Below are 119,556 nucleotides of genomic sequence, written 5' to 3' on the forward strand. Positions count from 1 at the left end.
GGGGTGGTAGCGCATAGGCGTGCGTACAGGGGGTGCCTGGTGCACACAGGCACTCCCTAATGTCCAGCACCGCTGCACACCACGCTTGCTGTAGCACAGTGATCGCTGAGTGTGTGATCGGTGGAGCCTAGTCTGCAGCTCATTTCCGTACCTCCCACCACCGCTGCGCCCGCCCCCCCTCTGCCTGCTGCTAATACTATGCTGAGTGCATTCGTCGGCGGCCTCACTGGGGGGACTGGCGTCACCTTGCAATGTGACGTGGTGATGTGCGCCCACGCTCTCTTCCCGCCCACCTGTGCTTTCCTCCCGCTGCGGTCACTCAGTCCTAGTGTGCCGTGGCTGCCACACCTCTGGCAGTGTTCCTCTAGGGGGGAATGGGAGCCGCCGGCAGACACATTCTGCTGAGACTTACTTGTCAGTGCGGGTTCCGGGCGGCGGGTGGGAGGGCAGACGGGGAGCAGGTGTCACAAGGAGTGTGTGGGTAACTAATTCACAATACTTCCGCTCAACGTGGCACTGCTGGTCCTTCATCTCCCATGTCTCTTCACCAGGTGGCGGGCAGCCCGTAAATTAAGTGATGTGTTATGCAGCAGTCAGTGTGAAGTGACTGTGAGTAACACTGGTGGTGCTGATGATGCTGCTGCAGAATCGGGAAGCAATTAATTCATAAATATAATGTACTCTATCAGTGTATTATACATGCATAAACATGTACATAAGTGTATTGGTGTATACATGTATATGCATGTATATACATGAGTGTGTGTGCATATATATATATAAATAAGACTTGGGGTTTGTTTTATTAGATAGAGCATGTCCCAGTGTAGTGCCTTTTGGGGTTGTGGTTTTTTAGAAAGTTACAGGTTTTTTTTTAATTAAGAGAAATATGCCCCATTATAGAGATCGGGCATTTCAATTTGTTGCGCCTGCGCAGTGGCCGCCAGCAGGGGGTGTACTAGAGTGCCTTCACTTGAGAGCCGCAATAAGGCCGCCTTCTCCCCGGTTATTCTGTAAATAGGAAAAGAACCTCACAGGTTCACATAGGGCAGAGTTGCCACTACTAGTGCAGGGCTGTAACGTACAGTACTAAGGAAAAGCCATATACTAAAGCGGCACGGTGACCTCACCCCTCTGAGACACCAGGGCGCAGCACACTGTACGGGGTACACTTGGTACTCACACCTGTTAGCTCAGGGCAGCACTATAGGACCCTCCTGTAATGCTGTGCTGGCGGCGTGTAGTGATCAGGGCACTGGGAGACTGGCTGGCTGGTCTCCGTCTCTGCTGCCTATAGAACTTCCACCTCTGTTATATATCAGGGCTGCTCTCCTGTGTGTTCTCTTCCTCTCCTACCTCACACTGGAACTGGCCGCCCAGAGAACGAGAGGGCAGCGGCTGACAGAGAGGGTGCAGCAATCTGTGTGGGCAGAGCCCCTCACAGCAAGGTGTCCTTATGCTGTGCCCCGTGTAATCACTGTGATCCATACAGACTCTCACCCTGGTATGCTCTCTATTTATTATTTATTTTTTTACACTGCGGCATGCTCGAGGGAAGGGAGCAGGCACCCCCCACCCCACCGCCACTACTCCTCCGCCAGCATCACTGCCGAGCCGGTCAGTGTTCCGGCGGCAATGAGCAGTAGGCAGCCACCAGCAACAACAGTCAGGAAGCTGTTACTCCCGGCAGCAGTAGCGTCAAGCTGCAATTCAGCCAGCGGCACGATGATCCGGGATACAGTGGCAGCACAGGGAAGCAGTACCCCCTCCAATCGCAGCACCAACCAGGAGACTGAGGCAGCAACCTGCCCCCAGCAGCAGCACCACCCTGATGATAGGTAAGATGCATTTTGGTGTCACAAGAAGGTGGCCGGAGTAGTGGCTGGCTGTGGTCACACCCCGGGGAAAAGTGATAGTGATTTCAGTGTTCCCTTGCGCGGGGATTGGATGTGTAGATGTATGGAGGCTATGTTTGTATAGATGTGAGCGGCAGTGTGCGGATGTATGAGAGCGGCAGTGTGCGGATGTATGGGGGCGGCAGTGTGCGGATGTATGAGAGCGGCAGTGTGCGGATGTATGAGAGCGGCAGTGTGTGGATGTATGAGAGCGGCAATGTACGACTGTATAACTGCGTCGGTGTGCGGCTGTATGAGTGCGATGGTGTGCGGCTGTATGCGTGCGGCGGTGTGTGGATGTATGATAGCGGAAGTGTGCGGCTGTAAGAGTGCGGCAGTGTGCAGCTGTAAGAGTGCGGCTATAAGAGTGTGGCAGTGTGCGGCTGTAAGAGTGCGGCAGTGTGCGGCTGTAAGAGTGCGGCAGTGTGCGGCTGTAAGAGTGCGGCAGTGTGCGGCTGTAAGAGTGCGGCAGTGTGCGGCTGTAAGAGTGCGGCAGTGTGCGGCTGTAAGAGTGCGGCAGTGTGCGGCTGTATGAGAGCGGCAGTGTGCGGATGTATGAGAGCGGCAGTGTACGGCTGTATAACTGCGACGGTGTGCGGCTGTATAACCGTGTCGGTGTGCGGCTGTATGAGAGCAGCAGTGTGCGGATGTATGAGAGCGGCAATGTACGACTGTATAACTGCGTTGGTGTGCGGCTGTATGAGTGCGATGGTGTGCGGCTGTATGCGTGCGGCGGTGTGTGGATGTATGATAGCGGAAGTGTGCGGCTGTAAGAGTGCGGCAGTGTGCGGCTGTAAGAGTGCGGCTGTAAGAGTGCGGCAGTGTGCGGCTGTAAGAGTGTGGCAGTGTGCGGCTGTAAGAGTGCGGCAGTGTGCTGCTGTAAGAGTGCGGCAGTGTGCGGCTGTAAGAGTGCGGCAGTGTGCGGCTGTATGAGAGCGGCAGTGTGCGGATGTATGAGAGCGGCAGTGTACGGCTGTATAACTGCGACGGTGTGCGGCTGTATAACCGTGTCAGTGTGCGGCTGTATGAGAGCAGCAGTGTGCGGATGTATGAGAGCGGCAGTGTGCGGATGTATGAGAGCGGCAGTGTGCGGATGTATGAGAGCGGCAGTGTGCGGATGTATGAGAGCGGCAGTGTGCGGATGTATGAGAGCGGCAGTGTGCGGATGTATGAGAGCGGCAGTGTGCGGATGTATGAGAGCGGCAGTGTGCGGATGTATGAGAGCAGCAGTGTACGGCTGTATGAGAGCGGCAGTGTACGGCTGTATAACTGCGTCGGTGTGTGGATGTATGAGTGCGGTGGTGTGTGGATGTATGAGTGCGGTGGTGTGTGGATGTATGAGTGCAGCAGTGTGCGGATGTATGAGAGCGGCAGTGTGTGGATGTATGAGAGCGGCAGTGTGCGGATGTATGAGAGCGGCAGTGTGCGGATGTATGAGAGCGGGGTTGTACGGATGTATGAGCGGGGTTGTACGGATGTATGAGCGGGGTTGTACGGATGTATGAGAGCGGGGTTGTACGGATGTATGAGAGCGGGGTTGTATGGATGTATGAGAGCGGGGTTGTACGGATGTATGAGAGCGGCAGTGTGCGGCTGTAAGAGTGCAGCAGTGTGCGGCTGTAAGAGTGCGGCAGTGTGCGGCTGTAAGAGTGCGGCAGTGTGCGGCTGTAAGAGTGCGGCAGTGTGCGGCTGTAAGAGTGCGGTAGTGTGCGGCTGTAAGAGTGCGGCAGTGTACGGCTGTATAACTGCGTCGGTGTGCGGCTGTATGAGAGCAGCAGTGTGCGGATGTATGAGAGCGGGGTTGTACGGCTGTATAAGAGCGGCAGTGTACGGCTGTATGAGAGCGGCAGTGTGCGGCTGTATGAGAGCGGCAGTGTGCAGCTATATGAGAGCGGCAGTGTACGGCTGTACAACTGCGTCGGTGTGTGGATGTATGAGTGCGGTGGTGTGTGGATGTATGAGTGCGGTGGTGTGTGGATGTATGAGTGCGGCAGTGTGCGGATGTATGAGAGCGGGGTTGTATGGATGTATGAGAGCGGGGTTGTACGGATGTATGAGAGCGGCAGTGTGCGGATGTATGAGAGCGGCAGTGTGCGGATGTATGAGAGCGACAGTGTGCGGCTGTATGAGAGCGGGGTTGTACGGATGTATGAGAGCAGGGTTGTACGGATGTATGAGAGCGGCAGTGTGCGGATGTATGAGAGCGGCAGTGTGCGGATGTATGAGAGCGGGGTTGTACGGATGTATGAGAGCGGGGTTGTACGGATGTATGAGAGCGGCAGTGTGCGGATGTATGAGAGCGGCAGTGTGCGGATGTATGAGAGCGGGGTTGTACGGATGTATGAGAGCGGGGTTGTACGGATGTATGAGAGCGGCAGTGTGCGGATGTATGAGAGCGGCAGTGTGCGGATGTATGAGAGCGGGGTTGTACGGATATATGAGAGCGGCAGTGTATGGATGTATGAGAGCAGCAGTGTACAGTTGTGTGAGAGCGGCAGTGTGCGGATGTATGAGAGCGGCAGTGTGCGGATGTATGAGAGCGGGGTTGTACGGATGTATGAGAGCGGCAGTGTATAGATGTATGAGAGCAGCAGTGTACAGTTGTGTGAGAGCGGCAGTGTGCGGATGTATGAGAGCGGGGTTGTACGGATGTATGAGAGCGGGGTTGTACGGATGTATGAGAGCGGGGTTGTACGGATGTATGAGAGCGGGGTTGTACGGATGTATGAGAGCGGGGTTGTACGGATGTATGAGAGCGGGGTTGTACGGATGTATGAGAGCGGCAGTGTATGGATGTATGAGAGCAGCAGTGTACAGTTGTGTGAGAGCGGCAGTGTGCGGATGTATGAGAGCGGGGTTGTACGGATGTATGAGAGCGGGGTTGTACGGATGTATGCGAGCGGCAGTGTATAGATGTATGAGAGCAGCAGTGTACAGTTGTGTGAGAGCGGCAGTGTGCGGATGTATGAGAGCGGCAGTGTGCGGCTGTATGAGAGCGGCAGTGTGCGGCTGTATGAGAGTGGCAGTGTGCGGCTGTATGAGAGCGGCAGTGTGTGGCTGTATGAGAGCGGCAGTGTGCGGCTGTATGAGTGCGGCAGTGTGCGGCTGTATGGGAGCGGCAGTGTACGGCTGTATAACTGCGTCGGTGTGTGGATGTATGAGTGCGGTGGTGTGTGGATGTATGAGTGTGGTGGTGTGTGGATGTATGAGTGCGGTGGTGTGTGTATGTATGAGAGCGGCGGTGTGTGGATGTATGAGAGCGGGGTTGTACGGATGTATGAGAGCGGGGTTGTACTGATGTATGAGAGCGGCGGTGTGTGGATGTATGAGAGCGGCGGTGTGTGTATGTATGAGAGCGGCGGTGTGTGGATGTATGAGAGCGGCGGTGTGTGGATGTATGAGAGCGGCGGTGTGTGGATGTATGAGAGCGGGGTTGTACGGATGTATGAGAGCGGCAGTGTGCGGATGTATGAGAGCGGCAGTGTGCGGATGTATGAGAGCGGCAGTGTGCGGATGTATGAGAGCGGCAGTGTGCGGATGTATGAGAGCGGCAGTGTGCGGATGTATGAGAGCGGGGTTGTACGGATGTATGAGAGCGGGGTTGTATGGATGTATGAGAGCGGCAGTGTATGGATGTATGAGAGTAGCAGTGTACAGTTGTGTGAGAGCGGCAGTGTGCGGATGTATGAGAGTGATGGTGTACGGATGTATGAGAGCGGCAGTGTGTGGATGTATGAGAGCGGGGTTGTACGGATGTATGAGAGCGGCAGTGTGCGGATGTATGAGAGCGGCAGTGTGTGGATGAATGAGAGCGGCAGTGTGCAGATGTATGAGGGCGGTGTGTGGATGTATGAGAGCGGCAGTGTGTGGATGTATGAGAGCGGCGGTGTGTGGATGTATGAGAGCGGCAGTGTGTGGATGTATGAGAGCGTCAGTGTACAGTTGTGTGAGAGCGGCAGTGTGTGGATGTATGAGAGCGGCAGTGTACAGTTGTGTGAGAGCGGCAGTGTATGGATGTATGAGAGCAGCAGTGTGCGGATGTATGAGAGCGGGTTGTACGGATGTATGAGAGCGGGGTTGTATGGATGTATGAGAGCGGCAGTGTATGGATGTATGAGAGCAGCAGTGTACAGTTGTGTGAGAGCGGCAGTGTGTGGATGTATGAGAGCGGTTTGTACGGATGTATGAGAGCGGGGTTGTACGGATGTATGAGAGCGGCAGTGTATGGATGTATGAGAGCAGCAGTGTACGGATGTATGAGAGCGGCAGTGTGCGGATGTATGAGAGCGGCAGTGTGCGGATGTATGAGAGTGGCGGTGTACGGATGTATGAGAGCGGCAGTGTACGGATGTATGAGAGCGGCAGTGTACGGATGTATGAGAGCGGCAGTGTGCGGATGTATGAGAGCGGCAGTGTGCGGATGTATGAGAGCGGGGTTGTACGGATGTATGAGAGCGGGGTTGTACGGATGTATGAGAGCGGGGTTGTACGGATGTATGAGAGCGGCAGTGTATGGATGTATGAGAGCGGCAGTGTACAGTTGTGTGAGAGCGGCAGTGTGCGGATGTATGAGAGCGGCAGTGTACGGATGTATGAGAGCGGCAGTGTACGGATGTATGAGAGCGGCAGTGTACGGATGTATGAGAGCGGGGTTGTATGGATGTATGAGAGCGGCAGTGTACGGATGTATGAGAGCGGCAGTGTGCGGATGTATGAGAGCGGGTTGTACGGATGTATGAGAGCGGGGTTGTATGGATGTATGAGAGCGGCAGTGTATGGATGTATGAGAGCAGCAGTGTACAGTTGTGTGAGAGCGGCAGTGTGTGGATGTATGAGAGCGGTTTGTACGGATGTATGAGAGCGGGGTTGTACGGATGTATGAGAGCGGCAGTGTATGGATGTATGAGAGCAGCAGTGTACAGTTGTGTGAGAGCGGCAGTGTGCGGATGTATGAGAGTGGCGGTGTACGGATGTATGAGAGCGGCAGTGTACGGATGTATGAGAGCGGCAGTGTACGGATGTATGAGAGCGGCAGTGTGCGGATGTATGAGAGCGGGGTTGTACGGATGTATGAGAGCGGGGTTGTACGGATGTATGAGAGCGGGGTTGTACGGATGTATGAGAGCGGGGTTGTACGGATGTATGAGAGCGGCAGTGTATGGATGTATGAGAGCGGCAGTGTACAGTTGTGTGAGAGCGGCAGTGTGCGGATGTATGAGAGCGGCAGTGTACGGATGTATGAGAGCGGCAGTGTGCGGATGTATGAGAGCGGGGTTGTACGGATGTATGAGAGCGGCAGTGTACGGATGTATGAGAGCGGCAGTGTACGGATGTATGAGAGCGGCAGTGTACGGATGTATGAGAGCGGCAGTGTACGGATGTATGAGAGCGGCAGTGTACGGATGTATGAGAGTGGCGGTGTACGGATGTATGAGAGCGGCAGTGTACGGATGTATGGATGGCAGCGTCATAGGGAGGGATGTCGGAATGCTGTTATAGGATTCCTAATGCAAAATGGAATCCGTACTCTGGGCGGGGCTGGCACCATGGCACCACGTTGGGCTTGATGGGCAGGTAGTGCGGCAAGCACACCCAAATTGGCGTCTGACGTCGCCCGCAGTCCACACTGTTGTGAGGAGTCAGAGTTCATTTTGACTGTGTAGTGCACTCACAGAGGACCTACCGCCCGTCCCCTCCTCGCATCTGAGCAGCAGGTCAGGCTCTTATTTTCTTTTTAATCAGGAGAGGCCGAGTGAACTGTGAGCAGGGGGGCAGAGCTACATGGGACCCAGAGGGGCTGCTGTGCTGTCAGAGAGGGAGAGGAAGAGAGAGATGAAGCTACTGCAGATCCCCAGCTGATTGTGAGGTGCCGGGTTGAAGGGTGATGTGATCACCCTTCTCCCTCGCTGCCGCTGGGGACCGCATCTAGGCTTCCATCGAGGGCATGCGGCGCAGCAGTGGGCAGCGTGTAATGAGTTTGTCTGACTCATTATACTGCTGCCTGTTGTGGACACCTACGTCCGTACGGACTGGTGTACATGCCCAGCACAGAGGTGATAGTGTTGGTGGAAGTGCTGCCCAGCTCTGACCCTGCAGGCCTCCCTGATCTGGCTGCGGCCGCTGCTGCCCGAAACCCCTGCCGGTCCCCTCCATAGACTTCTGCCTGGCCAGCGCTGAGGTACTAGGGGTAGCCCAGCTGCGGGAAGGGTATGTCTCTGGCTTTCTCTCCGGCAGGGGAAGGTGACAGCGGCGGAGGAAGTGCTGCCCACCTCAGACACTGCAGGCCTCCCCGATAAAGCTGCGGCCACAGCTGATGCTGCCAGGGCCCCCTGCTGGTCTCCTTTGTTGACTGCCACATGGCCAGTGCTGAAGTACTGGGGGTAGGCCAGCTACGGGAAGAGTGTCTCTGCCTCGGGCTCTCTCTCTCTGGCAGGGGAAGGAAGGGCTGATTCTCTGGCACAACAGGGAGGGCTGGGCTGCAGGAACACAGCACTGGAAGAAACAGGAGGCCGAACTCATGACCAAAAAGTGAGCAGTGCAGTGATCAGCCCCCTGGTCTTTCCCTCTCTCTGGGTGCAGAGCTGTATTCTACAGAGAGAGCTGGGATGGGAAGAAGGGGAACGGCACCTGACACACACATACACGCGCAACACCTGACACACACACATATACACGTGCGGCACCTGACACACACACACGTAGCATCAGACACAATAAAATAAACATGCAGCACCTGACACACACATACACGCGCAACACCTGACACACACACATATACACGTGCGGCACCTGACACACACACACACACGTAGCATCAGACACAATAAAATAAACATGCAGCACCTGACACACACATACACACGCAGCAACTGACACATACATATACACGCAGCACCTGACACATACATATACACGCACACCATCAGACACACTAATATACACACGCAGCACCTGACACACACATACACACGCAGCACCTTACTCACACACACATAGACACGTGCAGCACCTGACGCACACACATGTACACGCGCAGCACCTGAGGCACACTCATGTACACACGCAGCACCTGACGCACACTCATGTACACGCACAGCACCTAATGCACACTCATGTACACACGCAGCACCTGACGCACACTCATGTACACGCGCGGCACCTAATGCACACTCATGTACACGCGCAGCACCTGACGCACACTCAGACACAGACATACGTATTCATGCACAGCACCAGACATACACTTGTACACATGCGAAGCACATGATACTCACACACATATACACCCGCAACACCTGACACACACACACGTGCGGCAGCTGACGCATACACACGAACCATCAGACACTCATATATACACGCAGCACCTGACACACACACACACACACACACACACAGGACCTGACACACACACATATACACGCACAGCACCTGACACCACGCACTCACACGTACAAGCAATGCATTTCACGCCTACCTCCAGCCTCAGTCACAGGCTGCTGCCGCCTACCACCCTCCCTGCATCAGCTGCAAAGGCAGCAAAATATTTTGACCAAAGTCTAAAGGCCCATACACATTAAACGATGTCGCTCTGTGAGCGACATCGTCTAATGTTTCCCCCTCCCGGGCCGGCCGGCGGCCGACTGTACACACTGAGTGATATGACCGCTCATATCGCTCAGTGACGTCACGCCCTCGCCAGCCCTGCATGAAGGTCGTGGACGACAGTCCACAACCTTCATGCATGCCCTACCGTCAGCGACGATTGTTGCCGACCCGCGGGGCCGCGCATCGTTCGCCGCTGGCGGCATACACACTTAACGATAAAACGAGCGACATCGCTCAAGGAGGGGGAAAATGAGCGACGTCGCTCATTAAATCGTTAAGTGTGTACGGACCTTAAACAATTCGGTTTGGTAAATAAAATAATTTTGCACAGAACAGTGATGTTATACGAACATTTTCATTAAACATTTAAAAAATCAAATGTTTATTCTTACAGTGAAATTTTACATTTCTGAATAAAAAAATATTATTTTTTTTTTTTAAAAAGCGATGAAATTCAATAGACAAAAAACCTTACGGTTTCACATGTCCCATTAAGGCTTCTTAGACATGATCAAAATTTCAGAAACCTGTTGTAACTCTTCCACTCAAACTCCAAAAAGCAATGAAATTCCGATCATTAAGGCTGACGCCTTAATGGACGTGTTCCTTGCGCAATACAGATATGGTATGCCATCACAGCCTGTGGGTAAGTGCAGATTCAGCACTCTCACAGAGTGACATTGCTGTCACTCACACTATGGTGGAGCTGCTAATTCACAGATTTGTGTGCTCATTGGCATACACACATGCAGTCTATGCAACTGAAGGTCTGAGCAGTTTTGTGGTGCACCCATCCCATTCAGTGCCCACAACCATCCCATTCAGTCACCACAACAATCCCACCTTGTTACAACATCCTTCTAACTCCATACATCCATCTCACTTAGCATACACATTTAGCTCCCTCAAACATCTTGGTTAATTGCTAAAACTATAATACCCCATCTACGGTCTATGCATCTACACTTACTTCCCCTATACACCCCCATGCTGCTCTGTCTTCCCCAATCCCTACTGCTATGTTCTCCCATTTGTGCTAGTCTGTACTAACTTATCTGTACCATCTGTCTTTCCCCACCTGTGCCTTGTCTGTACCACCGTTTCCTTCTCTCTGTACTGCTCAGTGTTTCCTTCTTCAACGTCACTCTGCCTCCTCCAATACATAGCACACTGTCTTCTCTCCCATCTGAACCAGTTTTCTACCCATCCGTGCCAGTGTTTTTAACCCATCTGCACCGATGTCTCCCTTCTCATACTAGCTGCTTGATCTACCCCCTATCCACACTACTCTTACCCTATTCATATAGCTGTCATCCTGAAGGTAAGTTTCGTGGGTCACTATTGGGGTGGGAGGGGGGTTGCCCTATCCAACCCACCCAAGGATTAGGCCTAGCTGCCACCCCCCAAGGGGAGGTAAAAATACTTATCCCCTCCGATGTTGGGACTGTATTCCCCTCATCTATGCTGCTCTGCTTTCCTCATCCATGCCGTTTCTTTCCATCTATACTGCTCTTACCCCTCCCACATCTGTGCTGCTTTTCCCCCCTCATCCACACGGCACTGTCCACCCATCCATGCAGCTGTCTCCCCACCATCTGTGCCACTGTCTTTCCCCCATCTGTCTTACCTCCCCCCCATCTGTGGGGGTAATTCAGAGTTGATTGTAGATGTGCCAAATTTAGCACATCTACAATCATTTACTCTGACATGCGGCGGGATGCCCAGCACAGGGATAGTCCGCCCCGCATGTCAGGCCCTCCTCCCACTGGGCTCCCGGGTACGCACGCACAGTGCAGCTATTGCGCATTCGCACCCCACAAACTAATTCAGACTGCGATCGCTGCAGTCTGAATTATCCCGTGTTTCTTTGTCACCCCCCATCAATGCTGCTTAGTCTTCCCTCTAGCCACACACTTTTGTTCCCCCATCCACAATGCTCTGTCTCCTCCCTCCAACCAACAACACTCTTACCTCATCCGAGCAGCTTTGTCTTCCGCTCAGACCTTCAGTTGCATAGACTGCATGTGTGTATTCCAATGAGCACACAAATCTGTGAATTAGCAGCTCCACCATTGTGTGAGTGACAGCAATCTCACTTTGTGAGAGTGCTGAATCTGCACTTACACACAGGCTGTGATGGCATACCATATCTGTATTGCGCAAGGAACACGTCCATTAAGGCGTCAGCCTTAATGATCGGAATTTCATTGCTTTTTGGAGTTTGAGTGGAAGAGTTACAACAGGTTTCTGAAATTTTGATCATGTCTAAGAAGCCTTAATGGGACATGTGAAACCGTAAGGTTTTTTGTCTATGGAATATATATATATTTGTGTGTATCTTGAGAATGGTTGGTCATTTCATGTGTAGGATCATGTTGCTTGGAGATAACATAACAAAGTAACCTAATGAACATGGAAATACCTGTCACACATTACATATTTCCCAAACTTAGTACACACATTACACATAGTCTCCCCTTTCCCCTCATGCAACTTTTACTTATTTGCAAGGCACAACAAGGGAATTATACACCTTTACAGTATGCAAGGGGACAGTAACTGATCAGAGCACCATGCATGGTATCTACGTGTTCGGATAATTATGAGTAATAATCCGGTGTTGGTTTGGAGAAGATCGCATGTCGTTGCGAATAGTTATTCTCAAAAGCAGACTAAAGGTATATTTGTGTTTATTATGTACTTGGTATGCGGCTGGAATCCAGAGCTGACCAGCTGTACACACCCCTGGATCAAGGCATCGCCCATCTCTTCAAACCGACCAATGACCTCTCCTGTACTGTAAACGACCATCCCTCCAACCAATCGGTGGAGAGCATACAACCCCATTGTATTGTATTTTGGGCAAGGGTATATAAACCTTGCACCTGGGCCGGTCACGCTCTCTCTGCTTTTTAAAGACTTATAGGTCATCTTGCCAGATGGCTGGGGACCGGATCCGGGTAGCGCAAGCGACAAAGCGTACGTATCATTGGGTGTGACTCTCTCTCTGTGATTGAATTGTATTGTGTTGTACCATTTATATTTTAACTTATTGTAATCCCCTTTTACAAATATATTATTACTTGTTGCTGCTTTGGACCACAACATACAATCAAATACTGGTGTCGCATTCAGTTTCTGTTGAGCGTTTGTATAGTGTAATTGCCACACCTAGAGCTACCTCGTGCTCTCAGTATGTCGGTCTGTGTGTATGCACTGAGTGTAAGCTGCACGGCTATTCCGGCGTGTGTACGCAAAGTGCGTGCACAGTACGGGACTGTGTACGCTAACTGGGGACAGAGTATGTAGGTAAAGGATTTATTACAGCGGCCGCAGCGGCTTCAGTTACAGTGTACAATAGGGGTTAGTGGCTGCTTTCCAAGAAGTCCATCGAACTTCTCAGGTCTTATATCGGATCTCTATGCTTTGCTACTGCAGGGCCCTGCTACTCCCAGAGATCACAGAGAATTGGCCTGGGAAAGGGATCTGGGTGTCACTTTAGATGAGGAGGAGTGGGGTGAAATATGGAGTAATGCGTCCTCTAGCTCTATCTGTGTTAGGATTAAGGAGAATGTGTACAAACTGTTATATCGTTGGTACTACGTACCCTCTCGCTTGAAGGCGATGTACCCTGATGTTACAGACGGCTGCTGGAGGGGTTGCGCTTCTGAGGAGACGTACATGCATATTTGGTGGACCTGCCCGAAACTCGTACCTTTATGGAAGGAAGTAGTCCGACTTCTTTCGCTCCTATTTTCTACCCCAATCCCCTTGGACCCTAAATACTTTCTACTGCCTCTAGACCTCCCGACTTTAACTAAACATCAGAATAAGTTATTACGTCATGTGGCTACTGCCACGACATGTCAAATTGCAAAGGCCTGGAGGTTGCCCTCCCCACCATCCCTACAATCCGTTGTTAAGTATATTTGGTACGTTTATAAGATGGAATATATGACCAGTGTCATTAGACAATCCCCCAGGGTGCTCGATAAGGTCTGGACACCATGGCTCATTTCTCAAAATGCCCCCTCCCCATTCTGTAGCTAATTATGCTACGCACCCTTATTTTTGTGTTGGTTGCCTGGATCCCGCCACTCGGACCCCCCCCCTCCTCTTCTTTTCCCCCTTTTCCCCTCAATTTTGTCTTTTCCGGTCTTTGTTCTCCCTGCTCTCTCACTCCCCTAGGCTGGTTGGCCACACCATAGACCTAGAGGACTCTTTCTTCTCTTGTTCTATTTCTGTCGTCTCACTTAAAAACAAAAAAAGATTTACTCATTTGATTGTCATGTTATTGCTTTGTTGTGTTCCATGTTGTATTATGTTGTTTCTCTATGCTATTGAAACACACCGGCATTGTGTATTACTGTAAATCGACCAATAAAACTTTCTTAAAAAAAAAAAATACCCTCAGGGATATAACTTCCATCCACCGCAGTAACAGAAATGGTACGATCCAAAGGAACCGCTTGTATTCCAGATCGTTTAACCAGAGCTGATGTAATGAAGCTTTCAGCGGCTCCGGAGTCGAGTAGTGCAGGGATGAGAAGAGAAGAAGAAGGGAGCTCCAATTGGGTTAACAAAACAGACTCTTTCTTGGTATGTAATTCTGAGAATTCTCCTAGCTTGACCTCTCCAGCACAAGCTAGGAGCGGGCGTTTCCCGGACGTAGATTGCAAGTTTTGACAAAGTGATCAGATGCACCACAATACAGGCAGAGGTTCCCTTGTCGCCGTCTCTGACGTTCTTCATTGGAGAGGCTGGAGCGATTGATCTGCATGGGTTCTTCCGCAGTTGGTGATGGTGTTGATGGAAGAACAACTCTAGGCTTAGGACGATCTGACCGCGACCTCTCCATACAGCGTTCACTGTACCTCTGGTCTAATTTATGGCATAAGGAAATTAATTTATCCAACTTATCAGGTACGGCCTGAGTTGCGAGGTCATCTTTGATCTTTTTGGAGAGACCGCTCCAGAAAGCTGCAATGAGAGCCTCCTCGTTCTAGTTCAGTTCTGAGGAGAGAGTGCGAAACTGGATCACATACTGACTGACCGTACGCGTGCCCTGACGCATGCGCAGGATCTCCAATGAGGCGGCAGAAGTTCTGCCCGGTTCGTCGAAGACTCTTCGAAAGGTGGCCACAAATTCTGAATAGTTAGACAGGATGGGATCCGTACTCTCCCATAAAGGTGAAGCCCATTCCAACTCTTGCCCAGTAAGTAAAGAAATTATTTAGGCTACTTTGGTTCGTGCTGATGGGAAGTTGGCCGACTGTAGTTCGAACTGGATTTCGCACTGGTTAAGAAACCCGCGGCATTGTTTTGGATTCCCATCGAACTTACTGGGAGATGGTAAATGCAACCGTGGAAGTGGTACTGGTAGAGGAGGAAGCAGGACCGGAGGTGCTAATGTGGGAGCAGCCGTAGATACTTGAGGGGCCGTCATGGCAATACAGAGAGAATCGAGACGTTCGGACATATTCTGCATGAACTGCACAATCTGGGATTGCTTACTTAAGCGAGACCAGATATCTGCAGTTGAATCACCTCCTGAGGCCTGATTCCCCGACGAATCCATTGGGTCAGTGCTTACTGTCACGTCTAGCGAGGTTTGAGGATCCGGCAGCAGAGACTTGACCAAGGAGGTAGTTGGCTGTGGATGAACGAGACGAGGGGGTTGGATATAGTTCCTTCTCATGGGACAAGGGGCAATGAAGAACGCAGACGGAGCTAAGAGTCAGTGGATTGTAGTTCTTATGTACAGGGCTGAGGTATAGAACTGTGGCTGGTGAACGATGACTTAAAGACGTAGTTGTGGAAAAAGAACTGCGTGTTGTGGCTTGAAAGACGAGATTGTGGATAATGAACTGCGGAACTGTGAATATTGGTTAAAGACGTGGCTGGAGATGAAGATCTGTGGAGTGAGGCTTGAAAGGCGAGGCAGAAGACCCGGGACCGACCGTGTCCAAAGAGTCTTACTGGACCGGGTTTTCCAGGAGCGCTTCCACAGGCAGCAGCAGGCTAGGAACGGCAGGGCTGCAGCAGCAACAGAGAACCGGCCAAGCAGGGTCAGGAGTAACCAGAATACGGCAAGAATCCTGGGAGCACAGGCCAAAGCACCTACAACAGGGTTGTAACTTGAAGCACTGGCGTCCCTGTCCTAGACCAGCCCCAATTTATAGGGAGAACTTCCCCTGGATTGGCTGGAAGAAACAGGAAACAAGAACTATGCCTCAAACTTGGTCTCCAACATGGCGGCGCCCAGTAATGCAGACCTTTCTGCAAAGCCACACAGCTCACTGCCCCTGGTCTCCTAGCAACGGCTCAGCAAGAGTGACCCACTGCAGTGGCGTCCCGCCGCCACGAGCGGACCCCCTCACCGCCGCTACTGCTGCCCTCGGACCCAGCGCAGCAGCCCACCTCCGCCGCTGCCCGCACGCTGCCTGAGAAGCCAGCCCCGCGGCCCCAGCGTACCGGTAACACTCCGGACGCTGACAGGCACAGCATTGCATGACCTAGATGGTAAGATGTGCTGCTACCAGGGGAAGCTGAGCCCCCTTTATTCTTTGCCGTTATTTCTCGTACAATCATCGGCCATTTACCTACATGTGTCTATACATAGATGCACCAGGTTCAGGACCGGCACGAGCTTAATATTTTGTGTAAGCGAATAGAGATATTGGTGCCCCTTTATGGGATAAACTTTATAAAGGGACTGTGCAGCAAAAAAAGGGTGTGGTCTGACAAGGCTGGGGTGTGGCCACACAATAGTATCTCCAATTCAAATTACACCACAGAGTAGCACAATTTTATTGACAATACACCACATGCAGTGCTCCTGATTCATGCATTATGGCATACAGTGTTAGTGTTCCTTAGTCACGTTCCAACACATAGCAGTGCCCCTTATGCACGTTACGACACACAGTAGTGCCCCTACATAATGCCCACAGTAGTAGGACCCGTAAACATAAAGCCCAAGTAGTAGTACTCCTTACACACAATGCCCACAGTAGTAGTGCCACTTATACACATAATGCATACAGTAGTAATGCTCCTTACACATAATGCCCACATAATTGCCCATTATACACATAATGCCGACAGTAGTAGTGCTGCTTATACATAATGTCCACAGTAGTAATGCCCCTAACACATAATGTCCACAGTGGCAGTGCTGTTGATACATAATTCCCACAGTAGTAATACCCCTGTGACAGGATGGTTCCGTACGAAAGCACTCACCGATTTCGCGTCCCGTCTCCTGTGCACAGAATGGAAGGTTAGGTCACACGGGACCTGGCCACATAGGGGATTCCCGCTTACCGTCAGTAACCGCCTGTTACTGACTCCACCCACTGCGCTGTGGGCGGGTTTATGCTGCCACCACCAAACTCCTAACCTGCTGTGGCGTTTGGAACCACGGCTCTGCTCTGTATGTGCCGACACACTGCGTTACCACACCTGTGTGGTTTTGACGAATCCCCACTAGTTACCTGACTAGGCCGCTACCGGTAGCTGGCGGAAGGCGGAACTTGGAGACGTTAGGTGCTTCCCTGGACAGCCGGAGGACGGGGCTATGTTTGGCATAACCCTGTAGGTCATAAGATGAAGCTATCTTCTTGAGGCAGATGAGGTTTATTTGCTCAATAATAGTCTTAAAAAAGACTCTTCCCTATTGCTAGGGGCAACAGCAATACAGCAAGATGTTCCAGCAGAATGAAGATGGTAAGAATACACTCTGGAGGCACGCAGGCCTCCTTTTTATGTCAATTTTCCACACAGAACCACAGGGGGTCATGTCCCCCCTGAGTAATTTCCATCCAATCAGGAAATCTTACAAAATACAAATAAATAAATAAAACAATTTCCTCCTTCCTGGAACACACAAAGTTTTGTATACTTTAAACTCCAATTCCTACCACCTGGGAGTTTACACTTCACCATTGTTACATTTAACACATAACTTCAAATACGGTTTGTATTTGATTTACCAAACAAATGTTCTTCCTTCCTGCATCTACCATTCAGGATTCATATATCAATTAAATCAGCTACATGAAACAAACAGGTTCCAAGCCCATAGACTTTATCTATGGTATAAGGAGATCCCACGTGATTAGCATATTTCTCTAAGGAACTTACACATCAAAAGGTATTGTCATTCACACCTCTCTGCTAGGACAGGGCCATTAGCATGCAACTTCCTATTTCCAGAGAGACTGATATATAGTAAGTGCATTTTCCCCTTTAAAATACAGGTGACCATATCTTGAACATAAATACATTTAAACATGTAATCCTACAGTTGTGCACAGAGCACTACATATGACATGTTAAAACACATCATTAAACATACTTTTAAACAGTCCGCACCCAGCGCCGTAAGTACGTTTAACAGTGACGCCAAGCGCCTATTGTCCAAATGGTGCCTGGCAGCTGAGGATTAACCCCTTCAGTGCCGCGGCCCCCATTACACGTGTGGCTGGTTAGTCTCTCCGGTCACAACACCTAACACATAATGCCCACAGTAGTAATGCCCCTTATACACATAATGCTCACAGTAGTAGTGCTGATTATACATAATGCCCACAGTAGTAATGCCCTTTACACATAATGTCCACAGTAGTAATGCCCCTTATACACATAATGCCCACAGTAGTAATGCTACTTACACATAATGCCCACAGTAGTAATGCCCCTTACACATAATGCCCACAGAAGTGCCCCTTATACACATAATGCCCACAGTAGTAATGCCTCTTACACATAAAGCCCCCAGTAGTGTAATTTTTCCACCATTAACCACTAGGCCTGTATCACCTTCTGTCTGTGCTTCTATATGTGCCCCATTCTCTCCGTGCTTCAACCTATGCTACGTTCTGCCTGTGTCTCTATCTGTACCATTTTCTGCCTCTTTGTGACTCCATCTGTACCTACTTCTGTGTGTTTGTACCTCTTTCTTTCTTAGTGCCCCATTCTGTCTCTATCTGTATCCCCTACTGCCTCACTATGCCGCCTTCTACTTCTCTGCGTATCTAACTTTACCTTCTTTCTGCAAGTTTTCCCTTTCTATGCTCTCCATCATTTATTTCACCACCCCTGTGTTCTCCCCCCTACCCCTGGGTTCTCTCTCACCCACTGACACGCCCCCCCCTACCCCTGGGTTCTCTCTCACCCACAGTCACGCCCCCTCCCCACTGTCTTTTGGTACTGCTTACCAGACCAGGTGAAGCTCTTCTCCCACTGGCCATCACTGAGTGGTGCAGATACAGGCGCTCTGACCACCTCCCTACGCGTTGCCGCCTCTTACCTCCCAGTCCCAACCTCTGCCCCTGCTCCTCCCCCACACTGCCCCTCCTCCCATGGCTGCTCCACCCGCACACTCCCCCTCCTCCCATGGCTGTAACTCCCCCACACTGCCCCTCCTCCCATGGCTGCTACTCCCCTACACTCCCCCTCCAAGCTACCCCTCCTACTGTGGCTGCTCCTCCCCACATTTCCCCCTCCTCCCGTGGCTACTCCTTCCCACACTGCCCCTCCTCCCATGGCTGCTCCTCCTCTCCCGTGGCTCTCCTCCCCACACTGCTCCTCCTCCCGTGGCTGCTCCTTGTCACGCCGCCGCCCCGGCCGCCTTACTTACCTCTCTGGGCGCGCTGGTCCTCTCTGCGGCCGTCCTCGCTGGCGGCTCCCGGCTCCCATAGCTCGGCCCGGCGTCTGGGCGGGTGACGTCATCAGGCACTTCCCACCAACCAGCTGGTAGTGGGAAGTATAAATTCAGGCACCAGGCACTGCATCAGTGCCTGAGTATCATCAGTTCCCCAGGAGTGGTGATCGCCAGACCTCCGTGCCTTCCAGCACCTCCGTGCCTCCCAGCACCTCCGTGCCTCCGAGCATCTCCGTGCCTCCAGCACCTCCGTGCCTCCGAGCACCTCCGTGCCTCCGAGTATCTCCATGCCTGCAAGCACCTCCGTGTCTCCAAGCACCTCCGTGTCTCCAAGCACCTCTGTGCCTCCAAGCACCTCCGTGCCTCAAGCACCTCCGTGCCTCCAAGCGCCTCAGTGCCTCCAAGCACCTCCGTGCCTCAAGCACATCAGTGCCTCCAAGCACCTCAGCACCTCCAAGCACCTCTGTGCCTCCAAGCGCCTCAGCACCTCCAAGCACCTCAGTGCCTCCAAGCGCCTCAGCGCCTCCAAGCACCTCAGAGTCTCCAAGCGCCTCAGCGCCTCCAAGCACCTCAGTGCCTCCAAGCGCCTCAGCGCCTCCAAGCACTTCAGCGCCTCCCCGCACCTCAGTGCCTCCAAGCACTTCCGCGCCTACAAACACTCCAGTGTCTCCAAGCCCCAGTTCACGTTAGCGCAGTTGTGTCTCCAGCACCTGGTATTCTTCACTGATTCATCAGCACCTTTCAAGTTCTGTCTTTCAGGAGACCTTCAGCGTCCACGCGTGCCTCCTGTCTGCCGACCTGATCCTGCATGAGGAAAACTTACATTCGGCCATCTCTGCTGCGGCCCAGTTGCGGTTTCTCTTCCCGGTCACCGGAAAGAAACCCAGAGTCCACAACACTCCCAAACCAGGTCAGTGATAGTATACTCAGGCCTCATGGACCCGGGGAATCGGAACACGGACTCAAGTGCCATCCAGAATCTGGCTTCCCGAGTACAAAGTCAGGAAGCGGCACAAGGTCAGGTGATGCAGTACCTCCAGGAGTTGTCCGGGCGTCTGGATCAGATTCAGGCGTCTCTAGCCTCGGTAATTCCAGCACCATTTCCAGTAGCCGCACCAGTTGCCGCTTCCAGCAATGTTCAACCATCGGCCGGTGCCACTCCGCGCCTTCAGCTGCCTACTCCGTCCCGTTATAATAAGAATCCTAAAAATTGTCGTGGTTTTTTAAACCAATGCGAGGTACATTTCGAGCTACTTGCACATAACTTTCCTACAGACCGGTCCAAGGTGGCATATATTATTTCTCTGCTGGAAGGTTCTGCCTTGGATTGGGTGTCTCCATTATGGGAACGTTCTGATTCACTGGTTTCCAATTATTCCAAATTCATCACGTCTTTTCGACAAATTTTTGACGAGCCCAGCAGGATGACCTCGGCCTCTTCTGACTTGCTCCGCATCCGTCAAGGCTCCCGATCCGTTGGTCAGTATGTGGTTCATTTTCAAACCATTGCCTCTGAACTTCGCTGGTATAATGAGGCTCTGAGAGCTGCTTTCTGGAACGGTCTCTCTGATCGCCTGAAGGATGAGTTGGTCACTCTGGAGCTTCCGGATTCTTTAGAGGAATTGATCTCTCTCTGTGTCAAGGTAGATCTCCGGATGCAGGAACGTGGAGGTGAACGTAGTCGATCGGATCGATCTAGGTTCCGGCTTCCCCCAGCAAGGCAAGCTGTGGTCCCAAGTCCAGATGAACCCATGCAGATTAACCGATCCCGATTGTCCCCAGAGGAGCGACAGCGTCGTCATGAGGGTAAACTCTGTCTGTACTGCGGAGCTGCGGGTCACTTCATCAAGTCCTGCAAATCCCGTCCGGGAAACGGGCAGGCCTAGCTTGTTCCGGAGGAGTCAAGTTGGGGGTTACGACCAAATCTTCTCCGACTTCGGACTGTTTGCTTCCTGTAACGTTAACCACCAATGTTACTTCCAAGACTTTTGAAGCCCTGTAGGACTCCGGGGCTGCGGGGAATTTCGTTTCTTCTCTCTGTGTCCAAAGCCTGAGTTTGGAAGTACGGTCCATCGAATGGCCTATTTCCTTGACAGCTATCAATGGTACAAGGATATCCAAGGGTATCAAAACAGAGCGCACGGTTCCAGTTAAATTACAGGTCGAAGCTCTACATCAAGAATATTTGGAGTTCCTGGTGATTCCGGAAATGCATCACGACCTGGTTCTCGGAATGCCTTGGCTCAAAATTCACAATCCCCATATCGAAGATTCGGTCTTGGGGTTCTTTTTGTCATGCTAACTGTCTCACCCCTGTCTGTCCGCTTCGTGTTTCTACTAAGGCGGAGGAAGAACTTATCCCGGAGGCGTGCCAAGAGTTCAAGGATGTGTTCTCGGAACAGGCGGCTGACCAGTTACCACCCCATAGGTCTTGGGACTGCCCCATTGACCTCATCCCAGGGAAAATGCCGTCCCGGGGTCGCATTTACCCTCTGTCCCTTCCAGAGATACAAGCTATGTCAGACTATATCAAGTCCAATCTTCACAAGGGATTCATTCGCCCCTCTATCTCCCCGGCTGGAGCGGGCTTCTTCTTCGTGAAAAAGAATGACGGGGGGTTAAGACCATGTATCGACTACGCGGCCTAAATGATATTACCATCAAAAATAAATACCCCTTGCCTCTAATCACAGAGCTATTTGATAGAGTTCGTGGTGCCCATGTTTTTTCCAAGCTCGATTTGAGGGGGGCCTATAACCTTATACGCATCAGAGAGGGAGATGAATGGAAGACCGCCTTCAATACCCGGGATGGGCATTGAGAGTATCTGGTGATGCCGTTCGGTCTTAGCAATGCTCCTGTTGTCTTCCAGGGATCCGTCAACGAAATCTTCCGAGACATGTTATACCTAAGTGTCGTGGTGTATTTGGATGACATACTGATTTTTTCCAAAGACCTTGCTGAACACAGGATACAGGTCAAAGAGGTACTCCGCCGTCTACGTGAGAATCATCTCTATGCTAGTGATGTGCACCGGACATTTTTCGGGTTTTGGTTTTGGGTTCGGTTCCGCGGCCGTGTTTTGGATTCGGACGCGTTTTGGCAAAACCTCCCTGAAATTTTTTTGTCGGATTCGGGTGTGTTTTGGATTCGGGTGTTTTTTTACAAAAACCCCTCAAAAACAGCTTAAATCATAGAATTTGGGGGTCATTTTGATCCCATAGTATTATTAACCTCAATAACCATAATTTCCACTCATTTTCAGTCTATTCTGAACACCTCACACCTCACAATATTATTTTTAATCCTAAAATTTGCACCGAGGTCGCTGGATGACTAAGCTAAGCGACACAAGTGGCCGACACAAACACCTGGCCCATCTAGGAGTGGCACTGCAGTGTCAGGCAGGATGGCACTTCAAAAAAATATTCCCCAAACAGCACATGATGCAAAGAAAAAAAGAGGTGCACCAAGGTCGCTGTGTGACTAAGCTAAGCGACACAAGTGGCCGACACAAACACCGGGCCCATCTAGAAGTGGCACTGCAGTGTCAGACAGGATGCCAGATTTAAAAAATAGTCCCCAAACAGCACATGATGCAAAGAAAAAAAGAGGCGCAATGAGGTAGCTGTGTGACTAAGCTAAGCGACCCAAGTGGCCGACACAAACACCTGGCCCATCTAGGAGTGGCACTGCAGTGTCAGGCAGGATGGCACTTCAAAAAAATTGTCCCCAAACAGCACATGATGCAAAGAAAAAAAGAGGCGCACCAAGGTCTCTGTGTGACTAAGCTAAGCGACACAAGTGGCCGACACAAACACCTGGCCCATCTAGGAGTGGCACTGCAGTGTCAGGCAGGATGGCCCTTCCAAAAAAATACTCCCCAAACAGCACATGATGCAAAGAAAAAAAGAGGCGCAATGAGGTAGCTGTGTGACTAAGCTAGCGACCCAAGTGGCCGACACAATCTAGGAGTGTCGTAAATGGCACATTGGCAAGTTTACGCTTCTCCTCAGACGATTTTGATTTTGATTTTTGAGTAATTTTACTGAGCTTTATTATTTTTTATTTTACATGCTCTCTACTATGACGTTGGGCATCGGCCTTGGCAGACGACGTTGATGGCATTTCATCGTCTCGGCCATGACTAGTGGCAGCAGCTTCAGCATGAGGTGGAAGTGGATCTTGATCTTTCCCTATTTTACCCTCCACATTTTTGTTCTCCATTTTTTAATGTGTGGAATTATATGGCAGTATCAATAGCAATGGCCTACTACTATATATACTGCGCACAACTGAAATGCACCACAGGTATGGATGGATAGTATACTTGACGACACAGAGGTAGGTAGAGCAGTGGCCTACTGTACCGTACTGCTATATATTATATACTGGTGGTCAGCAAACTGTGCAAAACTGAAATGTACCACAGGTATGGATGGATAGTATACTTGACGACACAGAGGTAGGTACAGCAGTGGCCTACTGTACCGTAATGCTATATATTATATACTGGTGGTCAGCAAACTGTGCAAAACTTAAATGCACCACAGGTATGGATGGATAGTATACTTGACGACACAGAGGTAGGTAGAGCAGTGGACTACTGTACCGTACTGCTATATATTATATACTGGTGGTCAGCAAAATTATGTACTGTCCTCCTACTACTGCGCACAACAACTAAAATGCACCACAGGTATGGATGGATAGTATACTGGACGACACACAGGTAGGTAGAGCAGTGGCCTACTGTACCGTACTGCTATATATTATATACTTGTGGTCAGCAAACTGTGCAAAACTTAAATGCACCACAGGTATGGATGGATAGTATACTTGACGACACAGAGGTAGGTAGAGCAGTGGCCTACTGTACCGTAATGCTATATATTATATACTGGTGGTCAGCAAACTGTGCAAAACTGAAATGCACCACAGGTATGGATGGATAGTATACTTGACGACACAGAGGTAGGTAGAGCAGTGGCCTACTGTACCGTACTGCTATATATTATATACTTGTGGTCAGCAAACTGTGCAAAACTTAAATGCACCACAGGTATGGATGGATAGGATACTTGACGACACAGAGGTAGGTAGAGCAGTGGCCTACTGTACCGTAATGCTATATATTATATACTGGTGGTCAGCAAACTGTGCAAAACTGAAATGCACCACAGGTATGGATGGATAGTATACTTGACGACACAGAGGTAGGTAGAGCAGTGGCCTACTGTACCGTACTGCTATATATTATATACTGGTGGTCAGCAAACTGTGCAAAACTGAAATGCACCACAGGTATGGATGGATAGTATACTTGACGACACAGAGGTAGGTAGAGCAGTGGCCTTCTGTACCGTACTGCAATATATTATATACTGGTGGTCAGCAAACTGTGCAAAACTGAAATGCACCACAGGTATGGATGGATAGTATACTTGACGACACAGAGGTAGGTAGAGCAGTGGCCTACTGTACCGTAGTGCTATATATTATATACTGGTGGTCAGCAAACTGTGCAAAACTTAAATGCACCACAGGTATGGATGGATAGTATACTTGACGACACAGAGGTAGGTAGAGCAGTGGCCTACTGTACCGTACTGCTATATATTATATACTGGTGGTCAGCAAACTGTGCAAAACTGAAATGCACCACAGGTATGGATGGATAGTATACTTGACGACACAGAGGTAGGTAGAGCAGTGGCCTACTGTACCGTACTGCTATATATTATATACTGGTGGTCAGCAAACTGTGCAAAACTGAAATGCACCCCCAGGGCTTTCAGCGTCTTCACCTGGTGGGCGGCGGCTGCTAAGCTCTTTTGCATAGCCGCCGCCCAGCCAGGACTTCCGGCGTCTTCTTTCTTCAGGAGCTCTTCACTGCTCCTCCTCCACCGTCGGACTGACTCTCCTCTGCCTCGCGCTGACTTATATAAGTCAGCCAGAGGGGGCGGGGCGATGACGCGGCGAGCCGTGATTGGCTCGCGGCGGCCATCTTGAATTTCAAAAATGACGCTGAGGCGCCATTTTTGAAACTGGAACCGCTCCGCTGCCAAACTCTGCAGGATAAAGGTAAATTTCCGCCGCCGCAACCCGCCACCCGCACCGCCGCCGCCCGCACCATCGCCGCATCCAGCCGCCCGCACCTCCTCCGCCAGTGTCGCCCACACCGTGATTGACAGCGGATCCAGTGACGGATCCGCTGACCAATCACTGTGGCCTCACTGACAGGGACGTGCTTTCATAGGTTGAAAGCACACCCCTGTATGAAAGCGGCACCACTAATGGTGCCGCTTTCCCATATATTTTCAATGGGCTTTTACAGCCCAAGGCTAGTCCCCGCCCGTGCCCGCCCCCCGCTCCCCATACTTTCCCCAGTGACAACGGGAGGCACCACGATCGGTGCCTCCCAAACACAAAAAGAAAACAGCAATGCAAAGAATAATATTAAGAAGATACATATGACACAGAATATGTGTCATATGCATCTTCTTTGTATTATCTTAATCATTAATGACAGGGGAGGCACTGCCTCCCATGCCTCCCCTGACTGCACGTCCCTGAGAGGTAGGTAGAGCAGTGGCCTTCTGTACCGTACTCCTATATATTATATACTGGTGGTCAGCAAAATTATGCACTGTACTCCTACTATATACTGCAATGCAGCACAGATATGGAGCGTTTTTCAGGCAGAGAACGTATAATACTGGTGGTCACTGGTCAGCAAAACTCTGCACTGTACTCCTCCTATATAATACTGCTGGTCCCCAGTCCCCACAATAAAGCAGTGTGAGCACAGATATATGCAGCACACTGAGCACAGATATGGAGCGTTTTTCAGGCAGACAACAAATACTGGTGGTCACTGGTCAGCAAAACTCTGCACTGTACTCCTCCTATATAATACTGCTGGTCCCTAGTCCCCACAATAAAGCAGTGTTAGCACAGATATATGCAGCACACTGAGCACAGATATGGAGCGTTTTTCAGGCAGACAACAAATACTGGTGGTCACTGGTCAGCAAAACTCTGCACTGTACTCCTCCTATATAATATACTGCTGGTCCCCAGTCCCCACAATAAAGCAGTGTGAGCACAGATATATGCAGCACACTGAGCACAGATATGGAGCGTTTTTCAGGCAGACAACGTATACTGGTGGTCACTGGTCAGCAAAACTCTGCACTGCACTCCTCCTATATAATACAGCTGGTCCCCAGTCCCCACAATAAAGCAGTGTGAGCACAGATATATGCAGCACACTGAGCACAGATATGGAATGTTTTTCAGGCAGACAATGTATAATACTGGTGGTCACTGGTCAGCAAAACTCTGCACTGTACTCCTCCTATAATACTGCTGGTCCCCAGAATAAAGATATGAAGCCCCCTGAAACAAAGTGAGAGGACGCCAGCCACGTCCTCTCACTATCATTTCCAATGCACGAGTGAAAAATGGCGGCGACGCGCGGCTCCTTATATAGAATCCGAATCTCGCGAGAATCCGACAGCGGGATGATGACGTTCGGGGGCGCTCGGGTTAACCGAGCCATACGGGAGAAACCGAGTATGCCTCGGACCCGTGTCAAATGGGTGAAGTTCGGGGGGGTTCGGTTTCCGAGGAACCGAACCCGCTCATCTCTACTCTATGCCAAGATATCCAAGTGTACTTTCGAAGTAACATCAATACCGTTCCTTGGTTATATCATCTCGGGGATGGAGCTTTGCATGGACCCGGAGAAACTTTCCGCCATTCGGGACTGGGCACAGCCACTCTCCTTGAAAGCAATACAAAGATTCCTGGGTTTTGCGAACTATTATAGAAAGTTCATTAGAAGTTTCTCCACCATTGTTGCACCCATTACCGCCTTGACTAGAAAGGGTTCCAACCCGGGGTTGTGGCCTCCCGAAGCCATAGAGGCCTTTTCCCACTTGAAATCGGCTTTTATGTCCGCTCCAGTACTCCAACAACCAAATTTCGAGGAACCTTTCTTCCTAGAAGTTGACGCATCCTCGGTCGGAGTTGGGGCCGTTCTCTCTCAGTACGCCTCAGATAAGAGATTACATCCGTGTGGTTTCCACTCTCGTAAATTCTCTCCAGCGGAACGAAATTACACTATTGGAGACCAGGAACTCTTGGCAATTAAATCTGCCTTGGAAGAGTGGAGATATCTCTTAGAAGGGGCCAAACATGTGATTACCATTTACACTGATCACAAAAATGTGTTGTATATCAAAACCGCACAGTGCTTGCATCCTCGCCAAGCTAGATGGGCACTCTTCTTCACTCGATTTTCTTTTGTTATCAAGTACCGAGCCGGGACTTTCAATACTAAAGCGGATGCAGTCCCGTTCACAAACTCCCACAGATGAAGAGGATTCTTTTGAGCGGAGTTTAATTCTGAATCCAATTTCTGTCTCCGCTGCCTCAACTACTCCAGGTCCTCCCCCTGGAAGAATGTCCGTACCAGCTAAATTCCGGTCGAGGATACTACAGTGGGCCCATATCTCCAAGTTTTCCGGTCATCCCGGCGCCCAGAAGATGTACAAGTTTCTGCAAAGATCCTACTGGTGGGATTCCATGAGGAAGGATGTACAGGATTACGTTAATTCTTGTCCACAGTGTACACAGTATAAATCTCCTCGCCTACCTCCTGCTGGGTTACTTCGTCCTCTGTCCATTCCTATGAAACCCTGGACTCACATTTCCATGGACTTCGTCACCGACTTGCCCTGTTCCAAAGGTTTCAACACTGTCTGGGTGATCGTCGACCGTTTTTCGAAGATGGCGCACTTCGTTCCATTGACTGGTCTGCCGACAGCTCCTAAATTAGCTCTAATATTTGTCCGAGAACATTTTCGGTTGCATGGGTTGCCTCAAGAAATAGTCTCTGATAGAGGGGTACAGTTCACTGCAAGGTTTTGGAAAGCTCTCTGCTCGGCCTTACAAATTAAACTTAAGTTTTCGTCCGCTTATCACCCCCAAACTAATGGGCAAACGGAACGAGTCAATCAAGACTTGGAGACTTTCCTCCGCCTGTATCTCTCCCCTTCACAGGACAACTGGGTAGAGTTATTGCCTTGGGCAGAGTTTGCACATAATCATTCATTTCATTCCTCCACTGGCGAATCTCCGTTCTTCATCAACTATGGCTTCCACCCACAAGTTCCGGAATTACCAATTCTTCCAACAGGAGAGGTTCCAGCTGTGACTTCCACTCTACTACACTTCAGACAAATTTGGAGTAAGGTTCATGCTAGTCTTAAAAAGGTTTCTGTCCGATACAAGTTCTTCGCGGACAAGAAACGGCGAGCCGCTCCTCAATACAAGGTTGGTGACAGGGTATGGCTCTCCACACGTAACCTCCGGCTAAAGGTACCCACCATGAAGTTCGCCCCAAGGTTCATCGGTCCATACCCTGTGCTACAAATCCTGAATCCTGTGGTCTGCAAATTGGGATTACCTTCTCATCTACGCATACCGAATGCCTTTCATGTTTCTCTCCTTCGTCCTCTCATCCTTAATCGTTTTCATTTTAAGCCCTCAAGCCCCACTTCGGTAGAAACTGAAACTGGGACAGACTTCGAGATCAAAACTATTCTGGACTCTCGTTATCTTCATAAGAACCTGCAATATCTGGTAGAATGGAAAGGTTATGGTCCTGAGGAGAGAAGTTGGATAGGAGCTTCTGAGGTCTCAGCTCCTCGACTAATCCGGATCTTCCATGCCAAGCACTCTACGAAACCTGGGAAGTGTCCAGGGGCCACCCCTAGAGGAGGGGGTACTGTCACGCCGCCGCCCCGGCCGCCTTACTTACCACTCCGGGCACGCTGGTCCTCTCTGCGGCCGTCCTCGCTGGCGGCTCCCGGCTCCTGTCGCTCGGCCCGGCGTCTGGGCGGGTGATGTCATCAGGCACTTCCCACCAACCAGCTGGTGGTGGGAAGTATAAATTCAGGCACCAGGCACTGCATCAGTGCCTGAGTATCATCAGTTCCCCAGGAGTGGTCGCCAGACCTCCGTGCCTTCCAGCACCTCCGTGCCTCCCAGCACCTCCGTGCCTCCCAGCACCTCCGTGCCTCCGAGCATCTCCGTGCCTCCAGCACCTCTGTGCCTCCGAGCATCTCCGTGCCTCCGAGCACCTCTGTGCCTCCGAGCATCTCCGTGCCTCCAAGCACCTCCGTGCCTCCGAGTATCTCCGTGCCTCCGAGTATCTCCGTGCCTCCAAGCACCTCCGTGCCTCCAAGAACCTCCGTGCCTTAAAGCACCTCTGTGACTACAAGCACCTCCGTGCCTCAAGCACTTCAGTGCCTCCAAGCGCCTCAGCGCCTCCAAACACCTCCGTGCCTCCAAGCACCTCCGTGCCTCAAGCACCTCAGTGCCTCCAAGCGCCTCAGCGCCTCCAAGCGCCTCTGTGCCTTCAAGCGCCTCAGCACCTCCAAGCACCTCAGTGCCTCCAAGTGCCTCAGCGCCTCCAAGCACCTCTGTGCCTCCAAGCGCCTCAGCGCCTCCAAGCACCTCAGTGTCTCCAAGCGCCTCCAAGCACCTCAGTGCCTCCAAGCGCCTCAGCGCCTCCAAGAACTTCAGCACCTCCCCGCACCTCAGTGCCTCCAAGCACTTCAGCGCCTACAAACACTCGAGTGTCTCCAAGCCCCAGTGCACGTTAGCGCAGTTGTGTCTCCAGCACCTGGTATTCTTCACTGATTCATCAGCACCTTTCAAGTTCTGTCTTTCAGGAGACCTTCAGCGTCCACGCGTGCCTCCTGTCTGCCGACCTGATCCTGCATGAGGAAAACTTACATTCGGCCATCTCTGCTGCGGCCCAGTTGCGGTTTCTCTTCCCGGTCACCGGAAGAAACCCCGAGTCCACAACACTCCCAAACCAGGTCAGTGATACTCCTCCACACTTCCCTTCCTCCCGTGGCTGCTCCTCCCCAATACTGCCCCTACTCCCGTGGCTGCTCCACCCCCACACTGCCCCTCCTCCTGTGGCTGCTCCTCCCCCACACTGCCCTTCCTCCCGTGGCTGCTCCTCCCCCACACTACCCCTTCTCCAGTGGCTGCTCCTCTCACACACTCCCCCTCCTCCCGTGGCTGCTCCCACCCACACTGCCCCTCCTCCCATGCCAGCTCCTCCCCCACACTCCTCCTCCTCCCGTGGCTGCTCCTCCCCCACTCTGCACCTCTTCTCATGGCTGCTCTTCCCCCTCCCCTCCTCCCATGGCTACTCCTCCCCCACACTCCCCCTCTTCCCATGGCTGCTCCTCCCCCATACCCTCCAACATGACCCACCCCACTAGGTACACAATGCTGTTTCTGGACTTCCCTCTTAATTTATTATTGCCATCACCTGTGAAGAAACAGCTTCCTATCATGTAACTAGTTCAACACAGGTGATGGAAATCATACATTAAGAGGGAAGTCCAGGAACAGAGCATTGTGTACCTAGTGGGGCGGGTCACGTTGGAGGGTCTGCTCCCCCACACTGCCCCTCCCCCTCCTCCCGTGGTTGCTCCTCCCCCACACTGACCCTCCCCACTGGCTGCTCCTCCCCCACACTCCCCCCTCCTCCAGTGGCTGCTCCGCCCCCACACTGCCCCTCCTCCCATGGCTGCTCCTCCCCACACTTCCCTCTTCCTGTGGTTGCTCCCCTCCCCCCGCGGCGCTGTTTCTCTCCATGGCGCCCCCTAGCTGCGGCGCCTTATACAGCTGGCGGGTGGGTCGGGCCGGCGCTGACCCGGCTCTGTGATGATAGAGGAATGAATAGTCGGCGTTAGGACCCCGGAGCAGCCGCCGGTGTGAGGGGGTGTGTCCTCACATGTGGATACATTGTATCTGCGGGAAGACGCTCCGGCCACACACACACACACCGCCGCCATGTACCCGGCGCTGCTGCCGCTCATGCTGCTCCTCCTCCCGGCTCCGGCGCTGCAGAAGGACCGAGACTTCTACTCCTTCCAGCTGGTGAACATCCGGGGAAAGCTGGTGACTCTGGAGAAGTACCGGGGGTCGGTGAGTCCGGGGTTCACTTACCTCACCCGGTGTTACCCAGATCCCTACCTACCTGCAGATCCCTACCTACCTGCACACCCCTACCTACCTGCACACCCCTATCACTGGTGACTGCACACCCCTATGACTGGTGACTGCACACCTACCTGCACACCCCTATCACTGGTGACTGCACACCCCTATGACTGGTGACTGCACACCTACCTGCACACCCCTATGACTGGTGACTGCACACCTACCTGCACACCCCTATGACTGGTGACTGCACACCTACCTGCACACCCCTATCACTCACTGGCGACTGCACACCTACCTGCACACCCCTATGACTGGTGACTGCACACCTACCTGCACACCCCTATGACTGGTGACTGCACACCTACCTGCACACCCCTATCACTCACTGGCGACTGCACACCTACCTGCACACCCCTATGACTGGTGACTGCACACCTACCTGCACACCCCTATGGCTGGTGACTGCACACCTACCTGCACACCCCTATGACTGGTGACTGCACACCTACCTGCACACCCCTATCACTCACTGGCGACTGCACACCTACCTGCACACCCCTATCACTGGCGACTGCACACCTACCTGCACACCCCTATCACTGGTGACCTCACACCTACCTGCACACCCCTATCACTGGCGACTGCACACCTACCTGCACACCCCTATCACTGGCGACTGCACACCCCTATCACTGGTGGCTGCACACCTACCTGCACACCCCTATCACTGGTGGCTGCACACCTACCTGCACACCCCTATGACTGGTGACTGCACACCTACCTGCACACCCCTATCACTGGCGACTGCACACCTACCTGCACACCCCTATCACTGGCGACTGCACACCTACCTGCACACCCCTATCACTGGTGACCTCACACCTACCTGCACACCCCTATCACTGGTGGCTGCACACCTACCTGCACACCCCTATCACTGGCGACTGCACACCCCTATCACTGGTGGCTGCACACCTACCTGCACACCCCTATCACTGGTGGCTGCACACCTACCTGCACACCCCTATGACTGGTGACTGCACACCTACCTGCACACCCCTATCACTGGTGGCTGCACACCCCCTATCACTGGTGGCTGCACACCCCCTATCACTGGTGGCTGCACACCCCCTATCACTGGTGACTGCACACCTACCTGCACACCCCTATCACTGGTGACTGCACACCCCCTATCACTGGTGACTGCACACCCCCTATCACTGGTGACTGCACACCCCCTATCACTGGTGACTGCACACCCCCTATCACTGGTGACTGCACACCCCCTATCACTGGTGACTGCACACCCCCTATCACTGGTGACTGCACACCCCCTATCACTGGTGAACACCTACCTGCACACCCCTGTGACTGGTGACTGCACACCTACCTGCACACCCCTATCACTGGCGGCTGCACACCCCCTATCACTGGTGGCTGCACACCCCCTATCACTGGTGGCTGCACACCCCCTATCACTGGTGACTGCACACCTACCTGCACACCCCTATCACTGGTGACTGCACACCCCCTATCACTGGTGACTGCACACCCCCTATCACTGGTGACTGCACACCCCCTATCACTGGTGACTGCACACCCCCTATCACTGGTGACTGCACACCCCCTATCACTGGTGACTGCACACCCCCTATCACTGGTGAACACCTACCTGCACACCCCTGTGACTGGTGACTGCACACCTACCTGCACACCCCTATCACTGGCGGCTGCACACCTACCTGCACACCCCTATCACTGGTGACTGCACACCTACCTGCACACCCCTATCACTGGTGACTGCACACCTACCTGCACACCCCTATGACTGGTGACTGCACACCTACCTGCACACCCCTATCACTGGCGGCTGCACACCTACCTGCACACCCCTATCACTGGTGACTGCAGTGCACACCCCCTATCACTGGTGACTGCACACCCCCTATCACTGGTGACTGCACACCCCCTATCACTGGTGACTGCACACCCCCTATCACTGGTGACTGCACACCCCTATCACTGGTGACTGCACACCTACCTGCACACCCCTATCACTGGTGACTGCACACCCCCTATCACTGGTGACTGCACACCCCCTATCACTGGTGACTGCACACCCCCTATCACTGGTGACTGCACACCCCCTATCACTGGTGACTGCACACCCCCTATCACTGGTGACTGCACACCCCTATCACTGGTGACTGCACACCTACCTGCACACCCCTATCACTGGTGACTGCACACCCCCTATCACTGGTGACTGCACACCCCCTATCACTGGTGACTGCACACCCCCTATCACTGGTGACTGCACACCCCCTATCACTGGTGACTGCACACCCCTATCACTGGTGACTGCACACCTACCTGCACACCCCTGTCACTGGTGGCTGCACACCTACCTGCAGATCCCTGTCACTGGTAACTGCACACCTACCTGCAGATCCCCATCACTGGTGGCTGCACACTCCTATCACTGGTGGCTGCACACCTACCTGCAGATCCACGTCACTGGTGGCTGCACACCTACCTGCACACCCCTATCACTGGTGGCTGCACACCTACCTGCACACCCCTATCACTGGTGGCTGCATTTATGTTTGTATCTATCCTCGGTTAGAACTACCTGATAGTTAACAACTAACCCCTGGCCACTTTATTGCAGACTCCTCTCCCTTCTATAATGGCTGCTGGTGGATTACTCTGTGTCAGTGGTGCTGTGATGCTAGGGCCCTGTACCCCGGATTAAGGTCTGTGTCAGCGGTGCTGTGATGCTAGGGCCCTGTACCCCGGATTACTCTGTGTCAGTGGTGCTGTGATGCTAGGGCCCTGTACCCCGGATTAAGGTCTGTGTCAGTGGTGCTGTGATGCTAGGGCCCTGTGCCCTGGATTACTCTGTCAGTGGTGCTGTGATGCTAGGGCCCTGTACCCCGGATTAAGGTCTGTGTCAGTGGTGCTGTGATGCTAGGGCCCTGTGCCCCGGATTATGCTCTGTGTCAGCGGTGCTGTGATGCTAGGCCCCTGTGCCCCGGATTACTCTGTCAGTGGTGCTGTGATGCTAGGGCCCTGTGCCCCGGATTACTCTGTGTCAGCGGTGCTGTGATGCTAGGCCCCTGTGCCCCGGATTACTCTGTGTCAGCGGTGCTGTGATGCTAGGCCCCTGTGCCCCGGATTAAGCTCTGTGTCAGCGGTGCTGTGATGCTAGGCCCCTGTGCCCCGGATAACTTTGTCAGCGGTGCTGTGATGCTAGGCCCCTGTGCCCCGGATAACTTTGTCAGCGGTGCTGTGATGCTGCACTCCGCTCTGCCTGAGAGAGGTTATATCAAGGTATATTCGGGCGCTAGATGTATGGGAACCTTTGCCAAACCGCAGCCAAAGATTAGAGGGAAGTCGCTGCCACATACATAGAGCCTAGAGCAGAATGACGCTGCCACATACATAGAGCTTAGAGCAGAATGACGCTGCCACATACATAGAGCTTAGAGCAGAATGACGCTGCCACATACATAGAGGGTAGAGCAGAATGACGCTGCCACATACATAGAGGGTAGAGCAGAATGACGCTGCCACATACATAGAGGGTAGAGCAGAATGACGCTGCCACATACATAGAGGGTAGAGCAGAATGACGCTGCCACATACATAGACGGTAGAGCAGAATGACGCTGCCACATACATAGAGCTTAGAGCAGAATGACGCTGCCACATACGTAGAGCAGAATGACGCTGCCACATACATAGAGGGTAGAGCAGAATGACGCTGCCACATACATAGAGGGTAGAGCAGAATGACGCTGCCACATACATAGAGCTTAGAGCAGAATCACGCTGCCACATACATAAAGCGTAGAGCAGAATGACGCTGCCACATACATAGAGCGTAGAGCAGAATTATGCTGCCACATACATAGAGCTTAGAGCAGAATGACGCTGCCACATACGTAGAGCAGAATGACGCTGCCACATACGTAGAGCAGAATGACGCTGCCACATACATAGAGGGTAGAGCAGAATGACGCTGCCACATACATAGAGGGTAGAGCAGAATGACGCTGCCACATACATAGAGGGTAGAGCAGAATGACGCTGCCACATACATAGAGCTTAGAGCAGAATGACGCTGCCACATACATAAAGCGTAGAGCAGAATGATGCTGCCGCATACATAGAGGGTAGAGCAGAATGACGCTGCCACATACATAGAGGGTAGAGCAGAATGACGCTGCCACATACATAGAGGGTAGAGCAGAATGACACTGCCACATACATAGAGCTTAGAGCAGAATGACGCTGCCACATACATAGAGCTTAGAGCAGAATGACGCTGCCACATACATAGAGCCTAGAGCAGAATGACGCTGCCACATACATAGAGCCTAGAGCAGAATGACGCTGCCACATACATAGAGCCTAGAGCAGAATGACGCTGCCACATACATAGAGGGTAGAGCAGAATGACGCTGCCACATACATAGAGCTAGAGCAGAATGACGCTGCCACATACATAGAGCCTAGAGCAGAATGACGCTGCCACATACATAGAGGGTAGAGCAGAATGACGCTGCCACATACATAGAGCTAGAGCAGAATGACGCTGCCACATGCATAGAGGGTAGAGCAGAATGACGCTGCCACATACATAGAGGGTAGAGCAGAATGACGCTGCCACATACATAGAGCTAGAGCAGAATGACGCTGCCACATGCATAGAGGGTAGAGCAGAATGACGCTGCCACATGCATAGAGGGTAGAGCAGAATGACGCTGCCACATACATAGAGGGTAGAGCAGAATGACGCTGCCACGTGCCTAGAGCAGAATGACGCTGCCACATACATAGAGCCTAGAGCAGAATGACGCTGCCACATATATAGATGGTAGAGCAGAATGACGCTGCCACATACATAGACGGTAGAGCAGAATGACGCTGCCACATACATAGAGCTTAGAGCAGAATGACGCTGCCACATACATAGAGGGTAGAGCAGAATGACGCTGCCACATACATAGAGCGTAGAGCAGAATGACACTGCCACATACATAGAGGGTAGAGCAGAGTGACGCTGCCACATACATAGAGCCTAGAGCAGAATGACGCTGCCACATACATAGAGCAGAATGACGCTGCCACATACATAGAGGGTAGAGCAGAATGACGCTGCCACATACATAGAGGGTAGAGCAGAATGACGCTGCCACATACATAGAGGGTAGAGCAGAATGACGCTGCCACATACATAGAGGGTAGAGCAGAATGACGCTGCCACATACATAGAGGGTAGAGCAGAATGACGCTGCCACATACATAGAGGGTAGAGCAGAATGACGCTGCCACATACATAGAGGGTAGAGCAGAATGACGCTGCCACATACATAGAGGGTAGAGCAGAATGACGCTGCCACATACATAGAGGGTAGAGCAGAATGACGCTGCCACATACATAGAGGGTAGAGCAGAATGACGCTGCCACATACATAGAGGGTAGAGCAGAATGACGCTGCCACATACATAGAGGGTAGAGCAGAATGACGCTGCCACATACATAGAGCTTAGAGCAGAATGACGCTGCCACATACATAGAGCTTAGAGCAGAATGACGCTGCCACATACATAGAGGGTAGAGCAGAATGACGCTGCCACATACATAGAGGGTAGAGCAGAATGACGCTGCCACATACATAGAGCCTAGAGCAGAATGACGCTGCCACATACATAGAGCCTAGAGCAGAATGACGCTGCCACATACATAGAGCCTAGAGCAGAATGACGCTGCCACATACATAGAGGGTAGAGCAGAATGACGCTGCCACATACATAGAGCAGAATGATGCTGCCACATACATAGAGGGTAGAGCAGAATGACGCTGCCACATACATAGAGGGTAGAGCAGAATGATGCTGCCACATACATAGAGGGTAGAGCAGAATGACGCTGCCACATACATAGAGGGTAGAGCAGAATTACGCTGCCACATACATAGAGGGTAGAGCAGAATTACGCTGCCACATACATAGAGGGTAGAGCAGAATGACGCTGCCACATACATAGAGGGTAGAGCAGAATGACGCTGCCACATACATAGAGGGTAGAGCAGAATGACGCTGCCACATACATAGAGCTAGAGCAGAATGACGCTGCCACATGCATAGAGGGTAGAGCAGAATGACGCTGCCACATATAGAGCAGAATGACGCTGCCACATACATAGAGCTTAGAGCAGAATGACGCTGCCACATACATAGAGCGTAGAGCAGAATGACGCTGCCACATACATAGAGCCTAGAGCAGAATGACGCTGCCACATACATAGAGGGTAGAGCAGAATGACGCTGCCACATACATAGAGGGTAGAGCAGAATGACGCTGCCACATACATAGAGCAGAATGATGCTGCCACATACATAGAGGGTAGAGCAGAATGACGCTGCCACATACATAGAGGGTAGAGCAGAATGATGCTGCCACATACATAGAGGGTAGAGCAGAATGACGCTGCCACATACATAGAGGGTAGAGCAGAATTACGCTGCCACATACATAGAGGGTAGAGCAGAATTACGCTGCCACATACATAGAGGGTAGAGCAGAATGACGCTGCCACATACATAGAGGGTAGAGCAGAATGACGCTGCCACATACATAGAGGGTAGAGCAGAATGACGCTGCCACATACATAGAGCTAGAGCAGAATGACGCTGCCACATGCATAGAGGGTAGAGCAGAATGACGCTGCCACATATAGAGCAGAATGACGCTGCCACATACATAGAGCTTAGAGCAGAATGACGCTGCCACATACATAGAGCGTAGAGCAGAATGACGCTGCCACATACATAGAGCCTAGAGCAGAATGACGCTGCCACATACATAGAGGGTAGAGCAGAATGACGCTGCCACATACATAGAGCCTAGAGCAGAATGACGCTGCCACATACATAGAGGGTAGAGCAGAATGACGCTGCCACATACATAGAGGGTAGAGCAGAATGACGCTGCCACATACATAGAGCCTAGAGCAGAATGACGCTGCCACATACATAGAGGGTAGAGCAGAATGACGCTGCCACATACATAGAGGGTAGAGCAGAATGACGCTGCCACATACATAGAGGGTAGAGCAGAATGACACTGCGCTCTCTAGATTTACACCATAATAGCTGATTTAAAATGGGTACATGTAAAAATAACAATGTAATAAAACATGCCGTATACATAAACATTATATAACATGGATTCATGTGCAATATAAAAAGGTATATACTGTATTACCCTGCGTAATGTGTCAGGAAGTATACAATTGAGTCGGTACAAGAGTAAGTTTCAAAAGTGCAATGCAGCGCGAGTCTCTTGTGGAGAGTGCGGTCAGTAGCGTATCGTTACAGGGAATAACGGCTGGGAATTGTCCCGTTTGGTTGGTGGTTCCTCATGCAATACGGTGTCTGTAATGAAGAAGCTGCAGGATATACGCAGCGGAACGCGTCAGCTGTTTCTGATTGGTCAGGATGTTGCATCTATTTGGATCCTAACCAGCCCACGCCATTTCCCTATTTACCAGAAGAGTCTCAGAGAGGATTCTGACACATTACCGACACCGTATTCCTTGAGGAACCCACCAACCAAATGGGATTAATGATATACTTCCTGACCCATTACGCAGGGTAATACAGTATATACCTCTTTATACTGCACATGAATCCATGTTATATAATGTATTATCTAGGCCAGTGGTTCTCAAACTCGGTCCTCAGGACCCCACACAGTGCATGTTTTGCAGGTCACCCAGCAAGTGCACAGGTGTATTAATTACTCACTGACACATTTTAAAAGGTCCACAGGTGGAGCTAATTATTTCACTTGCGATTCTGTGAGGAGAACTGCAAAACATGCACCGTGTGGGGTCCTGAGGACCGAGTTTGAGAACCTGTGATCTAGGCATTCATCATTTTTCTCTAACGTCCTAGTGGATGCTGGGGACTCCGAAAGGACCATGGGGAATAGCGGCTCCGCAGGAGACTGGGCACAAAGTAAAAGCTTTAGGACTAGCTGGTGTGCACTGGCTCCTCCCCCTATGACCCTCCTCCAAGCCTCAGTTAAGATTTTGTGCCCGAACGAGAAGGGTGCAATCTAGGTGGCTCTCCTGAGCTGCTTAGAGTAAAAGTTTAAATAGGTTTTTTTATTTTCAGTGAGACCTGCTGGCAACAGGCTCACTGCATCGAGGGACTAAGGGGAGAAGAAGCGAACTCACCTGCGTGCAGAGTGGATTGGGCTTCTTAGGCTACTGGACATTAGCTCCAGAGGGACGATCACAGGCCCAGCTTGGATGGGTCCCGGAGCCGCGCCGCCGGCCCCCTTACAGAGCCAGAAGAGCAGAAGAGGTCCGGAAAAATCGGCGGCAGAAGACGTCCTGTCTTCAATAAGGTAGCGCACAGCACCGCAGCTGTGCGCCATTGCTCTCAGCACACTTCACACTCCGGTCACTGAGGGTGCAGGGCGCTGGGGGGGGGCGCCCTGGGACGCAATGAAAATACCTTAAATGGCTAAAAATACATCACATATAGCTCCTGGGCTATATGGATGTATTTAACCCCTGCCAGTTTTCCACAAAAAAGCGGGAGAAAGGCCGCCGAAAAAGGGGCGGAGCCTATCTCCTCAGCACACAAGCGCCATTTTTTCCTCACAGCTCCGTTGGAGGAAGGCTCCCTGACTCTCCCCTGCAGTCCTGCACAACAGAAACAGGGTAAAACAAGAGAGGGGGGGCACTAAATTGGCATATTAATATATACAGCAGCTATATTAGGGAAAAACACTTATATAAGGTTATCCCTGTATATATATATATATATATATAGCGCTCTGGTGTGTGCTGGCAAACTCTCCCTCTGTCTCCCCAAAGGGCTAGTGGGGTCCTGTCCTCTATCAGAGCATTCCCTGTGTGTGTGCTGTGTGTCGGTACGCTGTGTCGACATGTATGAGGAGGAAAATGGTGTGGAGGCGGAGCAATTGCCTGTGTTAGTGATGTCACCCCCTAGGGAGTTGACACCTGACTGGATGGTCTTATGGAAAGAATTACGTGATAGTGTCGGCACTTTACAAAAGACTGTTGACGACATGAGACAGCCGGCAAATCAGTTAATACCTGTACAGGCGTCTCAAACACCGTCAGGGGCTATAAAATGCCCGTTACCTCAGGTCGATACAGACACTGACACGGACACTGACTCCAGTGTCGACGGTGAGAAAACAAACGTATTTTCCAGTAGGGCCACACGTTACATGATCACGGCAATGAAGGAGGTTTTGAACATTTCTGATACTACAAGTACCACAAAAAAGGGTATTATGTGGGGTGTGAAAAAACTACCCGTAGTTTTTCCTGAATCAGATAAATTAAATGAGGTGTGTGATGAAGCGTGGGTTTCCCCCTATAAAAAACTGCTGATTTCTAATAAATTATTGGCATTATACCCTTTCCCGCCAGAGGTTAGGGCGCGTTGGGAAACACCCCCTAGCGTAGATAAGGCGCTCACACGCTTATCAAAACAAGTGGCGTTACCGTCCCCTGATAACGGCCGCCCTCAAGGAACCAGCTGATAGGAAGCTGGAAAATATCCTTAAAAGTATATACACACATACTGGTATTATACTGCGACCAGCAATCGCCTCAGCCTGGATGTGCAGTGCTGGGGTGGCTTGGTCGGATTCCCTGACTGAAAATATTGATACCCTGGACAGGGACAATATATTATTGACTATAGAGCATTTAAAGGATGCATTTCTATATATGCGAGATGCACAGAGGGATATTTGCACTCTGGCATCAAGAGTAAGTGCGATGTCCATTTCTGCCAGAAGAGGATTATGGACGCGACAGTGGTCAGGGGATGCGGATTCCAAACGGCATATGGAAGTATTGCCGTATAAAGGGGAGGAGTTATTTGGGGTCGGTCTATCGGACCTGGTGGCCACGGCAACGGCTGGAAAATCCACCTTTTTACCCCAAGTCACCTCGCAGCAGAAAAAGATACCGTCTTTTCAGGCTCAGTCCTTTCGTCCCCATAAGGGCAAGCGGGCAAAAGGCCACTCATATCTGCCCCGGGGCAGAGGGAGGGGAAAAAGACTGCAGCAAACAGCCTCTTCCCACGAACAGAAGCACTCACCCGCTTCTGCCAAGTCCTCAGCATGACGCTGGGGCCTTACAAGCGGACTCAGGCACGGTGGGGGCCCGTCTCAAGAATTTCAGCGCGCAGTGGGCACACTCGCAAGTGGACCCCTGGATCCTGCAGGTAGTATCTCAGGGGTACAAATTGGAATTCGAGACGTCTCCCCCTCGCCGGTTCCTGAAGTCTGCTTTACCAACGTCTCCCTCCGACAGGGAGGCGGTATTGGAAGCTATTCACAAGCTGTATTCCCAGCAGGTGATAATCAAGGTACCCCTCCTACAACAGGGAAAGGGGTATTATTCCACACTGTTTGTGGTACCGAAGCCGGACGGCTCGGTGAGACCCATTTTAAATCTGAAATCCTTGAACACTTACATAAAAAGGTTCAAGTTCAAGATGGAGTCACTCAGAGCAGTGATAGCGAACCTGGAAGAAGGGGACTATATGGTGTCTCTGGACATCAAGGATGCTTACCTCCATGTCCCAATTTGCCCTTCTCACCAAGGGTACCTCAGGTTTGTGGTACAGAACTGTCACTATCCGTTTCAGACGCTGCCGTTTGGATTGTCCACGGCACCCCGGGTCTTTACCAAGGTAATGGCCGAAATGATGATTCTTCTTCGAAGAAAAGGCGTCTTAATTATCCCTTACTTGGACGATCTCCTGATAAGGGCAAGGTCCAGAGAACAGTTAGAGGTCGGAGTAGCACTATCTCAAGTAGTACTACGACAGCACGGATGGATTCTAAATATTCCAAAATCACAGCTGATTCCGACGACACGTCTGCTGTTCCTAGGGATGATTCTGGACACAGTACAGAAAAAGGTGTTTCTCCCGGAGGAGAAAGCCAGGGAGTTATCCGACCTAGTCAGGAACCTCCTAAGACCAGGCCAAGTGTCAGTACATCAATGCACAAGGGTCCTGGGAAAGATGGTGGCTTCTTACGAAGCGATTCCATTCGGCAGATTCCACGCAAGAACTTTTCAGTGGGATCTGCTGGAAAAATGGTCCGGATCGCATCTTCAAATGCATCAGCGGATAACCCTGTCTCCAAGGACAAGGGTGTCTCTCCTGTGGTGGTTACAGTGTTAGGTTCCTGGTGCTCAGAACAAGGGAGATGTTATGAAGCGAGTCCAGAGCACCAGGACGTAATGCTGGGAAAGGGGAATGGAAAGGGAATAGCCCCTGGCGCCCTATCTCCGTTGTCTCACCCGTGCTGTCAGTACACTCTTGCGAGACTATGGTTGCTTGAGCCCATGGCAGCCGCGTTTGAAGGGCGGATTACGTCTGCCCAACTTCGATGCCCCCTCAGGTCTTAATGAGAGACAAAGAGTGAACCGAGACAGGGTGATAACAAGGGGCCCTCTAACTAAACAACAAGGCCAGGGGCTACTAACAAACCTAAAGCCAAAGTATGTGCGGCTTGCCGCCAAAGGAAAAGAACAACAAAGGAAATGCTGACCACACGCCGACTATACTTTTGTGTACCGGCGGTGACAGCATAAGCAGAACCCTCTGCAAAACACCAGTGACAGAAATAATAAGGGAATACAGCGGCCTAAGCCAACGGACGCGGCCGTGCCGCTACTCACGGAACCGGTACGAATACTGGCAAACGGACAGGAACTCCCAATGCTGCTGACACAGACTCTCAGAACTGGAGGACAGGCAGAATCCCAAACGACAGACCGGTGGACACCAAGAAGCCAGAAACTTGCACAGGCAAAGGTACTGGACCTCAGGACAGGAACGCCTCACGGCAGGACACGGGATCAGACATAGGAATCGACACAGGGACTGACACAGGAATCGACACAGGAAGCTCAGGAACTAGCAGGAACCAAGCTCAGAACTCAAGCAAACTGAAAACCCAGGAAATATCACCAGCATCTGTGAATTGCAAACAGCCAGCATATAACAGAGAGGCCTAATTAGTAATCCCATGCAGCTGCCTTGTTGCATGATTCCAACTGACCAGATGCAATTAGCAGCCAGGTGAGGCTGAACACAAGGGAACAAGCTGCAATTACACAGACTCACCAGCGGCAGCAGACAAGAGTATTCTAAAACAGAGCAACAGGAAATCCTGGCATGCAAGACAACTTTATAAACATAAAATAGGAATGAACCACTACCTGTGGTTCATAACAGTATCCCCTCCTTAAGGGTGAGCTCCGAGCACCCCATGACACCTACGGGGAACATAAACAGAAGTATAACATGAAATACAAAACAAAACTGCAAAACAGGAATGAGCCACAGCCGTGGCTCATAACATACAGAGTGCTCATCTCCTAGAGGGCCGCAGATTCGGCATTCAGGATTGGGTCCTGGTGACCACGGATGCCAGCCTGAGAGGCTGGGGAGCAGTCACACAGGGAAGAAATTTCCAGGGCTTGTGGTCAAGCATGGAAACGTCACTTCACATAAATATCCTGGAACTAAGGGCCATTTACAATGCCCTAAGTCAGGCAAGACCTCTGCTTCAGGGTCAGCCGGTGTTGATCCAGTCGGACAACATCACGGCAGTCGCCCACGTAAACAGACAGGGCGGCACAAGAAGCAGGAGGGCAATGACGGAAGTTGCAAGGATTCTTCGCTGGGCGGAAAATCATGTGATAGCACTGTCAGCAGTGTTCATTCCGGGAGTGGACAACTGGGAAGCAGACTTCCTCAGCAGACACGATCTTCACCCGGGGGAGTGGGGACTTCACCCAGAAGTCTTCCACATGATTGTGAACCGTTGGGAAAAACCAAAGGTGGACATGATGGCGTCCCGCCTCAACAAAAAACTGGACAGATATTGCGCCAGGTCAAGGGACCCTCAGGCAATAGCTGTGGACGCTCTGGTAACACCGTGGGTGTACCAGTCAGTGTATGTGTTCCCTCCTCTTCCTCTCATACCAAAAGTACTGAGAATCATAAGAAGGAGAGGAGTAAAGACTATACTCGTGGCTCCGGATTGGCCAAGAAGGACTTGGTACCCGGAAATTCAAGAGATGCTCACAGAAGACCCGTGGCCTCTACCTCTAAGAAAGGACCTGCTCCAGCAGGGACCATGTCTGTTCCAAGACTTACCGCGGCTGCGTCGACGGCATGGCGGTTGAACGCCGGATCCTGAAGGAAAAAGGCATTCCGGATGAAGTCATCCCTACCCTGATCAAAGCCAGGAAGGATGTAACCATACAACATTATCACCGTATTTGGTGTAAATATGTTGCGTGGTGCGAGGCCAGGAAGGCCCCTACAGAGGAATTTCAACTGGGTCGTTTCCTGCATTTCCTGCAAACAGGACTGTCTATGGGCCTCAAATTAGGGTCCATTAAGGTTCAAATTTCGGCCCTGTCAATATTCTTCCAAAAAGAACTGGCTTCTGTTCCTGAAGTTCAGACGTTTGTCAAGGGAGTACTGCATATACAGCCTCCTTTTGTGCCTCCAGTGGCACCTTGGGATCTCAATGTAGTTTTGGGATTCCTAAAATCACATTGGTTTGAACCACTCACCACTGTGGACTTAAAATATCTCACATGGAAAGTGGTAATGCTGTTAGCCCTGGCTTCAGCCAGGCGTGTCTCAGAATTGGCGGCTTTATCCTATAAAAGCCCTTACCTAATTTTTCATACGGACAGGGCAGAATTGAGGACTCGTCCTCAATTTCTTCCTAAGGTGGTTTCAGCATTTCACTTAAACCAGCCTATTGTGGTGCCTGCGGCTACTAGGGACTTGGAGGATTCCAAGTTGCTGGACGTAGTCAGGGCCCTGAAAATATGTTTCCAGGACGGCTGGAGTCAGAAAATCTGATTCGCTGTTTATCCTGTATGCACCCAACAAGCTGGGTGCTCCTGCTTCTAAGCAGACGATTGCTCGTTGGATTTGCAGTACAATTCAGCTTGCACATTCTGTGGCAGGCCTGCCACAGCCAAAATCTGTAAAAGCCCATTCCACACGGAAAGTGGGCTCATCTTGGGCGGCTGCCCGAGGGGTCTCGGCTTTACAACTTTGCCGAGCTGCTACTTGGTCAGGGGCAAACACGTTTGCTAAATTCTACAAATTTGATACCCTGGCTGAGGAGGACCTGGAGTTCTCTCATTCGGTGCTGCAGAGTCATCCGCACTCTCCCGCCCGTTTGGGAGCTTTGGTATAATCCCCATGGTCCTTACGGAGTTCCCAGCATCCACTAGGACGTTAGAGAAAATAAGAATTTACTTACCGATAATTCTATTTCTCGTAGTCCGTAGTGGATGCTGGGCGCCCATCCCAAGTGCGGATTGTCTGCAATACTTGTACATAGTTATTGTTACAAAAATCGGGTTATTATTGTTGTGAGCCATCTTTTCAGAGGCTCCGCTGTTATCATGCTGTTAACTGGGTTCAGATCACAAGTTGTACGGTGTGATTGGTGTGGCTGGTATGAGTCTTACCCGGGATTTAAAATCCTTCCTTATTGTGTACGCTCGTCCGGGCACAGTATCCTAACTGAGGCTTGGAGGAGGGTCATAGGGGGAGGAGCCAGTGCACACCAGCTAGTCCTAAAGCTTTTACTTTGTGCCCAGTCTCCTGCGGAGCCGCTATTCCCCATGGTCCTTTCGGAGTCCCCAGCATCCACTACGGACTTTGAGAAATAGAATTATCGGTAAGTAAATTCTTATTTTTATTACATTGTTATTGTTATATGTGTCTATTTGAAATCCGCTTTTATCATTTAAATCTGAACAGAGCGCGGCGTCATTCTGCTCTACTCCTGTCTGCGCCCGTCTCTGGGTCACAGGGTTACAGCAGCGGAATGAGCCCCCCCCTCCCTGTGTCTGCTCCTGCCAGAGGGGTTGTGGACGTGGCATGCAGCGGAGGAGGGGAGAGCAGCAGCTGAGGGGCTGTGTGTGTGTGTGTGTGTGTGTGTGTGTGTGTGTGTGTGTGTGTGTCTGTGTAGTACTAATGCACACATGGTCCTGACTCAGTGTAACGTGTGATGTAGAATTGTTACTGTGACAGTGAGAGAATGTTTTGCTGCAGTCGCCCTCAGGATGGGAAGCTGTGTGTGTGTGTGTGTGTGTGTGTGTGTCTGTGTTAGTATTGCACACATGGTACTGACTCAATGTAACGTGTGATGTAGAGTTGAGTATTATATTTGATACTTTGTGTGTGTGTGTTAGTAATGCACACAGGGGGGTATATTTACTAAGATTCGTAATTGTCGGGATTTGGAGGGAGATTAAACATGAATGACATCGAATGTGTGAATTTGCAACTTTTTGAATTTTTTACACCTCCTTTACTATGCTGTCGTATTCTGCATTTCCGTGTTTTCCAATGTCGATGTCATTAGTAAGTTCTCCCAGTGTTTTACGGGAGTGATTAGTAAAACACTGCTGACATTAACACAATGAATCCCGGCCGGATCTGTGAGATCCGTGCAGGGCTTCATTGTGTACCTAAAAAAAAAAAAAAAAAAAGTGTTTAAAGTGTTAAAAATCCAGAAAAAAATTGCGTGGGGCCCCCCTCCTAAGCATAACCAGCCTCGGGCTCTTTGAGCCGGTCCTGGTTGTAAACATATGGGGGGGAAATTGACAGGGGATCCCCCATATTTTAACAACCAGCACCGGGCTCTGCACCTGGTCCTGGTGCAAAAAATACGGGGGACAAAAGACGTAGGGGTCCCCCGTATTTTTACCACCAGCACCGGGCTCCACTAGTCAGAGAGATAATGTCGCAGCCGGGGGACATTTTTATATAGGTCCCTGCGGCCCAGGCATTAAATCCCCAACTAGTCACCCCTGGCCGGGGTACCCTGGAGGAGTGGGAACCCCTTAAATCAAGGGGTCCCCCCTCCAGCCACCCAAGGGCCAGGGGTGAAGCCCGAAGCTGTCCCCCCCCCCCCCCCATCCAAGGGCGGCGGATGGGGGGCTGATAGCCTTTTGCGTAAAAATAAATAAATATATATTGTTTTTTGTAGCAGAACTACAAGTCCCAGCAAGCCTCCCCCACTAGCTGGTACTTGGAGAACCACAAGTACCAGCATGTGGGGGAAAAACGGGCCCGCTGGTACCTGTTAATTCTACTACAAAAAAATACCTAAATAAAAACAAAACACACACACACGTGACCGTATAACTTCATTACATACATGCACACGTGGGGGCGTGGCCTGGCTGGCAACTGCAGAAGCTGTATTTCACAGGGGCTCCAGCCTGCAAGATTAAAAAAAAGCCCCCTTTATCCCTCTCTGTGCCCTCCTTTCCCCTGCTTCTGGGCCCCATCACCTCACCTGCTGTTTCTGTCTTTGTGGGAGAGTGCCACGGAGTTGGTAGACAGCTCCGGCTGTCTCTGCGGATTGCGGCCCTCCTCCTCGTGTGAAGCCGGGGCCTGGAGTTTGGAGACGCTCCGGGACGGCGGACGGACCTACTGTGTGGCATTACTGGGGGGGAGGCGGGCAGTGTGTGACATTACTGGGGGGGGAGGCGGGCTGTGTGTGGCATTACTGGGGAGGAGGCGGGCAGTGTGTGTGACATTACTGGGGGGGAGGCGGGCAGTGTGTGTGACATTACTGGGGAGGAGGCGGGCAGTGTGTGACATTACTGGGTGGGAGGAGGCGGGCTGTGTGTGGCATTACTGGGGAGGAGGCGGGCTGTGTGTGGCATTACTGGGTGGGAGGAGGCGGGCTGTGTGTGGCATTACTGGGGGAGGAGGCGGGCTGTGTGTGACATTACTGGGTGGGAGGAGGCGGGCTGTGTGTGGCATTACTGGGGAGGAGGCGGGCTGTGTGTGGCATTACTGGGTGGGAGGAGGCGGGCTGTGTGTGGCATTACTGGGGAGAGGCTGTGTGTGGCATTACTGGGTGGGAGGAGGCGGGCTGTGTGTGGCATTACTGGGGAGGAGGCGGGCTGTGTGTGGCATTACTGGGTGGGAGGAGGCGGGCTGTGTGTGGCATTACTGGGTGGGAGGCGGGCTGTGTGTGGCATTACTGGGGGGGAGGCGGGCAGTGTGTGTGACATTACTGGGGAGGAGGCGGGCTGTGTGTGGCATTACTGGGGAGGAGGCGGGCAGTGTGTGGCATTACTGGGGAGGAGGCGGGCAGTGTGTGACATTACTGGGGAGGAGGCGGGCTGTGTGTGGCATTACTGGGGAGGAGGCGGGCTGTGTGTGGCATTACTGGGGAGGAGGCGGGCTGTGTGTGGCATTACTGGGGAGGAGGCGGGCTGTGTGTGGCATTACTGGGGAGGAGGCGGGCTGTGTGTGGCATTACTGGGGAGGAGGCGGGCTGTGTGTGGCATTACTGGGGGGAAGGCGGGCTGTGTGGCATTACTGGGGAGAGGCTGTGTGTGGCATTACTGGGGGAGGAGGCGGGCTGTGTGTGGTATTACTGGGTGGGAGGAGGCGGGCTGTGTGTGGCATTACTGGGTGGGAGGAGGCGGGCTGTGTGTGGCATTACTGGGGAGGAGGCGGGCTGTGTGTGGCATTACTGGGGAGGAGGCGGGCTGTGTGTGGCATTACTGGGGAGGAGGCGGGCTGTGTGTGGCATTACTGGGTGGGAGGAGGCGGGCTGTGTGTGGCTTTACTGGGTGGGAGGCGGGCTGTGTGTGGCATTACTGGGTGGGAGGCGGGCTGTGTGTGGCATTACTGGGTGGGAGGAGGCGGGCTGTGTGTGGCTTTACTGGGTGGGAGGCGGGCTGTGTGTGGCATTACTGGGTGGGAGGAGGCGGGCTGTGTGTGGCATTACTGGGTGGGAGGAGGCGGGCTGTGTGTGGCATTACTGGGTGGGAGGAGGCGGGCTGTGTGTGGCATTACTGGGGGGGAGGCGGGCTGTGTGTGGCATTACTGGGTGGGAGGAGGCGGGCTGTGTGTGGCATTACTGGGTGGAAGGCGGGCTGTGTGTGGCATTACTGGGTGGGAGGAGGCGGGCTGTGTGTGGCATTACTGGGGGGGAGGCGGGCTGTGTGTGGCATTACTGGGGGGGAGGCGGGCTGTGTGGCATTACTGGGGAGGAGGCGGGCTGTGTGTGGCATTACTGGGGAGGAGGCGGGCTGTGTGTGGCATTACTGGGGAGGAGGCGGGTTGTGTGTGGCATTACTGGGGGGGAGGCGGGCTGTGTGTGGCATTACTGGGGAGGAGGCGGGCTGTGTGTGGCATTACTGGGGAGGAGGCGGGCTGTGTGGCATTACTGGGGAGGAGGCGGGCTGTGTGTGGCATTACTGGGGGGGAGGCGGGCTGTGTGTGGCATTACTGGGGGGGAGGCGGGCTGTGCGTGGCATTACTGGGGGGGAGGCGGGCTGTGCGTGGCATTACTGGGTGGGAGGAGGCGGGCTGTGTGTGTGGCATTACTGGGTGGGAGGAGGCGGGCTGTGTGTGGCATTACTGGGAGGGAGGAGGCGGGCTGTGTGTGGCATTACTGGGTGGGAGGAGGCGGGCTGTGTGTGGCATTACTGGGGGGGAGGCGGGCTGTGTGTGGCATTACTGGGTGGGAGGCGGGCTGTGTGTGGCATTACTGGGGAGAGGCTGTGTGTGGCATTACTGGGTGGGAGGAGGCGGGCTGTGTGTGGCATTACTGGGGAGGAGGCGGGCTGTGTGGCATTACTGGGGAGGAGGCGGGCTGTGTGTGGCATTACTGGAGGGGAGGCGGGCAGTGTGTGGCATTACAGGGGCGGAGGCAGGCTGTGTGGCATTAATGGGGGGGAGGCGGGCTGTGTGTGGCATTACTGGGGGGGAGGCGGGCTGTGTGTGGCATTACTGGGTGGGGGGAGGCGGGCTGTGTGTGGCATTACTGGGGAGGAGGCGGGCTGTGTGTGGCATTACTGGGGGGGAGGCGGGCTGTGTGTGGCAGTACTGGGGGGGAGGCGGGCTGTGTGTGGCATTACTGGGGGGGAGGAGGCGGGCTGTGTGTGGCATTACTGGGTGGGAGGAGGCGGGCTGTGTGTGGCATTACGGGGGGGGAGGCGGGCTGTGTGTGGCATTACGGGGGCGGAGGCAGGCTGTGTGGCAATAATGGGGGGGAGGCGGGCAGTGTGTGGCATTACTGAGGGGGAGGCGGGCTGTGTGTGGCATTACTGGGGAGGAGGCGGGCAGTGTGTGGCATTACTGAGGGGGAGGCGGGCTGTGTGTGGCATTACTGGGGGGGAGGCGGGCTGTGTGTGGAATTACTGGGGGGGAGGCGGGCTGTGTGTGGCATTACTGGGGAGAGGCTGTGTGTGGCATTACTGGGTGGGAGGAGGCGGGCTGTGTGTGGCATTACTGGAGGGGAGGCGGGCTGTGTGGCATTACTGGGGGGGAGGCGGGCTGTGTGTGGCATTACTGGGGAGGAGGCGGGCTGTGTGTGGCATTACAGGGGCGGAGGCAGGCTCTGTGTGGCATTACTGCTGGGGGCCAATGCATTTTATTACAGTGGGGTGAAAGCATTAGTTGTATTACAGTGCGGTCCAATATATGTTGATATTTGTTATTATATATTATATTTGATTTTAAAAAAACATTATGGTATTCCTTGGCAATTTTAAAATTTTGTTTAGTGTGCCACGAGTTTAAAACGATTGAAAATGGGTAAGTGGTTCTTAGGGGCAGACTGCGTGGGTATGGTGTTCTTAGGAGCAGACTGCGTGGGTAAAGGGTTCTTAGGAGCAGACTGTGTGGGTAAGGGGTTCTTAGGGTCAGAATGCGTGGGTAAGGGGTTCTTAGGGTCAGACTGCGTGGGTAAGGGGTTCTTAGGGTCAGACTGCGTGGGTAAGGGGTTCTTAGGGTCAGACTGCGTGGGTAAGGGGTTCTTAGGGTCAGACTGCGTGGGTAAGGGGTTCTTAGGGTCAGACTGCGTGGGTATGGTGTTCTTAGGAGCAGACTGCGTGGGTAAAGGGTTCTTAGGAGCAGACTGTGTGGGTAAGGGGTTCTTAGGGTCAGACTGCGTGGGTAAGGGGTTCTTAGGGTCAGACTGCGTGGGTAAGGGGTTCTTAGGGGCAGACTGCGTGGGTAAGGGGTTCTTAGGGTCAGACTGCGTGGGTAAGGGGTTCTTAGGGTCAGACTGCGTGGGTAAGGGGTTCTTAGGGGCAGACTGCATGGGTATGGTGTTCTTAGGGGCAGACTGCGTGGGTAAGGGATTCTTAGAGGCAGACTGCGTGGGTATGGTGTTCTTAGGGGCAGACTGCGTGGGTATGGTGTTCTTAGGGGCAGACTGCGTGGGTAAAGGGTTCTTAGGGGCAGACTGCGTGGGTAAGGGGTTCTTAGGGGCAGACTGCGTGGGTAAAGGGTTCTTAGGAGCAGACTGCGTGGGTAAAGGGTTCTTAGGGGCAGACTGCGTGGGTAAAGGGTTCTTAGGAGCAGACTGTGTGGGTAAGGGTTTCTTAGGGGCAGACTGCGTGGGTAAGGGGTTCATAGGGGCAGACTGCGTGGGTAAGGGGTTCTTAGGGGCAGACTGCGTGGGAAAGGGGTTCTTAGGGGCAGACTGCGTGGGTAAGGGGTTCATAGGGGCAGACTGCGTGGGTAAGGGGTTCTTAGGGGCAGACTGCGTGGGTAAGGGGTTCTTAGGGGCAGACTGCGTGGGTAAGGGGTTCTTAGGGGCAGACGGCGTGGGTAAGGGGTTCTTAGGGGCAGACGGCGTGGGTAAGGGGTTCTTAGGGGCAGACGGCGTGGGTAAGGGGTTCTTAGGGGCAGACGGCGTGGGTAAGGGGTTCTTAGGGGCAGACGGCGAGGGTAAGGGGTTCTTAGGGGCAGACGGCGTGGGTAAGGGGTTCTTGGGGGCAGACGGCGTGGGTAAGGGGTTCTTGGGGGCAGACGGCGTGAGTAAGGGGTTCTTAGGGGCAGACGGCGTGGGTAAGGGGTTCTTAGGGGCAGACGGCGTGGGTAAGGGGTTCTTAGGGGCAGACTGCGTGGGTAAGGGGTTCTTAGGGGCAGACGGCGTGGGTAAGGGGTTCTTAGGGGCCGACATGCGTGGGTAAGGGGTTCTTAGGGGCCGACATGCGTGGGTAAGGGGTTCTTAGGGGCAGACGGCGTGGGTAAGGGGTTCTTAGGGTCAGACTGCGTGGGTATGGTGTTCTTAGGGGCGGGCCGCGTGGGTAAGGGGTTATTAGGGGCAGATTTTTCCTCATGTTAGAGAAGTGATTTTAGGTCTATAGTCGTACAGATAATACTGCGTACTATTATTATTATTATTATTATTATTATTATTGTCAGATAATCCCTACACCGCTGTTCTTCCCATGATCCATCTCTCCCCAGGTGTCTCTGGTCGTGAATGTGGCCAGTGAGTGTGGCTTCACGGACGGACACTACAAGGCACTACAGAAGCTGCAGCGGGAGCTGGGACCCTACCACTTCAATGTCCTGGCCTTCCCCTGTAACCAGTTTGGACACCAGGAGCCAGGCAGCGATCGTGAGATTGAATCATTTGTCAGAAAGAGCTACAGCGTTTCCTTCCCCATGTTCAGTAAGACGGCGGTCGCTGGTACCGGAGCCAACACTGCCTTCAAGTATCTGGCTGGTGAGAGAACAAGGGGCGTGAGTGTAAGCTCTGTGGCTTAGAGCATATGAAATATGCAGAACTGTATGTTAGGAAGTAGGCCTGCACGCTGGCTGGAGGAGACGCAACTCATTAATTTTTCTGCTGCGGGGTACACTGGGTTCCACAGGGAATAACATCGGGGTGTAGAGTTGGATCTTGATCTGAGGCACCAACAGGCTAAAGCTTTGACTGTTCCCAGGATGCACTGCACCGCCTCCTCTATAACCCCAGGTCACTAACAGGTGGGGCTGCACTAGGCAGCCCTGAAAAGAGCTTTTAAGAAGACTTCAAGGGCCGCAGCACTGTATAGAATGTCAGTCTGATATCCTGTGCTGCGGCTCCATCACCTCCCCAGCAGCGCTGCATACTCCTGCGGCCGGGTTCCCGGGTACTTGCAGCGGAGGCACACCGGTCTATAGGCACACTGACGCTTTCCTGGATCGCGTGGCCGCACGTCAGGGGAGGAGGTAAGGTAAATCACGATCTGGTCGCGGTCTCAGGAGACGGGCCGCAACGCTGGCGTGGACACTGTGGCTGTGTAGGAACCCCACTATGTCCACCAGGGCAGGGAGCACAGGTCGGATTTACTAAAATACGTTTAACATAGACTCCGTAGTACCCGGTGGTGAGGGCCAGCATATGGGATAAGGCGCTGACCTGTAGCCCCTCCCCCAGCTCCGGGCGCCATCTACTACTGGTGTTCCTGCCCTGGAGCTGCCTCACACTCTCCCTCACTCCTTGTCAGCGTTTGGGCGCCATTACACAGAGCTGCGCTGATTCTGGGACTGCTGGGCACTGTCTCCTATGTAAAGCCACCTGCATGTCAGCGCTGTGCAGTTACAGGACACAAGTATTCTATGTAGCAGGTATATTTAGCACAAGTACCTTGTGATATACATCCAGTCTATCCCTGACAGTATGCACTTGTTCTTCACTAACACGGTCTAAACGACATGTAGAATACTTAAGTGTCCTGTAAATGCACAGCGCTGATGAGACAGACGGCTTTACAGAGGAGACATTGCCCAGCAGTCCCAGAATCAGCGCAGCTCTGTGTAATGGCGCCCAAATGCTGATAAGGAGATTTTATATATATATATATATATATATATATATATATATATATATATATATATATATATATGTGTATGTATGTATGTGTATGTATGTATGCTTTACTAGTCCAGTGCAGTTTATTGTTTATCTGTAATAATTCTTGCATTGTACTTGTGACTGAGTGTGCCTGTAGCTGCTGTGTGGTTTCTGTTTGTGTATTCCACTACTTTCCCAACCACGGTCCTCAAGGCACACCAACAGTGCAGGTTTTAGTGATATCCAGGCTTCAGCACAGATGGTTAAATCAAAATAACTAAAGTACTAATTAAGACACCTGTGTTCAAGCCTGGACATCACTAAAACCTGAACTGTTGGTGTGCCTTGAGGACCGCAGTTGGGAATGCCTGCACTATTTGCTATCACTATATTTCTATACCCTGGGGGGGCTAAATGCGTCATGGTATATATATATAATTAGGGTGCATCAAATGCCCCATGAATTTTTAAAAGTAAGAAAAATGATTTGTCCCCATGCTCCATTTTTTAGAATTGTTAAGGATATATTGCATACAAATTTTGAAGAATCTGAGATGATATTTATGTGGCCCACCATGCCCCTGAAGGTTGAAGATTTCTATTTATTTTAAATGCAGTAACACTTGTTTTAACTTCTGATACAAGGACTTAAAACAATTTAGTAGGTTAATGATAAAGTGATTTATTCATTGTTAACAACTAAACAAAGAGATATAAGCAGAATTAGTTAGTTGTTTTGTATAATACAATACACGTGCTTTAGTACCAAGATACAGACAATTTTTGGGTGTGGAGGTGGACCACCTAAGTCAAATCGTACATCAAAAAAAATTGCACAGTTGTTTCTATGCTAAAAAGGAACATTTTAAGAATAGGGACATCAAGCATTCCGAATGTCGGGGCGTTTGATGCACACACACACACACACACACATATATACATATTTATTTATTAGTGCTGCACAGTATATACTGTTTAGTATTTTTCACTGTGTATTTCAGTCACCCCATACCGCTTAAATCCTTTGTGCACTGTATTTGCTGACACATAACAAAGGGGGTTATTTGCAGGTATTGGGTTTGTCTGGCTTTATTGTACTGTTACGCTCTAAGGCTACATTCCCTATAATGTCACACAGGGCGGGAAATCCGCGGACGCTTCTGCATCAGGCAGTGCTGGCACCAAGGATTTACCTGAGGGGGAAGTTTTAGCTGATGGTTCATGTACTGGGTGCCAGTCAGCCCGCGGCACCTGTGGCCATTCAGGAACCACCTTGGGCAATGTTTTCAAGTATGCTAAATACACTTGTGACACGTCTTACGCCTCCTGTGGGACCTCCTGTGCCATTGCAGCCACATATTGTCCCAGTAGTAAATCCGCCTTGGGCGGATACTCCGTCTGCCCAGTTACAGCTACTAAATCATTCACTGGTTAAACAGAAGTCTACGCCACGAGTCTCTAAGGCTAAGGGGTCGTCTAATAAGTGGGCAATTTCTTCCTCACAATCTACTAACATTACGGATGATTCTTCCGATGAGGATGGGGAATATACTGATCCATCAGACACTGATTCAGATGCTTCTGATGAGGAATCTACAACCCAGATAGATGTTCCTGACCTAGTGGAGGCTATTACGCTGATTCTCCAAATTGATAATGAGACTGAACCCACTACTGCGTCTAAGAAACCTGATAAGTTCAAACGTCAGAAGGTCACTAAAGTAGTCTTACCACATTCTGACCATTTCCTTGAAATACGTCAGGAATTGTGGACATCGCCAGGAAAGAAGTTTTCTCTGTCCAAAAAGATGTTAGCTCGTTATCCGGAGTTGAGTAACAAGTGGGAAACTCCACCGCCGGTGGACTCTCGCGTCGCCCGTCTTGTGGTGTCCTCTATTCTGCCTGTCACCACTGTCACCTCACTGAAGGAACCGACGGATAAGCGTGTGGAGGGATGTCTGAAGTCTATTTACTCCCTTACAGGTGCTGTACATAGACCCACTATAGCAGCCTCCTGGGCTGCAAAGGGAATTGAAGCATGGGTTCAGGCAATTGAGGATGAGCTACCTCAAAATTTTCCTGATACTGCCAGACAATATCTGTCTTATGTCATCACAGCCTCACACTATATACAGGAGGCGGCCTCTGAGGCAGGTGTAATGGCGGCCAGAGTGTCTACTTTGTCTATACTGGTGCGCCGAATCTTGTAGTTAAGGTCGTGGACGATGGACTCCAAGAAGACCCTGGAAGTGCTCCCTTTTAAGGGTGACATCCTTTTTGGGGAGGATTTGAACAAGATTGTGAAAGACTTGGTGTCAGCTAAAACTGCTTTCCTCCCAAGCACTAACCCTTCTGCTCCGAAGGCTAAGAGTACCACTTTTCGTTCCTTTCGACCTTCAGGAAAAGCAAAGGGTCAGGCGTACCCCAAACATGCTCGTGCTGCCAAAACCACTAAGCCCAAACCTAAACAATCCTGGGCCTCCCGTCAGCCTGCTTCCAAACAAGACAAGCCTGCTGCATGACGGGGCGGGCCTCCTCCTGGGGGACCCCAGGGTGGGAGGCCGGCTTCTGCAGTTCGCCCAGGTCTGGTTAAACACCACTTCAGACGCCTGGGTGCAGGAAGTTGTCTCTCACGGGTACGCAGTCTCTTTCAAGAGACGTCCCCTCCCCAGTTCTGCTCAATGGTTATCCCTTCGGACTCGTTAAAAGCGCAAGCTCTACACTTGGTTGTACAATCCCTCCTGGACACAGAAGTGGTAGTGCCGGTACCTCTGTCCCAGGGAGGCAGGGAATACTATTCTACCCTATTTCTAGTTCTGAAGCCAAATGGGTCTTTCCGGCCTATCCTCAACCTCAAATCTTTGAACAAGTTTGTGGAAGTGTCCACGTTCCATATGGAAACTCTGCGCTCCATAATACTGGCCATGGAACCCGAGGATTATATGGTATTCCTGGACATACAGGATGCTTATCTGCACATTCCTATTGCCATATCGCATCAGCAATATCTGCAGTTTGCTATTGGCAACCTCCATTATCCATTCCAGGCCCTGCCATTTGGACTGACCATGGCTCCTCGGATCTTCACCAAGGTTATGGGGGTAATTCTGAGTTGATCGCAGCAGGTACTTTGTTAGCAGTTGGGCAAAACCATGGCCCTCATTCCGAGTTGTTCGCTCGCTATCTGCTTTTAGCAGCATTGCACACGCTAAGCCGCCGCCCTCTGGGAGTGAATCTTAGATTAGCAGAATTGCGAATAGACACTTCTTAGCAGTTTCTGAGTAGCTCCACACTTACTCGGCATCTGCGATCAGTTCAGTCAGTTTCGTTCCTGGTTTGACGTCACAAACACACCCAGCGTTCGCCCAGACACTCCCCCGTTTCTTCAGACACTCCCGCGTTTTTCCCAGAAACACCCACTTCCTGTCAATCACATTACGATCACCAGAACGATGAAAAAACCTCGTTATGCCGTGAGTAAAATACCAAACTTTTGTGTAAAATAACTAAGCGCATGCGCTCTGCAAAACTTGCGCATGCGCAGTAAGCGACTAATCGCAATATAGCGAAAATCGGCAACGAGCGAACAACTCGGAATGACCCCCCATGTGCACTGCAGGGGAGGCAGATATAACATGTGCAGAGAGAGTTAGATTTGGGTGGGTTATTTTGTTTCTGTGCAGGGTAAATACTGGCTGCTTTATTTTACACTGCAATTTAGATTGCAGATTGAACACACCACACCCAAATCTAACTCTCTCTGCACATGTTACATCTGCCTCCCCTGCACTGCACATGGTTTTGCCCAACTGCTAACAAAGTTCCTGCTGCGATCAACTCAGAATTACCCCCTATGGCTGTAATGACGGCCCTTCTCCGCAGTCAGGGAATCGGGATCCTGCTGTATCTGGACGACTTGTGGATCCTGGTGAACTCCCAAGATGTCCTCCTCAGCCATCTGAATCTGACTGTCAAATTCCTACAAGCTCACGGGTGGCTCATCAACTGGAACAAGTCCTCGCTGGTCCCTGCTCGGAGCATGGTGCAGCTGGGGGCACTGTTGGACACACACAGCCAGAGACTCTTTCTGTCTCCAGAAAAAGTCCTGAAATTTCAGCACAGGATCAGATACTTCCTATCTCACCCAAGAGTGTTGATACGCTCGGCGATGCAAGTACTAGGCCTCATGGTGTCGGCTTACGACATGGTGGAGTACGCTCAGTTTCATTCCCGCCCTCTGCGGAGGTTAATCCTTCGCAAGTGGGAAGGCCTGCCTCACCGGATCAGGTCTCACATGATCTCCTTAACTCCGGAGGTTCGTCTATCACTGAGCTGGTGGCTACAGGACCAACAGTTGAGCAGGCGCCGTCCCTTCTGAATCTCCAACTGGGTCCTCCTGACATCGGATGCCAGTCCGAGAGGTTGGAGCGCGGTGTTGGAGCAACACTCTCTACAGGGTCGGTGGACCAGGGAGGAATCTCTCCTCCCGATAAACATTCTGGAATTGCGGGCAGTGTTCAGTGCGTTGACACTTGCCCTGCCTCTGGTACAGAACAGGCCTGTTCCAGTACAATCGGACAACGCCACCATGGTGGCATACATAAATCATCAAGGCGGCACTCAGAGTCGCATGGCAATGATGGAAGTGTCAAAAAGACTTCATTGGGCGGAACGCCATCTGCCAGCAATATCGGCAGTGTTCATTTCGGGAGTCCTCAACTGGGAAGTGAATTTCCTCAGTCGTCAGGACGTACACGCCGAAGAGTGGAGTCTTCATCAGGAAGTCTTTCAACTCCTAGTGGACAAGTGGGGTAGACCTGATGGCGTCTCGACACAATCGCAAGGTTCCGTCTTCGGATCAAGGACAAGGGATCCTCAAGCAGCGTTCGTAGACGCACTGGCAATTCCATAGAACTTCCGGTTGCCCTACGTGTTCCCTGCAGTGTCACTCCTGCCCAGGGTACTACGGAAGTTCAAACAAGGAGGAATACTGCTTCTAGTCGCTCCTGCGTGGTCCAGACGGCATTGGTTCTCAGACCTGCAGGGTCTATCGATAGAACGTCCTCTTTTACTTCCTCAACGCCCAGACCTCCTTGTTTAGGGCCCATGTGTCTACCCGGACCTGGCCAGACTGGCTTTGACGGTGTGGCTCTTGAAGCTTCCCTCCCTGAGAGCCAAAGGATTTTCTGAGGCAGTTATCCAAATTATGCTAAAGGCCCGTAAACCGGCTTCTGCAAGGATTTATTTTAGGGTCTGGAATTCTTATTTCACCGGGTGTTCTGCTAAGAATTATGACGCTTACAAGTTTAGTACTTCCAGACTTCTGGATTTCTTAAAGCAAGGTCTGGATCTAGGACTTTGTCTGGCCTCCCTCAAGGTTCACATATCTGCCTTGTCGGTATGGTTTCAGAGAAAAATTGCGTCTCTACCTGACGTTCATACTTTCACTCGGGGTGTGTTAAGGATTCAGCCTCCCTATGTCCCTCCGGTGGCTCCATGGATTTGTCTGTGGTCCTGAACACCCTACAAGAGCCTCCATTTGAGCCTCTTGATTCGGTGGACCTTAAATGGCTTACTGCTAAGGTCCTGTTTTTGTTGGCTATTGCCTCTGCTAGAAGGGTGTCGGACTTAGGAGCTTTGTCCTGTTGTCCACACTTCCTGATATTTCATCTTGACTGAGCAGTTCTGAGAACTAGCCCAGGTTTTTACCTAAGGTGGTGTCCTCTTTTCACCTTAATCAAGAGATTGTGGTTCTGGTCTAAAACTCTTCTGGAATGTCATCCAAGGACAAATCTTTGGATCTGGTACGGGCTCTCTGTATTTACGTGGACAGGATACCCTGTTTATATTGTTTGGTATCTACAAATGTGGCTGGCCTGCGAATAAGCAAACCTTGGCCAGATGGATTAGAATGGTGATTGCACAAGCCTATGCGCAGACTGGCCTTCCAGTTCCTGCTGCTATCAAGGCCCATTCTACTCGGTCTGTTGGACCCTCTTGGGCGGTCCGCTGAACAATTGTGCAAGACTGTTACGCTGTCCTTAGTGAACACGTTCATCAGGTTCTATGCCTTTGATACTTCCGCTTCCCAGGATGCTTCCTTTGGACGCCGGGTTCTTGTGCCTGTTACAGTGCGTCCCCTCCCATGAGGAACTGCTTTAGGACATCCCCGATGTTGTTCCCTGTGGAACCCAGTGTACCCACCTGCAGAAAAGAAGATTTATGATAGACTTACATTTGTTAAATCTTTCTGCGAGGTACACTGGTCTCCACAGGGCGCCCACCCTGACGCACTTAGCTTCTTTGGGTTTGTATGGCATTAGCCGCTGATACCTTCTCCTGTCGTGAGAACGTGGGTCTATGTGACTAACATCTACCGTCTCTCTTACCTGCATTGGACTGGTTAACGAAAACTGAGCTCCAGTGCCTGGAGGTGGGGCTATAGATGAGGCGGTGCAATGCATCCTGGGAACAGTCGAGCTTTAGCCTGTTGGTGCCTCGGATCAAGATCCAACTCTACACCCCAATGTTATTCCTTGTGGAATCCAGTGTACCTCGCAAAAAGTGATTTAACAATGGTAAGTCTTACCATAAATCTCCTTTTAATAGTGAAATTCTGGATTTAATGTAGTTTCTGGCTGTTTATATAAGGAAACAAACGTGCGGAAATGTCGTGTTCAGTGGCGGTGTCATTTGGGCAATCCAGTGTGACATCTGTTATCATCAGTAATACTATATGGAAGTGGGGGCATTAATCCTGATCATACAGTACACAGGTTCTCCTAATGACCTCTATGGCTGTACAGATAATGGCTACAGGCGGTTATATGTATATTCTGTCGCTTGTATATTGGGAGTCATTCTGAGTTGTTCGCACGTAGCAACTTTTTGCTGCCCGTACGATCAACTAGACTCCGCTTATGGGGGAGTGTATTTTAGCATAGCAAGGCTGCGATCGCTTGTACAACCCTGCAGTTACTTATCCTGTGCGATGGATCCAGCGAGGAAAAGGTCCTGGAATTGATGTCAGACACCCGCCCTGCAAACGCCTGGACACGCCTGAGTTTTCCTAAACACTCCCAGAAAATGGTCTGTTGACACCCATAAACGCCCTCTTTCTGTCAATCGCCTTGCTATTGACTGTGCAGATGGATTCTTTGCTAGATCAAACCCTCAGCAACGATGCGCTTTGTACCCGTATGATGCGCCTGTGCATTGCGGTGCATACACATGCGCAGTTTTTTTTACCTGATCGCTTCGCTGCGAAAATCGGCAGCGAGTGATCAACTCGGAATGACCCCCCTTGTCACTAGGACACAACTCTGTACATACTACTTTCCCCGTCTGAATGGATTCGCTTGTGTTCTTACCTCAGACAGAGATCCACTTATACATTAGCCAACATCATAGCCTATAATACAGCTACAGCCAAACACAGTAATCCACAGGGACTGAATTTATATTAATTATATCTATCTAATATATATATATATATCTATCATATTTTAAGTACTTTCGTGCGTATAACTTTAATTTTGAAGGACTTCCTGGTAAACCAATTAGATTTACAACAAAGCATGCTCCGCCCACCGCAGCCAATCTTTCTCGGGCCGCACCTCCGGCCGAGCCTTCCCCGGATTGATGCTGACAAAAGGCTGGCGCTGAGGAGTATAATCTGCCTCCTTCTCTGCCCCGTCCCACCTCTGATGCTGCTCTGCTCAGTGCTGTAACTGCTGGTGCTGAGGAGAATAATCTGCCTCCTTCTCTGCCCCGTCCCGTCTCTGATGCTGCTCTGCTCAGTGCTGTACATGCTGGTGCTGAGGAGAATAATCCACCTCCTTCTCTGCCCCGTCCCACCTCTGATGCTGCTCTGCTCAGTGCTGTAACTGCTGGTGCTGAGGAGAATAATCCGCCTCCTTCTCTGCCCCGTCCTGCCTCTGATGCTGCCCTGCTCAGTGCTGTAACTGCTGGTGCTGAGGAGAATAATCCGCCTCCTTCTCTGCCCCCTCCCGCCTCTGATGCTGCCCTGCTCAGTGCTGTAACTGCTGGTGCTGAGGAGAATAATCCGCCTCCTTCTCTGCCCCGTCCCACCTCTGATGCTGCTCTGCTCAGTGCTGTACATGCTGGTGCTGAGGAGAATAATCTGCCTCCTTCTCTGCCCCGTCCTGCCTCTGATGCTGCCCTGCTCAGTGCTGTAACTGCTGGTGCTGAGGAGAATAATCCGCCTCCTTCTCTGCCCCGTCCCTCCTCTGATGCTGCCCTGCTCAGTACTGTAACTGCTGGTGCTGAGGAGAATAATCCTCCTCCTTCTCTGCCCCGTCCCGCCTCTGATGCTGCCCTGCTCAGTGCTGTACATGCTGGTGCTGAGGAGAATAATCCGCCTCCTTCTCTGCCCCGTCCTGCCTCTGATGCTGCCCTGCTCAGTGCTGTAACTGCTGGTGCTGAGGAGAATAATCCGCCTCCTTCTCTGCCCCGTCCTGCCTCTGATGCTGCCCTGCTCAGTGCTGTAACTGCTGGTGCTGAGGAGAATAATCCGCCTCCTTCTCTGCCCCGTCCCTCCTCTGATGCTGCCCTGCTCAGTACTGTAACTGCTGGTGCTGAGGAGAATAATCCTCCTCCTTCTCTGCCCCGTCCCGCCTCTGATGCTGCCCTGCTCAGTGCTGTACATGCTGGTGCTGAGGAGAATAATCCGCCTCCTTCTCTGCCCTGTCCCGCCTCTGATGCTGCCCTGCTCAGTGCTGTAACTGCTGGTGCTGAGGAGAATAATCCGCCTCCTTCTCTGCCCTGTCCCGCCTCTGATGCTGCCCTGCTCAGTGCTGTAACTGCTGGTGCTGAGGAGAATAATCCGCCTCCTTCTCTGCCCCGTCCCGCCTCTGATGCTGCCCTGCTCAGTGCTGTAACTGCTGGTGCTGAGGAGAATAATCCGCCTCCTTCTCTGCCCCCTCCCGCCTCTGATGCTGCCCTGCTCAGTGCTGTAACTGCTGGTGCTGAGGAGAATAATCCGCCTCCTTCTCTGCCCCGTCCCACCTCTGATGCTGCTCTGCTCAGTGCTGTACATGCTGGTGCTGAGGAGAATAATCTGCCTCCTTCTCTGCCCCGTCCTGCCTCTGATGCTGCCCTGCTCAGTGCTGTAACTGCTGGTGCTGAGGAGAATAATCCGCCTCCTTCTCTGCCCCGTCCCTCCTCTGATGCTGCCCTGCTCAGTACTGTAACTGCTGGTGCTGAGGAGAATAATCCTCCTCCTTCTCTGCCCCGTCCCGCCTCTGATGCTGCCCTGCTCAGTGCTGTACATGCTGGTGCTGAGGAGAATAATCCGCCTCCTTCTCTGCCCTGTCCCGCCTCTGATGCTGCCCTGCTCAGTGCTGTAACTGCTGGTGCTGAGGAGAATAATCCACCTCCTTCTCTGCCCCGTCCTGTCTCTAATGCTGCCCTGCTCAGTGCTGTAACTGCTGGTGCTGAGGAGAATAATCCACCTCCTTCTCTGCCCCGTCCTGTCTCTGATGCTGCCCTGCTCAGTGCTGTAACTGCTGGTGCTGAGGAGAATAATCCGCCTCCTTCTCTGCCCCGTCCCTCCTCTGATGCTGCCATGCTCAGTGCTGTACATGCTGGTGCTGAGGAGAATAATCCGCCTCCTTCTCTGCCCCGTCCTATCTCTGATGCTGCCATGCTCAGTGCTGTACATGCTGGCGCTGAGGAGAATAATCCGCCTCCTTCTCTGCCCCGTCCCTCCTCTGATGCTGCCATGCTCAGTGCTGTACATGCTGGTGCTGAGGAGAATAATCCGCCTCCTTCTCTGCCCCGTCCTATCTCTGATGCTGCCATGTTCAGTGCTGTACATGCTGGTGCTGAGGAGAATAATCCGCCTCCTTCTCTGCCCCGTCCCTCCTCTGATGCTGCCCTGCTCAGTGCTGTAACTGCTGGTGCTGAGGAGAATAATCCGCCTCCTTCTCTGCCCCGTCCCGCCTCTGATGCTGCCCTGTCTCCTCTGATGCTGCCCTGTTCAGTGCTGTACATGCTGGTGCTGAGGAGAATAATCCGCCTCCTTCTCTTCCCCGTCCCACCTCTGATGCTGCCCTGCTCAGTGCTGTAACTGCTGGTGCTGAGGAGAATAATCCTCCTCCTTCTTTGCCCCATCCCTCCTCTGATGCTGCCCTGCTCAGTGCTGTAACTGCTGGTGCTGAGGAGAATAATCCGCCTCCTTCTCTGCCCCGTCCTGCCTCTGATGCTGTCCTGCTCAGTGCTGTAACTGCTGGTTCTGAGGAGAATAATCCGCCTCCTTCTCTGCCCCGTCCCACCTCTGATGCTGCCCTGCTCAGTGCTGTAACTGCTGGTGCTGAGGAGAATAATCTGCCTCCTTCTCTGCCCCGTCCTGTCTCTGATGCTGCCCTGCTCAGTGCTGTACATGCTGGTGCTGAGGAGAATAATCCGCCTCCTTCTCTGCCCCGTCCCTCCTCTGATGCTGCCCTGCTCAGTGCTGTAACTGCTGGTGCTGAGAATAATCCGCCTCCTTCTCTGCCCCGTCCCACCTCTGATGCTGCCCTGCTCAGTGCTGTAACTGCTGGTGCTGAGGAGAATAATCCTCCTCCTTCTTTGCCCCATCCCTCCTCTGATGCTGCCCTGCTCAGTGCTGTAACTGCTGGTGCTGAGGAGAATAATCCGCCTCCTTCTCTGCCCCGTCCTGCCTCTGATGCTGTCCTGCTCAGTGCTGTAACTGCTGGTTCTGAGGAGAATAATCCGCCTCCTTCTCTGCCCCATCCCGCCTCTGATGCTGCCCTGCTCAGTGCTGTACATGGTGGTGCTGAGGAGAATAATCCGCCTCCTTCTCTGCCCCGTCCCGCCTCTGATGCTGCCCTGCTCAGTGCTGAACATGCTGGTGCTGAGGAGAATAATCCGCCTCCTTCTCTGCCCCGTCCCGCCTCTGATGCTGCCCTGCTCAGTGCTGTAACTGCTGGTGCTGAGGAGAATAATCCGCCTCCTTCTCTGCCCCGTCCCACCTCTGATGCTGCCCTGCTCAGTGCTGTAACTGCTGGTGCTGAGGAGAATAATCCGCCTCCTTCTCTGCCCCGTCCCACCTCTGATGCTGCCGTTCTCAGTGCTGTAACTGCTGGTGCTGAGGAGAATAATCCGCCTCCTTCTCTGCCCCATCCTGCCTCTGATGCTGCACTGTTCAGTGCTGTAACTGCCGGTGCTGAGGAGAATAATCCGCCTCCTTCTCTGCCCTGTCCCGCCTCTGATGCTGCCCTGCTCAGTGCTGTACATGCTGGTGCTGAGGAGAATAATCCGCCTCCTTCTCTGCCCCGTCCCGCCTCTGATGCTGCCCTGCTCAGTGCTGTACATGCTGGTGCTGAGGAGAATAATCCGCCTCCTTCTCTGCCCTGTCCCGCCTCTGATGCTGCCCTGCTCAGTGCTGTACATGCTGGTGCTGAGGAGAATAATCCGCCTCCTTCTCTGCCCCGTCCCGCCTCTGATGCTGCCCTGTTCAGTGTTGTAACTGCTGGTGCTGAGGAGAAAAATCTTCCTCCTTCTCTGCCCCGTCCCACCTCTGATGCTGCCCTGCTCAGTGCTGTAACTGCTGGTGCTGAGGAGAATAATCCGCCTCCTTCTCTGCCCTGTCTCTTCTGATGCTGCCCTGTTCAGTGTTGTAACTGCTGGTGCTGAGGAGAAAAATCTTCCCCCTTCTCTGCCCCGTCCCACCTCTGATGCTGCCCTGCTCAGTGCTGTAACTGCTGGTGCTGAGGAGAATAATCCGCCTCCTTCTCTGCCCCGTCCCGCCTCTGATGCTGCCCTGCTCAGTGCTGTAACTGCTGGTGCTGAGGAGAATATTCTGCCTCCGTCTCTGCCCCGTCCCACCTCTGATGCTGCCCTGCTCAGTGCTGTACATGGTGGTGCTGAGGAGAATAAACCACCTCCTTCTCTGCCCCGTCCCGCCTCTGATGCTGCTCTGCTTAGTGCTGTAACTGCTGGTGCTGAGGAGAATAATCCGTCTCCTTCTCTGCCCCGCCCCGCCTCTGATGCTGCCCTGCTCAGTGCTGTAACTGCTGGTGCTGAGGAGAATAATCCGTCTCCTTCTCTTCCCCGTCCCTCCTCTGATGCTGCCCTGCTCAGTGCTGTAACTGCTGGTGCTGAGGAGAATAATCCGTCTCCTTCTCTGCCCCGTCCCTCCTCTGATGCTGCTCTGCTCAGTGCTGTACATGCTGGTGCTGAGGAGAATAATCCGTCTCCTTCTCTGCACCGCCCCGCCTCTGATGCTGCCCTGCTCAGTGCTGTACATGCTGGTGCTGAGGAGAATAATCCGTCTCCTTCTCTGCCCCGTCCCGCCTCTGATGCTGCCCTGCTCAGTGCTGTACATGGTGGTGCTGAGGAGAATAAACCACCTCCTTCTCTGCCCCGTCCCGCCTCTGATGCTGCTCTGCTCAGTGCTGTAACTGCTGGTGCTGAGAATAATCCTCCTCCTTCTCTGTCCCGTCTCCCTCTGATGCTGCCCTGCTCAGTGCTGTAACTGCTGGTGCTGAGGAGAATAATCCGCCTCCTTCTCTGCCCCGTCACGCCTCTGATGCTGCCCTGCTCAGTGCTGTACATGCTGGTGCTGAGGAGAATAATCCGTCTCCTTCTCTGCCCCGCCCCGCCTCTGATGCTGCCCTGCTCAGTGCTGTAACTGCTGGTGCTGAGGAGAATAATCCGCCTCCTTCTCTGCCCCATCCCGCCTCTGATGCTGCCCTGCTCAGTGCTGTAACTGCTGGTGCTGAGGAGAATAATCTTCCTCCTTCTCTGCCCCGTCCCTCCTCTGATGCTGCCCTGCTCAGTGCTGTAACTGCTGGTGCTGAGGAGAATAATCCGCCTCCTTCTCTGCCCCGTCCTGCCTCTGATGCTGCCCTGCTCAGTGCTGTACATGCTGGTGCTGAGGAGAATAATCCACCTCCTTCTCTGCCCCATCCCGCCTCTGATGCTGTACATGCTGGTGCTGAGGAGAATATTCCGCCTCCTTCTCTGCCCCGTCCCGCCTCTGATGCTGCCCTGCTCAGTGCTGTAACTGCTGGTGCTGAGGAGAATAATCCGCCTCCTTCTCTGCCCCATCCCGCCTCTGATGCTGCCCTGCTCAGTGCTGTAACTGCAGGTGCTGAGGAGAATAATCCACCTCCTTCTCTGCCCCGTCCCGCCTCTGATGCTGTACATGCTGGTGCTGAGGAGAATATTCCGCCTCCTTCTCTGCCCCGTCCCGCTCAGTGCTGTACATGCTGGTGCTTAGGAGAATATTCCGCCTCCTTCTCTGCCCTGTCCCGCCTCTGATGCTGCCCTGCTCAGTGCTGTACATGCTGGTGCTGAGGAGAATAATCTGCCTCCTTCTCTGCCCCGTCCTGCCTTTGATGCTGCCCTGCTCAGTGCTGTAACTGCTGGTGCTGAGGAGAATAATCCGCCTCCTTCTCTGCCCCGTCCCTCCTCTGATGCTGCCCTGCTCAGTACTGTAACTGCTGGTGCTGAGGAGAATAATCCTCCTCCTTCTCTGCCCCGTCCCGCCTCTGATGCTGCCCTGCTCAGTGCTGTACATGCTGGTGCTGAGGAGAATAATCCGCCTCCTTCTCTGCCCTGTCCCGCCTCTGATGCTGCCCTGCTCAGTGCTGTAACTGCTGGTGCTGAGGAGAATAATCCACCTCCTTCTCTGCCCCGTCCTGTCTCTAATGCTGCCCTGCTCAGTGCTGTAACTGCTGGTGCTGAGGAGAATAATCCACCTCCTTCTCTGCCCCGTCCTGTCTCTGATGCTGCCCTGCTCAGTGCTGTAACTGCTGGTGCTGAGGAGAATAATCCGCCTCCTTCTCTGCCCCGTCCCTCCTCTGATGCTGCCATGCTCAGTGCTGTACATGCTGGTGCTGAGGAGAATAATCCGCCTCCTTCTCTGCCCCGTCCTATCTCTGATGCTGCCATGCTCAGTGCTGTACATGCTGGCGCTGAGGAGAATAATCCGCCTCCTTCTCTGCCCCGTTCCTCCTCTGATGCTGCCATGCTCAGTGCTGTACATGCTGGTGCTGAGGAGAATAATCCGCCTCCTTCTCTGCCCCGTCCTATCTCTGATGCTGCCATGTTCAGTGCTGTACATGCTGGTGCTGAGGAGAATAATCCGCCTCCTTCTCTGCCCCGTCCCTCCTCTGATGCTGCCCTGCTCAGTGCTGTAACTGCTGGTGCTGAGGAGAATAATCCGCCTCCTTCTTGCCCCGTCCCGCCTCTGATGCTGCCCTGTCTCCTCTGATGCTGCCCTGTTCAGTGCTGTACATGCTGGTGCTGAGGAGAATAATCCGCCTCCTTCTCTTCCCCGTCCCACCTCTGATGCTGCCCTGCTCAGTGCTGTAACTGCTGGTGCTGAGGAGAATAATCCTCCTCCTTCTTTGCCCCATCCCTCCTCTGATGCTGCCCTGCTCAGTGCTGTAACTGCTGGTGCTGAGGAGAATAATCCGCCTCCTTCTCTGCCCCGTCCTGCCTCTGATGCTGTCCTGCTCAGTGCTGTAACTGCTGGTTCTGAGGAGAATAATCCGCCTCCTTCTCTGCCCCGTCCCACCTCTGATGCTGCCCTGCTCAGTGCTGTAACTGCTGGTGCTGAGGAGAATAATCTGCCTCCTTCTCTGCCCCGTCCTGTCTCTGATGCTGCCCTGCTCAGTGCTGTACATGCTGGTGCTGAGGAGAATAATCCGCCTCCTTCTCTGCCCCGTCCCTCCTCTGATGCTGCCCTGCTCAGTGCTGTAACTGCTGGTGCTGAGAATAATCCGCCTCCTTCTCTGCCCCGTCCCACCTCTGATGCTGCCCTGCTCAGTGCTGTAACTGCTGGTGCTGAGGAGAATAATCCTCCTCCTTCTTTGCCCCATCCCTCCTCTGATGCTGCCCTGCTCAGTGCTGTAACTGCTGGTGCTGAGGAGAATAATCCGCCTCCTTCTCTGCCCCGTCCTGCCTCTGATGCTGTCCTGCTCAGTGCTGTAACTGCTGGTTCTGAGGAGAATAATCCGCCTCCTTCTCTGCCCCATCCCGCCTCTGATGCTGCCCTGCTCAGTGCTGTACATGGTGGTGCTGAGGAGAATAATCCGCCTCCTTCTCTGCCCCGTCCCGCCTCTGATGCTGCCCTGCTCAGTGCTGAACATGCTGGTGCTGAGGAGAATAATCCGCCTCCTTCTCTGCCCCGTCCCGCCTCTGATGCTGCCCTGCTCAGTGCTGTAACTGCTGGTGCTGAGGAGAATAATCCGCCTCCTTCTCTGCCCCGTCCCACCTCTGATGCTGCCCTGCTCAGTGCTGTAACTGCTGGTGCTGAGGAGAATAATCCGCCTCCTCTGCCCCGTCCCACCTCTGATGCTGCCGTTCTCAGTGCTGTAACTGCTGGTGCTGAGGAGAATAATCCGCCTCCTTCTCTGCCCCATCCTGCCTCTGATGCTGCACTGTTCAGTGCTGTAACTGCCGGTGCTGAGGAGAATAATCCGCCTCCTTCTCTGCCCTGTCCCGCCTCTGATGCTGCCCTGCTCAGTGCTGTACATGCTGGTGCTGAGGAGAATAATCCGCCTCCTTCTCTGCCCCGTCCCGCCTCTGATGCTGCCCTGCTCAGTGCTGTACATGCTGGTGCTGAGGAGAATAATCCGCCTCCTTCTCTGCCCTGTCCCGCCTCTGATGCTGCCCTGCTCAGTGCTGTACATGCTGGTGCTGAGGAGAATAATCCGCCTCCTTCTCTGCCCCGTCCCGCCTCTGATGCTGCCCTGTTCAGTGTTGTAACTGCTGGTGCTGAGGAGAAAAATCTTCCTCCTTCTCTGCCCCGTCCCACCTCTGATGCTGCCCTGCTCAGTGCTGTAACTGCTGGTGCTGAGGAGAATAATCCGCCTCCTTCTCTGCCCTGTCTCTTCTGATGCTGCCCTGTTCAGTGTTGTAACTGCTGGTGCTGAGGAGAAAAATCTTCCCCCTTCTCTGCCCCGTCCCACCTCTGATGCTGCCCTGCTCAGTGCTGTAACTGCTGGTGCTGAGGAGAATAATCCGCCTCCTTCTCTGCCCCGTCCCGCCTCTGATGCTGCCCTGCTCAGTGCTGTAACTGCTGGTGCTGAGGAGAATATTCTGCCTCCGTCTCTGCCCCGTCCCACCTCTGATGCTGCCCTGCTCAGTGCTGTACATGGTGGTGCTGAGGAGAATAAACCACCTCCTTCTCTGCCCCGTCCCGCCTCTGATGCTGCTCTGCTTAGTGCTGTAACTGCTGGTGCTGAGGAGAATAATCCGTCTCCTTCTCTGCCCCGCCCCGCCTCTGATGCTGCCCTGCTCAGTGCTGTAACTGCTGGTGCTGAGGAGAATAATCCGTCTCCTTCTCTTCCCCGTCCCTCCTCTGATGCTGCCCTGCTCAGTGCTGTAACTGCTGGTGCTGAGGAGAATAATCCGTCTCCTTCTCTGCCCCGTCCCTCCTCTGATGCTGCTCTGCTCAGTGCTGTACATGCTGGTGCTGAGGAGAATAATCCGTCTCCTTCTCTGCACCGCCCCGCCTCTGATGCTGCCCTGCTCAGTGCTGTACATGCTGGTGCTGAGGAGAATAATCCGTCTCCTTCTCTGCCCCGTCCCGCCTCTGATGCTGCCCTGCTCAGTGCTGTACATGGTGGTGCTGAGGAGAATAAACCACCTCCTTCTCTGCCCCGTCCCGCCTCTGATGCTGCTCTGCTCAGTGCTGTAACTGCTGGTGCTGAGAATAATCCTCCTCCTTCTCTGTCCCGTCTCCCTCTGATGCTGCCCTGCTCAGTGCTGTAACTGCTGGTGCTGAGGAGAATAATCCGCCTCCTTCTCTGCCCCGTCACGCCTCTGATGCTGCCCTGCTCAGTGCTGTACATGCTGGTGCTGAGGAGAATAATCCGTCTCCTTCTCTGCCCCGCCCCGCCTCTGATGCTGCCCTGCTCAGTGCTGTAACTGCTGGTGCTGAGGAGAATAATCCGCCTCCTTCTCTGCCCCATCCCGCCTCTGATGCTGCCCTGCTCAGTGCTGTAACTGCTGGTGCTGAGGAGAATAATCTTCCTCCTTCTCTGCCCCGTCCCTCCTCTGATGCTGCCCTGCTCAGTGCTGTAACTGCTGGTGCTGAGGAGAATAATCCGCCTCCTTCTCTGCCCCGTCCTGCCTCTGATGCTGCCCTGCTCAGTGCTGTACATGCTGGTGCTGAGGAGAATAATCCACCTCCTTCTCTGCCCCATCCCGCCTCTGATGCTGTACATGCTGGTGCTGAGGAGAATATTCCGCCTCCTTCTCTGCCCCGTCCCGCCTCTGATGCTGCCCTGCTCAGTGCTGTAACTGCTGGTGCTGAGGAGAATAATCCGCCTCCTTCTCTGCCCCATCCCGCCTCTGATGCTGCCCTGCTCAGTGCTGTAACTGCAGGTGCTGAGGAGAATAATCCACCTCCTTCTCTGCCCCGTCCCGCCTCTGATGCTGTACATGCTGGTGCTGAGGAGAATATTCCGCCTCCTTCTCTGCCCCGTCCCGCTCAGTGCTGTACATGCTGGTGCTTAGGAGAATATTCCGCCTCCTTCTCTGCCCCGTCCCGCCTCTGATGCTGCCCTGCTCAGTGCTGTAACTGCTGGTGCTGAGGAGAATAATCCGCCTCCTTCTCTGCCCCATCCCGCCTCTGATGCTGCCCTGCTCAGTGCTATAACTGCTGGTGCTGAGGAGAATAATCCGCCTCCTTCTCTGCCCCGTCCCGCCTCTGATGCTGTACATGCTGGTGCTGAGGAGAATATTCAGCCTCCTTCTCTGCCCCGTCCCGCTCAGTGCTGTACATGCTGGTGCTTAGGAGAATATTCCGCCTCCTTCTCTGCCCCGTCCCGCCTCTGATGCTGCCCTGCTCAGTGCTGTAACTGCTGGTGCTGAGGAGAATAATCCGCCTCCTTCTCTGCCCCATCCCGCCTCTGATGCTGCCCTGCTCAGTGCTGTAACTGCTGGTGCTGAGGAGAATAATGCGCCTCCTTCTCTGCCCCGTGCCACCTCTAATGCTGCCCTGCTCAGTGCTGTAACTGCTGGTGCTGAGGAGAATAATGCGCCTCCTTCTCTGCCCTGTCCCGCCTCTGATGCTGCCCTGCTCAGTGCTGTAACTGCTGGTGCTGAGAATAATCCGCCTCCTTCTCTGCCCCGTCCCTCTGATGCTGCCCTGCTCAGTGCTGTAACTGCTGGTACTGAGGAGAATAATCCGCCTGCTTCTCTGCCCCGTCCTGCCTCTGATGCTACCCTGCTCAGTGCTGTACATGCTGGTGCTGAGGAGAATAATCCGCCTCCTTCTCTGCCCCGTCCCACCTCTGATGCTGCCCTGCTCAGTGCTGTAACTGCTGGTGCTGAGAATAATCCGCCTCCTTCTCTGCCCCGTCCCTCCTCTGATGCTGCCCTGCTCAGTGCTGTAACTGCTGGTGCTGAGGAGAATAATCCGCCTCCTTCTCTGCCCCGTCCCACCTCTGATGCTGCCCTGCTCAGTGCTGTAACTGCTGGTGCTGAGGAGAATAATCCGCCTCCTTCTCTGCCCCGTCCCTCCTCTGATGCTGCCCTGCTCAGTGCTGTAACTGCTGGTGCTGAGGAGAATAATCCGCCTCCTTCTCTGCCCCGTCCCACCTCTGATGCTGCCCTGCTCAGTGCTGTAACTGCTGGTGCTGAGGAGAATAATCCTCCTCCTTCTTTGCCCCATCCCTCCTCTGATGCTGCCCTGCTCAGTGCTGTAACTGCTGGTGCTGAGGAGAATAATCCGCCTCCTTCTCTGCCCCGTCCTGCCTCTGATGCTGTCCTGCTCAGTGCTGTAACTGCTGGTTCTGAGGAGAATAATCCGCCTCCTTCTCTGCCCCATCCCGCCTCTGATGCTGCCCTGCTCAGTGCTGTAACTGCTGGTGCTGAGGAGAATAATCCGCCTCCTTCTCTGCCCCGTCCCACCTCTGATGCTGCCCTGCTCAGTGCTGTAACTGCTGGTGCTGAGGAGAATAATCCGCCTCCTTCTCTGCCCCATCCCGCCTCTGATGCTGCCCTGCTCAGTGCTGTACATTCTGGTGCTGAGGAGAATAATCCGCCTCCTTCTCTGCCCCGTCCCGCCTCTGATGCTGCCCTGCTCAGTGCTGTAACTGCTGGTGCTACAGAGAATTATCCGCCTCCTTCTCTGCCCCGTCCCTCCTCTGATGCTGCCCTGCTCAGTGCTGTAACTGCTGGTGCTGAGGAGAATAATCCGCCTCCTTCTCTGCCCCGTCCCGCCTCTGATGCTGCCCTGCTCAGTGCTGTACATGCTGGTGCTGAGGAGAATAATCCGCCTCCTTCTCTGCCCTGTCCCGCCTCTGATGCTGCCCTGCTCAGTGCTGTACATGCTGGTGCTGAGGAGAATAATCCGCCTCCTTCTCTGCCCCGTCCCGCCTCTGATGCTGCCCTGTTCAGTGTTGTAACTGCTGGTGCTGAGGAGAAAAATCTTCCTCCTTCTCTGCCCCGTCCCACCTCTGATGCTGCCCTGCTCAGTGCTGTAACTGCTGGTGCTGAGGAGAATAATCCGCCTCCTTCTCTGCCCTGTCTCCTCTGATGCTGCCCTGTTCAGTGCTGTAACTGCTGGTGCTGAGGAGAATATTCTGCCTCCGTCTCTGCCCCGTCCCACCTCTGATGCTGCCCTGCTCAGTGCTGTACATGGTGGTGCTGAGGAGAATAAACCACCTCCTTCTCTGCCCCGTCCCGCCTCTGATGCTGCTCTGCTTAGTGCTGTAACTGCTGGTGCTGAGGAGAATAATCCGTCTCCTTCTCTGCCCCGCCCCGCCTCTGATGCTGCCCTGCTCAGTGCTGTAACTGCTGGTGCTGAGGAGAATAATCCGTCTCCTTCTCTTCCCCGTCCCTCCTCTGATGCTGCCCTGCTCAGTGCTGTAACTGCTGGTGCTGAGGAGAATAATCCGCCTCCTTCTCTGCCCCGTCCCTCCTCTGATGCTGTCCTGCTCAGTGCTGTAACTGCTGGTGCTGAGGAGAATAATCCGCCTCTTTCTCTGCCCCGTCCTGCCTCTGATGTTGCCCTGCTCAGTGCTGTAACTGCTGGTGCTGAGGAGAATAATCCGCCTCCTTCTCTGCCCCGTCCTGCCTCTGATGCTGCCCTGCTCAGTGCTGTACATGCTGGTGCTGAGTAGAATAATCCACCTCCTTCTCTGCCCCATCCCGCCTCTGATGCTGTACATGCTGGTGCTGAGGAGAATATTCCGCCTCCTTCTCTGCCCCGTCCCGCCTCTGATGCTGCCCTGCTCAGTGCTGTAACTGCTGGTGCTGAGGAGAATAATCCGCCTCCTTCTCTGCCCCGTCCCGCCTCTGATGCTGTACATGCTGGTGCTGAGGAGAATATTCCGCCTCCTTCTCTGCCCCGTCCCGCTCAGTGCTGTACATGCTGGTGCTTAGGAGAATATTCCGCCTCCTTCTCTGCCCCGTCCCTCCTCTGATGCTGCCCTGCTCAGTGCTGTAACTGCTGGTGCTGAGGAGAATAATCCGCCTCTTTCTCTGCCCCGTCCCGCCTCTGATGCTGCCCTGCTCAGTGCTGTAACTGCTGGTGCTGAGGAGAATAATCCGCCTCCTTCTCTGCCCCATCCCGCCTCTGATGCTGCTCTGCTTAGTGCTGTAACTGCTGGTGCTGAGGAGAGTAATCCGCCTCCTTCTCTGCCCCGTCCCGCCTCTGATGCTGTACATGCTGGTGCTGAGGAGAATAATCCGTCTCCTTCTCTGCCCCGCCTCTGATGCTGCCCTGCTCAGTGCTGTAACTGCTGGTGCTGAGGAGAATAATCCGCCTCCTTCTCTGCCCCATCCCGCCTCTGATGCTGCCCTGCTCTGTCCTGTATATGCTGGTGCTGAGGAGAATATTCTGCCTCCTTCTCTGCCCCGTCCCGCCTCTGATGCTGCCCTGCTCAGTGCTGTACATGCTGGTGCTGAGGAGAATAATCTTCCTCCTTTTCTTCCCCGTCCCTCCTCTGATGCTGCCCTGCTCAGTGCTGTAACTGCTGGTGCTGAGGAGAATAATCCGCCTCCTTCTCTGCCCCGTCCCGCCTCTGATGCTGCCCTGCTCAGTGCTGTAACTGCTGGTGCTGAGGAGAATAATCCGCCTCCTTCTCTGCCCCGTCCCTCCTCTGATGCTGCCCTGCTCAGAGCTGTACATGCTGGTGCTGAGGAGAATAATCCACCTCCTTCTCTGCCCCGTCCCACCTCTGATGCTGCCCTGCTCAGTGCTGTAACTGCTGGTGCTGAGGAGAATAATCCACCTCCTTCTCTACCCCGTCCCTCCTCTGATGCTGCCCTGCTCAGTGCTGAGGAGAATAATCCGCCTCCTTCTCTGCCCCGTTCCGCCTTTGATGCTGCCCTGCTCAGTGCTGAGGAGAATAATCCGCCTCCTTCTCTTCCCCGTCCCGCCTCTGATGCTGCCCTGCTCAGTGCTGTACATGCTGGTGCTGAGGAGAATAATCCGCCTCCTTCTCTGCCCCGTCCCGCCTCTGATGCTGCCCTGCTCAGTGCTGTAACTGCTGGTGCTGAGGAGAATAATCCACCTCCTTCTCTGCCCCGTCCCGCCTCTGATGCTGCCCTGCTCTGTCCTGTATATGCTGGTGCTGAGGAGAATAATCTTCCTCCTTCTCTGCCCCGTCCTGCCTCTGACGCTGCCCTGCTCAGTGCTGTAACTGCTGGTGCTGAGGAGAATAATCCGCCTCCTTCTCTGCCCCGTCCTATCTCTGATGCTGCTCTGCTCAGTGCTGTAACTGCTGGTGCTGAGGAGAATAATCTGCCTCCTCTGTCCCATCCCGCCTCTGATGCTGCCCTGCTCAGTGCTGTACATGCTGGTGCTGAGGAAAATAATCCGCCTCCTTCTCTGCCCCATCCCACCTCTGATGCTGCCCTGCTCAGTGCTGTAACTGCTGGTACTGAGGAGAATTATCCGCCTCCTTCTCTGCCCTGTCCTGCCTCTGATGCTGCCCTGCTCAGTGCTGTAACTGCTGGTGCGGAGGAGAATAATCCGCCTCCTTCTCTGCCCCGTCCCGCCTCTGATGCTGCCCTGCTCAGTGCTGTACATGCTGGTGCTGAGGAGAATAATCCGCCTCCTTCTCTGCCCCGTCCCGCCTCTGATGCTGCCCTGCTCAGTGCTGTACATGCTGGTACTGAGGAGAATTATCCGCCTCCTTCTCTGCCCCGTCCTGCCTCTGATGCTGCCCTGCTCAGTGCTGTAACTGCTGGTGCTACAGAGAATTATCCGCCTCCTTCTCTGCCCCGTCCCTCCTCTGATGCTGCCCTGCTCAGTGCTGTAACTGCTGGTGCTGAGGAGAGTAATCCGCCTCCTTCTCTGCCCCGTCCCGCCTCTGATGCTACCCTGCTCAGTGCTGTAACTGCTGGTGCTACAGAGAATTAACCGCCTCCGTCTCTGCCCTGTCCTGCCTCTGATGCTGCCCTGCTCAGTGCTGTAACTGCTGGTGCTGAGGAGAATAATCCACCTCCTTCTCTGCCCCGTGCCACCTCTAATGCTGCCCTGCTCAGTGCTGTAACTGCTGGTGCTGAGGAGAATAATGCGCCTCCTTCTCTGCCCTGTCCCGCCTCTGATGCTGCCCTGCTCAGTGCTGTAACTGCTGGTGCTGAGAATAATCCGCCTCCTTCTCTGCCCCGTCCCTCCTCTGATGCTGCCCTGCTCAGTGCTGTAACTGCTGGTGCTGAGGAGAATAATCCTCCTCCTTCTCTGCCCCGTCCCACCTCTGATGCTGCCCTGCTCAGTGCTGTAACTGCTGGTGCTGAGAATAATCCGCCTCCTTCTCTGCCCCGTCCCTCCTCTGATGCTGCCCTGCTCAGTGCTGTAACTGCTGGTGCTGAGGAGAATAATCCGCCTCCTTCTCTGCCCCGTCCCACCTCTGATGCTGCCCTGCTCAGTGCTGTAACTGCTGGTGCTGAGGAGAATAATCCGCCTCCTTCTCTGCCCCGTCCCTCCTCTGATGCTGCCCTGCTCAGTGCTGTAACTGCTGGTGCTGAGGAGAATAATCCGCCTCCTTCTCTGCCCCGTCCCACCTCTGATGCTGCCCTGCTCAGTGCTGTAACTGCTGGTGCTGAGGAGAATAATCCTCCTCCTTCTTTGCCCCATCCCTCCTCTGATGCTGCCCTGCTCAGTGCTGTAACTGCTGGTGCTGAGGAGAATAATCCGCCTCCTTCTCTGCCCCGTCCTGCCTCTGATGCTGTCCTGCTCAGTGCTGTAACTGCTGGTTCTGAGGAGAATAATCCGCCTCCTTCTCTGCCCCATCCCGCCTCTGATGCTGCCCTGCTCAGTGCTGTAACTGCTGGTGCTGAGGAGAATAATCCGCCTCCTTCTCTGCCCCGTCCCACCTCTGATGCTGCCCTGCTCAGTGCTGTACATTCTGGTGCTGAGGAGAATAATCCGCCTCCTTCTCTGCCCCATCCCGCCTCTGATGCTGCCCTGCTCTGTGCTGTAACTGCTGGTGCTGAGGAGAATAATCCGCCTCCTTCTCTGCCCCATCCCGCCTCTGATGCTGCCCTGCTCAGTGCTGTACATTCTGGTGCTGAGGAGAATAATCCGCCTCCTTCTCTGCCCCGTCCCGCCTCTGATGCTGCCCTGCTCAGTGCTGTAACTGCTGGTGCTACAGAGAATTATCCGCCTCCTTCTCTGCCCCGTCCCTCCTCTGATGCTGCCCTGCTCAGTGCTGTAACTGCTGGTGCTGAGGAGAATAATCCGCCTCCTTCTCTGCCCTGTCCCGCCTCTGATGCTGCCCTGCTCAGTGCTGTACATGCTGGTGCTGAGGAGAATAATCCGCCTCCTTCTCTGCCCCGTCCCGCCTCTGATGCTGCCCTGTTCAGTGTTGTAACTGCTGGTGCTGAGGAGAAAAATCTTCCTCCTTCTCTGCCCCGTCCCACCTCTGATGCTGCCCTGCTCAGTGCTGTAACTGCTGGTGCTGAGGAGAATAATCCGCCTCCTTCTCTGCCCTGTCTCCTCTGATGCTGCCCTGTTCAGTGTTGTAACTGCTGGTGCTGAGGAGAAAAATCTTCCTCCATCTCTGCCCCGTCCCACCTCTGATGCTGCCCTGCTCAGTGCTGTAACTGCTGGTGCTGAGGAGAATAATCCGCCTCCTTCTCTGCCCCGTCCCGCCTCTGATGCTGCCCTGCTCAGTGCTGTAACTGCTGGTGCTGAGGAGAATATTCTGCCTCCGTCTCTGCCCCGTCCCACCTCTGATGCTGCCCTGCTCAGTGCTGTACATGGTGGTGCTGAGGAGAATAAACCACCTCCTTCTCTGCCCCGTCCCGCCTCTGATGCTGCTCTGCTTAGTGCTGTAACTGCTGGTGCTGAGGAGAATAATCCGTCTCCTTCTCTGCCCCGTCCCGCCTCTGATGCTGCCCTGCTCAGTGCTGTAACTGCTGGTGCTGAGGAGAATAATCCGTCTCCTTCTCTGCCCCGTCCCTCCTCTGATGCTGTCCTGCTCAGTGCTGTAACTGCTGGTGCTGAGGAGAATAATCCGCCTCTTTCTCTGCCCCGTCCTGCCTCTGATGTTGCCCTGCTCAGTGCTGTAACTGCTGGTGCTGAGGAGAATAATCCGCCTCCTTCTCTGCCCCGTCCTGCCTCTGATGCTGCCCTGCTCAGTGCTGTACATGCTGGTGCTGAGGAGAATAATCCACCTCCTTCTCTGCCCCATCCCGCCTCTGATGCTGTACATGCTGGTGCTGAGGAGAATATTCCGCCTCCTTCTCTGCCCCGTCCCGCCTCTGATGCTGCCCTGCTCAGTGCTGTAACTGCTGGTGCTGAGGAGAATAATCCGCCTCCTTCTCTGCCCCGTCCCGCCTCTGATGCTGTACATGCTGGTGCTGAGGAGAATATTCCGCCTCCTTCTCTGCCCCGTCCCGCTCAGTGCTGTACATGCTGGTGCTTAGGAGAATATTCCGCCTCCTTCTCTGCCCCGTCCCTCCTCTGATGCTGCCCTGCTCAGTGCTGTAACTGCTGGTGCTGAGGAGAATAATCCGCCTCTTTCTCTGCCCCGTCCCGCCTCTGATGCTGCCCTGCTCAGTGCTGTAACTGCTGGTGCTGAGGAGAATAATCCGCCTCCTTCTCTGCCCCATCCCGCCTCTGATGCTGCTCTGCTTAGTGCTGTAACTGCTGGTGCTGAGGAGAGTAATCCGCCTCCTTCTCTGCCCCGTCCCGCCTCTGATGCTGTACATGCTGGTGCTGAGGAGAATAATCCGTCTCCTTCTCTGCCCCGCCTCTGATGCTGCCCTGCTCAGTGCTGTAACTGCTGGTGCTGAGGAGAATAATCCGCCTCCTTCTCTGCCCCATCCCGCCTCTGATGCTGCCCTGCTCTGTCCTGTATATGCTGGTGCTGAGGAGAATATTCTGCCTCCTTCTCTGCCCCGTCCCGCCTCTGATGCTGCCCTGCTCAGTGCTGTACATGCTGGTGCTGAGGAGAATAATCTTCCTCCTTTTCTGCCCCGTCCCTCCTCTGATGCTGCCCTGCTCAGTGCTGTAACTGCTGGTGCTGAGGAGAATAATCCGCCTCCTCTGCCCCGTCCCGCCTCTGATGCTGCCCTGCTCAGTCCTGTAACTGCTGGTGCTGAGGAGAATAATCCGCCTCCTTCTCTGCCCCGTCCCACCTCTGATGCTGCTCTGCTCAGTGCTGTACATGCTGGTGCTGAGGAGAATAATCTGCCTCCTTCTCTGCCCCGTCCTGCCTCTGATGCTGCCCTGCTCAGTGCTGTAACTGCTGGTGCCGAGGAGAATAATCCACCTCCTTCTCTGCCCCGTCCTGCCTCTGATGCTGCTCTGCTCAGTGCTGTAACTGCTGGTGCTGAGGAGAATAATCCACCTACTTCTCTGCCCCGTCCTGTCTCTAATGCTGCCCTGCTCAGTGCTGTAACTGCTGGTGCTGAGGAGAATAATCCACCTCCTTCTCTGCCCCGTCCTGTCTCTGATGCTGCCCTGCTCAGTGCTGTAACTGCTGGTGCTGAGGAGAATAATCCGCCTCCTTCTCTGCCCCGTCCCTCCTCTGATGCTGCCATGCTCAGTGCTGTACATGCTGGTGCTGAGGAGAATAATCCGCCTCCTTCTCTGCCCCGTCCTATCTCTGATGCTGCCATGTTCAGTGCTGTACATGCTGGTGCTGAGGAGAATAATCCGCCTCCTTCTCTGCCCCGTCCCTCCTCTGATGCTGCCATGCTCAGTGCTGTAACTGCTGGTGCTGAGGAGAATAATCTGCCTCCTTCTCTGCCCTGTCCCTCCTCTGATGCTGCCCTGCTCAGTGCTGTAACTGCTGGTGCTGAGGAGAATAATCCGCCTCCTTCTCTGCCCCGTCCCGCCTCTGATGCTGCCCTGTCTCCTCTGATGCTGCCCTGTTCAGTGCTGTACATGCTGGTGCTGAGGAGAATAATCCGCCTCCTTCTCTTCCCCGTCCCACCTCTGATGCTGCCCTGCTCAGTGCTGTAACTGCTGGTGCTGAGGAGAATAATCCTCCTCCTTCTTTGCCCCATCCCTCCTCTGATGCTGCCCTGCTCAGTGCTGTAACTGCTGGTGCTGAGGAGAATAATCCGCCTCCTTCTCTGCCCCTGATGCTGTCCTGCTCAGTGCTGTAACTGCTGGTTCTGAGGAGAATAATCCGCCTCCTTCTCTGCCCCGCCTCTGATGTTGCCCTGCTCAGTGCTGTAACTGCTGGTGCTGAGGAGAATAATCCGCCTCCTTCTCTGCCCCGTCCCACCTCTGATGCTGCCCTGCTCAGTGCTGTAACTGCTGGTGCTGAGGAGAATAATCTGCCTCCTTCTCTGCCCCGTCCTGTCTCTGATGCTGCCCTGCTCAGTGCTGTACATGCTGGTGCTGAGGAGAATAATCCGCCTCCTTCTCTGCCCCGTCCCTCCTCTGATGCTGCCCTGCTCAGTGCTGTAACTGCTGGTGCTGAGGAGAATAATCCGCCTCCTTCTCTGCCCCGTCCCACCTCTGATGCTGCCCTGCTCAGTGCTGTAACTGCTGGTGCTGAGGAGAATAATCCTCCTCCTTCTTTGCCCCATCCCTCCTCTGATGCTGCCCTGCTCAGTGCTGTAACTGCTGGTGCTGAGGAGAATAATCCGCCTCCTTCTCTGCCCCGTCCTGCCTCTGATGCTGTCCTGCTCAGTGCTGTAACTGCTGGTTCTGAGGAGAATAATCCGCCTCCTTCTCTGCCCCATCCCGCCTCTGATGCTGCCCTGCTCAGTGCTGTACATGGTGGTGCTGAGGAGAATAATCCGCCTCCTTCTCTGCCCCGTCCCGCCTCTGATGCTGCCCTGCTCAGTGCTGAACATGCTGGTGCTGAGGAGAATAATCCGCCTCCTTCTCTGCCCCGTCCCGCCTCTGATGCTGCCCTGCTCAGTGCTGTAACTGCTGGTGCTGAGGAGAATAATCCGCCTCCTTCTCTGCCCCGTCCCACCTCTGATGCTGCCCTGCTCAGTGCTGTAACTGCTGGTGCTGAGGAGAATAATCCGCCTCCTTCTCTGCCCCGTCCCACCTCTGATGCTGCCGTTCTCAGTGCTGTAACTGCTGGTGCTGAGGAGAATAATCCGCCTCCTTCTCTGCCCCATCCTGCCTCTGATGCTGCACTGTTCAGTGCTGTAACTGCCGGTGCTGAGGAGAATAATCCGCCTCCTTCTCTGCCCTGTCCCGCCTCTGATGCTGCCCTGCTCAGTGCTGTACATGCTGGTGCTGAGGAGAATAATCCGCCACCTTCTCTGCCCCGTCCCGCCTCTGATGCTGCCCTGCTCAGTGCTGTACATGCTGGTGCTGAGGAGAATAATCCGCCTCCTTCTCTGCCCTGTCCCGCCTCTGATGCTGCCCTGCTCAGTGCTGTACATGCTGGTGCTGAGGAGAATAATCCGCCTCCTTCTCTGCCCCGTCCCGCCTCTGATGCTGCCCTGTTCAGTGTTGTAACTGCTGGTGCTGAGGAGAAAAATCTTCCCCCTTCTCTGCCCCGTCCCACCTCTGATGCTGCCCTGCTCAGTGCTGTAACTGCTGGTGCTGAGGAGAATATTCTGCCTCCGTCTCTGCCCCGTCCCACCTCTGATGCTGCCCTGCTCAGTGCTGTACATGGTGGTGCTGAGGAGAATAAACCACCTCCTTCTCTGCCCCGTCCCGCCTCTGATGCTGCCCTGCTCAGTGTTGTACATGCTGGTGCTGAGGAGAATAATCCGCCTCCTTCTCTGACCCGTCCCGTCGCTGATGCTGCCCTGCTTAGTGCTGTAACTGCTGGTGCTGAGGAGAATAATCCGTCTCCTTCTCTGCCCCGCCCCGCCTCTGATGCTGCCCTGCTCAGTGCTGTAACTGCTGGTGCTGAGGAGAATAATCCGTCTCCTTCTCTTCCCCGTCCCTCCTCTGATGCTGCCCTGCTCAGTGCTGTAACTGCTGGTGCTGAGGAGAATAATCCACCTCCTTCTCTGCCCCGTCCCTCCTCTGATGCTGCTCTGCTCAGTGCTGTACATGCTGGTGCTGAGGAGAATAATCCGTCTCCTTCTCTGCACCGCCCCGCCTCTGATGCTGCCCTGCTCAGTGCTGTACATGCTGGTGCTGAGGAGAATAATCCGTCTCCTTCTCTGCCCCGTCCCGCCTCTGATGCTGCCCTGCTCAGTGCTGTACATGGTGGTGCTGAGGAGAATAAACCACCTCCTTCTCTGCCCCGTCCCGCCTCTGATGCTGCTCTGCTCAGTGCTGTAACTGCTGGTGCTGAGAATAATCCTCCTCCTTCTCTGTCCCGTCTCCCTCTGATGCTGCCCTGCTCAGTGCTGTAACTGCTGGTGCTGAGGAGAATAATCCGCCTCCTTCTCTGCCCCGTCACGCCTCTGATGCTGCCCTGCTCAGTGCTGTACATGCTGGTGCTGAGGAGAATAATCCGTCTCCTTCTCTGCCCCGCCCCGCCTCTGATGCTGCCCTGCTCAGTGCTGTAACTGCTGGTGCTGAGGAGAATAATCCGCCTCCTTCTCTGCCCCATCCCGCCTCTGATGCTGCCCTGCTCAGTGCTGTAACTGCTGGTGCTGAGGAGAATAATCTTCCTCCTTCTCTGCCCCGTCCCTCCTCTGATGCTGCCCTGCTCAGTGCTGTAACTGCTGGTGCTGAGGAGAATAATCCGCCTCCTTCTCTGCCCCGTCCTGCCTCTGATGCTGCCCTGCTCAGTGCTGTAACTGCTGGTGCTGAGGAGAATAATCTTCCTCCTTCTCTGCCCCGTCCCTCCTCTGATGCTGCCCTGCTCAGTGCTGTAACTGCTGGTGCTGAGGAGAATAATCCACCTCCTTCTCTGCCCCATCCCGCCTCTGATGCTGTACATGCTGGTGCTGAGGAGAATATTCCGCCTCCTTCTCTGCCCCGTCCCGCCTCTGATGCTGCCCTGCTCAGTGCTGTAACTGCTGGTGCTGAGGAGAATAATCCGCCTCCTTCTCTGCCCCATCCCGCCTCTGATGCTGCCCTGCTCAGTGCTGTAACTGCTGGTGCTGAGGAGAATAATCCACCTCCTTCTCTGCCCCGTCCCGCCTCTGATGCTGTACATGCTGGTGCTGAGGAGAATATTCCGCCTCCTTCTCTGCCCCGTCCCGCTCAGTGCTGTACATGCTGGTGCTTAGGAGAATATTCCGCCTCCTTCTCTGCCCCGTCCCGCCTCTGATGCTGCCCTGCTCAGTGCTGTAACTGCTGGTGCTGAGGAGAATAATCCGCCTCCTTCTCTGCCCCATCCCGCCTCTGATGCTGCCCTGCTCAGTGCTGTAACTGCTGGTGCTGAGGAGAATAATCCACCTCCTTCTCTGCCCCGTGCCACCTCTAATGCTGCCCTGCTCAGTGCTGTAACTGCTGGTGCTGAGGAGAATAATGCGCCTCCTTCTCTGCCCTGTCCCGCCTCTGATGCTGCCCTGCTCAGTGCTGTAACTGCTGGTGCTGAGAATAATCCGCCTCCTTCTCTGCCCCGTCCCTCCTCTGATGCTGCCCTGCTCAGTGCTGTAACTGCTGATACTGAGGAGAATAATCCGCCTGCTTCTCTGCCCCGTCCTGCCTCTGATGCTACCCTGCTCAGTGCTGTACATGCTGGTGCTGAGGAGAATAATCCGCCTCCTTCTCTGCCCCGTCCCACCTCTGATGCTGCCCTGCTCAGTGCTGTAACTGCTGGTGCTGAGAATAATCCGCCTCCTTCTCTGCCCCGTCCCTCCTCTGATGCTGCCCTGCTCAGTGCTGTAACTGCTGGTGCTGAGGAGAATAATCCGCCTCCTTCTCTGCCCCGTCCCACCTCTGATGCTGCCCTGCTCAGTGCTGTAACTGCTGGTGCTGAGGAGAATAATCCGCCTCTTTCTCTGCCCCGTCCCTCCTCTGATGCTGCCCTGCTCAGTGCTGTAACTGCTGGTGCTGAGGAGAATAATCCGCCTCCTTCTCTGCCCCGTCCCACCTCTGATGCTGCCCTGCTCAGTGCTGTAACTGCTGGTGCTGAGGAGAATAATCCTCCTCCTTCTTTGCCCCATCCCTCCTCTGATGCTGCCCTGCTCAGTGCTGTAACTGCTGGTGCTGAGGAGAATAATCCGCCTCCTTCTCTGCCCCGTCCTGCCTCTGATGCTGTCCTGCTCAGTGCTGTAACTGCTGGTTCTGAGGAGAATAATCCGCCTCCTTCTCTGCCCCATCCCGCCTCTGATGCTGCCCTGCTCAGTGCTGTAACTGCTGGTGCTGAGGAGAATAATCCGCCTCCTTCTCTGCCCCATCCCGCCTCTGATGCTGCCCTGCTCAGTGCTGTACATTCTGGTGCTGAGGAGAATAATCCGCCTCCTTCTCTGCCCCGTCCCGCCTCTGATGCTGCCCTGCTCAGTGCTGTAACTGCTGGTGCTACAGAGAATTATCCGCCTCCTTCTCTGCCCCGTCCCTCCTCTGATGCTGCCCTGCTCAGTGCTGTAACTGCTGGTGCTGAGGAGAATAATCCGCCTCCTTCTCTGCCCCGTCCCGCCTCTGATGCTGCCCTGCGCAGTGCTGTACATGCTGGTGCTGAGGAGAATAATCCGCCTCCTTCTCTGCCCTGTCCCGCCTCTGATGCTGCCCTGCTCAGTGCTGTACATGCTGGTGCTGAGGAGAATAATCCGCCTCCTTCTCTGCCCCGTCCCGCCTCTGATGCTGCCCTGTTCAGTGTTGTAACTGCTGGTGCTGAGGAGAAAAATCTTCCTCCATCTCTGCCCCGTCCCACCTCTGATGCTGCCCTGCTCAGTGCTGTAACTGCTGGTGCTGAGGAGAATAATCCGCCTCCTTCTCTGCCCCGTCCCGCCTCTGATGCTGCCCTGCTCAGTGCTGTAACTGCTGGTGCTGAGGAGAATATTCTGCCTCCGTCTCTGCCCCGTCCCACCTCTGATGCTGCCCTGCTCAGTGCTGTACATGGTGGTGCTGAGGAGAATAAACCACCTCCTTCTCTGCCCCGTCCCGCCTCTGATGCTGCTCTGCTTAGTGCTGTAACTGCTGGTGCTGAGGAGAATAATCCGTCTCCTTCTCTGCCCCGCCCCGCCTCTGATGCTGCCCTGCTCAGTGCTGTAACTGCTGGTGCTGAGGAGAATAATCCGTCTCCTTCTCTTCCCCGTCCCTCCTCTGATGCTGCCCTGCTCAGTGCTGTAACTGCTGGTGCTGAGGAGAATAATCCGCCTCCTTCTCTGCCCCGTCCCTCCTCTGATGCTGTCCTGCTCAGTGCTGTAACTGCTGGTGCTGAGGAGAATAATCCGCCTCTTTCTCTGCCCCGTCCTGCCTCTGATGTTGCCCTGCTCAGTGCTGTAACTGCTGGTGCTGAGGAGAATAATCCGCCTCCTTCTCTGCCCCGTCCTGCCTCTGATGCTGCCCTGCTCAGTGCTGTACATGCTGGTGCTGAGGAGAATAATCCACCTCCTTCTCTGCCCCATCCCGCCTCTGATGCTGTACATGCTGGTGCTGAGGAGAATATTCCGCCTCCTTCTCTGCCCCGTCCCGCCTCTGATGCTGCCCTGCTCAGTGCTGTAACTGCTGGTGCTGAGGAGAATAATCCGCCTCCTTCTCTGCCCCGTCCCGCCTCTGATGCTGTACATGCTGGTGCTGAGGAGAATATTCCGCCTCCTTCTCTGCCCCGTCCCGCTCAGTGCTGTACATGCTGGTGCTTAGGAGAATATTCCGCCTCCTTCTCTGCCCCGTCCCTCCTCTGATGCTGCCCTGCTCAGTGCTGTAACTGCTGGTGCTGAGGAGAATAATCCGCCTCTTTCTCTGCCCCGTCCCGCCTCTGATGCTGCCCTGCTCAGTGCTGTAACTGCTGGTGCTGAGGAGAATAATCCGCCTCCTTCTCTGCCCCATCCCGCCTCTGATGCTGCTCTGCTTAGTGCTGTAACTGCTGGTGCTGAGGAGAGTAATCCGCCTCCTTCTCTGCCCCGTCCCGCCTCTGATGCTGTACATGCTGGTGCTGAGGAGAATAATCCGTCTCCTTCTCTGCCCCGCCTCTGATGCTGCCCTGCTCAGTGCTGTAACTGCTGGTGCTGAGGAGAATAATCCGCCTCCTTCTCTGCCCCATCCCGCCTCTGATGCTGCCCTGCTCTGTCCTGTATATGCTGGTGCTGAGGAGAATATTCTGCCTCCTTCTCTGCCCCGTCCCGCCTCTGATGCTGCCCTGCTCAGTGCTGTACATGCTGGTGCTGAGGAGAATAATCTTCCTCCTTTTCTGCCCCGTCCCTCCTCTGATGCTGCCCTGCTCAGTGCTGTAACTGCTGGTGCTGAGGAGAATAATCCGCCTCCTTCTCTGCCCCGTCCCGCCTCTGATGCTGCCCTGCTCAGTGCTGTAACTGCTGGTGCTGAGGAGAATAATCCACCTCCTTCTCTGCCCCGTCCCTCTGATGCTGCCCTGCTCAGTGCTGAGGAGAATAATCCGCCTCCTTCTCTGCCCCGTTCCGCCTTTGATGCTGCCCTGCTCAGTGCTGAGGAGAATAATCCGCCTCCTTCTCTTCCCCGTCCCGCCTCTGATGCTGCCCTGCTCAGTGCTGTACATGCTGGTGCTGAGGAGAATAATCCGCCTCCTTCTCTGCCCCGTCCCGCCTCTGATGCTGCCCTGCTCAGTGCTGTAACTGCTGGTGCTGAGGAGAATAATCCACCTCCTTCTCTGCCCCGTCCTGCCTCTGATGCTGCCCTGCTCTGTCCTGTATATGCTGGTGCTGAGGAGAATAATCTTCCTCCTTCTCTGCCCCGTCCTGCCTCTGACGCTGCCCTGCTCAGTGCTGTAACTGCTGGTGCTGAGGAGAATAATCCGCCTCCTTCTCTGCCCCGTCCTATCTCTGATGCTGCTCTGCTCAGTGCTGTAACTGCTGGTGCTGAGGAGAATAATCCGCCTCCTTCTCTGTCCCATCCCGCCTCTGATGCTGCCCTGCTCAGTGCTGTACATGCTGGTGCTGAGGAAAATAATCCGCCTCCTTCTCTGCCCCATCCCACCTCTGATGCTGCCCTGCTCAGTGCTGTACATGCTGGTGCTGAGGAGAATAATCCGCCTCCTTCTCTGCCCCGTCCCCCCTCTGATGCTGCCCTGCTCAGTGCTGTACATGCTGGTGCTGAGGAGAATAATCCGCCTCCTTCTCTGCCCTGTCCCGCCTCTGATGCTGCTCTGCTCAGTGCTGTACATGCTAGTGCTGAGGAGAATAAACCACCTCCTTCTCTGCCCTGTCCTGCCTCTGATGCTGCCCTGTTCAGTGCTGTAACTGCTGGTACTGAGGAGAATTATCCGCCTCCTTCTCTGCCCTGTCCTGCCTCTGATGCTGCCCTGCTCAGTGCTGTAACTGCTGGTGCTACAGAGAATTATCCGCCTCCTTCTCTGCCCCGTCCCTCCTCTGATGCTGCCCTGCTCAGTGCTGTAACTGCTGGTGCTGAGGAGAATAATCCGCCTCCTTCTCTGCCCCGTCCTATCTCTGATGCTGCTCTGCTCAGTGCTGTAACTGCTGGTGCTGAGGAGAATAATCCGCCTCCTTCTCTGTCCCATCCCGCCTCTGATGCTGCCCTGCTCAGTGCTGTACATGCTGGTGCTGAGGAGAATAATCCGCCTCCTTCTCTGCCCCGTCCCACCTCTGATGCTGCCCTGCTCAGTGCTGTAACTGCTGGTGCTGAGGAAAATAATCCGCCTCCTTCTCTGCCCCATCCCACCTCTGATGCTGCCCTGCTCAGTGCTGTACATGCTGGTGCTGAGGAAAATAATCCGCCTCCTTCTCTGTCCCATCCCGCCTCTGATGCTGCCCTGCTCAGTGCTGTAACTGCTGGTGCTGAGGAAAATAATCCGCCTCCTTCTCTGCCCCATCCCACCTCTGATGCTGCCCTGCTCAGTGCTGTACATGCTGGTGCTGAGGAAAATAATCCGCCTCCTTCTCTGCCCCATCCCACCTCTGATGCTGCCCTGCTCAGTGCTGTACATGCTGGTGCTGAGGAGAATAATCCGCCTCCTTCTCTGCCCCGTCCCCCCTCTGATGCTGCCCTGCTCAGTGCTGTACATGCTGGTGCGGAGGAGAATAATCCGCCTCCTTCTCTGCCCCGTCCCGCCTCTGATGCTGCCCTGCTCAGTGCTGTACATGCTGGTGCTGAGGAGAATAATCCGCCTCCTTCTCTGCCCCGTCCCGCCTCTGATGCTGCCCTGCTCAGTGCTGTACATGCTGGTACTGAGGAGAATTATCCGCCTCCTTCTCTGCCCCGTCCTGCCTCTGATGCTGCCCTGCTCAGTGCTGTAACTGCTGGTGCTACAGAGAATTATCCGCCTCCTTCTCTGCCCCGTCCCTCCTCTGATGCTGCCCTGCTCAGTGCTGTAACTGCTGGTGCTGAGGAGAGTAATCCGCCTCCTTCTCTGCCCCGTCCCGCCTCTGATGCTGCCCTGCTCAGTGCTGTAACTGCTGGTGCTGAGGAGAATAATCTGCCTCCTTCTCTGCCCCGTCCTACCTCTGATGCTGCCCTGCTCAGTGCTGTAACTGCTGGTGCTACAGAGAATTAACCGCCTCCGTCTCTGCCCTGTCCTGCCTCTGATGCTGTCCTGCTGAGTGCTGTACATGCTGGTGCTGAGGAGAATAATCTGCCTCCTTCTCTGCCCCGTCCTGCCTCTGATGCTGCCCTGCTCAGTGCTGTAACTGCTGGTGCTGAGGAGAATAATCTGCCTCCTTCTCTGCCCCGTCTCCCTCTGATGCTGCTCTGCTCAGTGCTGTAACTGCTGGTGCTGAGGAGAATAATCTGCCTCCTTCTCTGCCCCGTCCTGCCTCTGATGCTGCCCTGCTCAGTGCTGTAACTGCTGGTGCTGAGGAGAATAATCTGCCTCCTTCTCTGCCCCTGATGCTGCCCTGCTCAGTGCTGTAACTGCTGGTGCTGAGGAGAATAATACGCCTCCTTCTCTGCCCCGTCCCGCCTCTGATGCTGCCCTTCTCAGTGCTGTAACTGCTGAGACCACAGGCCAAGCTCCGCCCGCTGTATATGACTTATGTAAGGTTAACCTCTGATAACTGAGACACTATCCTCTCGTGACTGGAAATAGGTTGGTTAAGTACTTGTATCTGAAATATATATACAGTTGTGCTCATAAGTTTACATACCATAGCAGAATTTGTGATTTTCTGGCCATTTGTCAGAGAAACTTTTCTTTCACTCATGGTTAGTGGTTGGGTGATGCCATTTATTGTCAAACAACTGTGTTTACTCTTTTTAAATCATAATGACAACAGAAACTACCCAAATGACCCTGATCAAAAGTTTACATACCCTGGAGATTTTGGCCTGATAACATTCACACAAGTTGACACAAATGGGTTTGAATGGCTGCTAAAGGTAACCATCCTCACCTGTGATCTGTTTGCTTGTAATCAGTGTGCGTGTATAAAAGGTCAGTGAGTTTCTGGACTCCTGAAAGACCCTTGCATCTTTCATCCAGTGCTGCACTGACATGTCTGGATTCTGAATCATGGGGAAAGCAAAGTAATTGTCAAAGGATCTGCGGGAAAAGGTAATTGAACTGTATAAAACAGGAAAGGGATATAAAAAGATATCCAAGCAATTGAGAATGCCAAACTCTAATTAAGAAGTGGAAAATGAGGGATTCTGTGGAAACCAAATCACGAACCAACAAAAATTTCAGCCACAACTGCCAGGAAAATTGTTCGGGATGCAAAGAAAAATCCACAAGTAACTTCAGCTGAAATACAGGACTCTCTGAAAAAAGTGGTGTGGTTGTTTTAAGATGCACAATAAGGAGGCATTTGAAGAAAAATGGGCTGCATGGTCGAGTCGCCAGAAGAAAGCCATTACTACGCAAATGCCACAAAGCATCCCACTTACAATACTCCAAACAGCACAGAGACAAGCCTCAAAACTTCTGGAACAAAATCATTTGGAGTGATGAGACCAAAATTTAACTTTTTGGCCACAACCATAAACGTTACATTTGGAGAGGAGTCAACAAGGCCTATGATGAAAGGTACACCATTCCTACTGTAAAACACGGAGGTGGATCGCTGATGTTTTGGGGATGTGTGAGCTACAAAGGCACTGGAAACTTGGTCAAAATTGATGGCAAGATGAATGCAGCATGTTATCAGAAAATACTGGAGGAAAATTTGCACTCATCAGCCCGGAAGCTGCGCATGGGACGTACTTGGACGTTCCAACATGACAATGATCCAAAACACAAGGCCAAGTCGACCTGTCATTGGCTACAGCAGAATAAAGTGAAGGTTCTGGAGTGGCCATCTCGGTCTCCTGACCTCAATATCATTGAGCCATTCTGGGGAGATCTCAAACGTGCAGTTCATGCAAGACAGCCCAAGAATTTACAGGAACTGGAGGCTCTTTGCCAAGAAGAATGGGCAGCTTTACCATCTGAGAACATAAAGAGCCTCATCCACAACTACCACAAAAGACTTCAAGCTGTCATTGATGTTAAAGGGGGCAATACACGGTATTAAGAACTGGGCTATGTAAACTTTTGATCAGGGTCATTTGGGTAGTTTATGTCATTATGATTTAAAAAGAGTAAACACAGTTGTCTGACAATAAATGGCTTCACCCAACCACTAACCATGAGTGAAAGAAAAGTTTGTGAGTTATCATTCATATTCTCTGACAAATGGCCAGAAAATCACAAATTCTGCTAGGGTATGTAAACTTATGAGCACTACTGTATATTGCAGAGCAGTCCATTACTCAAATAGGCGAGCCACACCCAGCGACATTTGACAGTGTTTAGGTGTGGCAGTTGATGTGGCACCCCTATTTGAATAATGGACTGCTCTGCAGTCCAGGAACAGAGCATTGTGTCCTCCCCCCTCTGCGACTTGGTATCGCCGGCACTACGCATTCTTTATAGCCCTGGCTGGCTGGGTGGGCTGAATTAACTGTCCTCTGTGAGGGGGGGAACCTCTTACTCCTTTTAACCTCTTTTTGTGGGTGGAATTGTGAAAAATCCCATCTTAGTGGGTGCATACGTCACACAAGCAAGCTACTGTCCAAATGTCAAGTCCCTAGTCCTAATGGGTCAGGAGATCTTGTGATGGGTCAGTGCTATTTGCCTTTATATAGATAGATAACCTATATCAGACAAAGGAAACTGGTCACTCCGTAACTGAGGCCTCATTCCAGAGTAGGCTAGAAATCCCCAAATCCCAGAGGATGCGGCGGCGCTCAGGCTTCTTGTTTCTCTACGTGTCAGGGGCCATCGGGAGATAGTGTACAGACGCACAAACACAGGGAGCACGTCTGACATGAGTGGCTGATTAGGGCACTAGAGCCGATATGTACCAAGACTTGGAGAGAGAAAAACTACCAACCAACCAGCGTCTGTCATTTTCACACACAGCCTGTAACATGGCACCTAGGAGCTGATTGGCTGGTACTTTATCTCTCACAGCCTTAGTACATCTCTCCCTATAATAGATACAAGGGCGGTGGCTTAAAGAGCTCAAACAGGTAATCATTCAAAAGTTAATACAAAATGGCATGGCACATACAAACTACACACAGACCAAGCATATGATAACAAAAAGATACACAAAGTAACGAGTACGTTCCCAATAAGCATTTACAAAAAGCAATGAAGACCAAGGCTGTCGGTTACACCTCGCGGTGGCAGATAATATCCACTTTGCCGCACATTGTAGCAATCGCTACAGCGATCTCCTCTAATGGAGGGCGGTATATGATCAACTGTTTTATAGAGGACAAGTTATGTCTGGCGCGTGGCTGCCTGCTGGCTGGAAGCAGAGAAGATGGGCGCATTCTTCAGTGTCGCTGTATTAATGCGGAATGGCAAAACCTACCGCCTGCTGTTACTCAGGAGCTTGTGGTCGGTAATCAAGAATGGCGTCTGCAGTAATCACTGCACAGGGGGGACCTACAGAGTATTGGCGTCGGTAACATCTCGCTGATCTATCTACTGCCAGCGCCCAATCACTTCTGTCTACATAGTGTGCGTAATAATATATATATATATATATATATATATATATCCACGGTAATCCTGCACTCTCATCCCATAAATTCCAACGCTGCGGGTGCTCCTAATGAACCCAGTCAGGTCCACTTGAACAGCAAAAATTTCCACGAAGTGGAAGGTGCACTCTCGCTGTAATAAATGAGGTCCTTTCATAAAATTATTTTTTATTGTGCAAATCCAAAAGCCTTATGTGTCGACGTTTCGGTCCGTATAACGAACCTTTTTCAAGACTAGTAGCTCTTTAGGTAAACATCATTCATCATAATCACGTGTCTGTGAAAAAAACAACAAAGTATAGACATATTCACATATGCAAGGAACTACGCCTCCCAGGCCAAATCACATCTGTTCCGCTTCCCAGGATAAATTCAACTGTGAAGCCCTTCACCAATACCAAATGTGTCGAACCATACTGTGATACAATAATTCACCACCATCACCTGTGTCAGAACCTCCCAGACTCATAATGCCATGTATGAAACAAAAGGCTCACCTGAGATCAGATCAGACTAAATCAAAGATTTATCGCACAATAAGGTGGCATATCAGGACGCGGCCGTACTAATCTTAGAGGTGGGTTAAACATGTACATCTAGAAATCAAATATCAACAATGCGTTATACTCAGAGTGGACTAAGGGTACTCACTGGTGCATCATTAAAGGTATTCACTAACGTACCTGTACAGTCAGGTCCTGCTACATTAGTGCAGCTACAGGGTCACGGTCTATACGACATGCTGTATAGATAATCAGAAAAAACTGCATCCATATTTCACTTCAATATGTATTCCATAAAGTAAAACAATCAAAACTTTACACTTACTGGAGTCTGGAGGAGAGTGGGGCGTCCCTGTGCTGCATGTTAAATAGCTGCTGCGGGACTGCTATTTAAATGCCCCGGACCGGAAGTGACCGGATCCGTGTGGAGCAACTAGTAAAGGCTTCCCTCCAATCGTTACTAGCAACCAATGCCCCATACAGGGCCCTCAAGAGCACCTCCGATGGAGACACAGACTGTGCACCACGGGCGCTACGCGGGGCCACCCACAACTCCGCATTATGAGTCTGGGAGGTTCTGACACAGGTGATGGTGGTGAATTATTGTATCACAGTATGGTTCGACACATTTGGTATTGGTGAAGGGCTTCACAGTTGAATTTATCCTGGGAAGCGGAACAGATGTGATTTGGCCTGGGAGGCGTAGTTCCTTGCATATGTGAATATGTCTATACTTTGTTGTTTTTTTCACAGACACGTGATTATGATGAATGATGTTTACCTAAAGAGCTACTAGTCTTGAAAAAGGTTCGTTATACGGACCGAAACGTCGACACATAAGGCTTTTGGATTTGCACAATAAAAAATTATTTTATGAAAGGACCTCATTTATTACAGCGAGAGTGCACCTTCCACTTCGTGGAAATTTTTGCTATATATATATATATATATATATAATCAGTTCGATTAGAAGGTGCGCTGGCAGTCCTTTTTCTCTCCACAGTAGAGAAAATCACAAGCACCAGGAACCTCTGAGTTGTAGCACAGGTATAGGATAAATACCGCAGCACTTTCCCAATGAAGGCTCCGGACTCCTGGAGCAGGATTGATTTCTAGGAATAAAACATAATGGAAAAGGCGCTCATAGTGCAGACTGTTTATTCAATTTTAAAACATTAACAGGTCCACGAACAAATTGTATAGGACTCGAAGTGTGATACGAAACGCGTTGGGGCGTGGCCTGTCTGAAGCACTGTGTCCACCTGTGCAGCTGCTCCCACTGTCTGATCCAGAGAGGTTTCCCGACGAGTCACGGCTATACCATAGCCGGCGGCGCGGTGTGTGGTCCCGGGTGGCGGCCAGCGGGTATGCAGTTTGTGCCAGTGGATTTTCTTTGAACCGGGTGGTAACCAGCCCACAGCGTGTGCTATATGGTACGAGTCCTATACAATTTGTCCGTGGACCTGTTACTGTTTTTAATTCCCTTATCCAAAATGCTTGGGACCAGAAGTATATTGGATATGGGATTTCTCCGTATTTTGGAATAATTGCATACCATAATGAGATATCATGGTGATGGGACCCAAGTCTAAGCACAGAATGCATTTATGTTTCATATACACCTTATACACACAGCCTGAAGGTCATTTAATACAATATTTGTAATAACTTTGTGTATGAAACAGTGTGTGTACATTGGGCCATCAGAAAACAAAGGTTTCACTATCTCACTCTCACAACATTCCGTATTTCGTAATATGTGGATATGGGATACTCAACCTATGTGTGTATGTATGTGTGTGTGTGTGTGTATATATATATATATATATATATATATATATGTATTATAATAAATTTGACATGTATGCTGTGGTAATGTTACGAGTAATGCTCTTGGAGCCCCTGTGCCTGCGGGTGCTGGGTGATAGCCTGGGGGTAAGATCCAGCCCTGGTCGCGTTCATTATGTAATCCTTGATAAATGGGCCCCTAGATGAGAAGCGTCTGGAGTGTGGAGGAAGAACGCTATGTTCCAGCATGAAACGCGGAGGTGGTGGTGTCATGGTTTGGGCCTGTTCTGCTGCACCTGGCCCAGGACCACCTGCCATCTCTGATGGGACAATGAATTCTGGATTATACCAGAGTATTCTGAAGGAAAATGTCCGGACATCTGTCCCTGAGCTGCATCTCAGGAGAACGTGGGTCGTGCAGCAAGACACGACCCACAGCTCACAAGTCATTCCACCACGGACTGGGTGACCCGTTTAGGCCCGGGTGAGCAGTTTTGTAATCATTTTTCAAGAATTTTTTGAGAGGTGGCTAATTCTGACCAAATTAAGAAAAATCTGGTGGAATTTTTTTTTCTATATCATGAAAAAATACAGTATTGAAGTGCTGGGTAGAAAACCACCCACCTGCGCCGAAACGGGATAAAGAAGGATAAATGTAAAGTTCTGGAATGGCCGAGTCAAAGTCCTGACCGTAATCCAGCTGAAATGTCATGGAAGGACCTGAAGCCACCAGTACATGGGAGGAAACCCCCAACGTAACAGAGATGAGGCCACCAGTACATGGGAGGAAACCCACCAACGTAACAGAGATGAGGCCACCAGTACATGGGAGGAAAGTCACCAACGTAACAGAGATGAGGCCACCAGTACATGGGAGGAAACCACCAACGTAACAGAGATGAGGCCACCAGTACATGGGAGGAAACCCACCAACGTAACAGAGATGAGGCCACCAGTACATGGGAGGAAACCACCAACGTAACAGAGATGAGGCCACCAGTACATGGGAGGAAACCACCAACATAACAGAGATGAGGCCACCAGTACATGGGAGGAAACCCACCAAAGTAACAGAGATGAGGCCACCAGTACATGGGAGGAAACCCACCAACGTAACAGAGATGAGGCCACCAGTACATGGGAGGAAACCCACCAACGTAACAGAGATGAGGCCCACCAGTACATGGGAGGAAACCACCAACGTAACAGAGATGAGGCCACCAGTACATGGGAGGAAACCCACCAACGTAACAGAGATGAGGCCACCAGTACATGGGAGGAAAGTCACCAACGTAACAGAGATGAGGCCCACCAGTACATGGGAGGAAACCACCAACGTAACAGAGATGAGGCCACCAGTACATGGGAGGAAACCCACCAACGTAACAGAGATGAGGCCACCAGTACATGGGAGGAAACCCACCAACGTAACAGAGATGAGGCCACCAGTACATGGGAGGAAACCCACCAACGTAACAGAGATGAGGCCACCAGTACATGGGAGGAAACCCACCAACGTAACAGAGATGAGGCCCACCAGTACATGGGAGGAAACCCACCAACGTAACAGAGATGAGGCCCACCAGTACATGGGAGGAAACCCACCAACGTAACAGAGATGAGGCCCACCAGTACATGGGAGGAAACCACCAACGTAACAGAGATGAAGCCACCAGTAAATGGGAGGCTGCTGTGTGCGGAGGAACGGGGTGATTTGCCTCCAAGCCGACGTTCAAGAATAATCGGCGATTACTGTAATATTTACATCCAGTTACTGCTGCACAGGTGTCACACCGGATACGGACAGCAACGGGTCACACACTTCTACCGCTCACACATAACGACAGCAACGGGTCACATACTTCTACCGCTCACACATACTGACAGCAACGGGTCACACACTTCTATCACTCGCAGATACTGACAGCACCGGGTCACACACTTCTATCACTCGCAGATACTGACAGCACCGGGTCACACACTTCTACCGCTCACACATACCGACAGCACCGGGTCACACACTCCTACCGCTCACACATACTGACAGCAACGGGTCACACACTTCTACCGCTCACACATACCGACAGCAACGGGTCACATACTTCTACCACTCACACATACCGACAGCAACGGGTCACATACTTCTACCGCTCACACATACCGACAGCAACGGGTCACATACTTCTACCGCTCACACATACTGACAGCAACGGGTCACATACTTCTACCGCTCACACATACTGACAGCAACGGGTCACATACTTCTACCGCTCACACATACTGACAGCAACGGGTCACACACTCCTACCGCTCACACATACCGACAGCAACGGGTCACACTCTTCTACCACTCACACATACCGACAGCAACGGGTCACGCACTTCTACCACTCACACATACCGACAGCAACGGGTCACATACTTCTACCCCTCACACATACCGACAGCAACGGGTCACATACTTCTACCCCTCACACATACTGACAGCAACGGGTCACATACTTCTACCCCTCACACATACTGACAGCAACGGGTCACATACTTCTACCCCTCACACATACCGACAGCAACGGGTCACATACTTCTACCCCTCACACATACTGACAGCAACGGGTCACATACTTCTACCCCTCACACATACCGACAGCAACGGGTCACATACTTCTACCACTCGCAGATACTGTGATATTGGATAATTTCCTCAATAACATAATGTGCGCATCTAATTCTTTTGTCACATTTGTTGATCTGGTTCTTTATCTACTTTTAGGACTTGTTTTAAAATCTGAGCTACTTTTAGGTTAAATTTCATCAAAAATATAGAAAACTCTGAAGGGTTCGCAAACTTTTAAGATGTCATGTTTCAATGGCTGGGATATCACATGCGGCGAGGATTGTTATGTTGTGGTTATATTCTGAATTTTGCATGTGTGGAATATATGTTTTGTGTTTTGTACTTTCCCAGAGTCCTCCGGTAAAGAACCAGACTGGAATTTCTGGAAATATCTTATCGGACCAGATGGGAAGGTGGTGGAGGCATGGGGTCCATCCGAGTCTGTGGAGAAAGTAAGACCTGACGTTATGGAGCAGGTGAGGAAACTGATCTTGAAGAAGAAGGAGGAGCTGTGACCCTCGCGTGTAGACGCTGCCGCCGCAGCTCCGGGAATGTGACAAGTCTGCGTCCGTGGTTTTTTATAACGAGCTCAGATTTGACTGACCGACCGTATCATCTGTTTAGAGATTCTTTCTGCAATAATGGAAAACACTAAGTGGTTGATGTTACCATGGAAACGCATTGTCGCCAATATCCGTCAGTATCCATCCACTCTCACAATAAGACGTGACTGAGCACAGCACACGCAGAGGAATACCTCATGGGACGCCATAAAAGAGAAACCGTTAACGGTGACAAAGTCTATATGTCTAAAGGGTGTGTGTGGGTGTAGGGAATTGGCGCTGGATAGGGGGTGGGGGAGTGAAACTGATGATTCAGTTGGGAGATTATGGTTAGAGGTGATGGAAAAATGGATACTTATCTGGGTGATTTTTGATAAAATCCTGATTCTTAAAGAAGAGACGTTTTTTCCTCCAGAAAGCAGTGGGATCATACGACGTGATGGTATGAAAAACACAAATTAAAGGGTTTTTTTAAGGTGGGAAATCTTCAGATGAATACAATGGACGTTTGGTAATAATGAATGTATAAATGGATTTCAGGAAAGGTAATCATACCTCACTTACAATAAGTGAGCGAGGTTTGAAACATATAAAGGTTTCTTTAGCATGCATGTGCTGAATTGGTTGGCGTACCTAACTTACAATGGCCCTCATTCCGAGTTGTTCGCTCGGTAAATTTTTTCGCATCGCAGCGATTTTCCGCTTAGTGCGCATGCAATTTTCTATGCAGTTAGGAATTTTACTCACGGTTTTTTCTTCGTTCTGGTGATCGTAATGTGATTGACAGGAAGTGGGTGTTTCTGGGCGGAAACTGGCCGTTTTATGGGAGTGTGTGAAAAAACGCTACCGTTTCTGGGAAAAACGCGGGAGTGGCTGGAGAAACGGAGGAGTGTCTGGGCGAACGCTGGGTGTGTTTGTGACGTCAAACCAGGAACGACAAGCACTGAACTGTCGCAGATGCCGAGTAAGTTTGAAGCTACTCAGAAACTGCTAAGAGGTGTGTAATCGCAATTTTGAGAATCTTTCGTTCGCATTTTTGATAAGCTAAGATTCACTCCCAGTAGGCGGCGGCTTAGCGTGTGTAAAGCTGCTAAAAGCAGCTTGCGAGCGAACAACTCGGAATGACCACCATTGTCTTTATCTGAAGATTTCCCACCTTAAAAAAAACCTTTAATTTGTGTTTTTCATACTATCACGTCGTATGATCCCACTGCTTTCTGGAGGAAAAACGTCTCTTCTTTAAGAATCAGGATTTTATCAAAAATCACCCAGATAAGTATCCATTTTTCCATCACCTCTAACCATAATCTCCCAACTGAATCATCAGTTTCACTCCCCCACCCCCTTTCCAGCGCCAATTCCCTTCACCCACACACCCCCTTTAGTTCTTTCTTCCTTGGATTATTCTTGGGATTAATCCAGTGGTGTAAAGGGGAGGCAGCAGGACTTTTCATCCATCAGGAGCGCCTTTTTCATTCTACCAAACCCCTTTTCAAAGTCTATATGTCGGCAGGACACTGTCCTGGGTTGTAGCTGCATATGTCGCTCTTCCTCGATGCGTTCTGTGACCACAGCAAATGAATCTCCACATTGCCCTTACAGTACTTTCCAATAAAGAGAAATCCATTGTTACTAATGAGATGCATTGATTGGCAGAAGAGACGCAGGTCGCCTTTTTCACGCCATTGACTTGCTCACGTGCGCTGTGTTTGTATGAGCTCGACATAACCGCAATGTGCGCGGTCTCATGAGACCCAAAGATGCTGGATAATTTGTAAGTCGCGATTGGGAATTTGATTTTTTACTTTGCAAAGTACAAACCTGGACTCTAATAGTTACAGCGGGTAAATAAAGAGTCTGGAAATGGACAATTTATCTGCAGTGGGTGTAATACAAAAGTAATCTCAATAAATGTATGTTATCCCTTCCAATACAGACATAGCACAGACTAGCACAACGGTGTAATGTACTGCGGAGCCCATGTGCCACCATATAAGTCACAGGTAATAATAGGTGTAATGTACTGCGGAGCCAATGTGCCACCATATAAGTCACAGATAAAAATAGGTGTAATGTACTGCGGAGCCAATGTGCCACCATATAAGTCACAGATAATAATAGGTGTAATGTACTGCGGAGCCCTCTTGCCACCATATAAGTCACAGGTAATAATAGGTGTAATGTACTGCGGAGCCCTTGTGCCACCATATAAGTCACAGGTAATAATAGGTGTAATGTACTGCAGATCCCATGTGCCCCCATATAAGTCACAGGTAATAATAGGTGTAATGTACTGCGGAGCCCTCGTGCCACCATATAAGTCACAGATAATAATAGGTGTAATGTACTGCAGATCCCATGTGCCCCCATATAAGTCACAGGTAATAATAGGTGTAATGTACTGCGGAGCCAATGTGCCACCATATAAGTCACAGATAATAATAGGTGTAATGTACTGCAGATCCCATGTGCCCCCATATAAGTCACAGGTAATAATAGGTGTAATGTACTGCGGAGCCAATGTGCCACCATATAAGTCACAGATAATAATAGGTGTAATGTACTGCAGATCCCATGTGCCCCCATATAAGTCACAGGTAATAATAGGTGTAATGTACTGCGGAGCCAATGTGCCACCATATAAGTCACAGATAAAAATAGGTGTAATGTACTGCGGAGCCAATGTGCCACCATATAAGTCACAGATAATAATAGGTGTAATGTACTGCGGAGCCCTCTTGCCACCATATAAGTCACAGGTAATAATAGGTGTAATGTACTGCGGAGCCCTTGTGCCACCATATAAGTCACAGATAAAAATAGGTGTAATGTACTGCGGAGCCAATGTGCCACCATATAAGTCACAGATAATAATAGGTGTAATGTACTGCGGAGCCCTCTTGCCACCATATAAGTCACAGGTAATAATAGGTGTAATGTACTGCGGAGCCCTTGTGCCACCATATAAGTCACAGATAAGAATAGGTGTAATGTACTGCGGAGCCCTCGTGCCACCATATAAGTCACAGATAATAATAGGTGTAATGTACTGCGGAGCCCTCGTGCCACCATATAAGTCACAGATAATAATAGGTGTAATGTACTGCAGATCCCATGTGCCCCCATATAAGTCACAGGTAATAATAGGTGTAATGTACTGCGGAGCCAATGTGCCACCATATAAGTCACAGATAATAATAGGTGTAATGTACTGCAGATCCCATGTGCCCCCATATAAGTCACAGGTAATAATAGGTGTAATGTACTGCGGAGCCAATGTGCCACCATATAAGTCACAGATAATAATAGGTGTAATGTACTGCAGATCCCATGTGCCCCCATATAAGTCACAGGTAATAATAGGTGTAATGTACTGCGGAGCCAATGTGCCACCATATAAGTCACAGATAATAATAGGTGTAATGTACTGCGGAGCCAATGTGCCACCATATAAGTCACAGGTAATAATAGGTGTAATGTACTGCGGAGCCCTCGTGCCACCAAATAAGTCACAGATAATAATAGGTGTGATGTACTGCGGAACCCTCGTGCCACCATATAAGTCACAGATAATAATAGGTGTAATGTACTGCGGAGCCCATGTGCCACCATATAAGTCACAGGTAATAATAGGTGTAATGTACTGCGGAGCCCTTGTGCCACCATATAAGTCACAGGTAATAATAGGTGTAATGTACTGCGGAGCCCTTGTGCCACCATATAAGTCACAGGTAATAATAGGTGTAATGTACTGCGGAGCCAATGTGCCACCATATAAGTCACAGATAATAATAGGTGTAATGTACTGCGGAACCCTCGTGCCACCATATAAGTCACAGATAATAATAGGTGTAATGTACTGCGGATCCCATGTGCCACCATATAAGTCACAGATAATAATAGGTGTAATGTACTGCGGAGCCCATGTGCCACCATATAAGTCACAGATAATAATAGGTGTAATGTACTGCGGAGCCAATGTGCCACCATATAAGTCACAGATAATAATAGGTGTAATGTACTGCGGAGCCCTCGTGCCACCATATAAGTCACAGATAATAATAGGTGTAATGTACTGCGGAGCCCTTGTGCCACCATATAAGTCACAGATAATAATAGGTGTAATGTACTGCGGAGCCAATGTGCCACCATATAAGTCACAGGTAATAATAGGTGTAATGTACTGCGGAGCCAATGTGCCACCATATAAGTCACAGGTAATAATAGGTGTAATGTACTGCGGAGCCCTCGTGCCACCATATAAGTCACAGATAAGAATAGGTGTAATGTACTGCGGAGCCAATGTGCCACCATATAAGTCACAGGTAATAATAGGTGTAATGTACTGCGGAGCCCTCGTGCCACCATATAAGTCACAGATAAGAATAGGTGTAATGTACTGCGGAGCCAATGTGCCACCATATAAGTCACAGATAAGAATAGGTGTAATGTACTGCGGAGCCAATGTGCCACCATATAAGTCACAGATAATAATAGGTGTAATGTACTGCGGAGCCCTTGTGCCACCATATAAGTCACAGATAATAATAGGTGTAATGTACTGCGGAGCCCTCGTGCCACCATATAAGTCACAGGTAATAATAGGTGTAATGTACTGCGGAGCCAATGTGCCACCATATAAGTCACAGATAATAATAGGTGTAATGTACTGCGGAACCCTCGTGCCACCATATAAGTCACAGATAATAATAGGTGTAATGTACTGCGGAGCCCTTGTGCCACCATATAAGTCACAGGTAATAATAGGTGTAATGTACTGCGGAGCCCTTGTGCCACCATATAAGTCACAGGTAATAATAGGTGTAATGTACTGCGGATCCCATGTGCCACCATATAAGTCACAGATAATAATAGGTGTAATGTACTGCGGAGAACTCGTGCCACCATATAAGTCACAGGTAATAATAGGTGTAATGTACTGCGGAGCCCATGTGCCACCATATAAGTCACAGATAATAATAGGTGTAATGTACTGCGGAGCCCTCGTGCCACCATATAAGTCACAGGTAATAATAGGTGTAATGTACTGCGGAGCCAATGTGCCACCATATAAGTCACAGGTAATAATAGGTGTAATGTACTGCGGAGCCAATGTGCCACCATATAAGTCACAGGTAATAATAGGTGTAATGTACTGCGGAGCCCTCGTGCCACCATATAAGTCACAGATAAGAATAGGTGTAATGTACTGCGGAGCCAATGTGCCACCATACAAGTCACAGATAAGAATAGGTGTAATGTACTGCGGAGCCAATGTGCCACCATATAAGTCACAGGTAATAATAGATGTAATGTACTGCGGAGCCCTCGTGCCACCATATAAGTCACAGATAATAATAGGTGTAATGTACTGCGGAGCCAATGTGCCACCATATAAGTCACAGGTAATAATAGATGTAATGTACTGCGGAGCCCTCGTGCCACCATATAAGTCACAGATAAGAATAGGTGTAATGTACTGCGGAGCCAATGTGCCACCATACAAGTCACAGATAAGAATAGGTGTAATGTACTGCGGAGCCAATGTGCCACCATATAAGTCACAGGTAATAATAGATGTAATGTACTGCGGAGCCCTCGTGCCACCATATAAGTCACAGATAATAATAGGTGTAATGTACTGCGGAGCCAATGTGCCACCATATAAGTCACAGATAATAATAGGTGTAATGTACAGCGGAGCCCTCGTGCCACCATATAAGTCACAGATAATAATAGGTGTAATGTACTGCGGAGCCAATGTGCCACCATATAAGTCACAGATAATAATAGGTGTAATGTACTGCAGAGCCAATGTGCCACCATATAAGTCACAGATAAGAATAGGTGTAATGTACTGCGGAGCCCTTGTGCCACCATATAAGTCACAGATAAGAATAGGTGTAATGTACTGCGGAGCCAATGTGCCACCATATAAGTCACAGATAAGAATAGGTGTGACGTACTGCGGATCCCTTGTGCCACCATATAAGTCACAGGTAATAATAGGTGTAATGTACTGCGGATCCCTTGTGCCACCATATAAGTCACAGATAAGAATAGGTGTAATGTACTGCGGAGCCAATGTGCCACCATATAAGTCACAGATAAGAATAGGTGGAATGTACTGCGGAGCCCTTGTGCCACCATATAAGTCACAGATAATAATAGGTGTAATGTAATGCGGAGCCAATGTGCCACCATATAAGTCACAGATAAGAATAGGTGTGACGTACTGCGGAGCCAATGTGCCACCATATAAGTCACAGATAATAATAGGTGGAATGTACTGCGGATCCCTTGTGCCACCATATAAGTCACAGATAAGAATAGGTGTAATGTACTGCGGAGCCCTTGTGCCACCATATAAGTCACAGATAATAATAGGTGTAATGTACTGCGGAGCCCTTGTGCCACCATATAAGTCACAGATAATAATAGGTGTAATGTACTGTGGAGCCCTTGTGCCACCATATAAGTCACAGGTAATAATAGGTGTAATGTACTGCGGAACCCTCGTGCCACCATATAAGTCACAGATAATAATAGGTGTAATGTACTGCGGAGCCCTCGTGCCACCATATAAGTCACAGATAATAATAGGTGTAATGTACAGCGGAGCCCTCGTGCCACCATATAAGTCACAGATAATAATAGGTGTAATGTACAGCGGAGCCCTCGTGCCACCATATAAGTCACAGATAATAATAGGTGTAATGTACTGCGGAGCCAATGTGCCACCATATAAGTCACAGATAATAATAGGTGTAATGTACTGCGGAGCCAATGTGCCACCATATAAGTCACAGGTAATAATAGGTGTAATGTACTGCGGAGCCCTCGTGCCACCATATAAGTCACAGATAAGAATAGGTGTAATGTACTGCGGAGCCAATGTGCCACCATATAAGTCACAGATAAGAATAGGTGTAATGTACTGCGGAGCCAATGTGCCACCATATAAGTCACAGATAATAATAGGTGTAATGTACTGCGGAGCCAATGTGCCACCATATAAGTCACAGATAATAATAGGTGTAATGTACTGCGGAGCCCTTGTGCCACCATATAAGTCACAGGTAATAATAGGTGTAATGTACTGCGGATCCCATGTGCCACCATATAAGTCACAGATAATAATAGGTGTAATGTACTGCGGAACCCTTGTGCCACCATATAAGTCACAGGTAATAATAGGTGTAATGTACTGCGGAGCCCTTGTGCCACCATATAAGTCACAGGTAATAATAGGTGTAATGTACTGCGGATCCCATGTGCCACCATATAAGTCACAGGTAATAATAGGTGTAATGTACTGCGGATCCCTTGTGCCACCATATAAGTCACAGGTAATAATAGGTGTAATGTACTGCGGAGCCCTCGTGCCACCATATAAGTCACAGGTAATAATAGGTGTAATGTACTGTGGAGCCCATGTGCCACCATATAAGTCACAGATAATAATAGGTGTAAGGTACTGCGGAGCCCTCGTGCCACCATATAAGTCACAGATAATAATAGGTGTAATGTACTGCGGAGCCCTCGTGCCACCATATAAGTCACAGGTAATAATAGGTGTGATGTACTGCGGATCCCATGTGCCACCATATAAGTCACAGGTAATAATAGATGTAATGTACTGCGGAGCCCTCGTGCCACCATATAAGTCACAGATAAGAATAGGTGTAATGTACTGCGGAGCCAATGTGCAACCATATAAGTCACAGATAAGAATAGGTGTAATGTACTGCGGAGCCCTTGTGCCACCATATAAGTCACAGATAATAATAGGTGTAATGTACTGCGGAACCCTCGTGCCACCATATAAGTCACAGATAATAATAGGTGTAATGTACTGCGGAGCCCATGTGCCACCATATAAGTCACAGGTAATAATAGGTGTAATGTACTGCGGAGCCAATGTGCCACCATATAAGTCACAGGTAATAATAGGTGTAATGTACTGCGGAGCCAATGTGCCACCATATAAGTCACAGGTAATAATAGGTGTAATGTACTGCGGAGCCCTCGTGCCACCAAATAAGTCACAGATAATAATAGGTGTGATGTACTGCGGAGCCAATGTGCCACCATATAAGTCACAGGTAATAATAGGTGTAATGTACTGCGGAGCCAATGTGCCACCATATAAGTCACAGGTAATAATAGGTGTAATGTACTGCGGAGCCCTCGTGCCACCATATAAGTCACAGATAATAATAGGTGTAATGTACTGCGGAGCCCATGTGCCACCATATAAGTCACAGGTAATAATAGGTGTAATGTACTGCGGAGCCCTTGTGCCACCATATAAGTCACAGGTAATAATAGGTGTAATGTACTGCGGAGCCCTTGTGCCACCATATAAGGCACAGGTAATAATAGGTGTAATGTACTGCGGAGCCAATGTGCCACCATAGAAGTCACAGATAATAATAGGTGTAATGTACTGGGGAACCCTCGTGCCACCATATAAGTCACAGATAATAATAGTTGTAATGTACTGCGGAACCCTCGTGCCACCATATAAGTCACAGGTAATAATAGGTGTAATGTACTGCGGAACCCTCGTGCCACCATATAAGTCACAGATAATAATAGGTGTAATGTACTGCGGAGCCCTCGTGCCACCATATAAGTCACAGATAATAATAGGTGTAATGTACTGCGGAGCCCTTATGCCACCATATAAGTCACAGGTAATAATAGGTGTAATGTACTGCGGAGCCCTTGTGCCACCATATAAGTCACAGATAATAATAGGTGTAATGTACTGCGGAGCCAATGTGCCACCATATAAGTCACAGGTAATAATAGGTGTAATGTACTGCGGAGCCCTCGTGCCACCATATAAGTCACAGATAAGAATAGGTGTAATGTACTGCGGAGCCAATGTGCCACCATATAAGTCACAGATAAGAATAGGTGTAATGTACTGCGGAACCAATGTGCCACCATATAAGTCACAGATAATAATAGGTGTAATGTACTGCGGAGCCAATGTGCCACCATATAAGTCACAGATAATAATAGGTGTAATGTACTGCGGAACCCTCGTGCCACCATATAAGTCACAGATAATAATAGGTGTAATGTACTGCGGAACCCTCGTGCCACCATATAAGTCACAGATAATAATAGGTGTAATGTACTGCGGAACCCTCGTGCCACCATATAAGTCACAGATAATAATAGGTGTAATGTACTGCGGAGCCTTTGTGCCACCATATAAGTCACAGGTAATAATAGGTGTAATGTACTGCGGAGCCAATGTGCCACCATATAAGTCACAGGTAATAATAGGTGTAATGTACTGCGGATCCCATGTGCCACCATATAAGTCACAGATAATAATAGGTGTAATGTACTGCGGAGCCCTCGTGCCACCATATAAGTCACAGGTAATAATAGGTGTAATGTACTGCGGAGCCCATGTGCCACCATATAAGTCACAGATAATAATAGGTGTAATGTACTGCGGAGCCAATGTGCCACCATATAAGTCACAGATAATAATAGGTGTGATGTACTGCGGATCCCATGTGCCACCATATAAGTCACAGGTAATAATAGATGTAATGTACTGCGGAGCCCTCGTGCCACCATATAAGTCACAGGTAATAATAGGTGTAATGTACTGCGGAGCCCATGTGCCACCATATAAGTCACAGATAATAATAGGTGTAATGTACTGCGGAGCCCTTGTGCCACCATATAAGTCACAGATAATAATAGGTGTGACGTACTGCGGAGCCAATGTGCCACCATATAAGTCACAGATAATAATAGGTGTGATGTACTGCGGATCTCATGTGCCACCATATAAGTCACAGATAAGAATAGGTGTAATGTACTGCGGAGCCAATGTGCAACCATATAAGTCACAGATAAGAATAGGTGTAATGTACTGCGGAGCCCTTGTGCCACCATATAAGTCACAGATAATAATAGGTGTAATGTACTGCGGAACCCTCGTGCCACCATATAAATCACAGATAATAATAGGTGTAATGTACTGCGGAACCCTCGTGCCACCATATAAGTCACAGATAATAATAGGTGTGACGTACTGCGGAGCCAATGTGCCACCATATAAGTCACAGATAATAATAGGTGTAATGTACTGCGGAGCCCTTGTGCCACCATATAAGTCACAGATAAGAATAGGTGTGACGTACTGCGGAGCCAATGTGCCACCATATAAGTCACAGATAATAATATGTGTGACGTACTGCGGAGCCAATGTGCCACCATATAAGTCACAGATAAGAATAGGTGTGACGTACTGCGGAGCCAATGTGCCACCATATAAGTCACAGATAAGAATAGGTGTGACGTACTGCGGAGCCAATGTGCCACCATATAAGTCACAGGTAATAATAGGTGTGACGTACTGCATAGCCAATGTGCCACCATATAAGTCGCAGATAATAATAGGTGGAATGTACTGCGGAGCCCTTGTGCCACCATATAAGTCACAGATAAGAATAGGTGTAATGTACTGCGGAGCCCTTGTGCCACCATATAAGTCACAGATAAGAATAGGTGTAATGTACTGCGGAGCCCTTGTGCCACCATATAAGTCACAGATAATAATAGGTGTGATGTACTGCGGAGCCCTCATGCCACCATATAAGTCACAGGTAATAATAGCCCGCAGACTATTACACGTAGCCCCAAATCTGCTTTCACACCTACTGCCACCATACTCCCAATTGTCTAACAGCGCCCTCTGGTGATGGTAGGAAAGGTGTGTGTGTGTGTTTCACAGGCACTCTGTATAACCCGCATGGTGATGGTAGGAGAGGTGTGTGTGTGTGTTACACAGGCACTCTGTATAACCCGCATGGTGATGGTAGGAGAGGTGTGTGTGTGTGTGTGTCACAGGCACTCTGTATAACCCGCATGGTGATGGTAGGAGAGGTGTGTGTGTGTGTGTGTGTGTGTGTCACAGGCACTCTGTATTACCTGCATGGTGATGGTAGGAGGTGTGTGTGTGTGTGTGTGTCACAGGCACTCTGTATAACCCGCACGGTGATGGTAGGAGAGGTGTGTGTGTGTGTGTGTCACAGGCACTCTGCACAACCTGCATGGTGATTGTAGGAGAGGTGTGTGTGTGTGTCACAGGCACTCTGTATAACCCGCATGGTGATGGTAGGAGAGGTGTGTGTGTCACAGGCACTCTGTATAACCCGCATAGTGATGGTAGGAGAGGTGTGTGTGTGTGTGTCACAGGCACTCTGTATAACCCGCATGGTGATGGTAAGAGAGGTGTGTGTGTGTCACAGGCACTCTGCACAACCTGCATGGTGATTGTAGGAGAGGTGTGTGTGTGTGTCACAGGCACTCTGTATAACCCGCATGGTGATGGTAGGAGAGGTCTGTGTGTGTGTGTGTCACAGGCACTCTGTATAACCCGCATGGTGATGGTAGGAGAGGTGTGTGTGTGTGACACAGGCACTCTGTATAACCCGCATGGTGATGGTAGGAGAGGTGTGTGTGTGTGTGTCACAGGCACTCTGTATTACCTGCATGGTGATGGTAGGAGAGGTGTGTGTGTGTGTGACACAGGCACTCTATATAACCCGCATGGTGATGGTTGGAGAGGTGTGTGTGTGTGTGTCACAGGCACTCTGTATTACCTGCATGGTGATGGTAGGAGAGGTGTGTGTGTGTGTGACACAGGCACTCTGTATAACCCGCATGGTGATGGTAGGAGGTGTGTGTGTCACAGGCACTCTGTATAACCCGCATAGTGATGGTAGGAGAGGTGTGTGTGTGACACAGGCACTCTATAACCCGCATGGTGTTGGTAGGAGAGGTGTGTGTGTGTGTGTGTGTGTCAAAGGCACTCAGTATAACCCGCATGGTGATGGTAGGAGAGGTGTGTGTGTGTGTGTCACAGGCACTCTGTATAACCCGCATGGTGATGGCAGGAGAGGTGTGTGTGTGTTTGTGTGTGTGTGTCACAGGCACTCTGTATAACCCGCATGGTGATGGTAGGAGAGGTGTGTGTGTGTCACAGGCACTCTGTATAACCCGCATGGTAATGGTAGGAGAGGTGTGTGTGTGTGTGTGTGTGTCACAGGCACTCTGTATTACCTGCATGGTGATGGTAGGAGAGGTGTGTGTGTGTGTGTGTGTGTGTGTGACACAGGCACTCTGTATAACCTGCATGGTGATGGTAGGAGAGGTGTGTGTGTGTGTGTCACAGGCACTCTGTATAACCCGTATGGTGATGGTAGGAGAGGTGTGTGTGTGTTTGTGTCACAGGCACTCTGTATAACCTGCATGGTGATGGCAGGAGAGGTGTGTATGTGTGTGTGTGTGTGTGTGTGTGAGACACAGGCACTCTGTATAACCCGTATGGTGATGGCAGGAGAGGTGTGTGTGTGTGTCACAGGCACTCTGTATAACCCGCATGGTGATGGTAGGAGAGGTGTGTGTGTGTGTGTGTGTGTGAGACACAGGCACTCTGTATAACCCGCATGGTGATGGTAGGAGAGGTGTGTGTGTGTGTGTCACAGGCACTCTGTATAACCTGCATGGTGATGGTAGGAGAGGTGTGTGTGTCACAGGCACTCTGTATAACCCACATGGTGATGTTAGGAGCGGTGTGTGTGTGTGTGTCACAGGCACTCTGTATAACCCACATGGTGATGGTAGGAGAGGTGTGTGTGTGTGTCACATACACTCTGTATAACCTGCATGGTGATGGCAGTAGAGGTGTGTGTGTGTGTCACAGGCACTCTGTATAACCCATATGGTGATGGCAGGAGAGGTGTGTGTGTGTCACAGGCACTCTGTATAACCCGCATGGTGATGGTAGGAGAGGTGTGTGCATGTGTGTGTGACACAGGCACTCTGCACAACCTGCATGGTGATGGTAGGAGAGGTGTGTGTGTGTGTGACACAGGCACTCTGTATAACCCGCATGGTGATGGCAGGAGAGGTGTGTGTGTGTGTGTCACAGGCACTCTGTATAACCCGTATGGTGATGGCAGGAGAGGTGTGTGTGTGTGTGTGTGTGTGTGTGTGAGACACACAGGCACTCTGTATAACCTGCATGGTGATGGTAGGAGAGGTGTGTGTGTGTGTGTGTGTGTGTGTGTGTGACACAGGCACTCTGCACAACCTGAACTGCATGGTGATGGTAGGAGAGGTGTGTGTGTGTGTGTCACAGGCACTCTGTATAACCCGCATGGTGATGGTAGGAGAGGTGTGTGCGTGTGTGTGTGACACAGGCACTCTGCACAACCTGCATGGTGATAGTAGGAGAGGTGTGTGTGTGTGTGACACAGGCACTCTGCACAACCTGCATGGTGATGGCAGGAGAGGTGTGTGTGTGTGTGTGTGTCACAGGCACTCTGTATAACCCGTATGGTGATGGCAGGAGAGGTGTGTGTGTGTGAGACACAGGCACTCTGTATAACCTGCATGGTGATGGTAGGAGAGGTGTGTGTGTGTGTGTGTGTGTGTGTGAGACACAGGCACTCTGCACAACCTGAACTGCATGGTGATGGTAGGAGAGGTGTGTGTGTGTGTGTCACAGGCACTCTGTATAACCCGCATGGTGATGGTAGGAGAGGTGTGTGTGTGTGTCACAGTCACTCTGTATTACCTGCATGGTGATGGTAGGAGAGGTGTGTGTGACACAGGCACTCTGTATAACCCGCATGGTGATGGTAGGAGAGGTGTGTGTCACAGGCACTCTGTATAACCCGCATGGTGATGGTAGGAGAGGTGTGTGTGTGTCACAGGCACTTTGTATAACCCGCATGGTGATGGTAGGAGAGGTGTGTGTGTGTGACACAGGCACTCTGCACAACCTGCATGGTGATGGTAGGAGAGGTGTGTGTGTGTGTCACAGGCACTCTGTATAACCCGCATGGTGATGGTAGGAGAGGTGTGTGTGTGTGTCACAGGCACTCTGTATAACCCGCATGGTGATGGTAGGAGAGGTGTGTGTGTGTGTGTGTGTGTGTCACAGGCACTCTGTATAACCCGCATGGTGATGGCAGGAGAGGTGTGTGTGTGTGACACAGGCACTCTGTATAACCCGCATGGTGATGGTAGGAGAGGTGTGTGTGTGTGTGTGTGTCACAGGCACTCTGTATTACCTGCATGGTGATGGTAGGAGAGGTGTGTGTGTGTGTGACACAGGCACTCTATATAACCCGCATGGTGATGGTAGGAGAGGTGTGTGTGTGTGTGTGTGTCACAGGCACTCTGTATTACCTGCATGGTGATGATAGGAGAGGTGTGTGTGTGTGTGTGTGTGACACAGGCACTCTGTATAACCCGCATGTTGATGGTAGGAGGTGTGTGTGTCACAGGCACTCTGTATAACCCGCATGGTGATGGTAGGAGAGGTGTGTGTGTGACACAGGCACTCTATAACCCGCATGGTGTTGGTAGGAGAGGTGTGTGTGTGTGTGTGTGTGTGTCAAAGGCACTCAGTATAACCCGCATGGTGATGGTAGGAGAGGTGTGTGTGTGTGTGTCACAGGCACTCTGTATAACCCGCATGGTGATGGCAGGAGAGGTGTGTGTGTGTTTGTGTGTGTGTGTGTGTCACAGGCACTCTGTATAACCCGCATGGTGATGGTAGGAGAGGTGTGTGTGTGTGTCACAGGCACTCTGTATAACCCGCATGGTAATGGTAGGAGAGGTGTGTGTGTGTGTCACAGGCACTCTGTATAACCTGCATGGTGATGGTAGGAGAGGTGTGTGTGTGTGTCACAGGCACTCTGTATAACCCGTATGGTGATGGTAGGAGAGGTGTGTGTGTGTTTGTGTCACAGGCACTCTGTATAACCTGCATGGTGATGGCAGGAGAGGTGTGTGTGTGTGTGTATGTGTGTGTGTGTGTGTGAGACACAGGCACTCTGTATAACCCGTATGGTGATGGCAGGAGAGGTGTGTGTGTGTGTCACAGGCACTCTGTATAACCCGCATGGTGATGGTAGGAGAGGTGTGTGTGTGTGTGTGTGTGTGTGAGAGACACAGGCACTCTGTATAACCCGCATGGTGATGGTAGGAGAGGTGTGTGTGTGTGTGTCACAGGCACTCTGTATAACCTGCATGGTGATGGTAGGAGAGGTGTGTGTGTCACAGGCACTCTGTATAACCCACATGGTGATGGTAGGAGAGGTGTGTGTGTGTGTGTCACATACACTCTGTATAACCTGCATGGTGATGGCAGTAGAGGTGTGTGTGTGTGTGTCACAGGCACTCTGTATAACCCATATGGTGATGGCAGGAGAGGTGTGTGTGTGTGTGTGTCACAGGCACTCTGTATAACCCGCATGGTGATGGTAGGAGAGGTGTGTGCATGTGTGTGTGACACAGGCACTCTGCACAACCTGCATGGTGATAGTAGGAGAGGTGTGTGTGTGTGTGACACAGGCACTCTGTATAACCCGCATGGTGATGGCAGGAGAGGTGTGTGTGTGTGTGTCACAGGCACTCTGTATAACCCGTATGGTGATGGCAGGAGAGGTGTGTGTGTGTGTGTGTGTGTGAGAGACACACAGGCACTCTGTATAACCTGCATGGTGATGGTAGGAGAGGTGTGTGTGTGTGTGTGTGTGTGTGTGTGACACAGGCACTCTGCACAACCTGAACTGCATGGTGATGGTAGGAGAGGTGTGTGTGTGTGTGTGTCACAGGCACTCTGTATAACCCGCATGGTGATGGTAGGAGAGGTGTGTGCGTGTGTGTGTGACACAGGCACTCTGCACAACCTGCATGGTGATGGTAGGAGAGGTGTGTGTGTGTGACACAGGCACTCTGCACAACCTGCATGGTGATGGCAGGAGAGGTGTGTGTGTGTGTGTCACAGGCACTCTGTATAACTCGTATGGTGATGGCAGGAGAGGTGTGTGTGTGTGAGACACAGGCACTCTGTATAACCTGCATGGTGATGGTAGGAGAGGTGTGTGTGTGTGTGTGTGTGTGTGACACAGGCACTCTGCACAACCTGAACTGCATGGTGATGGTAGGAGAGGTGTGTGTGTGTGTGTCACAGGCACTCTGTATAACCCGCATGGTGATGGTAGGAGAGGTGTGTGTGTGTGTGTGTGTCACAGGCACTCTGTATTACCTGCATGGTGATGGTAGGAGAGGTGTGTGTGACACAGGCACTCTGTATAACCCGCATGGTGATGGTAGGAGAGGTGTGTGTCACAGGCACTCTATATAACCCGCATGGTGATGGTAGGAGAGGTGTGTGTGTGTCACAGGCACTTTGTATAACCCGCATGGTGATGGTAGGAGAGGTGTGTGTGTGTGTGTGACACAGGCACTCTGCACAACCTGCATGGTGATGGTAGGAGAGGTGTGTGTGTGTGTGTCACAGGCACTCTGTATAACCCGCATGGTGATGGTAGGAGAGGTGTGTGTGTGTGTCACAGGCACTCTGTATAACCCGCATGGTGATGGTAGGAGAGGTGTGTGTGTGTGTCACAGGCACTCTGTATTACCTGCATGGTGATGGTAGGAGAGGTGTGTGTGTGTGACACAGGCACTCTGTATAACCCACATGGTGATGGTAGGAGAGGTGTGTGTGTGTGTCACAGGAACTCTGTATAACCTGCATGGTGATTGTAGGAGAGGTGTGTGTGTGTCACAGGCACTTTGTATAACCCGCATGGTGATGGTAGGAGAGGTGTGTGTGTGTGTTTGTCACAGGCACTTTGTATAACCCGCATGGTGATGGTAGGAGAGGTGTGTGTGTGTGTCACAGGCACTCTGTATAACCTGCATGGTGATGGTAGGAGAGGTGTGTGTGTGTGTGTGTCACACAGGCACTCTGTAAAACCCACATGGTGATGGTAGGAGAGGTGTGTGTGTGTCACAGGCACTCTGTATAACCCGCATGGTGATGGTAGGAGAGGTGTGTGTGTGTGTGTGTGTGACACAGGCACTCTATAACCCGCATGGTGTTGGTAGGAGAGGTGTGTGTGTGTGTGTGTCAAAGGCACTCAGTGTAACCCGCATGGTGATGGTAGGAGAGGTGTGTGTGTGTGTCACAGGCACTCTGTATAACCCGCATGGTGATGGCAGGAGAGGTGTGTGTGTGTGTCACAGGCACTCTGTATAACCCGCATGGTGATGGCAGGAGAGGTGTGTGTGTGTCACAGGCACTCTGTATAACCTGCATGGTGATGGCAGGAGAGGTGTGTGTGTGTTTGTGTGTGTGTGTGTCACAGGCACTCTGTATAACCCGCATGGTGATGGTAAGAGAGGCGTGTGTGTGTGTGTGTCACAGGCACTCTGTATAACCCGCATGGTGATGGTTGGATAGGTGTGTGTGTGTCACAGGCACTCTATAACCTTCATGGTGATTGTAGGAGAGGTGTGTGTGTGTGTCACAGGCACTCTGTAAAACCCGCATGGTGATGGTAGGAGAGGTGTGTGTGTGTCACAGGCACTCTGTATAACCCGCATGGTGATGGTAGGAGAGGTGTGTGTGTGTGTGTGTGTCACAGGCACTCTGTATAACCCGCATGGTGATGGTAGCAGAGGTGTGTGTGTGTGTCATAGGCACTCTGTATAACCCGCATAGTGATGGTAGGAGAGGTGTGTGTGTGTGTGTGTGACTCCCAGGCACTCTGTATAACCTGCATGGTGATGGTAGGAGAGGTGTGTGTGTGTGTGTGTGTGTCACAGGCACTCTGTATAACCTGCATGGTGATGGTAGGAGAGGTGTGTGTGTCACACAGGCACTCTGTATAACCCGCATAGTGATGGTAGGAGAGGTGTGTGTGTGTGTCACAGGCACTCTGTATAACCCACATGGTGATGGTAGGAGAGGTGTGTGTGTGTGTGACACAGGCACTCTATAACCCGCATGGTGTTGGTAGGAGAGGTGTGTGTGTGTGTCAAAGGCACTCAGTGTAACCCGCATGGTGATGGTAGGAGAGGTGTGTGTGTGTGTCACAGGCACTCTGTATAACCCGCATGGTGATGGTAGGAGAGGTGTGTGTGTGTGTGTGTGTGTGTCACAGGCACTCTGAGAGAGATTGACACGGGGTGTCAGTGGGAGAGAGAGAGAGGAGTAAGACATGGGGTGTCAGCGGGAGAGAGGAGTGAGAGAGAGACACGGGGTGTCAGCGGGAGAGAGAGGAGTGAGAGAGAGAGACACGGGGTGTCAGCGGGAGAGAGGAGTGAGAGACACGGGATGTCAGCGGGAGAGAGGAGGGATAGAGAGACACGGGGTGTCAGCGGGAGAGAGAGGAGTGAGAGAGAGACACGGGGTGTCAGCGGGTGAGAGAGGAGTGAGAGAGAGACACGGGGTGTCAGCGGGAGAGAGAGGAGTAAGATACGGGGTGTCAGCGGGAGAGAGGAGTAAGACACGAGGTGTCAGTGAGAGGAGTGAGAGAGACATGGGGTGTCAGCGGGAGTGAGAGAGAGACAGGAGGTGTCAGCGGAGAGAGAGAGAGGAGTAAGATACGGGGTGTCAGCGGGAGAGAGAGAGGAGTAAGACACGGGGTGTCAGTGAGAGAGGAGTGAGAGAGACACGGGGTGTCGGGAGTGAGAGAGAGACTCGGGGTGTCAGCGGGAGAGAGAGAGACACGGGTTGTCAGTGGGAGAGAGGAGTGAGAGAGAGACACGGGGGTGTTCAACGGGAAAGAGGAGTGAGAGAGAGACACGGGGTGTCAGCGGGAGAGAGAGAGAGAGACACGGGGTGTCAGCGGGAGAGAGAGAGACACGGGTTGTCAGCGGGAGAGAGGAGTGAGAGAGACACACGGGGTGTCAGCGGGAGAGAGAGGAGTGAGAGAGAGACACGGGTGTCAGCGGGAGAGAGAGGAGTAGAGAGGGAGACACGGGGTGTCAGCGAGAGAGGAGTGAGAGAGACACCGGGGTGTCAGCGGAGAGAGAGGAGTGAGAGAGAGACGGGGTGTCAGCGGAGAGAGAGGAGTGAGAGAGACACGGGGTGTCAGTGGAAGAGAGAGGAAGGAGAGAGACACGGGGTGTCAGCGGGAGAGAGAGAGAGAGAGAGACACGGGATGTCAGCGGGAGAGAGAAGACACGGGGTGTCAGCGGGAGAGAGAGGAGTGAGAGAGACACGGGGTGTCAGCGGGAGAGAGAGGAGTGAAAGAGACACGGGGTGTCAGCGGGAGAGAGGAATGAGAGAGAGACACGAGGTGTCAGCGGGAGAGAGGAGTGAGAGAAAGACACGGGGTGTCAACGGGAGAGAGGAGTGAGAGAGAGACACGGGGTGTCAGCGGGAGAGAGAGAGAGAGACACGGGGTGTCAGCGGGAGAGAGAGAGACACGGGTTGTCAGCGGGAGAGAGGAGTGAGAGAGACACACGGGGTGTCAGCGGGAGAGAGAGGAGTGAGAGAGAGACACGGGGTGTCAGCGGGAGAGAGAGGAGTGAGAGGGAGACATGGGGTGTCAGCGAGAGAGGAGTGAGAGAGAGACACGGGGTGTCAGCGGGAGAGAGAGGAGTGAGAGAGAGACGGGGTGTCAGCGGGAGAGAGAGGAGTGAGAGAGACACGGGGTGTCAGTGGAAGAGAGAGGAAGGAGAGAGACACGGGGTGTCAGCGGGAGAGAGAGAGAGAGAGACACGGGATGTCAGCGGGAGAGAGAAAGACACGGGGTGTCAGCGGGAGAGAGAGGAGTGAGAGAGACACGGGGTGTCAGCGGGAGAGAGAGGAGTGAAAGAGACACGGGGTGTCAGCGGGAGAGAGAGGAATGAGAGAGAGACACGAGGTGTCAGCGGGAGAGAGGAGTGAGAGAAAGACACGGGGTGTCAGCGGGAGAGAGAGGAGTGAGAGAGAGACACGGGGTGTCAGCAGGAGAGAGAGGAGTGAGAGAGACACGGGGTGTCAGCGGGAGAGGAGTGAGAGAGAGACACGGGGTGTCACCTGGAGAGAGAGGAGTGAGAGAGACACGGGGTGTCAGCGGGAAAGAGGAGTGAGAGAGACACGGGGTGTCAGCGGGAGAGAGGAGTGAGAGGGAGACACTGGGTGTCAGCTGGAGAGAGGAGTGAGAGAGAGACACGGGGTGTCAGCGGGAGAGGAGGAGTGAGAGACACTGGGTGTCAGCGGGAGAGAGGAGTGAGAGAGATACGGGGTGTCAGCGGGAGAGAGATGAGTGAGAGATACAGGGTTTCAGCGGGAGAGGAGTGTGAGAGAGACACGGGGTGTCAGCAGGAGAGAGAGGAGCGAGAGACACGGGGTGTCAGCGGGAGAGACAGGAGTGAGAGAGACACGGGGTGTCAGTGAGAGAGAGGAGTGAGAGAGAGACACGGGGTGTCAGCGGGAGAGAAAGGAGTGAGAGAGATTGACAAGGGGTGTCAGCGGGAGAGAGAGGAGTGAGAGAGACACGGGGTGTCAGCGGGAGAGAAAGGAGTGAGAGAGATTGACACGGGGTGTCAGTGGGAGAGAGAGAGGAGTAAGACATGGGGTGTCAGCGGGAGAGAGGAGTGAGAGAGAGACACGGGGTGTCAGCGGGAGAGAGAGGAGTGAGAGAGAGAGACACGGGGTGTCAGCGGGAGAGAGAGGAGTGAGAGACATGGGGTGTCAGCGGGAGAGAGGAGGGATAGAGAGACACGGGGTGTCAGCGGGAGAGAGAGGAGTGAGAGAGAGACACGGGGTGTCAGCGGGTGAGAGAGGAGTGAGAGAGAGACACGGGGTGTCTGCGGGAGAGAGAGGAGTAATATACGGGGTGTCAGCGGGAGAGAGGAGTAAGACACGGGGTGTCAGTGAGAGGAGTGAGAGAGACATGGGGTGTCAGCGGGAGTGAGAGAGAGACGGGGTGTCAGCGGGAGAGAGAGGAGTAAGATACGGGGTGTCAGCGGGAGAGAGAGAGGAGTAAGACACGGGGTGTAAGTGAGAGAGGAGTGATAGAGACAGGGTGTCAGCGGGAGTGAGAGAGAGAGACACGGGGTGTCAGCGGGAGAGAGAGAGACACGGGTTGTCAGTGGGAGAGAGAGGAGTGAAAGAGAGACACGGGGTGTCAACGAGAGAGAGAGGAGTGAGAGACACGGGGTGTCAGCGGGAGAGAGAGAGACACGGGTTGTCAGCGGGAGAGAGGAGTGAGAGAGACACACGGGGTGTCAGCGGGAGAGACAGGAGTGAGAGAGAGACACGGGGTGTCAGCGGGAGAGAGGAGTGAGAGAGAGACACGGGGTGTCAGCGGGAGAGAGAGTGAGAGAGAGACACGGGGTGTCAGCGGGAGAGAGAGGAGTGAGAGACACGGGGTGTCAGTGGAAGAGAGAGGAATGAGAGAGACACGGGGTGTCAGCGGGAGAGAGAGGAGTGAGAGAGAGACAGGGTGTCAGCGGGAGAGAGAGGAGTGAGAGAGAGACACGGGGTGTCAGCGGAAGAGAGAGAGGAGTAAGATACGGGGTATCAGCGGGAGAGAGAGAGGATTAAGAAACGGGTTGTCAGTGAGAGAGAGACACAGGGTGTCAGCGGGAGAGAGGGGAGTGAGAGAGACGGGGTGTCAGCCGGAGAGAGGAGAAATAGAGAGACACGGGGTGTCAGCGGGAGAGAGGAGTGAGAGAGAGACATGGGGTGTCAGCGGGTGAGAGAGGAGTGAGAGAGAGACACGGGGTGTCAGCGGGAGAGAGAGGAGTAAGATACGGGGTGTCAGCGGAAGAGAGAAAGGAGTAAGACACGGGGTGTCATTGAGAGAGGAGTGAGAGAGACATGGGGTGTCAGCGGGAGAGAGAGAGACACAGGGTCTCAGTGGGAGAGAGAGGAGTGAGAGAGACACTGGGTGTCAGCGGGAGAGAGA

The 119,556-nt window shown here is 52.1% G+C and overlaps 1 protein-coding gene across 1 annotated transcript; it reads left to right on the forward strand.

Annotated features, from left to right (window-relative positions):
* Nucleotides 1-30,907: 30,907 nt before the first annotated feature.
* Nucleotides 30,908-98,087, forward strand: GPX7 (glutathione peroxidase 7). Its single transcript, XM_063938679.1, has 3 exons — nucleotides 30,908-31,191; nucleotides 52,570-52,831; nucleotides 97,593-98,087. The coding sequence occupies exons 1-3, from the start codon at nucleotides 31,057-31,059 to the stop codon at nucleotides 97,754-97,756; spliced, it is 561 nt and encodes a 186-aa protein (XP_063794749.1). The 5' UTR covers nucleotides 30,908-31,056; the 3' UTR covers nucleotides 97,757-98,087.
* The last annotated feature ends 21,469 nt before the right edge of the window (nucleotides 98,088-119,556 follow it).

This window comes from Pseudophryne corroboree, chromosome 9 (genome assembly GCF_028390025.1).
Source record: "Pseudophryne corroboree isolate aPseCor3 chromosome 9, aPseCor3.hap2, whole genome shotgun sequence".
NCBI classification, from domain to species: domain Eukaryota; kingdom Metazoa; phylum Chordata; class Amphibia; order Anura; family Myobatrachidae; genus Pseudophryne; species Pseudophryne corroboree.

Bases quoted from the DNA above. Each gene is read 5' to 3' on its own strand.
- GPX7 (XM_063938679.1), top strand. From the start codon at position 31,057: ATGTACCCGGCGCTGCTGCCGCTCATGCTGCTCCTCCTCCCGGCTCCG. The intron at 31,192-52,569 runs GTGAGTCCGGGG...ATCTCTCCCCAG, and splicing joins TGGAGAAGTACCGGGGGTCG to GTGTCTCTGGTCGTGAATGT. The intron at 52,832-97,592 runs GTGAGAGAACAA...GTACTTTCCCAG, and splicing joins TGCCTTCAAGTATCTGGCTG to AGTCCTCCGGTAAAGAACCA.